Here is a 144179-nt window from a genome sequence, read left to right as displayed (position 1 = left end):
GTCAGACCGCTCATAGGCGGTGGATATATGTTGCTGGCAGTACCTCCACCCCCTCCCCCCCTAGTGTGGGTCATACTGGATGCAGATTCAGGTTCTTAGAACAGTAGGATTCATTCGATTCTGTACCTCCGGCCAGAGCTCATGAGGAACATGACACCTCAAGGAATATTAAGAATTACTTGTCAGGATTAACATGATAGTAACTAAATTAACCAGAGCTGAACACCCTGGTAGCTGTAGCGCACAACAGTCAAGCTTAACTTAGGGCAATCTGTAAGGTATTTATGCAGTGACTAAACTGTACTAAAGGAAAAATACCAAACAATAAAAATTACAAGCATATTTAGAAACATTTAAAAATTTTACAAAACAAGATGACACCAAAACAAAAAAAACTGAATAAGGAAAAGGAGTGGTATTAAAATAGAAAGTTCTAGGTAAAAAATAGTGCCAAATGCACACAAGATTGTTTGCGAACGTGGTAGACACTGACCTGGGCACAATTTTAGATCGATATGGAGGGTGGGTCGGATTTGCAAAGAGGGTTCATACCGGTCAAAGATTTCACCTTCTGGATTTTTTATTGAAGTATACAAAAAAAAATGATGGGTGAAATGCTTAGATTAATCTCAGCAACTGATAATTCCTCAAGGCCTCATTCCAGTCCATTGTTATTCTACTCACCATGTGTTAGACCTGTCATCCTTAGGGTGGTCTTACCCCAAACATTTTCCCGACTTCCCTTCACTTTGTGATGTATCTTTTTGTTGGACCTAGGACTATGAGCACTTTACCACTGCTATCTAGTGCTAATGTGCATGTGCTCTCCCCCTAAACATGGTGACACTGATTGGCTTGATTGGCATATTTAGTTTACTTATAAGCCACTTGTAAAGTGGTATACCATATACCCAGGGCCTGTAATCTAAGTGCTACTTGTGGGCCTGCAACATGGGTTGTGCCACACACACAAGTAGCCTTTCAAACCTGTCTCAGGCCTGCCATTTCAAGGCCGGTGTGAGCAGTTTACTGCAACTTCGACTTGGCATTTAAAACCAATGCTAAGCCTTCTACTCCACTTTTCTTACACATAAGTCACCTCTAGGTAGCCCTAAAGGCAGGGTGCTATGTAACTAAAAGATAGGACATGTACTGTTGAGTTCTATATCTCCTGGTAGTGACAAATAGCTACATTCGGTTTTCACTACTGTGAGGTCTATTCCTCTCATAGGTTAGCATTGGGAAATCTTTAAAACACTTTTAACCTGTAATTTCTGATTAGTAAGGAGTACCTGCATCATGGCTGCTTTCAAACTGGAAGCCAAAAGAGTCCTAATGAATACATTTTTTCCATAATTGGGCTAGGTTTCTCCTGCTCGAAGCTAGTGATCCTACATTCACTGTACAATCATTTGATGCTGTTCTTCCTTACTGCATAGAGTGCCTTCCTACATAGCCTGCTATATACCAGTTTATTGTATTACTCATCCTGTCTTATTTGCCTTGTGATTATTCCTTTTTTTTCTTCGTATAGTTACTCAATGTCATCATTGCTCTTATGTCCTTCCTACCATAATTTTTGTAAAGCGCTCTGATATCCTTCGGGATCTTGTTTGTGCTATATAAAACGTTATAAATAAATAAAATAAATGTTATATATCTTTGGAATGGTAATGACAAATCCTCTTGGATATAACATTACTATTCGAGAAATGCTACATTTCTCTGCAATTACTGCTCTGTGTGTCTTGCAGCCTATCTCAAGTAAACGTCTGGGGTGGGTGTCAGCTACACTTTGTGCATTCCCTCTAGAGAGCCACAAATGCATGAAGGGTGGGTGTGACAAATAATTCATCTGCATTTCTCTTCATTCTGTTCCTAGGTAAGAAGAGGGAGGAGGAGCGGACATTTACACCTGAATAGGGAGTGTCCTATGTCACACACAAAGGCAGAATATCCCCACACACACAGATATCCTGGCAGACATGACTGGGATGTAAGGGGACCTGTGCACTTCTAGGGCCTGCTTTGAAGTCACCCCAACTTCAAAGGCACATTTGGGTGTAAGTACTGATGCTCTGACACCACACCCAAATTGAGGTTCAGTGTGGATTATAGAGGGCTAGCTCTGTAGCAAAGACATCCCGGGCTGATGAGCTGACTTACTGGTGGATGAGCCGGGTCTGGTGGCTTTATTGACTAATGCGTCCACTGTAGGGGCCTGTGTTTGACATCTTGGTCACAAGTTAAAATCCCAGCAGGTCCACTCAGCCTTTCATCCTTCTGAGGTCAATAAAATGAGAACCATTGAATTGGGTAACAATAGGCATCTGTTATTCAGCATCAAGATACCCTTCCGAGTGAATGTGCACTTTACAAATACACATGTTATGTTGAGTTATGTTATGTTATTGTCTGCCCTTTACTAAAATAACCTTGATCTTACATCAAGATACTGGCAGATCATCCTAACAGAAGGTGCCAATGCCAGGTCAGCCTTCTGCAACCCCTCCCCCCCCCAGAGAGCCACAGCCAATTTTGTTTGATGCCCTTGGACTCAGAAATGTCCCTGCCATCTTCCAGAGGTTGGTGAGCCAGGTCCTTGTTGGTATAGAGGCCTTCCCAGCTGTGTATCTGGATGACATAACTGTCTTCAGTAGCAGTTGGAAAGACCAACATTTTCACCTCCAGAAGTGTTTCAGGCTCTGCAACAAGCAGGCCTGACTGCCATGGTTATTGAATGCCAGACAGGACAGGGTTCTGTGGTGTACTTGGGACACGTGGTTGGCCCGGGTAAGGTACAGTCCCTCCAAGCCAAGATACAGACTATCATGGCCTGGGAGCCCCGCAAAATCCAGCCTGAGGTCTAAGCATTCTTGGGCCTCAATGGGTACTACAGGAGGTTTGTCAAGGGATATTGCACCATTGTTGCACCCCGTGATGACAGAGCTAATGTCTAAGAAACAGCCCAGAAATGTGATTTGGACAGAGGCATGCCAAACTTCATTTCCCTCACTGAAGCAGGCCATGTACACCTCCCCTGTGCTCAGTGGCCCTGACGTCTCCAAGGAGTTTATCGTTCAGCAGATGCCTCAGAACATAGCATAGGTGCAGTGTTGTTACAGCTCAATGAAGAGAGCCTAGACCAACCTGTCAACTTCATCTCCAGTAGGTTACTCACCTGGGAACAGAGGTGGAGTGATATAGAGATAGAAGCTTTTGCTGTGGTCTGGGCACTGAAGAAGTTGAGACCATACCTGTTTGATACTCACTTCCTGATTCAGACAGACCACAAACCTTCAGGTGGCTCATGCAAATAAGGGGTGATAATCCCAAATTGTTGAGGAAGTCCATTTCCCTACAGGGTATGGACTTCCTGGTGGAGCACAGACCAGAGGTAGACTACGCCAATGATGACGGTCTATTGAGATGTTTCTGCCTTAGTGATGAGAACTCCCTAGAGGTTGGGTAGATCTTGCCTTTTTCAGTTCGGGTTATGGGAGGACACGTGTTAGACCTGTCATTCTTAGGGTGGTCTTCCCCCAATCTATTTCCCCGCTTACCTCCACTGTTTCCTGCATCTTTTTGTTGGCCTTAGGACTCTGAGCATTTTACAACTACTAACCAGTATTAAAGTGCAGAAAGTGCATGTGCTTCCCCCCAAAACGGATTAGCATATTTAGTTTACTTATAAGTCCCTTGTAAAATGGTATACCATATACCCCAGGCCTGTAATCTAAATACAACTAGTGAGCCTGCAGCAATGGCTGTTGCGCCCACACAAGTAGTCTTTCACACCTCCCTTTAGACAGCCACAAACACAGGAAGGGTAAGTGTGACAGGAGAGCTCATCTGCGTATATCTACATTCTGATACCTCTTCATGGGCAAGAAGATCGAGGGGGGTGTACAGTTAAACTTGAATAGGCAGTGTCCTGTGTCACATACAAAGGGCAGATTACCCACCAGATATCCTAGCAGACAGGGCTGAGATGAAAGGGGACTTGTGCACTTCAAGGGCCTGCTTTGAAGTCAGTCCCACTTCAAATGCACATTTGGGTATAAGTACATCTTGTCAATCCCTTTGCTTAATATTGCAGCAATATCCAAGAAAATACTGCTGCACCTTTGTTTTATTGACTTCAATGCTGCCTTCGATAATGTTGATAGGGCAAGACTGTGGGGGAAGCTAGCCCACTGGGACATTCCACAAGTGCTCTTAAAAATGTTAACACTCTTCCATACAGACACATGGGTACAGGTGAAACTGGGAACAGGGACCCACCAAGAAGGGTAACAACAACCAAAGGCCTGAAACAGGGCTGTGTGCTGGGGCCTACCTTATTCAAATTATTTATAGCAGATCTTCCACAAACACTCAACTCAAACAATTCCCACGTGCCCAGTCTGGGGGGCACAACTTTTTCCAATCTCCTGTACGCAGAAGACGTAATTCTGCTAATCCATGCTGTGGTTGGCATGCAACACCTTCTTAACGAAATGAAGGTGCCAGAAGAAACAACTTGACAATTAATCTAAAAAAAACAAGGACAATGACCATTAATAACAAGAGGAAACGACCAAGGTCCCGGCACATGGTTGGCACACAAGTAGAACCAGCGGCTGTTTACAAGTACCTAGGCGTTTACATAGATAAAGAAGTATCCTTTGCTTCTCACCCCCACCATAAAACTATTTGCCAGACACGACGCCCAGTGGACGCGTGCAGCGGACGCACCGAAGGCAAGCCAAAGGCACACCCATCTGCGTCCGTCCGCGCCCAGCCGTCGCCAGGAGCCAGAACCCCTGCATGTTCTGGATCCGAGCTGGGAATCAGTCAGAAAAGAACACATTCCAGTCTGGATCTTCTCGATATCAGACGAGGCAAGCCGCCTATCTGCTCCCCCCACCCATATGATCCATCCAGGGTAGTCCTGGTTATGGAGGGGCCCTTTACATGTAAATCTTGCTGGTTCCAATGCCTCGTACCGGTACATAAGTACAGTGATCCTAGAGTTTCTGACCGAAGCAAAGAGAAGGGAACTGCCCCCAAAAGTAGCCACCTACTCCCAAACTGCTTTAGAGAATACCACTGACAATCCTATTCACAGTTGGAAGGGTTTCCTAAGTAATGTTAGTTCCCTGCCAAAGCATGCAGTAGAGGTTTGGGATCTACTCACCTCCAAGAAACCGGACATAGGTTTCCTATCAGAAACCTGGCTCAAACTCAGCTCCATCCCCGCTATTGCAGTGACACTCCCGGTGGGCTACCGCACTCAAAGATTGGAAAGACTGTCCAAAATGGGTGGAGGGATAGCCATTATTCATAAAGATGTCATTAAAGTTTCTATACTCGAGCAACGGTGCAACAGAAAGATTGAAATCTTAGTTTTTAGAATGGACCTGCTATCACAATATAGTTGGAAAGGTGCCCTTGTTTACCAGCCTCCAAGACCCCTCTCACTCCAACTTAAGGAATTAATAGCCCCTCATGTCATATCTACCAAGAATTTTTTACTTATGGGAGATTTTAATGTACATAGTGAGTGCTCCACTAATCAAGATGTCTCTGCGCTCCTGGCAGACCTAGCTGCCTTAGAACTTGATAAGATCAATGACGGCCCCACACATATAGCAAGACATACATTAGATCTTATTCTCACCAATTCTCCCACCATCCTCTCTGAATCCCCCTACCTACCTACATGGATGGACCATCCAATAATTGATCTACATACTAAAGGACCTAGTGTGCAAGTTGCTCCCCTGCCTGCCCCTTACCACCTTCGTAGACAATGGCACAAAATCACCCCAAACCTTTTTCAGGATACTTTTCCAACTGTTTGGAACCTGGAGTCTGATAATGTAGAGGAATGCCTGGCTCATTACAATTCCACTATAAAAATGGCCATTGATCATCTTGCCCCTTTGAAACAATACCCTAGCCCGGCCAGGCATCTCCAGACAGCTTGCTTTTCGTCTGACCTACAGATAGAAAAATGGTGGTGTAAGACTCTGGAAAGGTGCTGGCATCACTCCCATGATGGCCAGGATGAAGAGAGATATAAGACTGCTCTTATCCAATACCACAAAAATATAAAAACAGCCGGTGGAGCTCGTATCGCGCTACAGCTCAATCAGGCAGGGAATGCTCCTAAAGTCTTATAGCAAATCCTCAAATCTTTCACCAGTCCAAAGATCTGCGAGAATGAGGAGGCTCCCTCTCAAACACTCTGTGACAGAATTGCAACACACTTTATACAGAAAATTGAGCTGCTTTATGATAAAATCTTCGCAGTCGCAAATCCGCAGCAGGTTTTGGCTCCCTGCCGCCCTTCCGCCTTAACTAAGGTACAGATATTGGAAAATGTTCCTCCTATCTTCGTTGATGAGGTGGAATCATTGTTATTCACAGTAAAATCAGGCTCCACGCTGGATATTATTCCAGCCAAAATTTCCACTATGCACTCCAAACAACTATCACTGCACATTTGCTCAAGTCTCAATCTCTCATTGAGAGAGGGACATCTTCCCGCTGAATAGAAGGCAGCACAAGTTATTCCTATCTGCAAGAATATCAAGATCCCGATAGATGATTTATCCATTTTTCGTCCAGGAGAGAGCTCCTGAACTGACTTGGAAGTGACGGGCTGCAGCAAATTAATTTCAGTTGTTGAGAGCTGACTGCGATAGACTCAACGTTGTAACTACAAACGCCAGAATAATACGATAGGAGATTTTCACAATTTTTTTTAGATATCTTATCTGCCCAATTCCTTTTCTATACAACTATGAAGTCAGGCGAATAAGGACTTCAAACAGGTTATTCTACTAAGAGAGATACAATCATTTTGATTTATGCTGTGTCGCACATTACCACTATATTCAGAATTTTCGTGATTGAGGGTCTCCCAAGATATGATTTTTTTATGTCCTGAGGATGGTCTCGGAAACGCAAGAATAGAGACCGAAACGTCGACGATTGCTTTTTCTACCGGATAATACATTAGATTGTAAATAGGTAGAAAAGCTTCTGCAATTGTTGTATAGAGCATTTTTACAGATCAATTTATTTGTATGTTCTCTTACAACGTTGTATATCTATCATGTACCCTTGTAACAAATATTAAATCCGAATACTCTTTCATATACACCCTTTCTCTTGCTCTCTTTTGTCTCAAAAAGATCACTGTTCAGTGACAAACAGAAAATAACTTAAAAATACATTTGTCACAGTTGTTGTGCATTAACGGCATCAAATATATCAGGTCGTACAATTGTAGATATTTAAAATAATATTTGAAACATTAAGACAATTAAAACCCTTGAAGGTTCAATTACCATAACACTATAACCTATGGCAGCGAAATATTGTGAGGCAGAGACGCCAAGTTACTGGACAAAACTCTAGTCAAAGCAAACCGAACCATGTTCAGCAACCCAAACTACACCTCCCCGGTGCAACTAAGGTTGGAGTTTGGCCTATTGAAGCAATCATGGGCCATGTACGGTACATACATCATCTGCTGGAATACGATCAGATTATCGTCCGCAAACACTCTAAACCAGCGCTTATGGCAAGACCTCCAACAGAGGGAGAATTCCCCTGCCAGAAGCTCCCTTCAGGAGCCTCTGGCAAGCATTGTGCTCTCCGCCCTCTTGAATACACAGATCCATCACCTATCCGTTAAAAAGCTGGTCTGGAAATCCCTAAAGCAACTGTCATTGGTGGAGGATAAAGCTGGCTTTTCGGCCAGATCTCATACGTGGATGACTTTGAATAACTATAAGATCTTAGCCCCTCATAAATACTTTAACTTGGGATATCAAAAATCACTGAAAATAAAATTCTTAAAGCTTCACCTTGGCATGCGACCATGCACTCAAACCCTTTCGCCGTGGCTGCGGGCATCATCCTCAACTTTTTGCAGCCAGTGCAAAAATGGCCAGGGAGATATCATCCATCTTCTACGCTCCTCTATGGAGATGTGGCAGGAAAGGAGACAGCAGCTAAAAATCCCCTTTAATCATAGAGGAATTTGCTCAAGGAGGCGAGCAGTTCTGGCATTCTTCGATCCAGGAACACCACAACTAATTTGCAGACTAGTAAGATTTATTGCATTAGTACAGCAAAAAATGCCATCATAAGATCATGCCTTACCTGGGATTCAGAGCAAACCTTTTAGAAACCAATCTATGTAGGTCTAATCTTTAAGAATAGCAGACAGACTTATACACTGGCGATCCTAGCATAATCCACCCAACTAAAGAACAGAGGCCGTACCAACTAAGGGAGAACAGGAAAGCCCCCATTATGGTTAGCAGCTCAGAAATACCGTAAAGCACCTTTCTGTACTGATTGCAGTGGCTGATTCGGCAACAAACTTTGCACTGACTGCATTCCTTACACCAGCAACAATCTGTACTAGCATCAAAGTACCTTCTAACTATTAATAATTTAACTAATTTAAAGTTTTGTTTAATGATTATGGAAACTATAGTTGCGCACCTTATATTTTATCATGTTCTTGCAGTTTTAATTGAAGCTTCCGTATTGCAATGGTTTTAGTAATTATGAAATTAAATTAATACATTCTCTCTTCTCTATTTCTAGTTGGGGTGATTACATTTAATATTCTTACTCTACTCTCACCCTCCTTATGAAAACTGTTTAATTTTGAGAAGTTTCGTTTTTCTAGTACAGCCCGGAACCCATGTCCATTGGTAAAACTGTTTAGTTTTGGAGTTTTCAGATTTAGTATTCTAACTTCAAAACCACAACAATTGGGGGGAGGGTAATTTTGGGGTTTCTGGATTCAGTATTCTAACTCTGTACCTACTCTCACTGGGGAAAGTGTTTAATTATTGGGAGTTCAGATTTACTATTCTAACGTCCACCGCAGACCCATGGAAGAAAGTGTTTAATTTTGAGGTAGTTAGATTTACTATTCTATCTACAACCCTACACTTATTTCTGAAAGTGTTTAACTTTGGCGAGTTCAAGTGTGTTTTAAACCCCCTTTGTAATTGTTCAAAATGTATATATATTTGTAATTCTCTGTCCCTGTCCAACGTTTTAATATTTTATTTTAAATGATTGCTTTAGTTAAAAAAAAATAATCTATTAATGTTATTTTCATGTTTTAATTGTAGACTTCTGGCACCCAATTTTAGTTTCACATATTAATGATTAAAATGCCATTTGTAATTGGAAGAGCTGTTCCCAAATCTGCCCAAACCTTTGTCTTCCACGGCCTGATTTCAAGTACTATTTGAGTCCGCCAGAGTATTTTGGTTGAATCTGCTGTGGACAGCTGCTTACCTGGTGGGAAAATAGTCTCTGGAAAGCATGAACACCATGAGGCTCTCGAAAGTTCAGGATCCGAGGACGCTGCTGATTAGCTGACAGGAACCAGATTGACTGGAATGATGCAGGGAGGGCTCTGTAGCTCTTCAACAGCTGTACAGTACCCATATAAATGACTTCAAGAGGGCTCCAGTTTCTGGGGCCAGTACTGAGGCTCAAGAAGAAGAAACCTTTTTAGTGCAACCTGCATGAAGTCCTAGGGTCTACTGCTACTACTGCAGAAACTTAAACAACTCAAAGGCATCATTATAAGCGTAGACCAGCAGACTGAAGCTCCCAGGTAACCAGTTTTTACATGAAACCATCACTGTCTTGGTCCATCGAGCTGTATTTCCCTTATATATTTGAGCCGGGCATGTAGACAAGTGTACCGTGCAGAGATGGCGTGCGGTATCGAACCACAGATAAAATACACAATTGTGATTTCATCACATTTCAAAATAGCCAACATGTCATTAACTCTAAATGATAGCTTTTTAGTAGACTTTATAACAGTCATTGACTAAACCCAGTAGAACGTTATGGGGCTTTTCATATGTAGAAGTGTCTGATGTCATGCCTGTCCTGAGTTACAAATGTAGGAAACATGGGCTCTCTGAGGTTGTCAGGGTCATTTCATCGAGTTGTTCAGGCAGTTGTATCACCTTCCTGCGACTCCTACCTGACCTGACATGAACCTGCATGGATCCTGGGCACAAGTCCCCACTCTCCATGCATGCAGCTGGCTCTTTTACCTTGCAGATTTCTTTGGCACACACTTATGCACAACCAAACATCAGTAAGATGGGGAGCTAGAGAGCAGCATAACTCCGAATGGTAGGGTTCTCTGACACCACTGCCTTACACGATGGTCCTGGGGTTTCAGGTTTCTTTGCATTAGATACACCGCGATCAGGGGAGGACTACCAGTGCTAGTTTTTTCACATAATAAATACTTTTTCATGTCTTGAACTTTACTGCATGCGTGCGGTCTTGATCTGTTTGCCTCTGATGGCGGGCGAAAACCTACTGTGTTTTTTTCCTGCAGGACAGACCAGCTCCCGTTGCATCCAGCTGCCAGGGCTTGTGTTACGCCCCTGCATCTGTCTATTCAGAGCATTATAAACAGTCATTGCTGCACATATTCAAAACACGTCATTTGCATATGGTGGCCTTCAGCGGACATTCGAAAGCATTCTGTACTTACTAAGAACACCACATACTATTGTTCCAAGTGCACTACAAATGGTCATACTCCTACAACAAACGCTAGACTGAGCTTTTGCACCATTCTTAAAATAATTCATAATTGTCAAGTGCGAACATATTCCCCCTCCCCCCAAGGGTCTTTGGACAACATAGGACCAAAAACAATTCGTTTGCAAAGAGCTGACAAATGGGAGGTAAGGTTACGCACCCCTCCAAAATACACTTTGGAAAACACATATAAAACATTGCATTGTAAGACCACGACCAATAATTTAAAACTATCCTGCACACAATAGTGCATCATTAGAAACTGACCAGGGTTGTGATGCATATATAGAAATCACTGGGCTCTAGACACTCCAGAAACAACGACTGCTAATCATGTACGAAATGTGACACCCAAACATACATGTAAAGCACCACAATGCTCTTCCTTGATCAACTTCATTTTACTGGCATCCTTACTTATATAGGCTATTGCAAATCTAATCACTCAACAAACTCTCTGCTGACCAGAGACAAACAAACATCAACAAAGCAGCATACTCTGTCGAACGCAGAATCCCTCAGTTCGATTGGCCTTTCCAGAACTACATAAATACTTGGGATAGAGAGTGTGCTTTGATGCCTCAACATTGGCGATTTACCCTATATAAATGGGAATAACATAATTAAACATAGTGAGTAGTCTTAGCGCTTTCCTGGTCTCTTGTAGTCATCTTTGATTCAAGACCCATTTGGACAACTGGATTTTAAACAAGAAGTACTTTTCTTTATTTTTGACCATTTCTCACGCGTTATCTATTTTTCCATGTTTTTGTTTTACTTTCCTTATTAAATGTGTTTCCTTTTACTTAAACTAGAAGTGATCCAGTAAGTGATTTAGTGTTCGTTATACATTAACATATGGCATGTTCTCTGGAGAAGACCTTTCTGCTCCTAAAAGGGAAGAGATTCCTTAATGAAACAATTTTTTACCTCTGTTAAATTCTCTGTTTGAACAGTGTGGGAGCACACCCATCTCACATCACGACTGGACTGTATCCACTTCTATAGCTTGTCAGCGCACATTCCTTCAATGTTATAGAAACATATTTAAAGTTTAATAGGGGCTAAAATGGGGTCTATGCATATAGAAATATAAAATATAGGGGCATATTACCAAGCAATAGCGATAATTATCGCTATTGCTTGGTTAGAGACAAAAATTTACCGCTGAGCTGCGGCGATTTTTATGGCAGATAAACCTTGGTATTACCAAGGTTTATCGCAAATGCGATAAAAATCGGCCGCAATGCATGAATATCGCTGAAAAGTCCGCGATATTCATGCATTACCGAGCTAATGCTCTTAGCCATGTTATCCACCTCCCATTGGATAACATGGCTAAGAACTGATCATGGCAGGTGTTAGCTTTTGGAGATATTCGCGCTTACCGCGAATATCTCCAAAAGTTGGTAATAGGAGATAGCGATGTTAGCGACTGTTTCCAGTCGCTAACATCTTGGCACGCCCACTTTGCATGTCATTAGTGATAAATATCACTGACATGCAAAGTGGGGCCCAAGAGGGTGGCTATCTCCTACTAGCTGTCGCTAACTGGTGTTAGCGACAGCTAGGTAATAGGGAGATAATTTTATCTCCGCTTTCTTGGCTTTTAAAGCCAAAAAAGCGGAGATAAACCCCCTTGATAATAGGCCCCATCATTTCTTCCTACACCTGCAACATGAGAAGGAAGTGACCTCTTTGAACGTCTCTTTCCTAGACTAACGCCTCTCCCGATCCCATTCCAAACGTTTGCGGGGAATGAGATTTTGATACCTTTTCTGATCACTTAGATACCTATCTCATTCATCTATTTGGATCGATTATTTTCTGTCATTGAGTAAAAGACAAACCCCGCATAGGTTAAATTAACCCCATAAACTGACGCAACTCTGAAGAACCACTTACGACTGATGAAGTTTTAAAAGTTTAATATAAAATCAGAATAAGTTGCATATACAATCCTCTCAGGATAAGATTCAACAAGTATACAGGAACTAAAAGGAACATAAATTCCCTAAAGAACCTCAGTCTACAAAAGAATACAATTAAAGTCAATTCCAATATCAGCAGATTAAAAAGCATAGACACAAAGTGGTTCCGTTGCGTCATCTACAAAAAGAATAAACAAGTTAATTCTGTCCCTACTCTGTACTAGGTGACATCCCTACTTCGCAAGTTCCTTACCTAAAAAAGGTGTCAGCAGTTTGACTTCCAAAGAAGTTCAAACTCTCTTAGCCTCTAATGGTAACTTATATCGAGAAGCAGTACCCTCTCTGCCTACCCATCCGCTCTCTAAGGGTCCTCGGCCTACTTCTCTCTTGCGCTCTGATCTCTCTCTCTGGCCATCTGCTCATGCCATCTGCGCTATCTTCTCCCCGGGGTGCTGTCCCTAAATACACAATCTCAGTATGGATGGAACGCCCCTTGACGCCCACCACGTACACATTCACATGATGTCATTTCTAGTTCTTTCCATAGCTTCATCTCTTCGCGTCGTCCGTTAAGTTGACCTTGCTTCGTAGGCACCACCTTCGTCTTCTTGCTGGTGACTTCATTGACATTCCATTTGACACTTTCGGAGCAAAGTCTATCACCTCAACAGACCTTTATTCTTTACGACTGTATTCGTAACCTCATTTGGTCCTGTGAACGGTCATTTCAAAACAAGACCCAAATTCCAAGCGTCTCTTATCTCACTTAGGCCATAAACTTCGTCCAGCATTGTCACCTTAAATCTAGCAAGACCTTTGACTCTTGTCTCGCACATTCAGATCAAGGCTATCCCCTGTTCCTGTGAGCCCACTAAATTACATACAGCGGACTACACTCCTGCGAACTCTTGGTCAGTTAGATTAAAATCACACATGACCAAACCTTTCTAACATTCCTACAAACCCTTCTACACAGTATAACCTTTAACACACATTTATATATAATCGAATTTAGCAAATCAGTGATTATAAGTGAATGCATTTTACATAGAATACAACATTTATATTCTCGTGCTTACACCGTGTTATACATGCTCTGCACATTTCTTCGCTTTACGTTTCGCCGTTTTCTCCGTTTAATGATTACACACGTATATTCAGTTTGCACGTTCTACTGTTCTTAAGCATTACTATACATTTCTATATTAGCCCACTATGTATACGGGACTTTCTAATTCTAATACACTTTATAGAGTAGATACAGATACATTTCCTATTACATTGGTTACATCGGCTAATTTTACGCTACAAGTGTTAACTTCACGTTATAGATTCTACGTTTATGCGATGTGCTTGTGAATATGGTACAGATATACTTTTTATTCAAATTGCGCTCTCTCAGTTCCCCCCTTTGATGACCTCTAGGAGTCATCACTAAATGCAATTTGAATAACACCTTACACAGAACTAGTTACAAGATTCCCTCTTTTTATCGTTTCGAGAGCTCTTAAACTTTTGTACTGTTGATCTTGCAAAGCTGCTAATCTCCTTTCTTGCTCTCTCATGGACCTTTGTAACCGGTTCGACCTATACCATTTGTACAGTCTCACTAACCCTAACAATGTAATTATGCAAATCAATATTATTAAAACAGGTTTTAATATGTACCACACAATGCTTTTACCAAGGTTGGCAAACCAACTTCCAACCTTTCCTACTCCATGACCTACTTTCTCCCAAACATTTGTTTTTGTTAAATCTTCGATTTCTTTATGTATCTCTGTAATGTTTTGTATGACTTTCTCAAGTGGTTTTGAATTATCTGGAATGTAAGTACAACATTCTTGGACCTTCAAAGCCTTGCAGACTCCGCCCTCTTTTGCTAGCAATACATCTAAAGCAAGACGGTTCTGAAGAACCATTGCTCTAATCGACTGCATCTCTGCTTCTACTAGCATCAATGACCTTGCAGTACTTGCAGATAATCTATCTACAACTGTAGCTAGTCTCCTGATCTTAACATCGTTAAGTATTAAACCTAACATAGGAAACATCGCTCCAAATATGTCTCCAACTACTTCAGCATCTCCTATTTCCCTTTTCGTTCTTGTCGAAGCCTTTCCTTCTATGATCGCTAAATCCTTTGCATGATATATTTTGGGGAAGACAATTGCCAAGTAACACGAACCATACCAATTGTCAGGCAGTTTTACATAGGCATTTCTTCCACATACAAAATATACGTTAGGAATCGCTTGCATCCCTTTCATAAAATCTTTCGTATAGTACTCTAACCTAAAAGCATGTTCGCAATTTACTTCACCTACAAATACACTCTCATAATATGTCTTGCTTCGAGTTAAACATAACTTTCCTTTCTGCGTTCTATCCAAAGCTATTGGACCATTGCTACCCTTCTTCTTGTGTGCTTTTTCTTCTTCAGTCCAATCTGTTTTCCACTGTCCTGACATTTTTAGAATCTTCTGCCTTCTGTACCGGTCATCTACTTGTCCTATGAACTTTTTCTCTACCTCTGACACTTTGCAAGTCAGATTATTTCTGCGTGCATATGAAGTATCTAATGTATCCCAAGGAAGAAAGAACTTTGTTAATCTGTCTTCCTTTTTGTAATAGTCCCACTTATTCATTTGTTTATAATTCGGGACTTCAGGCAGTACCGAATCATAATTTGAAAAGTAGTACTCGAACCCTTCTCTACCATAAAATATACTAAGCAATAAACTACATGTTATCCCATATGTCAGTGGGAGATGATGATATCTGATGCCTTCATCTACGGAAGCCGGCAATTGCATGCATACATAGCATTCTTTGGCCTCCATGGCATCAATATACTCATACAGTAGCTTGGCATATGCATTTGATCTAAAATTTCCCTGTGACTCATCTACGTGTAACCTACGAGCTTCATTTGCCAGTAACGTCTTTTCACGGATGACATTGCTCTCCTCCTTCTTTCCAACAAGAGCAGGTTTCAAAGTCGTTACAGGCTTTACATCTGTTGTCTCTTTTTCACTTGCATGTCCTACCATGTATGATGTGGTAACTACTGTAATAATAAGAAAAATTACTACCGCTACCGTGTACCTATTATGCATTTTGCTTTTCGGTTTGGGTTGCCATTCTCCATGTCATCAAAACAGCGTAGCTCTTTCCTTTTCGAAGAAAAGTTTTTCTTTTCAAGTCTTTGGTTTGCTTTATTTGCTTTCTCAGTCTGTAAAGTGCTCTTTAGAACAATGTCTTTTTATCTTCAGAAATAGACAACCCTAACCCTTCTCCGTCCTCTAAATGTAATCCCTAATTTTATTCTTCTTTCCACTCGGCGCTAGGTTATCTTCTTCTTTATAGCTTAAACACAAAAAGTCTTTATGCATCTACAATTATTCTCGTACCTGCAGCTTTAATAACATGTTCCAATAATTCTAAACGAATGACTTTTTCTTCTTGTTCTGGTATTTGATGACCAAAAGTCGGAAACTCTAATCGATTTAGCACTAGATCTTTGATCCGACTCAGGTAAGGGGGTATGGGAAGTGTGAAAGTCAGTAACCCCTCGGTCTCGATTCCAGGCATCAACATCCATATCTCCACTGCCACAAATGGATCGAGATTGATCACTTTCACTTCTTTCACTCTCCCAGATTTCTGTCCCCAAGACATCTGCTAGATAAGTCCACTCTGGGGTGGCGTACCTTCTGCAGGGCACACGTACCCTTCTTGATCTTCTCGGACTCTCAGATCCTGAATCTGTAGTTTCTTCTTCTTGATCCGACTCTTCAGAGATCGGGACAAGGGTTCTTTCTTGATTTGCCTTTAAGCTTGGCCTTCTCCTTCTCTCCGGCCAACTAGCTTCGTCACTCCTTGTCCTCCTGCTCCTTGTCCTTGGACTTGTTTCTTGATCACTCACAGCTTGTTCGGTATCTGATTCGAACTCCCAGGTACTCTCTTCTTCTGAGACGACTTCGGTCTCACTGGTGTCCTGACCGTCGTCAGTAGCCTGCTCCGACACAGGCTCAGCCTCTTCGATCACCTCTACAGCTTGGATTTCCCCCTCTGTGGCTTCTCCGCTTTCCGCTGGATTCTCATCCAAGAGAGGAGTTGTTTCTTCCAGAGGTGTTGGCACTCTTCGGGTGTGTGAGGCGTGTACCCAGTTGGGCAAGCCTCCACACTTTACTGCAGTGTTCGTAACTAGTATGACTTGGAACGGTCCTCTCCAGCGCACGTCTAGACAGTTCTTCCTGACATGCTTCTTCACCAGGACCCAGTCCCCCGGACACAGGTCATGGCACAAGTCTTGTGCTGATGGAACCTCTGCAGCCTGGACCTGGAGGGACACAGAATGAATGGCATCAGATAGTCCCTTGCAGTAGTCCAAGATCAAATCGTCTGTGATGTTCAACAACGCTGCAGTCGGAACCGATGGCAATCTCATAGCTCTTCCCACTAGCACCTCGTGTGGAGAGAGACCTGTTCTTCTATCTGGTGTGCTACGTATGCTCATAAGAACCAATGGAAGTGCATCAGGCCAACTCAGGGATGTCGATGAACAAACTTTGGCAAGTCTGGATTTTATGGTGCTGTTGATTTGCTCTACAATCCCTGAAGCTTCTGGTCGATAACTACAGTGGAGCTTCTGATCGATACTCAAGGCTGAACATAGCATCTTCACTATTTCGCTGTTGAAATGAGTTCCTCTGTCCGATTCCAAAGAGGATGGCACCCCGAACCTCGGTATCAACTCTCTAAGCAACAATTTTGCTACTGTAAGTGTATCGCACCTACGTGTCGGGTAAGCTTCAACCCATCTAGAAAATATACAGACAATCACTAAGACATATCTGAGTCGATTGCACTTGGGCATTTCAATAAAATCCAGCTGCATTCTATTGAAAGGCCCCCCAGACCTCCCTATGTGACTCAACGTGACTGGTGTTCTCTTTCCTACGTTTAGTTGCTGACAGATCGCACAACGCTGACATACTGCTTCTGCCGCTACTCTAAATTTCGGATTAAACCACGTTTGTCTGAATACTCTCACCATAGCATCTCTACCTATGTGTGCTGATCCATGCAATTTCCTTGCCATTGGACTAACAAGTTCGTTTGGTAAAACTGCTCTCCCATCTGCAGAAATCCAAAAATTCATTTCACTTTTCGTACATCCAGCTGTTTCCCAGCTCTTTTTCTCATCCTCTGGTGCATTTTCCTGAACACACTTTAATTCGTCCCACGTATCTACAGTGTCTAACAACATAGTCAACTCAGTTCTTTCCTGTATTCCCCCCACTTCTACATTGGTGTGAGAATAACCTTGTTCTGCACAATAACGTGCAACTTCGTCGGCATAACGGTTGCCTTGCGACACAAAATCTACATTCTTCGTGTGCGCGGCGCATTTGACAACCGCTATGGCTGTCGGACCTTGTAATGCCTCTAACAATAATCTCACGAATTCTCCATTCCTAATAGGAGAACCCGAGGAGGTCATGTAACCTCTTTGAGACCATAACTGCCCGTAATCGTGAACTACCCCGAAACCATACTGGCTATCGGTGTATATGGTGACTCGAATTTTGTTACCTGCTAAACAGGCACGGGTCAAAGCAATAATTTCAGCTACCTGAGCGGAATGTACTCCTTCCAGGCAGGCGGCTTCCACAACTCTGGTAATTGTACAAACTGCATATGCTGCTCTCAGCTGACCGATATCGTCTCTTACGCATGAACCATCAACAAAGAATATTTCATCGGGGTCAGTCAATGGCTCATCCACGATATCTGGTCTCGGTTTGGTGCATAGTTCAGTCACATCAAGGCAGTCATGATCTGTACAGATTTCATCATCAATATCATTTGGAAGTGGCATCAAAGTAGCAGGATTCAAGACGGAGCATCTTTTTAGGGTCACATTCTCGGCAGCCAATATGACTTGCTCGTAGCGTGTGAGCCTGCTATTCGTCAGATGCTGAGTCTTAGTCCTGGTCATTAACAATTCCACAGAATGCGGTACGTACACCACTAACTGATGTCCCATTACCACACTTTCACATCTTTCAATGCTGACACCCGTTGCAGCTACGGATTTGAGACATCCGGGCAACGCTGCGGCTACTGGGTCTAATGTAGCCGAAAAGTAAGCAACTGGCCTACGCGCATTGCCGTGTATCTGGGCCAAAACTGCTAAAGCACAACCTTCTCTTTCGCAGCAGTAAAGCAAAAATGGTTTTTCGTAATCAGGCATTCCCAAAGCCGGGGCACGACACAAGTCCTCCCTCAGCTGCAAAAATGCCATCAAACAATCTTTGTCCCATGGTACCGGATCACTTACTCCTTTGTGCGTCAGTTGTAGTAAAGGTTTTGCCTTCAGTGAAAAGTTGGCTATCCACTGCCGACAATAACCGACCATGCCTAGAAACATCCTAACTTCTCTTTGTGTTTTAGGCGCGCTCATTTTCATGATCGCCTCTATTCTGTCTGGAGACACCTTCCGTTTTCCCTTTTCAATCCTGTGGCCCAAGTATTGCACTTCAGTGAGACAGTACGGCAATTTACTTGGAGACACCTTGTGTCCGTTCTCGGCCAAATGATTTAGTAAGGTAATGGTGTCTACCTTGCAAGCTTCCTCAGTTTCTGACGCCACTAGGAGGTCGTCTATGTACTGGACTAGAACCGAGTTCTTGGGCAGTACTAGACTTTCAAGATTTTTCTTCAGCAGCTGGTTAAAAATCGATGGGCTTTCTGTATACCCCTGGGGAATACGACACCATGTTAAAACGCGATTTTCCAGCTTAAAAGCGAAAAGATACTGGCTCTCCTCATCTAACGGAATCGAAAAGAAAGCCTGGCATAAGTCTATCACTGTGAACCATTCAGCTTGGAACGGTATCTGAAACAATATTACTGATGGATTCGGTACCACTGGACAACATGAAACAACGATATTATTAATCTTTCGAAGATCCTGCACTATTCTGTATTTCCCACTAGGCTTCTGCAAACCCATAATCAGGGAGTTACATGGACTTCCCACGATCTCCTTCAGTATTCCCTGTTTAATCATGGATTCGATCACAGGCTTTATTCCTGCAATTGTCTCCGGTGTCAACTTATATTGTGGTGTTCTTGGATACTCAGCATTGGGTTTTACCATGATCTTTACCGGTTCTACCCCTTTGATCAGTCCTATTTCTTCTCCAGTAAAATCCCACACCTCAGCTGACACTGTCTCCTTCAAGTCCTGTGGAAGCTCCTCCACCGTTAAGGTAGGATATAGTTCCACACATTCCTGCGAGTTTACAACCTTAAAATCGGCATCATCATCGTTAGTCTGCACTTCTACTCCTTCAGGCGTGCAATATATTGTGCAATTTAGTTTACACAACAGATCTCTTCCTAACAGACACACAGGGCTAGAATCACAGATCACAAACTGATGTTCATCACTGTAATTCCCTATCTTCACTGACACTGGTTCAGTTAGAGGATTCGTCATTCTCCTGTTTGCGACTCCTACCACCTGAATCGTCTCTCCCGACATTGGCAAACCTGGGACTACCGCCGATCTCAAAGTGGATCGAGTGGCCCCCGTGTCTACCAAAAAGGTCGTAGGACATCCAGCCACCTCAGCCTCTACGTATGGTCCTCTCTGGTCTACCTCCAGGGCTGCACCTAGAGTACAGTCCTCTTCTCTATTCACTCGTTGCCCTGTAAGAGGATCAACGTAGTAGCATTCTTCTCCTCCTACGAACAGTGGCAGTTGTCTATAGGTTTTCCCTCCATTTGTAATGCGAGGCGGTTGAGGGAACGGGGCTCGAGGAGTCTGAGTCCCCCCTTTGATGAACTTTCCCTTCGGGACTGCTGCTCCCTTAACCATGCTGGTTTGAACCTCATCCTCCTCCTGTTCTAATTCCCCCGTCTCGACATTATAGGGACACTCGCGTCTCCAGTGTCCCACCTCGTTACACTGATGGCACCTCGTTGTCTTTTTCAGTGTTGCGATATCTACCCTCGGTCTCGGTTTTTCCTCCTCATCTCTGCTCTGATTATTCTGTTTCTTTCCTGGGGTTCCTGTTCCCTGTTGCCGCTGTCCACCCTTTCCAGCTGATTGCATCTGCACCAACATCAGCTTTTCCTTAAGTTTCTTTGCTTTTGAGTCTATTTTATCGCTACAGTACCTTGCATACCTCAGAATCTCATCTAAAGGTTTGTTCTGCCAACAAATCAAATGCTGTTGAATCATCAAGCTTATGTCTGGCCTCAATCCTAGGACGAACTTTGACACAAACTGTCCTATGTCTTTGGGGTCCATTACATCCAACCCACTATACTGTTTGAATGCTTTCAGCAATCTCTCATAGAACTCGTGAACGGTCTCTTTAGGTTCCTGAGTTGTTCGATCTATCTTAACCCAGTCTATGTCTTGCACTGGCACTTTCTCTTTTAACCATGCAATTACTCTCTCGTACTTTTCCATTACTCTCTCTGATGGACCGTTTGTCTGAGCATCCCTCGGGGGTTCACAAGCGGGCCATTCAATACTAAGTTTGCATGCCGTCCACAAATCTCCGGGTACTACGATATCAAACAGAGTGTTCAAATCGATCCACAGTACCTTAGAGATCTTCACGAACCTCTCTACCTGCTTGTACCACTCAACGGGGTTCTCCCTGAGCTTTGGAAAGGAATTGGTAAATGCCGCTAAATCCCCCCTACTCCAGGGTACATGCACGTAGCTTCCGTTCGCGATTTCTCGCAAAGGGAAAGCTTCCATTCGCATTAGCTCTCCATCTTGGGACCTCGCAAGTGTACTCTTCCTGACGGATCCCCTCTTAGACCATCCTTCCTCCCATTTATCCAAATCCCTCCATACTCTGATACTCAGGATCAGTTCCTTTATGTGTACTTTCAGCCCAATCGTCCTGCGATCATCCAGATCTTGATCCGTGCAATTTAGCCTATGGTTACCCTGTAACGCTTTAGTTCGTGACATGTCTATCATATACCTGTCCGCCAACTCAGATAATTTTTCATGAACTGACCTCGCTTTCCGGGTAACATCCTTAGACATAAACAGTATTTCGTCATAATCATACAGCTCTATCCTTTCCATTGGCAATGTGCCGTCTATTATTTCATCCAAGTCTGATTTTAAACTCATTACATCGAGCCGTTTTGCCTTTATCTCAGCTTTCAGTACCTCAGTCCTAGGTGGTTCGCTTACATCCCTCTCACCCCCACTACGAGCCCTACGTCTCGGTGCAGGTGAGTTATGAGGCGTCCTTCTTGTTTCTCTTTGTTCCCACCTCTCTAAATCCCAAGCTCTCCCATCCTCCCTTGGGGTATGGTGGAACATTGATCTATTCCCCATTACTACATTCTGTCTTTTCGGCTCGGTCTCTCTAGATGCGAGATAGGATCTTCCGTTCTGTTCCATATCACTGCAACTTTCTTGCTGTCTGGTGTCACTTAATAAATGGAAAGGTCCTTCACGGTCCTCCATGTTCCCGCGATCCCGTCCGTGATCACTGGATGTATGGCGAGACCTTTCGCGACTCTCTATATTCTCGTGACTCCAATGTCGCGCGTTTTGTCCCGGGGCATGGTGAGTGCACCTGAAACTATCTCGGTACTCCTGCGTCTTTCGTTCTCCCTCACTAAGAATGAGGCGAGGCACTCCCCCACACCCTGCACTCCTGTCGTCGCACATTTGTCTACTGCCGCTAGTGGTATGGCAAGTATCTCCCTTGCTTCCTTGACTCCCTCTCTCCCACTCAGGGCTGCTTTCGTCAGCTCCGCAGTGAGAGAGGATCCTGTTATCCTGATCTCTCCATTCTGCTTCTGTTTCTAACTTTTTATTCTGAGTCTCTTCGGCAGCATCCCATTCTCTCAAGTACTCCCTTAATTCCTTAAAGGATTTCGGTTTCGGTCCCCTCAAATCCATCTGGCTTCTCTCCCTCTGTTCTATCCAGGGACCCGTTGCCGAATCCAATGGGGTACTCCGACTCTTTGGTCCTAGCAACTGCCTTTGGGAATTGATCGTATTATTCCTACTCTCCATCTCTGCCCTTTCCCTGTCCCATTGTGCCTGTTCCTCCTGCTGGGTTCCCTCTGGGTTGTAGATTGACACTATAGGACCTATGGTAACAGGTACTTGTAGAGCATCTGGCAATTGATACGACCTTGCATGCTGCGTTTCTGGAACCTTCTGGACCACGAATCTTCCTACTACTCTCTGTACGGGACTAGATTGAGGTACTTCCTCACCTTTCTTGGGATCCCACTCTGTTACTGGGAGCGGTTTATATTCCCCCCATCTAGCTCCGTCCCCTTGCTGTAGTTCGGGACTTTCGGCTTCTCTGTTGTACGGAGGTGGTCTATCTAACAGTAGCCTCTCTATCAGATCCTCATCTGGCTCGCTATCCTCATCTTCCTCTAGAGGTTTCTTTTCTCCCGTAGTCTCTAGCATTGTGAACAGTTTGTCTGCTTCTATCTTTTGCACCCTCCACTTTTTAGCTTCATCATCCCATTTAGCATCCTGCACTGCTTTTACCGATCGTCTCACTCTTTCTTGGCGTCTATTCAAGCTCTTTTCGTGTGCCATTCTAAACCATGCACTAAGGGCCTCGAATTGTGTTGGCCTCGGTAGAGGTCTCGTTGCAAGCATTACTGCTTTCAGTTGGTTCAATACTTCTAGCTTGAACGTCCCGTATCTCGGGAACGTCAGTTCCTTATTCCCTTCCGTTAGCTTATTCCACTCAGAGATCCATAATATTGAGTGTAAGCCTACATTCACTGCCATATGGTAAGCTGGTGTGCCCTCTGGTGGAGCTTCTTCCCCTGCATACAAGTTCCCTCTATCTCTCTTAAAGATTGCCCTTAAACGTTTAAAACACTTCATTTTCGATAATCTACGATTTTCCTTTTTCTCTTCCTTGTTTACGTCCCGATGACAAACCACCAATCCCTGTGCGGCTCTCGCTGACCAGCCTATCCCAGCGCGGTTCTACACTAACCGACCAATCTCAGCGCGGCTCTACACTGACGTCACTCGCCCCTCTGCAGCAGTTCCCCTCCTTTCTCAGCTCGTCTCACGGTCTTGCATGCGTTTTCATTCATACGCCGAAAAATGACTACTTCCGTCCAAGCGATCACTTTTCTCTGACTGTACGTCCACAGTCTAACTGTAATTGTCACCTCAACTGACGAGACGTCTTTCCTCTCACGGTCAGACGCTCACCTTAACTGATAGGTTACTTACACACAGTAAACGTCCGACCAGCGTCCGTTACTCATACACTCACTCTTACGCTCCCCCTAACATCGGTCCTTCGGGCGATCAATGGTACCTCATGACCCACTTTACAATGGTAGACAATTACTCTGGGTGTTCGATACACCCGAACCACTTAAGCCCTTCTCTGGATCTTAAGATTTTATCTGGTTGCGCGCGCTCACAACCTTCCCTCAATCACACTACAGGCATTCAACTCCGCTTGACATTACAACACAGGTACAACACAAAACACCGCAATCTGGCAACGCATGACCCTTATACTCACTCTCGACCGACTCTGCTGCTTTTCTCTCGACGCACCGTCAGCACCGTCTTCGGCAGGGATTCTTCTTCTGGTCGTCGATGACTAGGGACCTTGGGGTAATCTAGACCTGACCTAGGTTGTCTTCCTCAAGAAGAAAACCATCTTTCTCTGCTACCAACTGCGGGGAATGAGATTTTTATACCTTTTCTGATCACTTAGATACCTATCTCATTCATCTATTTGGATCGATTATTTTCTGTCATTGAGTAAAAGACAAACCCCGCATAGGTTAAATTAACCCCATAAACTGACGCAACTCTGAAGAACCACTTACGACTGATGAAGTTTTAAAAGTTTAATATAAAATCAGAATAAGTTGCATATACAATCCTCTCAGGATAAGATTCAACAAGTATACAGGAACTAAAAGGAACATAAATTCCCTAAAGAACCTCAGTCTACAAAAGAATACAATTAAAGTCAATTCCAATATCAGCAGATTAAAAAGCATAGACACAAAGTGGTTCCGTTGCGTCATCTACAAAAAGAATAAACAAGTTAATTCTGTCCCTACTCTGTACTAGGTGACATCCCTACTTCGCAAGTTCCTTACCTAAAAAAGGTGTCAGCAGTTTGACTTCCAAAGAAGTTCAAACTCTCTTAGCCTCTAATGGTAACTTATATCGAGAAGCAGTACCCTCTCTGCCTACCCATCCGCTCTCTAAGGGTCCTCGGCCTACTGCTCTCTTGCGCTCTGATCTCTCTCTCTGGCCATCTGCTCATGCCATCTGCGCTATCTTCTCCCCGGGGTGCTGTCCCTAAATACACAATCTCAGTATGGATGGAACGCCCCTTGACGCCCACCACGTACACATTCACATGATGTCATTTCTAGTTCTTTCCATAGCTTCATCTCTTCGCGTCGTCCGTTAAGTTGACCTTGCTTCGTAGGCACCACCTTCGTCTTCTTGCTGGTGACTTCATTGACATTCCATTTGACACTTTCGGAGCAAAGTCTATCACCTCAACAGACCTTTATTCTTTACGACTGTATTCGTAACCTCATTTGGTCCTGTGAACGTTCATTTCAAAACAAGACCCAAATTCCAAGCGACTCTTATCTCACTTTGGCCATAAACTTCGTCCAGCATTGTCACCTTAAATCTAGCAAGACCTTTGACTCTTGTCTCGCACATTCAGATCAAGGCTATCCCCTGTTCCTGTGAGCCCACTAAATTACATACAGCGGACTACACTCCTGCGAACTCTTGGTCAGTTAGGTTAAAATCACACATGACCAAACCTTTCTAACATTCCTACAAACCCTTCTACACAGTATAACCTTTAACACACATTTATATATAATCGAATTTAGCAAATCAGTGATTATAAGTGAATGCATTTTACATAGAATACAACATTTATATTCTCGTGCTTACACCGTGTTATACATGCTCTGCACATTTCTTCGCTTTACGTTTAGCCGTTTTCTCCGTTTAATGATTACACACGTATATTCAGTTTGCACGTTCTACTGTTCTTAAGCATTACTATACATTTCTATATTAGCCCACTATGTATACGGGACTTTCTAATTCTAATACACTTTATAGAGTAGATACAGATACATTTCCTATTACATTGGTTACATCGGCTAATTTTACGCTACAAGTGTTAACTTCACGTTATAGATTCTACGTTTATGCGATGTGCTTGTGAATATGGTACAGATATACTTTTTATTCAAATTGCGCTCTCTCACTTTGACGTCTGACCAATGCCAAAGGATGCCGTAACCATACACACTAGAACAAAAAACGTAAAATAATTTATTTGCCGGTAGATTTACTTTTTTTTAAATGGGGAATAAAGGCACCTTGAGACATAAAAGGCTGATATTATTTGTTTTATATTTTGGGATGTTAGGATCTTAAAGGAACAGAATAAGCATAGACAAATAAAATCACGACCTACTTGAATTGAGACGTGTTTTTCTACAATAATTAGAAGTATTAAAGAAGAGCCATAGACAGCACCACTCTTCACGTCAGATGTGATCGGTGAGTCAGCAGTTGCGGTCATGTTGTCTTCATTAAAAAGGCATCAGCAACCCACTTAGTACTATATGCGGGTGTTATTGTTATCTTCAGTTGAGATTTGATTAGCCTACGTCTGAGCTCTGGGTTCTTGAAAACACGGCGTTGACTAAAGTTCACCTGCATTGGTTGGAGAGCTTGGTTTCACAAATCTACAGTCTCTGACTCGGGTAGTGAGGACAAGTGCTTTTGCAAGTGTGGCTTCTTCTCTTGCAGATGAGCAGTTCATCTAGAGCAGGTTTTGCACTGCAATATTGTTTTAAATTTAGTACGGAATCAGAGAACTTCCCTTTAATATGTGGCAGTATAATGTGACAGACACAAATAAATCCTCTTTTGACAGCAAGCCGTAATAGTTTCCAGCGATATGTCTACGAAGTTATGATTTACCTGCCATTACAGTGTTCATTTTCATACTTGCCATCTTATTTATAAACCAATGGGGCTACATCCTCTGGTATGTGTTCAGAGAAAACAAAAAAGGCATTTCATTCGGAATCGAGAAATTACCATATCTTTTAAATGGCTGCATTATGCTGTGGTAGCGCGGCCTTTGAAGAAAGGGCGCGAGCGTCGCTGCCCTCGTTTCTGTGACATACTAAATACCCCACACTGGAAACTAAGATGACTGGTTTCCGCTGTTGCCAATTCGTTTACACTGTGAGAGGCACACATTCATTATGCTCCTATTTATTAACTGTTTGTCAGACCTGTTTACTCCTCTGTTTTGTTCATTCTCAGCGGCATCATTTTTGTGTGTATTTTCTGTCGCATTCCTCTTCAAGTCTAGTCTAGCCAGCCTTTATATTCCGTGCGTTTTCTAATCGCCTTGATTACCTAGACACATTTTTAACAAGTACAACACACATAAAATGTAAATGTAGGGGAATTCAGTGCTAGCTAAATGTAACACTAAGCCGTCAATTAGGCATGGCCCCTTCACCCCTCCTTTTTTTTGTGTTCAAATATTTTTATTGTTATTTAAAAGAGATAACAAATAGATGATATGTTGCAACTCAACATAGTATGAGATAATAAATAACGAATTAAAAACAAAGGGATTACAGGTCAAAAACAGATAGCAGCAATTAATGAGCTGGGATAGAAAAAAGGTAAACACATCCTATTATAACAAGGGAAACCCAAGATATAAATAGAGATGGCAAATATGATATGTTATTAGATTGAATAGGTAGTAATATAAAACCCAGACGTGCACAAAAAAAGGAGCTAGGTTAGGAATGTGCCTACTTATCCTTAGGCAAGGTGTGGATTACCAGCACGGTCATGGCATCTGCGACCTTCCTGCCCCCAAGACTGGCTGGGATTGTCTGTGTATGCCTCTGCCTTCCCCACTCTTCTGCAGGGCTCCCGATATTGGGTTCAGTGCTGTGAACTCTCAGAGCTTGTTTAACCCCCAGTGAACTGGCTGTGGTGTATCTGTGAGCTAGTTTTCATTGTATGCTTAGGCATTCAGGCTCCCCAAATATTTAGAGCAAAAGAAAAACATCAGAGACTACATGCAGAAAAAACACTTGTCTTGAAAAATGCATAGGTTTTAGAAGGTACTTACCTTTACTTACCATTAGTTGGCTCCCACATCGCTCTCGTTTACTTGCTTCCTATTGGTCAGCATGGCCTCCTCACTTCTGGCTCCCTCCTGGGCTTCAGTCTTCATTCCTGCTGTTGAGCTTCATGTCGCCAGTGTCCTTCCACTGGCCAGAGGCTCCTGCAGGTACTCTTTTTTTACTTTTCGGTATGCACTCTTTCAGAGTTAATACCTCTGCAGTCCCTCTCCTTCACCCCCACTCTCCTATTCTACATGGTCTTAAAGATCCCCTTGCCCTCCGTGGTGCCACTCCTCCCCCTGCCATCTGATCTTTTTAACCTGCCGTCCATTCTTTATAAAACATCCTCCCCCTCTACGGTCGTTCTCTTTAATCCACTCTGCTGCCTCCCACTACACATCCTTTGTTTCCCACCCTCCTCCCTCTTGTTGTTTGCCATCTACAGCTCCTGAGCTGTTTTAAAACATATTGCACTACAGCTGTGCAACATGGCTTAAAGTAAATAAAAACAATGTGCTATGAAGGTGCAGCCTCACATCAGCCCTGTCACAGATGTGAATGCCTCAACTACCCACTGCCTTAACAGTCTCACTTTTGCTTGATGAGGTAGTCCCACTCCAACGCAAAAAGGAAAAGACTGATACCAACTGCTTTATGGTTTAAAAAGGCCCTATGCAATGAAAGAAAAACCTTGAAATCTCTTTACAAATAATGGAAACAGACACCTTCACCTCTAATATGGCATGCCTCCAAGATCACTATACTGATGGCATATATTTTGTGAGAAATCAAATCACATATATAACTCCTTGACTCAGCCAAGAATAATCCTAAACAACTTTTTGATCTGATCAAAACAACCATGAGCCCTTCCGTGTACTCTTCTGTCACATTGGACGACCCCCTCCAAGAAATGAGAAGATTTTGTACATTCTTTGACTCCAAAGTGAAACCGCTCTTTGCTAAAATGTTTATCCCACCATGACTTACAAAAAGCCAAGATACCCTGGAAAACTTTTGACATAAGCAGGGAAGAAGTCCTACTTAAATCCATCATGAAAACCAAACCCTCTAATCACTTTGTGCAACCTATTTCGATTAACATTTTCAAAGACCTTTATACACACATGTGCCCTTGTTGGACAAGCTGGTGAATCTCTCTCTCAGCCATGGATCATTACATGACTTCCTCAAATCTGGTCTCGTCACCTCACTTTTCAAAAAACCCACTGCACATGCAAATGATCTCAACAACTTTCGCCCTATTTTCAACCTACCTTTTCTTGCAAAAATCGTCGAAAGATGTGAAGGAGCCGGGTTCCACTCCCTAGATTTACTCTGGAACCTCTGGACGAAGTCTCTTTTTGTCTGCTTGAAAGTGTGGAGGGGAGGAAAAGTCATTAGCTAATTTACGCACTACAGTTCCACTGAACCATGACCCCGAAAGATCACAAACTCCCAATCCAAGGTTAGTAGGTTTATTACAAAGCCAAGAACAGTTGGACATACCGAAGGAGAGGATGTGGCCTTACAACTAAGCGGTCGACCTCGAAGCTGGGGAACCAGGTTCGAGTCTCGGGAACAACGCTCAACCTCCTGTGATTCTGGGCAAATCACTTAATCTCCCAGTGCCCTAACAAAAATGAATGTGTCTATCTGTAATGAAACTGGTGCTCATGTGAAGCGCTCTGATACCCAATATCTTGGGACTAGTTTGCACTATATAAAAACTCTAAAAAAAAAAAAAATGAGCACCACAAGACGAGGGTGTAAAAATACATTAGAACTAATACAAAGCCAAACCTACGGGTGAAAGTAAGATGGTGCAGCATACACAATATAACTAATTCCAGTATCAGGACTTAGAAAATAACATCTCCGATGTCAAGAGTCCCCTTCATTGGAGGTTGGTAGGTAAATAGGATTTAATCTGTCCCTACACTTCTACTAACGTTACATCCCTACTTAGCATTCCACAAGGCAAGGTCTGAAAAGGTGTGAGATCGTAAAGGCTTCCTAAAAAGACCATTCATGTTGAAGCTGAAGTTCCCGGACTCTGTCCCTAACTGTAATAGAAGAACTAAGGATCTCATCCCAGAATGCCCTGCAGCATCACCCCATCCAAGCACGCCACCTCCTTGTAGTTAATCTTCTATGCGGCAGCGATGCTTCCAGGCCTTGGCTCGATGACCTTGATTCCCAGGCTCTCTCCCTGGTGAGAAAGAACACTGTCCCACATTATCAACATCACTATTCACATTAATCTATTCCCCTGTAAACCTAACTCCTAAAAAAACATTATTCTAACTAATAAGGATGACTTTCTCCACCTGCAACAGACATGCGAGAAAGACAAATTCTGCATACAAATGAAGTTTACTAGCAAATCTTAATGTGAGAGTTCTCAGGGAGAAATATATGTTAGGCCTAAAGAATTAGGCCAACATGAGAAAAAGCAAATTTATTTCACAAGGTGTACGCATAGGTGGACATTATTACAATGCACTATTAAATTAATACATTACATTACCACTCCAATCATATACATTTTCGTCAAACACCTATATAGTTCTACAAATTAACGTTTCTATCTAGTCACATATAATTTCAACATTGATTTCATCACATTTACAATGAAATACCTCTAGCACTTCACTTTTCACATTATTACAGTACATGATCTAATGACACAATGTTAACCCAATAAAAGATTATGTGCGGGCGCTAACTACCCATGATTATAGTGCACCCCTACAAATGACAGAGCAAATTGCTCTCTATCAGTTTCCCTCCTCTGATGACTAGTGTCATCACATCCACCTTACAGTCCCTGTAGAAAATACTGACTTAACCAGAAGCCGTAGACAGTCTTTCCTGTCGAAACTTCTCTTGTTTCTTGAGATTCGCATAGTGACTGTCCTACCATCTCTCCAGTCTCTTCTCTTTCTGTCTATGAGAATGCTCAACTTGTCTGGACCTATGCCACTTGAAAGCTTTTACTGTTCCTCTCAAAACGATGACACAAATCACAACTATTACTATTTGCTTCAAGATATAAGCAAGAATTCTCTTTCCATGGTTTGCAAACCAACTTCCAATCTTTCCAAATCCTTTACCAAACTTGCTCCAAACTCCCTCTGTTGCCTAACATGTATCTCATGATGACTGAGCTGTAATGACTGACAACTTATCCACAATAGCTGGTAACTTCCTAATCTTAAAATTAATTTAAAACCACTCCCAAACTTGGTATCAGTGCTCAAAACACATCTCCTACGATCTCTCCTGCACTTGTACCAGGTCTGTCCCTATGCGGTTGCTACCCTTCCAAACTCTTCAAATCCTCCACATGGTATTTCTTAGGAAACACAACAGCCACATAAAATGTGCCATACCAATTCAATGGCAAGCAGATGTACGCATTCTTCCCGCACACAAAATACACATTTGGCACCACTTGTACCGCCTCTTGTAAGAACCACTTTGCAGTGGCTTCAATTGTGAAAATATGATCACGCACACTCTGTCCCACAAAGATCTTTTCATAGTATGTCTGTACCCGTCTAATGCCAAGCTTTCCTTGCTGCTCCCAGTCTAGAGCTATTGGAATGTAACTTCCCTTAGCCTTGTGAGCTAACTCTTTCGTGGTCCATTCGAAATTTCCCCTTCTATTGTTAAGCTTAACTGCTAATAACCTATGTCTATCTTCTACTTGGTATATGAACTTCTTCTCTATGTCAGTCAGCATGCATGTCAAATTCTGTCAATGTGCATAAGCCGTGTTCAATGTAACAGTAGGTATGAAATACTTTCCCATTCTCTCTTCTTGCTTGTAATAATCATACTTATTCAGATGCTTGTAAGCTTTAACCTCTGAAAGCACCACATCATAATTCGATAAATAGTACTCGTAGGGTTCCTTGCCATAAAACATGCTAAGCAACAGACTACAAGTGATACCATATGTCCGAGGCAAATGATGGTACCTACTACCCTCCTTGACAGACTCGTGTAGCTGCAAACACATATAGCAATCTCTCACATCCATTGTTTTACATACTCATACAACAGCTTTGCATAAGCATTCAATGTATAATCACCCTTAGGCAAACCTATGTGCAAAAAACAACACGTTTTATCAATCAAAGCACTGAAAGGCCTAACGCTACTTTAGGAAAAAACATAAAGTTTTCAATAAAACCCTCACCCACCAGGATTACCCCTTGATGACATGCTTTATCATTGGGTCCATCTCGTTCCACTGCGGAATGGGGCGTGCTGCAACCTACGGATTACGCAGGAGCCCTTTGAGTGACTTTATAATTACAGAAGAGGAGATGATTTGGAGGGAGGAGGGGGGAGTTTGAATGGTGGAATCTTCTTAAAAATACCTGGCTAGTAGGCTTGGTTCTTTATTTTGACCCCTAGTCGGTATGGTTAAAAGCAGATGAGATTCTTTAGGACAGAAGGGGTAATGTTCCTACCTCCTATAAGGTCGACATGTTTCTAGCCGTGCCCTTATTGGCTATTCTTCAGGACCTAGGGAAATAGCTACTATAGTGATTGCCCGGTTCCACTCCTAATGTTGTATACTAAACTCTTATTTTAATGCATGCTTAGTAGAAGGTGTGTACACTTATACCACTTGCCTTTTGATCATTTATCAAGTTCTGTGGAAATAGATGTGGAAGAGTTAAACAATTCTATATCAGGACTATTTCAAGCTTCAATGTCTCATTTCACCTGCTTTCGATAGTGAGCACCTTCTGAGTGAAAGAAAAGGTGACTTACAATAAAATTATGTGACTACTAGTGGCACATCTAGTGTCATCCCATTGGAAAAATCTCCAAAAATGATTGGAACATATCTATATAAATAGACACACACAAAACACATTACATACGGTACAAGGAACACCACATACATTAATTAGTTTTTGCTATTGCCTTATGGTTCCTCCTGTGGAGAGTGAAGCCTGTAGTCACACTCTGTGGGAGAAAAATGTACTGTGAGGCTGTCGCCAGGCTTGCACTGTCCTTTCAAATTTCTATGTACATTTTTATATATAGTTCCAAGGTTCTCTAGGCAGAGCGTCTGTAGGTTCTATCCTATAGTATAGTTCATGGGAAAAAGAGAGCGACATAGCAGCGCTTACCTCGTCAAGACATCCACTCTACCCGGTTACCTGTTATGGAGCCGCCGGAGACCTCATATTGCCGACATCTCGTCAGTCGACATGTTGAATTAAAACGAGGACACTCATCTGTTGAGTCCTCACGCTGCTCAAAAAACGAGACCGCATGGGAAACAAAATGGCGGTCATCAAATGGAACAGTCAAAGGGTTCCATTGGGGAACTAAAACTTTCGATTTAGATGGGGCCTTTTTCTTGAGGAAAACGTCTAAGAAATATTCTAAAAAGGACGATTTGCCAATTAAAGGTGTAGGGTTTACCATTAGCAAGTAATGATACATGGTTACGTTGAGGGAAGTCAAAAAAAGTCAAGTATCAATATCCCAAATCATACAGGGGTTGTATTTTATTGCACAGTGGGTGGTGTCTGGATGTGATTTCAAGATTATTAGCCATAAAGTGATACAATTGGATGACTGGGCGGGTTTTCCAAGGTTTTTTTGATCTTGGGAATTGACAGGGTTTTTTTCATCATAAATACCCCTTCCTGGCGCGTTATTCAGTCATGTGCCAGTGCCACCTCAGTCATGCTGGTAAGCCGCATCCTGAGAAACTCCGCTGGGTCCGTGGTGAGTGGATTGTTATTCCTCCTGACTCCTAACAGTCTTTGGCATTCCTTCCTGTAGGCTTCAGTGGTTTGTATGACCGTTGCTCCCCCTTTGTCGGCTGGTTTGATAACTATACTGGTGTCCCTGGATAGTTCCTGCATGGCAGTGTTTTCCTCTCAGGTAGTGTTATGGAAGACCCATATTGTCCTTGGGACTATATCTTCAATGTCCTTTAAAACTGCCTTTTCAAATGCTAGGATTTCAACTGGAATGGTGGTCGGTTTGGGGTAAAAGTGGATTTCACTCTAAGTCTGTCTGGTCCTAATGTGCTGATTTATCTTCAAAGAAGGCCCTCAGTTTGATTTTTCTGATAAATGTATTAACTTCACAGCTGAGTTGAAATTTATCCAGACTTGCAGTTGGGACGAAACACAAAACTTTCTCTAATACACACATCTGTGTGGTCGAGAGTATTTTTTGAGTGAGATTAACCACTAAACTGGGCTGTTACTTGTTCCTGCCTGGTTGTTCCCCTCTGTGCTCATGCTCCTGGTGGTCATCCTTGCTTATTCAGCTGCTGATGCCCTTTGGACTTGGGTTCCTCTCTTCATTCTGCCCTTTGGGATTCCCTAGCGCTACCCTTAAAAAGGCTTAGGTTGATTGTGTGTATAGTTGTGGTATTGGCCCTGTGGTGGTCCCCAGTATTCGGACGGTTGCTGGTGCATTTGTGGGGATAGTGGTGCGGGCCATACTAATATGGCATAGGGTACACTAGTGGCCCGTGATATGGTATTCAACCCCTCCCTTGCCCATAACCCTGCATTGGGTTTCTCCTATAATTTCTTCTGCCCCTATGATGCTCGGTTGTTCCTAAAGCTGATTCTGAGCTGTTAGATCCTGTCTATGAGTCCTCAGTTTCAGCGTTATTTCCTCGGTTCCGACCTGACATGACATAATCATCCCTAATGTATGGGTATATCCCTTCATTTGAAAAATTGCTGGCATCTTTTTTTGGATTTCTGGAACTTAGTTTGTTTCAGTGTTGCTTCAAAATCATTCATTGTCTGGTTTAGTTCATCAAGCCGTTTCTTCAGACTTGATGCAGATTGGTATGTCTTCAAACGGATCTCTATCATATGGATTTCGGTTTTGATTTCCTGTGACAGGAGAGCAGCTGTTTTCATAATCAGGACTCTTGTGCAGTGCCACAAACTCAAAGGCCAATCTTTCTTGAAAGCTTTGTTGTTTTGAAATATCGAAGGTTCATTGAGGGCTATGAGTCCTCAGGGGGCAGAGTTCACTCTTAGGTATTCCGTCAACATCAAACCATGTATCATTGTTTTATTCTGGGTTCTCTTTAGTTCCGTAAGTTCATCCCAGTTAGTATTGTCTGTACCTGCCTCTGGACATTGTGTCTAGGATTCTCCCAACTTCCTTGTCTGAGAACATCAGGCCAGTAATCTTTGCCATGTTTGTCTAAGAGAGAGCAAAAACTAGGGAAACTGGAGAGGATGGGGGTTTCTTGGGTTATTGGTGTGATATGTGTGGTGTTTATAACCTTCTGCATGTGTATAAGTATTAATTTATCATTCAATTAATCTTATATGTGACTCCCACAGCTGTGCGCTGCCTGAATATGTAACAAAAAAATAGGGGGAGTAACAGGAATAGGCAAGTGCGCGTCCAAAACAAATTTATAACAAAAAACAAGCTCCCAGTAATTCTGAAAAGTCTAACTCTGCTTTAGGAAAGAACTTAAAGTTTTCCATAAAACCCTCACTTACCAGGGTTACCACTTGGTGACATGCTTCATCATTGGGTCCATCCTGTCCGCTGCGGAACAGGGCATGCTGGGACTTACGGATTACGCGGGAGCACTTTGAGTGACTATACAATGACAGAAGAGTAGATGGATTTGGAGGTAGGATGTGAGCTAAAAATATCACTGTACAGAGGCACATGTACAGCACTCAGACTAGATATGGAAAAATGACAATACCATAATGGTGGGTACTGATTACCCAACAGTGTTATGGTATCCACACAAGACTATATAAGGGAGTAAGTTAGAACCCTATTACAGTAAAACACAGAAAAGCACAATGGTATCTGTACATGACTATACCAATACCAGTGGATGGCTAACAATCATGAAATCACAACCAGTCACCACCCACTGCGGAATAAAATACAACCCCATATGATGTGTGATACTGATACCCACAACTTCTTTCAATTTCCCTCAACTTAACCATGTATCATTACTTGTTAATAATAAACCCAACACCTTTAATTCGGAAATCGCCATTTTTAGAATATTTCTTGGACGTTTTCCTCAAGAAAAAGCCCCCATCTATATAGATGCTTTAAGTTCCCCAATGGAACCCTTTGACCTTTCCATTTGCTGGCTGCCATTTTGTTTCCCATGTGGTCTAGTTTTTTCAGCAGCGTGAGGATGCAATGGATGAGCGTCCTTCTTTCAATTTAACATGCCGACTGACGAGGCGCTGGCAATATGTGGTCTCCGGCAGCTTTATAATAGGTAACCCAATGTGGTAGATGTCTTGACGTTGTAAGCGTGGCTTTGCCGCCCTCTTTTGCACACAAAATATACTATGGGATAGAATTTACAGAGGATCTGCCTGGAGAATCCTGGAAATATATAAAAATTCATATAAACATTTTGAAAGCATAGTGCAAGTGTGGCGACAGCCTCACAGTACATATTTCTCCCACAGAGTGCGACTACAGACTTCACTCTCCACGGGAGGAACCATGAGGCAATAGCAGAAACTCATTAATGTATGTAGTGTTCCTTGTAATGTGTTTTGTGTATTTCTATTGATACAGATATGTTCCAATCTTTTTTGGAGATTTTTCCAATGGGATTACACTAGATGTGCCACTTGTAGTCACAGGATTGTATTATAAATCACTCAGAAGGTGCAAAAAACAAGACTACAAAGGACTGAAGTGTAAGAGTGGGCGTAGTGGGGCTACGCGAAGCTTCGTGAAGTGGGCATGAATCTACACCTACCCACGCGCTTCGCGTAGCCCCTCTATGCGCCGCCCGCCCTCTTCTACACCCCGAATTTGGATTTTAAATAGGTTAAAAAGAAAAGAAAATCACCTACCTTTTATGCGGCGTCCCGGGGCTCCATCTTCTTCCTTGCGCCGACTTCTTCCAAACCAAATGCGCATGCGCGGGCGCTCGCGCATATAAATGTAAATGTAAATTGATACTTGTATAGCGCACTACTCACCCGCAAGGGTCTCAAGGCGCTTCTACGAATACCGCTGTGGAACCCATCCTGGCTTTCCCTGTCAGGCGTCCACTCCTGAGCACCCCCAAGGTGGAGGCCAGGCATCCTTAGAGCTGTGGGGGCCGTTGTGGAGATTAAGCAAGCTATTGCCCAGAGTTGCAGAGTGGGACTCCATGATTGGAATAGGCACCGAGGCGAGAATGATCAGGTCCATGGAATTTTGAGCCCAAGACCTCCCGAGGCGGGGAATTGAACCCGGGTCCCGCGCTAGACCGCTGCATCAGCGTCTGCCGCTCTAATAATTGAGCCACAGTTCTCCACGCATGCGCATTTTGCTGGAAGAAGTCGGCGCGAAGAAGAAGATGGAGCCCCGGGACGCAGCATAAAAGGTAAGTGCTTTTCTTTTTAACCTATTTAAAATCCAAATTAGGGGTGTAGAAGAGGGCGGGAGGGAGGCGGGCGGCGGGCAACTTCGCTCCGTCCACGGGTGTGCGTAGTGTTGCCTACTACGCCTATTTTGCGAATCGCGAAGTAGGCAACACTACGTGCACTCCGTGGGCGGAGCGAAGCACTCTGCCCAGGGTTACTCAAGTGTACAAATAGTGACTTATCGTGATGATTGACAGTTGTGCTATACAAAAAGTGACATGGATGACAGGTGTAACCGTCACTACTAGTCCACGCATTCCCCTGACCTGAACAGGAAATTATAGTCCCTGTTGAAGGGTTATGCTTTTACTTTGGACCTGACCATAAAGTTTCCTCACCCCTATTTGTATACACATGTCATCCATGTCACATTTTGTATAGCACAACTGTCACTCATCACCATAAGTCACTATTTGTACACTTGAGTCCTTTGTAGTCTTGTTTTTTGTGTATTAAGCCACAGACAACCATCCTATTATACTTTGAAAAGTAAAGAGTACCATTTGCTGCTTATCTAAGTTGTGTTCTCTTGGTGTGTTTCTTGGAAATGTAGATGGAACCGCAGGCAAGCGCATCGCCCTCCCCATTAAATATTTTATGTGGCGATAGTCCCAGTTCTCCTATCTGGAATACACTTTTACCATTCTCATTTTTAAAGTCCCATTGACTTGCTCCACAATGTCTGACACCTCGGGCCTGTAGCTACAGTGTAATCTCTGATCAACCTGCAAGGCAATACACAACAGCTTCATGATCTCGCCGTGAGTTCCTCTATCTGACTCCAATGAAGTTGGAAATCCAAACCGCAGAATCAACTCCTGAAGTAACAACTTGGCTACTGTAAGACTATCACACTTCAACCTACCGTGAAAAGACGCACACCACAACTAGGATGTACCTCAGCCCATTGCAACTAGGCATCTCAATGAAGTCAAGTTGAATTCTGTTGAAAAGTTCCCCTGACATCCCAGTGTGACTCAAAGCAACCACAGTTTTATTTCCAGTATTTATCTGTTGAAACTTAACACATCTGTGACACAGTGCTTCAGAAAACCTTCGGTTAAACCACATTTGTCTGAGCACTCGCACCATTGCATCTCTCTCAATGTGAACTGCCCCATGAATCTGTCTCGCCATAGGGCTCAGTAAACAATATGGCAACATTGCTCTACCATCTTTTGAGACCCAAATGCCATCATCTCTCTTCTCACAACCTGCTTTGATCCAACCAGCTCCCTCTTGGTCTGACACTTCTCCCTGCAGACGCCTGACCTCATCCCGGGTATTTGCTATGGCTAACATCATGCTGAGCTCGGTTCTCTCTTTGCTGTGACCCGAATAATTCCCATTAAAAATGCAAGCATGAATAGCACAAAAGTGGGTGACTTCATTGGCGTACCTATTTCCCACAGTCACAAACTCCTCCCCCTTCCCATGGGCAGCGCACTTCAATGTCTATTTCCTTTGGTCGCTGTAAGGCTGCCAACATCGTCTCACATACTCCACATTTCTGATAGCCGTACTGGCTATCGGTATAGATGCTGATTTGGATTTGATCAGAAACAAGGTATGTACGGGTCAAGGCAATGATTTCAGCTACTTGTGTGGAGTGCCGAGACTACCAGAAATGGTACAAATAGCAAAGGCTGCTCTCAAGTAACCCTCAGTGTCTCTTAAGCAAGAACCATCAACAAAAAGGACTTTTTTTTGTTTTATATCGCGCGAACGAGCCCCATAGATGTCAGTTATCAGAGCACTTTACATTAGCACCAGTTTCGTTACATATGGACACATTCATTTTTGTTGGGCACAGGGAGATTAAGTAATTTGCTCTGAATCACAGGATGTTTAGTGTCGTTGCCGAGACTTGAACCGGGTTCCCCAGCTTCGAGGTAGACCGCTCTAGCCATAAGGCTACATCCTCTCCCCAATCTCCCCATCACTTGATCTGATTCAGTTAGAGGTTCATCAATAATGTTGGCTCTCAGTTTGGTACAGAGTTCAGTCACATCCAGACAGTCATGGTACTGACCATCTTCCCCTTCAACATTCGGAACAGACATCAAAGTAGCAGGATTTAACACAGAACAGCTTTTCAACGTTACATTCTGAGAGGCCAGTAAGATTTGTTCATTTTGGGTGAGCCTGTTGTTAGTCAGGTGCTGTGTTTTGGTTCTCGTCAACAGGAGCTCAACTGAGTATGGAACATAAACAATAAGAGGATGACCCATCACAATACTTTCACATCTTTCAATGCTGACACCAGTTGCCACAACAGATCTTAGACATCCGGGCAACGCTGAAGCTACAAGATCTAATGTAGCTGAGAAGGAGGCCACTGGTCTACGGACACCCCCATGTAGCACAGTGAGTACAGCTAGAGCACAATCCTCCCTCTCACAACAGACCAACAGGAATGCTTTGTTGTAATCAGGCATTCCCTGAGCCGGAGTGTGACATAGGCTTTCTCTCAGCTCCAAGAAGGTGACCAATTTGTCGTTATCCCATGGTACCGGATTGCTCACATCCTTGTGCTGCAATCTCTGTAAGGTCTTCGCATTCAGTGAGAAGCTTGGGATCTATTGTCAGCAATAGCCAACCATTCCCAAAAACATTCCTTTTGTGTGGTAGGCGGATTCATTTTCATGATTGCCTCAATGCAGTCTAATGACACCTTTTTCTTGTCTTTTTCAATGCGATGACCCAAATACTGGACTTCAGGAAAACAGTACTGAAGTTTGCTCAGGGACACATTTTCTGCCAAGTGAGCAATAGAGCAATAGGGTCAACCCTACAATCCTCCTCAGAGTCTGAAGCAATCAGGAGGTCGTCAATGTATTGCACTAGGACTGAGCTCTGCGGCAACACTAAACCTTGACGGTTCTTTTTCAAGGTCTGATTAAATATAGATGGACTCTCTGCATACCCTTGTGAGATACAATACAAGGGTAACACACAGTTCTCTAGCTTGAAAGTGAATAACAATTGGCTAACCTCATGCAAGGGTATCATAAAGAATGCTTGACACAGGTCAATCACGGTAAACCATTCTGCTTCACTAGGAATTTGGAATAGGATCACAGATGGATTTGGTACCACAGGACAATATGGAATCACAACAGCGTTGACCTTTCTTAGATCCTGGACAATGCAGTACTTACTGATACCCCCCACATGGTACCTCTAGCAATTGGTAGACCTTAACCCCTTCCATGCTCATGACGAGCTCAGCTCGTCATGAGGCACACTGCTCGTGTGCTCATGACGAGCTGAGCTCGTCATGACCACACCCGTTTCTATTGACCTTCAGCACAGCAGGGGGATATCGCAAGCAGCCAAGGTGTTAACTGCTGGTATTCCGCCTCGTGGTGGAGGCGTATCTCCCACCATCTTCGTAACATTCTTTTTCTCTGACCATCTTTCCTCTCATTTAACGAGCATGCTCCATGCACATATCCCTACGACCAGTTCCCAAATGTGATTTTTCAAACCTATGGCTCTTTCCTCTTCGAATTCCTGATCAGTGTAATTCAACCTGTGCTTTCCCTGTAACATTTTTGTTTTTGACCAAGCTACATCATATTTCTGAGCCAATTCTGTCAGTTTCTAATGTTCTGGCCTTGCCTTTCGAGTAACATCCTTTGCCACAAACAACAACTTGTCTTATTCGTAAAGTTCTATCCTCTCCAAAGGCAAGCTTCCACTGTTTATATCATTCACTTCTGCTTTCAGTCTCTCTCTGTCTAGCTATTTTGCCTTTACAGCAGCTTTGATCGTTCCCTGACTTGACACACTACTCTGCCCTTCTCTTTCACTGCTCTGATTCCTCAGTCTGTTTTCTGACACTGGAGTCTGCAAGATCTGTTGATCTCCATAGACTGCCTAATCTGTACCTATCTCTGATATCCTTCCCAAGGGTCCTCTAACTGGGGTTTCACACAACCTCAAATTTGAAATTGAATTTCGCCAATGACACTGATCGTATTGTACTAGACCCAACATGCACCCTTGAAGGATCTGCTGTTGCTGGCAATAGGGTACTAGCTTCGGCAGGCACCAAAATGTAACAGTTTTCGTTCACCGTCACATCCTCCTTTAGGTTGACCCTTTCTACCAATTCTGACTGTTGTTGACTTGTGTTTTCCCTTGAACCCGGGTCCTACATGGAGACTACAGGTCCGACGGTGATCGGTACTGTAATGGCTTCTGGCAACCTTGTAGCAGGGTTGACTCCACTTGACTCAGCACCTCCAAATACTGGTACCCATGTCTTTTCTACTCCTGTCGAAATCTTTGCCACTACTCCTGCACTATGACCTGTTTGTGGTGTTACCATTCTTTCCATACCGGTTGCCAGTTCTTGCCTTCCTTCTTCTGAATGTGGATTGCATGGTGGAGGATGCTCTGCTAATAATCTGTCATCTGTGTCACTCCCCTCATGTCCATCTCCATTGCTACTCCCTCCTTCACTAATAGTGGATGCAGTCTCTCTCCCTCAAGAGTGTCTACTCTCAACCTCTTCAACTGTGCATCCCATCACGCATCCTGATATGCTTTTATCCAAGCCTCCACTGCTTCAAACTGTGTTGGCCTGAGTGGAGGCTGTAATAAAGGCATCACTCCCCTCAACTGAGACAATACCTCCAACCAAAATTAACCATAATGTGGAAAAGCTGAATCACCCTCTTTTCCAGTGATCTTGTGCCAATTTTGAAGCCACATGTAATGTGCTGGAGTAGCCTTGGGCGGTGCTTCCTCACCCACTCGAGTCACCACTTAGCTATCTCCCCTACAGAGATCACGTAATTCCTTAAAACATTGCATGGGTAAATCAAATTTTCCTTTCAACCAGTAATATTTCCTCGCTTCAACTTACTGCAAGGCACACTCTGAAGTCACCCTTTCCTCTTTGCAGTTGTTCACCCTCCTTCACAATTTCTCTGTACAAATTCACTCTCGCAATCATCTATACAAGTAACTGCCTGCTTTCTAAAGGATTGATAGAATTCAATCACTCAAGAAAATCCACAAACAGCGAACCTCGACCTGCACTGGTCACTTGAATCAATATAGTTCACCCCTGTACTCAAGGTTTCCCACGCAATCCTAATAAGTCCACTCACATAAAGTTCCCTGTCTCTGGTGGGTTGAGATAGCCCTTCATGATGACCCTTTGAAATAAAATGAAAAAGAAATGTATAAAGCGCAAACATTCACCCGAGGGTGTTAATGCACTAGCTCAACAGACAAAAAGTTACCAGACAGATTTTACCACATCAGAGATTAAAAAAACACATTTTTAGCGCTTTTCTGAAGGCCAACAGATGGGTTTCTTCCTTTAGCTTTAGTGGAAGCGAGTTCCAAAGTCGGGTAGTAACGACCAGGAAGCTTCTTCCTCCCCAAGAAAAATTTTTGAACCTGGGAAATGCCAGGCTATGAGCCTAAGCTGAGCGGTGACGACAGGCCAAAATGTAGGGCTGCAAATTCTGTTTAAAGAAGTGAGGTCCTATGTCATGAATAGCTTTAATCTATCTCTTCACTGGCATCCAGTGTAGCTCTTTAAGTGTCATAGAGACAGATTTGTGTTTTGGGGTGTTAAACAGTAGACGTGCTGCTGCGTTTTGCACAATCTGTAACTTTGTCAGACATTTTTTCTGAAGGTTTATAAAAAAGCCAATACAGTAGTCGGCCTTGGATAAAACTAGAGCTGAAACCACGAATTTCCGCAGTTTGGCCATAATAAAAGGAAGAATCCTTCTGAGTAATTTTAAAGTGTAGAGGGATGTCGAGGTAACCTGGTTCAGATGACCCTAAAAAGAGAGCATAGAATCACACATGATTCCCAAGTTCTTTACTTGATTCACTGGATTAGGTAGGGAGCCCAGCTCCGCGGGCTACAATGCAGGAGACCAAAAATGTGTATGGCCACCAAAAGTAGAACTTCGGCCTTCCCGGAGTTCAATTTCAGACTGCCATACAGTCCCCTACTTGACGGAGACAGTTGTGGAACTGTGCTGCCGTGCCTGATGGTGTATCTGTCACAGACACCACGATCTGGGTGTCACGGCATAGGAGATAGCAGAGAGGCCCAAAGATCGAATAAGCCTTGCCAACGGAGCAACATAAATATTAAAAAAAGGGGGGCTCAACAAAGAGACCTGGCGTACTCCACAGGGCAATGTGAAATTAGGTGACTTAAAATCCGAAAGAGACACAAACTGTTCCCGCTCCACCAGGAAATATTTGAGCAAAGCCAAAGCTTTCCATTTAATACCGATCATATCTAAGACTTCCAACAACTTTTGTTGATTCACAGTATCAAAAGCGGCCGAGAGGTCAAGCAGCACTAGTGCTGCACTGCCTACTGCATCAGCTGTCTGCCTGATCAACTTGGGCGCTGAAATCAATGCCAACTCAGTACTATGATGCTTTCTAAAGCCAAACTGAGTGGTATCCAAGAATAAATGCTTTTCAATATAGTCCGATAAAACACCATTCATGGATTTTCCAACCATTTTTGCAGGCAGAGGGAGTCTTGAGATAAGGCGGTAGTTACTAGGATCTGTCCCATCAATGTTTGCTTTCTTTAGGAAGGGAAGGATAGATGGCAGTTTCCAACTAGTCAGGAATATCCAGAGAGAAAAATTTAACACCTTGGTTGATGAAGATATTCCCCTGCTGTGCTGGGCCATAATGTTAATGGGTGTGGTCATGAGCACATGAGCACTGTGCCTCATGACGAGCTGAGCTCGTCATGAGCACCGAAGGGATTAATTAAAAATAAAGGCCAGATGAGACATAGAGGCTTCTGGTAGTAGATGGAAGAATTTTAGGTGGGCATGGATCCAGTGGAGAGCCAGATTTGGTGGATGTTTGACATCACAACGCATGCTTTCGCATCGCAAGTTTTACAATGCATGCCTTTACAACGCATAGTGTTGAGGGGTGCTGGATAGTGAATAGTTTAATTTACTATTCCAACTCGAGTCCCCGTGCATAGTAGGGAAGGTGTTGGATAGTAAATTAAATCTATTCCCTATCCTGGAGCGCCCCCCAGCACAATGCGTTGTAATGGTTTGCGTTGTAAAAGTTGCGATGTAAAAGCACTGCGTGGTAAAAGTTGCGTTGTAAAGGATGTTTCCCGATTTGGTAGACAGCAGAAGATTGGTGACCTCATCAACAGACAATGGGGGAAAAGCAGATAATTGAGGAGGGTCACCAATATCTGAGGTAACTGGTGACAATTCCCTTTCCTCCCTAGCTTTTGTTCCGGTCTCTGAAGGAGATGCTGTCCCTTCGGACAACAGTTGGGAGAAGCCACTGTACACTGCACTAACTTTGTCTTATAAAAACGTGGCCAGTGAAATACAGAAAGTCTGATTCATTAGTGAATCTATCACATCCGGGCATTTGGCAAATTTTTTTACTGTGGAAAGCAGTTCCTTGGTAGAGTTTTTTGCAATTGTTATAGCTATGGTAAAATAACAGGTTTACTCCTTGTGCACAGATTTTTTATAGTCTAACATGGCTTGTTTATAAGCAGTTCTGTCATTGATTTCATAACTAACTCGCCACTTCCTTTCGAGGCGACAACATTTTTGTTTCAAAATTCTAAGACGTTCGGAGTACCAGGGTTCCGTGTGTCTTGCCCTATGATTAACCATGGATTTGATCGGTAACACCTAAGTCATTTCTCAAATGAGGCAGCAGCCCAATTTAGATCCTCTACGAGGTTAAGAGGGTTCTGGTACAAGGAATTTTCGAAAGTATCAATTGCAGTCTTATTCCAAGGCCAAACCCATCTCGGGCTGATTATTTTTTGATTTTGCTGTCTGCACATTTTGGAGGAAGAGAACATAACAGCTCTATGATCAGAACAGATCGGAGGCAGTGACGGAAGACAATCTAGCGATTTGTTGTTTGAGAACAGCCCATCCAACAAATGTCCCCCTGAATGTGTACTGCCAGTCACCTGCCGAATGAGGCCTAGGGTGTTAGTGATGCCAAAAAATACACTGCATCTTTGTCAGCTGGGTCTTCAAAGTGAAGATTAATATCACCTAGAAGTGTAAAATCTGAAGATTGGGAAATTACATCCAAAGATCTAGCCATAGAATTTAAAAATCAGCCCGGGGACCGGGAGGCCGATAAAGAAGAATACCATTAAAAGTATAATGGTGGTTAGGGAGGAGCCAAGCGGGTGACCATGATGCCCGCCTAGAGAGTCGGCTCCGCCGATCCCTCTCTCTTGCCGCAACATCCTGCATTGATCCTGGTCCCCCTGTCCTATCCCCGCGTGCGCGACCGGCAGCGGTGCCCGCCTGCGAAAGAACGGGTCTCCTCTAAGGCTCGGTTACGGAGAGGCGACGCCTGGAAGATCGAGGCCTGGACTGGCGGTCTGACCGGGGCCTCGTGTAGTTGGGGACCTGACCTGTAGTGTGTCAACAGCGGGACCGGAGGACGCTGTGGGTCCGGCCCCCCCCTTCATGGTGGCTAATTCAACACTGCGTGGCCCGAGTCTCCTGTCTATGCTGCAGTAGAGGGAACCGAGTGGTGGCGACGGTGAGGGACTGAACGTCGGTAAGGCAAATTGTCCTGAGGAACATGGGGCACCTGAACCCAGGACAAGGGAGGCCCGTTGTGGTGGTGGATTTCGTCGCCTAGGTGTGGACACAGCTTTCCAGAAGGGGAAGTGGGCGACTTGCTTCATATGCTTTTCCCAGGCCAGAGGCACCACAAACTGGGATATGGCATGTGTGATGCTCCTTGTAACCCTGCAGAAGCTGCGGAGCCTTGCTGTGTGGCGCTCGACTGTGCTGTAGCCCTGGAGGGCACCCCCCTCATTGAAGTGGCACATGACCACAGGGATTGTGACTGTTGGGGAGACTGGGTTGCAGAGAGTGATATCCTGGCCATATCGAGGGGCGCCAACATACCCCTAGTATATACAGATCCCACAGCAGGATGCCCGAGACCGGGCGAGACATGGAGGACGTGGCGTGCCTGTAGAAGTCGTGCATGAAGTGGCCGCATAGTGCTTGTTTGCAGCACCCAACAATCTGCAATTCTTGCCTGTGCTGTGGAGTGGTTCCCTGAGGATCGGATCTGGCTCCAGTCAATGGGGCAGTAACCAAAGCCAGAGGTGGCACGCTGACAGTAGGTTGCCCAGAGGAATATTGGCAGGTCTGCCCCTAGGTGACTCTGAGCGAAGGGCGTGGGAACATTCGCAAGTGGAGCGTTGGTGGTGGTAAAGGAGCAGAATGGCGACTAAGACGGACCAAGATAAAACTTTGTCCCGGAACACTAAAGGGTCCAGGAATATCCAGTCCAACAGACTGGACCGATGCACCTTACTGAGGGGCTCCCCGGTGGAGGCCAAAAAGCTGCAAGGAGGGAGGGGAGAAGACGCACCGGGTGTGGTGGAGCCCACACTCACGGATCTTATGGCAGCGATAACAGGAGCTCAGACGTCAGTTGGCCAGAAAATAGAAGCCCTGGATACCAAGCTAGATACTGTTACCCTAGAGGTGGGCTAATTAGATCGGATCTCACAAAGACTAGTGAGAAAGTGAAGAGGCTTGAGGTTAAAACGACCAGCCTAGTTGACGATGTCAATCAACTGCAGCAGGAGGTATGCGATCTTAGGGCTTCGAGGACTCTCGCAGATTGTAAACTGGATGAGTTTGAAGGTAGGGCACGGCGTAATAATGTCCGCATTCTGTGAGTGCCTGAAAAATCGGAGGGACAGGCGCCGGACCTGTTTATTGAGAATCTGATACTTAATCATCTAAAACCAAAGGGCCTCACTAACTTCTTCACGATCGAGAGCCCATAGGGTCCCCGGGGGGCAGGCCCAGACCTGGAGCGCCCCCCGCCCTATGATTACTACGGTCCTAAACTTTCGCGACAGAGATGCCATACTTCAGACGGCCCGAGTCGTGCCTCCGATGCGATTTGAGAACGTGACCCTTTCCTTTTTTCCAGACTTTACACAAGCGGTGCAAAAACAGAGACAGAGCTTCTTATCGATAAAGGGGAGACTACGCGACAAGGGACTGAGATACGGCATGATGTTTCCGGATCGCCTCCGAGTGGAGCATAGTGGGAAATCCTGTTTTTTTGATAACCCCGAAGTGGCGGCGGATTGGTCGGACAGTGCTTATGCCGCAGAAACTGATAGTCAACCCCGAGAAGAGGCGGATGAACAATAGTAATGGTACACATGTCCGAAATGGGATTGGTGTATCATGAGCGGGACGCGGGGGGGGGGCGGGAGGGCAATGCTTTCCTGATGCTGCTAATTTGAAGTGGAACCAACAAAGCCTTGGGTCCGGTTACTACCTGGCCTAGACCACACTAATTCAGTAAACAAAAAGATGGCCAGATAGATACATTTCACGTTTTTACACCTCACCTAGCCAACAAATCCTAAGCGGGGGACCTCTTCATTTCAGTAATTTTTTACTTATTTTGCATTTTTTTAAAAACATTTACATATGACCAAGAACAAAACACAATTGTCAAGACTTGTTATACCATTAATACAAAAACAAATTACACACAATCATAAATGAAAAACATTCATGTAGACACCATATACAAAGTGGGGGAGGGGTAAGGATGCCTCAATTAATTTCATTTATGGGGCACCAGTCCTAATGTAAAATACATAAACAAGCGGCCAGTTACTAGTTCATATAGACTAGCTTGTTAATTGTGCTGGAAAACAGTTTTTTGAGGGGTATGCTTGCAGGGGAGATTTTTTTGACATTCCTGTAGCGCCCGATGCAGTTTAAGTTCCAGCAAGTGGAGAAGTGTGGCTCACTGGTTAGAGCAGGCAGACCCTGAAGCAGAGATCAGACCCGGGACTAGGGTTCAATTCCCGACGCGGCAGGGTCTTGAGTTCAAATGTCCACGGACTCGATAATTCTCGCTTCGGTGCCTGACCCAATCATGGGTTCACACTCTGCAACTCTGGGCATTAAGCTTGCTTAATCTCCACAACGGCCCCCCGCGGCGAGATGCCTGGCTTTCACCTTGGGGATGCCCTGTAGGGGCTATCTCACAGGGAAAAGCCAGGACGGGTTCCCAATGCAAGCGCTTAGAGACCCCTGGGTGATAAGCGCTATATAAATCCAACATACAATACAATACACCACAAGGTCAACTCGTTTCGAACCCTGATTCTGTTTTGGGGTTCTCCTCAGGACATGGACTGGAGGTGGCCTTCACTGTATATCTTTTGTTCCACAACTGCTGTCTACAGTTCAAGGAAAAGCAGGGACTCTTGGGCCATTCTTTTATGTGAGCACTTCCTTTTTCAGCCAAAGGTATACTGTAGTACGTAGGGGATCACACTGCGCTCTGAAGATTTCGCAACTCCGACTCCGGCGTGTTCTTGACCGCGGTGCCGCTACCTCGGCACCCAGGCGGTCGGTGCTATTTTCTTTTTCTTTTTTCAATTTTCAATTGAGTGTTGTATTCTCTGGCTTTGGTCTCCGTCCGTACTTCCTGGGTGCAATGCTAACGCGCAGGGGTGCAGGGTGGGGGGTGGTAAGAAGGGACTGTTTGTGGGTGGGTTTTCTTTAGTTTTTTTGCATTATTTGGTGTGTTTTTTGTTATCATTTCTCAAGGCATCGAGTTAAAATGTAGCATGTTTATAGTGCAGGGAGCAGAGGATTGTCACTTCCTTTTAATCTTTGATGATGTGGTAGGGAGCTGAAGGTGTTGAGTTGGAATGTGAATGAGTTGGGGGATAAAATCAAACGTGGTGTGGTTCTTCAGTATCTTAAACGTCATGCTCCCCATGTGGTTCTACTTCAGGAAACACACTTAGTAGGGAATTCATGTAAGGCGATTCTTAGAATGGGATACAGGCTAGTGGCGCATGCAGGATTCACTTCGGGATCCAGGGGGGTGGGAATCTTGATCCGGAGGGCTCTCCCGTTGGTGATTGACTCTATTTCTGAGGACGATAGAGGCAGATAGGTTGGGGTGACAGGTCGCTGGGAGGGGCACACCCTCTCCTTGTTGTCGGTTTATGTCCCCCCGGGTATGCAAGCTATCACTTTTGCTGACTTGGGAAAGATTCTTCTAGATCTCCCGAGGGGATTGTTGATTTTGGGGGGCGACTTTAATGCAGTGATCTCTGGAGTTATGGATAGACACACTCCGCGAGATATGGGGCGGGCTCAGAGATGGCTACCTGATTTCCTCGATGCTATGGGTTTGGTGGATGGTTGGAGACTGCTCCATCTGGACCAAAAGCAAGACACCTTTCACTCTGGTGCTCATGGAAGCCTTTCCCGTTTAGACTACTGCCTAGTGCCCGCGGCCCAAGCATCTTACATTGCAGAGGCAACACACCTTGCTAGGGGCATATCTGATCATTCGTCGCTGTGGTTCCGCTTCTTTGTCGCTTTGGGGTCGGGGGCAGGGTAGCCCCCATTAATCCCTGGCATTTGAGTCAACCTAAAATCCGGAATGACCTGATTAAGGCTCTAGATCACTATTTCCTGGAGAATGAGGGGTCTGCGTCCTCTTCGTTTTCGCTTTGGGAGGCCTTTAAGATGGCTATTAGGGACCAGGCTCTGTCATTGATAGCGGGAGCAAAGAAGGAAAGAGACAAAGAAATTGTTGCAGTAGAATCGGAGATAGGCCGCTTGGAGGTGGGACTGGAGCAGGAGGTGACTTGTGCTAAACTGCACGTTCTGAAGCTTCAGCAGCTTGAGTATAGATCGCTGGTCATGGATAGCGCCAGAGCCCTAAGTAGGGAGCAGCAGGGGCGGTTGTACGACGTCAGAGATAAATCAGGGAAACTTATTGCCTGGTTGGACAAGAAGGATAGGGCAGATCGTGTTGTCCCAGAACTTGTGACAGCGGAGGGAGCACGACTTACAGACCCCCAGAATATAGTGGATAGTTTTGCGGATTATTTTCAAACGGTGTACACCTCGGTCTCGGATCTGCCGGAGGAAGACTCCCACTCACTGATGCTAGATTTACAGCTTCCGTGCTTGTCTAGGTAAGACCGTGATTTCATGGATAGTGCCCTTACCACAGACGAAATAGCCCTATCGGTGCACTCTTTGAATCCGGGTAAGGCAATGGGACATAACGGACTCCCAATTGAGCTGTATAAGCTTCGGCCTGATAAGATTGCCCCATACCTTAGAGGCATGTTTGTTGAGGCCCGGGAGAAAGGGATACTGCCCTATGATCAAAGAGTGGCTTCTGTTGTGGTTATTCATAAGGAGGGTAAGCCAAGATCTAATTGTGCTTCGTATAGGCCTATCTCGTTATTGAATGCAGAACCTAAAATACTTGCCAAGCTTTTATCTAATAGAATGACTAAGGTGATAAGCGGACTGATACATCCCGATCAATCAGGCTTTATTCCTCATAGAAATACGGCCCTAAACTTGCGCAGGTTACATGGTGTGATAGCCAGAGCTCATACTCTAAATGAGCCTGCCATTATAGCTTTGCTTGATGCAACAATGGCCTTTGACACCGTAGAATGGCCGTATTTGTGGGCAGTTCTGGCTAAATTGGGCTTTGGGCCAGACTTCATCCGTTGGGTGCGTTTGTTGTATACTGAACCACTAGCTCAGGTAGTGGTAAAAAAACGGGTCTCAGCGCTATTTTGCCTTGAGCGGGGCACCCGACAGGGATGTCCCATCTCACCTCTTCTGTTTTTGCTGGCCCTTGAACCGTTGGCGGCCTGGATCCGCTGGGAGCCCTCTATACGGGGTATTCGATGGTCCCCGTGGTGGAAGGACCGGATTTCTCTGTATGCGGACGACATTTTACTTTACCTGACCTCGCCTAGAAAGTCCCTAATTGTTGTTTGTGATGTGTTGAACTCCTTTGGTAGGAATTCTGGGCTGTCTATAAACTGGGGGAAGTCTCTTTTGTTCGTTCTCAGTGGGGAGACTCCGGTCCCCCCGCGAAATTGCCCGATTCAGATCGCTACAGACGGCTTTAAGTAACTGGGGATTTTCATTTCCCTTGACCCTACAATCCGTTATGTTATGAATCTCCTTCCCCTTTTGGTTAGATTGAGGAGTGACACATCCAGCTGGAAGAAGTTTCCTCTCTTCCTACTGGGGCGCGCAACCCTTTTTAAAATGATGTCTCTGCCTCGTTTTCTTTACGCCCTTCAGAATACATTATATATAGTGCCGGCTAGTTATTTTCGAGAGGTGGAAGGGTTGCAGCGTAGTCTGCTATGGGAGGGTAGACCCCGTATTGCATTAGCTAAATTGACGCTTCCATGGTATGACGGCGGTGTTGCCCTCCCTGATATTAAGCGTTACTACTGGGTCTCTCAGCTGGCGGCAATTCATCAGGGTACTTATGGGCTAGTTTCAGATCCTGGTTATGCGATGGATAGGTGGCTTCTCCCTGGAGGCAATTATGATAGGGCGTTGTATGCTAGGTCAGCGAAGGGGTGCTTGACGGGACTGACTAAACATGCAGTGCGGATTTGGCACGACACCACTAGCTCCTTGGGATGGAGGGACCAATAGACACTGGCCACCCCACTGTTTGACTCAGAAAAGTTGGGCAAGCTTTGGAACACGAAAGGCTTTGATAAGTGGGACCTGATCGGGATCTCAACCATTGGCGATATTTGAGTTAAGGGGAGGATTAAAACGTTTGAAGAATTGCAGGCTGAATTTGAGTTGAGGAGGACTGAGTATTTTCGCTATGTGCAGGTCAGACATGCATTGAAGGTGGCTCTGCCTGCGGAAGCGAATCTACCCGAGGCCTCACCCCTAGAAGACAGAATATTAGATGGTCATATGCCAGAGAAGACTATTTCCCTGATTTATAAAAATTTGATTAATCACAGAGCAGATCTCCTTGTTGAACTGAGGAATAAATGGACGCGAGATGGAATTGAATTAGATGATGAGGACTGGCAATCGGCTCTGTCCTCTCCGAAGGAAGTCGCGATCCCAGTACGATTGAGGCTTGTTCAGTTGAAAATACTGCACAGGGTTTCTGTCACAGGGCCTGTCTAGTTCGGATGGGACTATCTGGCACTGGCTTGTGCAGACAGGGGTGTGGTCTTGAAGGTACATATCCTCTGGGAATATCGATGTATATTCTAGTATTGGAGTGCAATACATGATACTATGCAAGAGGTCTTGGGGTGGCGGTGTTGCTAGAGGTGAGAAGATGCCTCCTTAATGTTTGGGAGCCTACTGATCCTAACTCAGCGCGCACTAAATGGGCAACACTGGGTGATATGATAGCGAAAAGGAACATGGCACAGCAGTGGGGATCCGAGCGGCCACCCACCCTTGAGGGATGGAAAAGAGACTATGGATTGTTGTATGTTCCGGGAGAAGACTGTTTATGTGGCGAGGGGCCGACCTCGTAAGTGGGCATCAGTGTGGTGGTTGTGGAACCGTTACAGGGGGGAGATTTGTGTGCCACCTGTAGGCTCTATCTTTGATACTCCCTCATCCCCGTGATTTCTTAATGCATCTGTTACCTGTTCCCCCCCCCCCCTCTTTCTTTGGTAAGATGTAACGTTATGTGGGAGAGTGTCTCCTCTGTACTATGCCTTTATTCTTTTATGCCTTGTTTCAATAAAAAGAAATGGGAAAAAAAGTGTAATGGTTATCTATTGTAATTTTAAATAGTAAGGATTCCAAAATTGATTCATTATTTTGGGGACTAAACGTCCCTTTCCACTTGCTTCTAAAAATTACAGCCAATCCCCCACTCCTTTTTCCCACCCGATCTTGCCTGAACATAGTAAACCCAGCAGGAACAGCCATTGCTAGGTCTGGATCTGAGGCGGAGGCTTCCCCCCCATGTTTCCACAATAAAGGCAAGGTCCACAGCGTGTGTCTCCACAAACATAGCAAACTCTAGTGCATGCTTGCAGCGAGAGCATGCATGAATCAATGTACACATTACTGTCTTCCTCCAACACAGCCTGTTTGGGCCAAAATTAGAGCTAGATGACACCAATTGCACTTTAGAGGGGTGAATATAAAAACAGCAATCAGGGCACTGAAACAGTGCCGCAGCTGAAAAACTAGTAGGACTGAACTTCCTACAACACTTACCACCAGTGTTGTAGCCTCGTAATTGATCCAGAGTATAACTCGGCCCTGTAACAAGATGAGAGCTAAAACTGGCAGCATCCCTGCCACTAGGCACGGGCCGGGAGCGGACGAGTGCAGACAGTCTTGGTTTTGGCGCGGGCGCTTAGCGGCCATGCTTTTATCTACGTCACTGCTAAACATGTAGAGCGGCAACCCGCCCTGATTTACTTCCTTGAAAGCAGGCAGAAGTGCAACTGTGCAAAACCTTCCCTGTCACCCCCCTGGGATGTGCAGAATCTTCTGGTAAGGTAAGTGCAAATAAATCAAGTTTTAAAAAAACTATCCAAATTCATACAGTCAAATTCAACACAGTAACAGTTTAAGATGGCAGTGAGTTAAAAAAAAACACGATCCTTCGGTCAGTTTAAAAAGAGCTACACGGACAGAATGTCCTGCTGGCTTAATTCTCTGAGAGCAATCACTATGCGAGCTTAGGGGCCATGCTTTTATGTTTGTCACCATTAAACATCTAGAGCGGCAACCTGCCCTGATGTACTTCCTGAAAGCAGGCGGAAGTGCAACTGCGCAAAACCTTACCCGTCACCCTCCCAGAGATGTGCAGATTCTTCTGTTAAGGTAAGTGCAATTAAATCAATTTTTTTAAAAAACAATCCAAATTCATACAGTCAAATTCAACACAATAACAGTTTTAAATGGCAGTGAGTTTAAAAACACGGGGGCATATTACCAAGCAATAGCGATAATTATCGCTATTGCTTGGTTAGAGACAAAAATTTACCGCAGAGCTGCGGCAATTTTTACCGCAAATAAACCTTGGTATTACCAAGGTTTATCGCAAATGCGATAAAAATCGCCGCAAATGAATGAATATCGCTGAAAAGTCAGCGATATTCATGCATTACCGAGCTAATGCTCTTAGCCATGCTATCCACCTCCCATTGGATAACATGGCTAAGAACTGCTCAGGGCCGGTGTTAGCTTTTGGAGATATTCGCGCTTAGCGCGAATATCTCCAAAAGTTGGTAATAGGAGATAGCGATGTTAGTGACTGTTTCCAGTTGCTAACATCTTGGCACGCCCACTTTGCATGTCATTAGTGATAAATATCACTGACATGCAAAGTGGGGCCCAAGATGGTCGCTATCTCCTATAAGCTGTTGCTAACTGGTGTTAGCGACAGCTAGGTAATAGGGAGATCATTTTATCTCCGCTTTCTTGGCTTTTAAAGCCAAAAAAGCGGAGATAAACCCCCTTGATAATTTGCCCCACGATCCTTCGGTAAGTTTAAAAAGAGCTACACGGACAGAGTGTCCTGCTGGCTTACTTATCTGAGAACAAACTAACGGTCTGACATTTACAACAAATCAGTGCTTTCTACACCACAAACATATCCAGGGATCTTAGGCTACTCTTGAGCCCCATAACCAAGCAAAATAAACCTCTTGCACCGTATCTGGTCCGAAAACCACATTCACTTAAATATCATTCCAACTCCGCAAGACATCGCTCAATCAACACTCTCCACAATATACCGCAAAACCCATCCCTATTCATACTCACTTCTACACTCGTTGCTGTTCTGCTGCACAATCAATCTCCGTTGTTCTCCGTTCTTGATCATTGGGCTCTATTTTGGGGCTTTATGTGTCTAAATATTTTCTAGAGTTTTCTAGATTATCCCCTCACTTCAAGAGACAACCATCCTACACTGCTACCAACTGAAAGGAGCCAGGTTCCACGTTCTAGATTTACTCTGGAATCCCTGGCCAATGTCTCTTTTTATCTGCTTGAAAGTGAGGAGGGTAAGAAAAGTCATTAGCAAACTAACACATTCCAGTTCCAATGAACAATGACTCTGAAAGATCACAGACTCCCGATCCAAGGTTAGTAGGTATATTACAAAGTCAAGAACAGTTGAACAGATAAACACATCAAGACGAAGGTGTAAAAGTACATTGTAACTAATACAAAGCCAAACCTACGAGTGAAATGAAGACGGTGCAGCATACACAAGAAAACGAATTCCAGTATCACGACACAGAATATAACAGCTGCGATGGCAAGAGTCCCCTTCATCGGAGGCTTGTAGGTAAAAAGCATTTAATCTGTCCCTACACTACTACTAACCTGACATCCCTACTTAGCATTCGCCAAGGCAAGGTCTGAAAAGTTGTCAGCTTGCGAAGGCTTCCTAAGAAGACCATTCACATTAAATAGGTAAAGTAGCATAAAGCTACAGATTTATTTATTTATTTATTTAATGGTTTTATAAAGCGCGTAGTAACTCAAAGAGCATCCCAGCGCTGACCTGCTTCTCCAAGGGTTTCAGCCGTCTGATAAAATTATATCTGCGGGAAAAGGAGGGTCTTTAAGGTTTTTCTGAACTGGAGGTAGTTCGGTTCTGTCCTGAGTCTTCGTGGTAGATGGTTCCAACATTTGGCCGTGTGAACCGAGAAGCGACGGCCACCGGTCTTGGCTTTTCTGACTCTAGGGACTACGATAAGATTTTCTACGTTAGACCGGAGGTCTCTCTCCGCTTTGTATGGGATTAGGAGTTCTTTAAGAAGGGGGGGGCCGTTATTGTTGAGGGTTTTATGGGCCAGACAAAGGGCCTTGAAGACGACCCTTTCTCTGACTGGGAGCCAGTGGAGGGATTTAAGAGCCGGCCTGGCGGAGGATCTTCCTGGTGTGCCCGTGAGAAGGCGGGCGGCGGCGTTTTGGACTTTCTGCAGCGAGTTCAAGGTGGCTTCAGGGGCTCCCAAGTAGATGGCATTACAGTAGTCTAATCTTGCCAGGATTAGACCCTGAATGAGGAGCCTCCTTGCAGTATCGGGGAGCAGGGGAAAGATCTTCCTGCAGGCTCTGAGTAGCCCAAAACATGTCCCTGCCGTTCTTTTAGCCTGAGTTTTAAAGCTCAAGTCCTTCTCGATCCACACACCAAGGCTCTTGACCTCTTCCTTGGGTGCGGGAGGGTCACCTAGGCAACTAGGCCAAAGGTGAGGTGGCAGAGAGGGCCCCTTGTGGCCCATCAAGAGGATCTCAGTCTTGGACCCATTCAGTTTCAGTGAGGAGAGATTCATCCATCGGTGGACTTCGGAGAGGCAGCTGTGGAGATCGGATGGGGCGTGATGGGGGTGTGAAAGGGTTACGACCAGCTGAGTGTCGTCGGCGTAGTTAATAACTGACACGCCGAACGAGCTGACCCTCTTCTCCAGTGGGGCCATGTACACGTTGAATAACGTGGGGCTCAAGGATGAGCCCTGCGGTACTCCACACCGGAGGGGGATGGTGGATGAGCAGCTGTCGTTTTCCCGCACCTGGAAGGAGCGTCCTGATAAGAAGGATTCTAGCCATTTCAAGGCCATACCCTTTAGTCCGATCTCTCCCAGTCGGTGGATTAGGGTGGGATGGTCTACAGTGTCGAAGGCCGCACTGAGATCTAGGAGGATCACTGCCACTGATCCTCCTGTGTCCAGGATGCTTCTGGCCTTCTCCACCGCTGCCAGGAGGGCGATGTCCGTGCCCTGACCTGGACGGAACCCTGTCTGGGAGACCGCTAAGAGGTTGTTGCTTTCTAGGTAAAGCGATAATTGCTTGTTTACCAGCTTCTCTGCGATCTTGCTGTTTCCAGGGAGAAGGGATATGGGCCTATAGTTGGCGAAGTCCTGCGGGTCTAAGGAGGGTTTTTTCAATAGACCTTTGACTGCTGCCGCTTTCCAGCTGGGGGGGGACTATGCCCTCCGAGAGGGAGGAGTTGATCAGGGCCGTGAGGGGAGGGATGATGGTACTCGACACTTTTTTTAGGAAGCGGAGGGGTGCAGGGTCGAGGGGGGAGCCGCTTTTGATTGAGGCCAGCGTTGCTCCTACTTCTTCCGTTGTTACGGGGCCAAAAGCGTCCAGGGAGGGTTGGGGGAGGGCTGGCAGCATAGGAGGATCGGTGGTGATGGTGGTGAGATCCTGCTGTGTGTGGGCCTGTTCGGGGGGGGGTATGGTAAGAAGAATTTTTTGAATCTTCTCGTCAAAGAAGGTGGCTAATTTGTTACATTTAATTTCAGCTTCTTTGGGATCGAGGGGTTTGAGTGGGGGATCAGGGGCGTGGAGGAGTTCTTTAAGAACTGAATAGGTTTCATGGGCCGAGCAGGCAGCGTTTTTAATTCTGTTCTCGTAGAAGCTAGTTTTGATGTTGCGGAGCTCTTTTTTGTAGGATTTTATAGAGGTGCGGAATGATTCTTTTTGTTCCTCGGTTTTTTCCTTCCTCCAGATACGTTCATTCCTTTTGCAAGCCTTACGCAGCAGGTTGAGTTCCGGGGTATACCAGGGTGAGGGATTGACTCTCTTGGTGTGTCTCAGAGAGTGGGTTTTAGGCAGAATGGCGTCGAGCGATTGGGTAATCCAGGTACTGAATTCTTTGTCCCCTACTAAGGTGTCGTGGGGGGAGTGGGGAACGTTTTCTCTGAGTTTGGCTGCCCAGACGTCTGGTTCCAGTTTCTGCCATCGTCTGGTATACGTTCTGGTTTTTGGGGGTGGAGGGGGCGTAGTGATGATGTCCCATACTAGGGGGACCAAAAAGTGGTCCGTCCAGGGAAGGGGGATATGGTCAAGGGTTCTCAGGTTGGGGATGTTGGAGAGAATAGGATCAAGTAGTTGCCCTCTTTCATGAGTGGCCTGTGGATTTTTAAGGTCAAGGCCCATTGAGGTGAAATCCTGGAGTAGTTCACTGGCCTGCTTGTCATCCGGGTCCAAGAAATGTACATTTAGGTCTCCTAGTAGTAGGTAGTTAGTAGTGGACGTGCATTTGATGGAGGTCTGGTCAATAATTTTGTTCGGAAAGTCTCCTAGATTGCCTGGCGGACGATATTCCAGCGTTCCTGACAACGAAGTGACAGGGGAGATTTGTATTGTATAGTGGCAGCTTTCGTATCCCTTGATGTTGCCATCGGATGTTCTACAGGTGAGGGTGTCTTTAAGAATTATCGCTAGTCCACCTCCCCTTCCCTCTGGTCTGTTCAGTGAGCACATGACGTACCCGGGGGGGAGTGCTAGAACGATGTCTGGGCCACTGCTGGGGGTAAGCCAGGTTTCTGTTAAAAACAGAATGTCTAAGGCATTGTTTGTGATTAAGAGGTTCACTTCGTGTGAGTGTTTCACGAGCGACCTGCAGTTAAGTAGGCCTAGGTGCAAGCCCTTGGGTGCCGTGTTCTGATTGGCGGGATCGCAGCGGTCACAACCGGAGAATTGGGTGTCTCCAATCAAGAAGCGCGAGCAGGAGGGGTGTTTGTTGGGGTTTAAGGCTAATAAGTCCGCGCGAGTGTAGGTCTGGTCGTTACGGGCTGCAGAGGGCAGAGTGGCTGGGCCTAGGGCCGGCTGGGCCCGGACGGGCCCAGACGGGCTTGCCTTTGGCGCGCCTTCGGCGCGCTGACGGCGCGCCCGCTGCGCCCGTCCGCTGCGCGTCCAGTGATTGCACATCCTTATGAGATGGGAAAGGGGGCGGGTGGGCGTGGCCTAGGGTAGGCGTGGCCTCGAATCCTCGCCGTCAATGGCGGCAAAATTGTTTGTTTTGGATTAGTTCGTTGCAGCGAAGGGGTCGCTGTTTAGGCGTTTCTCAAGCCCGCTATGGTGGTGCCAGATGGGTGAGTGCGCTTTAAAAAGCAAAATATTTAGCAGTTAGTGACACAAGAGAAAAATACAGTTTTTTAAAAATTCAGTGGTCTCCCGGCTTCCGCCTCAGGAGTTGCAGGGTTCTGAATTGTTTACGCTGTCAGCAGCGTTTTATACTGTGAAGGGCGGGTGGGCGTGGCCTAGGGTAGGCGTGGCCTCGAATCCTCGCCGTCAATGGCGGCAAAATTGTTTGTTTTGGATTAGTTTGTTGCAGCGAAGGGGTCGCTGTTTAGGCGTTTCTCAAGCCCGCTATGGTGGTGCCAGATGGGTGAGTGCGCTTTAAAATGCAAAATATTTAGCAGTTAGTGACACAAGAGAAAAATACAGTTTTTAAAAATTCAGTGGTCTCCCGGCTTCCGCCTCAGGAGTTGCAGGGTTCTAAGATGCTCTCCTTCTTATAGCAAAGCAGAAGTCCCCAGACTCTGTCCCTAACTGTAATAGAAGAACAGTGGATCTCGTCTCAGAATGCCCCTTGGCACCAACCCATCCAAGCCAGCCATCTACTTGTAGGTAACTTTTCTTGCGGCAGCAATGCTCCAGGCCTTGGCTCAATGGCCTTGATTCCCGGGCTCTCTCCGGTGAGAAAGAACACTGTCCCACATTATCAACATCGCTGTTCAAATGTATCTTTTTCTCCCTAAGCCTAACTCCTAAAACAAAGACATTATTCTAACGAAGAAGGATGACTTCCTCCACCTGCAACAGAAACGTGAGAAAGAAAAATTCTGCATACACATGAATTTTACTAGCAAATCTTAACGTGAGCGGGACCAGAGAGAAATACATGTTAGGCCTACAGAATTCTGCCAACAAAAGAAACAGTACATTTATCTCACAAGGCACATGCATAAGTGGACATCATTACTGTGTACAATTAAATCAATGCATTACATAAACATTCTAATCATAGACATTTTTGTTAATCACCTATATATTACAACAAAGTAACGTTTTCGTCTAGTCACATATAATTTCAAAGTTGACTTCCTCATCTTTACACTGAATACCTCTAGCACTTCACTTTTCACGTTATTACAGTACATGATCTAATGACACAATGTTATCCCAATAAAAGATTATGTGCAGGCGCTGACTACCCATGAATATAATGCACCTCTACAAATGACAGAGCAAATTGCGCTCTATCATATATGTAGCAGTGCAAGTCACCCAATACCTCAAATACATTAACCTTCTGTACGAATTCCAATCCAGCTTCAATCAAAGGTGCAGCACCTAAATAGCTCAGCTCCAGGTAGCTGATGATGCTCTCTGTGTCCTGGACTCTAGCTGCTCCTGGGTCCTGCCTCCTGATCCTTCTTGATCTATCTTTATAGTCAAAGGGGTAACCCTGTGTTCCTCAGAACCTGATATATTCTACAATGTGTTCTGTTGGGGGAAGACAATTGCTTCGACAGACTCACAATTAACTGACAAACATCACTTCTCATTCAGTCTAGATCTGGACACACCACAAAAATAATTCAAATCATCATATGTATATTTAATTTGGTAAGTGAGGCTGTCGTACATAACATGAACAATCTACATCAATTATCAGTGACTAATGTAACATATAGTGTAATACAATATTGTGGCAATAATAAACTGACAAACATTACATCAATCCATAAATAACACAATTATAAAAGATCTTCATCCAAGTTTATTTAAAAGAGTTCAACAATAACCCACTATGTCAATTAATCAATCAATCAAACAAATTTGTAGAGCGATCTACTCACCCGCTAGGGTCTCAAGGGCTGTCTCAAGGTGCTGGGAGGGGGTAGTCTCTACTGCTCGAACAGCCAGGTCTTGAGTTGTTTCCTGAAGGAGGGGTGGTCCTGGGCCAGCCGTAGGTGGGTGGGGAGGGAGTTCCATGTCTTGGCCGCCAGGTAGGAGAAGGATTTTCCTCCGGCGGTGGTTTCGCGAATCGTGGGACGGAGACGAGGGCGAGGCTCGCCGATCGGAGCTTGCGGGTGGGTGTGTAGAATGTAAGGCGGTTCTTGAGGTATTTGGGGCCCATGTCGTGGAGAGCCTTGTGTGCGTGGGTGAGGAGTCTGAACGTGATCCTCTTGCTGACGGGGAGCCAGTGCAGGTCTCTCAGATGGGCAGAGATGTGGCTGTGATGGGGGATGTCCAGGATGAGTCGTGCCGAGGCGTTCTGTATGCGCTGGAGTCTTTTCTGTAGTTTGGCTGTGGTTCCAGCATAGAGGATGTTCCCGTAGTCCAGACGGCTGGTGACGAGGGCCTGGGTGACCATCTTACTGGTTTCGGTGGGGATCCACCGGAAGATCTTTCGGAGCATGCGCAGGGTGTTGAAGCAGGATGACGAGACGGCGTTGACTTGCTTGGTCATTGTGAGGGAGGAGTCCAGGATGAAGCCCAGGTTGCGTGCGTGGTCCGTTGGCTTGGGGGCGGTGCCCAGGGCCGGGGGCCACCAGGAGTCGTCCCAGGCGGAGGGGGATGGTCCCAGCATGAGGACTTCCGTCTTGTCTGAGTTCAGTTTCAGACGGCTGAGTTTCATCCATTCCGCGACGTCTTTCATTCCTTCCTGGAGGCTGGTTCTGGCGGTGGTGGGGTCGTTGATGAGGGAGAGGATCAGCTGGGTGTTGTCTGCGTAGGAGATGATGTTGAGGTTGTGTTGGCGTGCGATGGCTGCGAGGGGGCTCATGTAGACGTTGAAGAGGGTGGGGCTGAGCGAGGATCCTTGCGGAACGCCGCAGATGACTTCGGTGGCCGCGGATCGGAACGGGGGGAGGGGGACTCTCTGGGTTCTTCCGGCAAGGAACGAGATGATCCACTCCAAGGCCGATCCTTGGATTCCGGTGTTGCTGAGGCGATGTATCAGGGTGCGGTGGCAAACGGTGTCGAAGGCTGCTGAGAGGTCCAGGAGGATGAGGGCAGCTGTTTCCCCGTTGTCGAGCAGGGACCTGATGCCGTCGGTAGCTGCGGTCTCGGTGCTGTGGTTGGCTTGGAAGCCGGACTGCGAGGGGCCAAGGGATCCGTTTGTCTCGAGGAAGGCGGAGAGTTGTTTGTTGACGGTCTTCTCGATGACTTTGGCAGTAAAAAGGAGGAGCGAGATGGGTCGGAAATTCATGAGGTCCGTGCGGTCTGCAGTGGGTTTCTTTAGGAGGGCGCTCAGCTCGGCATGTTTCCAGCTCTCTGGGAAGGTGGCGGATGTGAAGGAGCTGTTAATGGTGTCCCGGAGTTGGGGTGCGATGATGGAGTCAGCTTTATTAAAGATGTGGTGTGGACAGGGGTTGGTTGGGGAGCCGGAGTGGATGGTGTTCATCATGCGAGTGGTGTCTTCGGTGCTGACCAGGGTCCAGGTGCAGAGGGTGGTGGTGGGGGGCGTTGGTTCGGTGGTTGGGTGCGTGGTCTGTGCGCTGAAGCAGTTGTGTATGTCGGCGATCTTGCGGTGGAAGAATGAGGCGAGTGAGTCGCAGAGGTCTTGCGAGGGTGTGATGTCGTTGTTGCAGGCGCTGGGGTTGGAGAGCTCTTTAACGATGCTGAATAGTTTTTTGCTGTTGTGGGTGTTGTTGTCCAGTCGTTCTCTGAATGTTGTCCTTTTGGTGGTGCGGATCAGCTGGTGGTGTTTGCGGGTGGCTATGTCATTGGATTAAGGTTACAGTGACTCAGGACATGAGCAAATAATGCGTCAGTTTTGAACCTGGTGACTGTGGTAATGAAAAGCCATCATGTAGGGTCTTCCTCAGGACAAGTAAAAACATGCAGAGACAGCGAAGTCGTAGATGGAGTCCAGAACAAGATACATATCAAAATATAAGTCGTGCCAATTTCATCTCAGACATCCAATCTCTATCATATCATTACAACTCAATATATGAGCATATGGCTCACAACTCCTTCAACAATTACAGCCAGAGACAAAGACAAAAGATTTTCTGCCACATGCATCAAGCTAAGCAATTGCAATTCCTTAATAGCGACTATAAAGGAATCGCTTCTGAGGAATCGCAATAGCCTGTGCATGTAGGCTTTGCTAAAAAAAATAGCAATACACAATTACTTGCTAGTGAGTACTGGCCCTTCACACAAATACCTTCTTTTCAAAAAAATCTAAAAAACAGAGGCTGGTGGCACATGTAAAAATCCAGGAAAATATATAATTTTCCTTTTTGACATGTCATCCAGAAATGTTCTGGAGGGTTTCTAGAGCTCGTTACATCGCCTCCTCCCACACACATACTTACGTGCCATAGGCCTTGGGGAAATGCCCCCATATCGATGTATGATTGAGGTGCAAGGTGCGGGCATGTCACGCCGTGGGGTGGGACCCTCAGATCCTGAAGCGTGCTGTGCGAGGATTACGCCGTGGATGTTCTACACAGGTTGCTTGACACTTCTCTCAAAAGAATGATCAAGTAACACCTTAAAGCATGGTATGAGTCCAATTTAGAATTATCCTAAGAGTTACGCAAATGTTTAATGTATTGTCATATGTCCCCCTTTGTCCTTGTTCATACAGGCTTTAATTCAGGCAGGCAATGGTTGTCCTGATGATGATCCATTATCTTTGACTGGATCGAAACGCCGTCGACATGATATGTGGGCCTAACACTAGTTCACTATTATGTGCCTAAAACATTCTGTTTCCCACATATGTGAAGCAAACATATTGTAAATACTGCCTTTTGCTCCGTTTTTCCTCACATGCCTGAAATACCCTTTGTGTATGTATTGTCTTAATGTACGTGTAGCACTGTGGATGCAGGACTGTGTCCCACTGTTTCATTGTTTTCTCCCAAATTAATTTATTTAACTATTGAATACATTTGTCCGGCTGGACTTATTTGGTTATTATAGTGCATATTGTGGCCTATAATTACTATGGTTGCTAACTTCCTTGTCAAGGACCTTTGTTTCTTTAGTAACTGATACCCCAGGTCCTGGCTTACCTAGTGGGTTCCCTTGTCCTTTAAAATAGTGCGAGGATTACAGCTCCAGTCCGGATTTTCTCACCTGCCCCTCGACTACAGCCTGCAGACACAGGTTCAAATGATCATCTCATTTTAGAGTGACCTGGAAGCTTAAAAGGGGGAACTTCCAGACAAAAAACCACGGCATCAGACAGCTGGTCGATGGGCCAAGTTGGGTGACAAGTGGGTTCCTGACCTTGTTGAAGTAAGTCTTGCATGGAGTGTTTTTGAGGATTTTTAGAATGTAGGTCCTTCAAGAGGCAGTGAAACAGGATATTTTGGTATCCTTGTAAATCGTTCCTATTACAAAAGAGGATGGGGCGTGGTTTTATCTTTTAAGTGTATCTGAAGTGTTGTTGTGCTTGTAGGAGAGTAGGGTCTGCTATCCTATGGTCACCCCAAATTTCTGCTTTTTGCTTCACTGGTTTCTGACTTAATGTGGCTGTGGGCCTGCTAATCAGACCCACAGCCTGCTGTTCTCTCTCTAAATTACTGCCAATGCACTCTAGGTGCATTACGAATTGGATACTGGTTCACCTTATTGGCCCCTGTAACAGTGTACCCTAGGTACCCAGGGCATAGGTGTTTCCAAGGCCTACCAGGGGCTGCAGCATGTATTGTGCCACCCCTGGCCTGGCCTCCATATTTGACACAACTGGCTGATCACTCAGCTGGAGCAAGTCGGTGTAACCACCTCTTGCTAAGGTACAGTATGCCTGTGCCTAACCCTAAACTGGACACATATGTTCCTATCAGCCACTCCCATGGAAGGCCTCATCAATCCTGGAGGCAGAGTGCTTGGAAATATGTGAGATGGTGCTCTAGCATGAGCTGAGCCTGTCTGCAGCTGTCGGGAACCACTCCCTAAGCTGTTCCGGGATATTGCCATACCATATACTCTTAAGTGCATTATAATCCTCGCGGTTATATGCTATCTTTGGTTTGGCCTTATCAAAACATGTCGAGTAAGGTGTCATACGAATTGGAATACTATCCCCTCGACAGTTCTGTCGACGGGGATAGCATTCCACCCTTCTAGAGGGACACGACATGTGTGTAGCCTTAACCCCGGTTAAAGTTAACCAGAGCCTCAGCATCACAAAATGGATGCTGCCACCACAGACACGAGTCTGACCTCCTGCTGCTGGGAGTCCTTCCAGCGAGGGAGGCTTGGACAAAGGGTTTCCTGCCTTGGGAGGTGCGAGCACCACCCCAGACAGGGTTTTGTGTATTGGGTAGGAAAGGGCTGAATAGAATCAGACATGCCCGGGGCACACAAGGTGTCCCCGTGCATAAGCCAGTCCAAACCGGTCCTGGGACTTTCCAGACCCAGGCCTGGCGAGGAGCTGGACAAAGGAAAGGGGGTGTAACCACCCCCCTTCCTGGTTCCTCCCAGAGGAGGGACCTAGTAGGTGATCCACCCCTCAGATTGGGAATAAGAGTGGGAGCAGTGCCATTGCACAGCAGATCATCCTGAATCAACTTTAAACAAAGAAGAAGACTGGACTTCGACATTCTGCTGCTCAGAAGACTGAAGAGAATCTCCCTTGTGGCCTAGGAGTGGCCACCCTGTGAATACAGGTACCAACCAGCGAATCGACGTCTGCTTTGCCGCCGCCTCCCGCCGGAGCCCGAGCCCAGAGCCTGACAAGACCCAGACTCCCAGACTTCTCAGAGCCCGATCCACAGTCCCTGCAAAGAAGGGACCCCTGGAGGCACCGAGAGACGTGGGGCCGGACATCTTGAAAGACACCCGAAGAGCTGACTGCGCAGCACCCGAGGCATCCTCGATGTTGTGCTTTGGGCCCTGAGAACCCCCACCACCGAGCAGCCCTTGCACCGAAGAAGAGCCCTCCAGCATCTCCACGATCTGCGTGGGGCCCTTTTGCATTGTGCCACTTGACGCACCATCCCGGCCACTAGCCACGTGGTCAGCGGCCATCTTGGCGACGAAACTGACAAACTACACTACGGGTCTGGTTGCTCCAGACTTGCCCAAGCTCCTGTGAAAAGGAGCACTCGCTCTGACCTTGCTGGTCCGAGTGTTAAGCATCTTTTGATTCCTACGTGGCTTGCATTAGCCAAGGCCTGTTTGCTCCGATCAAGTTGCCGACACCGCCAACAGCAAGAAGCCTGCGTGGGACAGCTCGTGACCCACTCCTGGATGTCCTCGACCCCCGGTGTCTACGTGGCTGCAGAGAGAAGCTACACCTCAACGCCTGTTTGCACCCGACATCGCCTGGTTCCAATCTGGTTCCACGTTAGTCACTGGCTAGTGACTTTGAACATTGTCCCCTCTGCTTTCAGGTCTTCACATCTTCAGATCCACCCTTGGATCCACCGGAACTCTTCACATCGAGCCGCCTGCAGCATCTTCAGCTCCAAGCACCATCGACCAGCGTGACGAAATCCAACACTACTTCGACCCTGTGCACCCGCTTCCTGTGGGTGAGGTAACTCAGCTCCGCCGGTGTTCCTACACTGGTACACATCTCAAGGGCCTGTGTCTTAAGTTTCAGCGTTCTAGGTCACTCGGAAGGTTCCGAACTATCTAACTTTGTACTTTTACGCACCATAGACTTTACATTGGAAAGTGCGTGCACTTTAGACACTGCACCCGAGTCCCGCGGGCCTTTCCCGACTTAATCACTGCTAGTCTCGAATAGCTCCAGCGATTCCCAAGGCCCTAGGCCTGTTTCCGTTCTGATTGGTATCTCTTATACCACTTTCTTAGTATATGGTTTAGGTGGCCCCTAGGGCTCATCCATATTGTGCAACTTTTGTGTATTTTAAACTGTCTTGTGATTTAACGCTTGTGCTTCTGTGCTCATAAAGAGTCCAGGGGATTTTATAGTTAATAAATCAATATATATTTTCAATATATATCTGTGTGGTGTCCTTTCATTTGGTATTCAAGGGGGTTGTGTATGGTAATACAGCTGGCTTCACATGCCTTTCAGAGTTTAGCCTAAGACTGCTTTGTCCACGTTACCACTAGGATAACTGGTCTACAAGGTTGAATTACAACCAATCATCATAAGGGTTGCTTGGCATGGTACAAAGTGATCACTAAGAATTGGTGAGCATTATATACCAGGCCAACTTCTCACATTGGTGAGCAGCGGATTGGGATCTGAGCTTGCTGTTGTTTTACCATTACAATCTTTGAGATTATCATTTGAAAGATCATACAGGTACCTGCTAGGTACATATAAAACAAGACTAGTATACTTAAGTTCTACTGAACTTAGTTGTTGTAGAGCAAAGGGAGTAGCACACCCTGACTACAACTACTAGATAGGTTTAGTAGGTAAACACCAGTGTAGGTAGATTGCAACACATCCACCCACACTAGAGCAATGTCTGGAGCAGAGGGTTCCACTGGGAACATCCCTGTTAAGAGTGACCCTCCAAGGGCACCATCCAAATTTGCTATTTTCTCCTTTAAGGAACTAAGACAGCTTTGTGTCTTAAGGGGTCTGAAGACAGGGCCTTCCCCTACTACAGACCACCTAAGAGAGCTCTTAGACCAGTCTGAGACTCTAAAGCCCTCTAAGGCAGACCCCACTGGGAATGCTGATGGAGGCCATCCTTCAGAGGATGACACTGTAGACACCCCTGTCCCTATCATCCTGGTAGATGAGGAAGCCCCCATCACTGGAGCTCCTCAGGTAGATCCAGAGGAGGAAGAGGAAGAAGAGACAGAGGATGGGAGCAGTGAGTCAGATGATGACAGAAATAGTCAGGTGCTGGTCAGTAGACTGAACCAGGCTAACTTAAGCCTATTTGGGACTGAATCTGGTAACAACCCATTCAGACCCCCAGGTGGACTTGCCTAGGAGGAGAAGGACTCACTCAGGTGACTCTAACAACTCCCATGCTTCTAGAGGTTCTCATGGTCACTCCAGAAGGGAGATGACTAGCCCTCAGAGAAGGGAACATGAGGCCAAAATGAGAGAGGCTGAATTGAGGATCCAGAGACAAGAGTTAGAGGTTGCCCTGGCCCAAGAGAAACTTGCTAGAGCAAGACAGCCTAGAGAGAGTGGGGTAATAGAACCCACTGGTGGCAGCAATATCCACAAGGGTAAAGACAGGTCTTTTGATAACAGAAACCTGAGTAAGATTGTGCCCCCCTACAAAGCTGGGGATGATATCCATAAATGGATCACTGCAATGGAGAGAGCCTGCAGAGTACAACAGATCTCTCAGGAGCAGTGGGCAGCAATCTTGTGGCTCTCCTTTGAAGGTAGAGGCCGAGACAGACTCCTCACAGTTAGTGATGGGGATTCTAGAAACTACCTGGTCCTGAAGAGTGCTCTGATTGATGGGTTAGGCTTAACCACTGAACAGTACAGGTTAATGTTCAGAGATACCCAGAAGACACAGACTCAGGACTGGTCTGAATTTGTTGAGTGTGCCACTAAGGCTATGGAGGGATGGTTGCTGGGAAGCAAGGTTACAGACTATGAAGGATTGTATAATTTGCTGATGAGAGAACAAATTTTAAATAATTGTCAGAACCAGCAGTTGCATCAACATTTGGTTGACTCAGATTTGACCTCTCCCCAAGAATTGGGAAAGAGGGCAGATAAATGGGTAAGAACCAGAGTTAAGCAAAAGAACCAGAACCAGAACCAGGGTGGTGACCAGAAGAAAACAGACCAGAAGGGTGGGGAGCAGAAAGCTAAAGACCAGAAGTCTTCAACAGGGCCCCAAAATGATACAGAGGGTGGGTCCCAAACTTCCAAGAAGAAGAAGAAAGACGGTCAGAAGAAAACCTGGTGTAAAACTTGTAAAAACACCTCTCACTGGACAAGTGAGTGTAAAAAGGGTGGAGCCCCCAGCACTGCAGCCCCTAAGGCAACTGCACCCACTTGTACAGCTAGCAGTGCTGGTCCACAAACCAAGGGGGTAGTGGGTATCACCTTGGGAACTGAAGGAGATTCTGACCTAGTCAGAACCCTTACACAGGCTGTTCTGATTTGTGAAGGGGACATAGATTTGACCCCTGACATCAGTCCCAGTAACCTGGGCAAATACAGACAGACGCCTTTGATTAATAACAAAGTGGCTCAAGCTTACAGGGACACATGTGCCAGTGTCACAATGGTGACACCTAACTTTGTGGACCCTGGACAATACATGCCAGGTGATAATTACCTGGTGACCAATGCCAGCAATGTCACTACTACACATAGTGTGGCACTTGTTAACTTTTCCTGGGGAGGGGTAACTGGCCTAAAAAGAGTTGTGGTTAGTGCTGATCTCCCAGTTGAATGTTTGTTGGGCAATGACCTGGAGAACTCTCTATGGTCAGAAGTTGAGTACAGGACTCATGAAGAGATGTTAGGGATATCATCACATGTCCTTGCTGTGACCAGGTCACAGGCCAAAAAGTGCCTCTCTGAACCTCAGGTCTTGGATCCTGGAACAATGGACCAAGCACCTTCCAAGAAGAAGAACAGGAGGGTTAAGGCTGTGCCTTCCCAACTGCCTGCAAGTGAGGATCAAGCTTCACAGGAAGCTGGTCTTGAGACCCCTGAAGGAACTGTCTCTGAAGAACCTGAACCTGATCAGGTTGAGTTTCTGGGGACAGGGGGACCTTCTAGGGCAGACTTGGGGCAGGCTCAGTTAACCTGTCCTTCTCTTGAACCCCTCAGACAGCAGGCTGCTGCTGAGGCTGCTGGGAATGCTCAAGGTGCCCATAAAGTTTATTGGGATGAAGGACTCCTTTACACAGAGGGTAGAGACCCCAAGCCTGGTGCAACCAGGAGGTTGGTTATACCTCTGCAATTTAGGGGTTTCCTTCTCACCTTAGCCCATGATATTCCTTTAGCAGGACACTTCGGCCAGAATAAGACCTGGGACAGGCTTGTCCCTCACTTTCACTGGCCTCACATGTCTGAAGACACCAAGGAGTTTTGTCGCTCCTGTGAAACCTGCCAAGCCAGTGGTAAAGCAGGTGGAACCACAAAGGCCCCCCTAATACCACTACCTGTGGTGGGGGTTCCCTTTGAAAGAGTGGGGATTGATATTGTAGGTCCAATGGATCCCCCTACAGCATCTGGGCACAAATTCATACTGGTGGTGGTGGACCATGCCACCAGGTACCCAGAGGCAATTCCACTTAGGACCACAACAGCTCCTGTTGTGGCCAGGGCCTTACTTGGAGTTTTCTCCAGAGTGGGGTTTCCTAAGGAGGTAATATCTGATAGAGGTGCCAACTTCATGTCAGGATATTTGACAGCTATGTGGAAGGAGTGTGGTGTTAACTACAAGTTCACCACTCCTTATTATCCACAACGTAATGGGCTTGTTGAGAGATTTAACAAGACCCTAAAGGGCATGATCAAAGGATTACCTGAAAAGCTCAGGGGAAGATGGGACATCCTACTGCCCTGCCTTTTGTTTGCTTACAGAGAGGTCCCTCAAAAGGGGGTTGGCTTCAGCCCCTTTGAATTGTTGTTTGGGCACCCTGTAAGAGGACCCCTGTGTCTGGTGAAGGAAGGATGGGAGTTACCTCTCAAAAAGCCTAAACAAGACATAGTGGACTATGTACTTGGTCTCCGCTCCAGGATGGCAGAGTACATGGAAAAGGCATCCAAAAACCTTGAGGCTAGTCAAGAATTACAGAAAGCTTGGCATGACCAAAAGGCTGTCCTGGTTGAGTTTCAGCCTGGACAGAAGGTATGGGTGTTGGAGCCAGTGGCCCAAGCAGCACTCCAAGACAAATGGTCTGGACCCCATACAATTATGGAGAAGAAGGGAGAGGTCACCTACTTGGTGGACCTAGGAACTCCCAGGAGCCCCCACAGGGTGCTCCATGTCAACAGACTAAAGGCATATGTCAGCAGGGAAGACATGGGCTTGCTCATGGCTACAGATGAGGGACAGGAGGAAGAGAGTGACCCTCTCCCAGACCTGCTCACTCAGAACCCTGAGGATGGCTCAGTTGATGGTGTGGCCTTAGATGGCAGCCTCACTGAACATCAGCAAAATGACTGTAGACAAGTTCTACAGGCATACAGGCATATGTTCTCATTGATACCCAGTCAGACTAACTGGTGTACCCATGTGGTGGACACTGGTGACAGTCTTCCTGTAAAGAGCAAGATTTACAGGCAACCTGATCATGTCAGGGACTGTATAAAGACTGAGGTGCAAAAGATGCTGGAATTAGGTGTCATTGAGCCTTCAGAGAGCCCCTGGGCTAGCCCAGTGGTTCTGGTCCCCAAACCTCACACCAGAGATGGCAAGAGAGAGATGAGGTTCTGTGTGGATTACAGAGGACTCAATGCTGTCACCAGGACAGATGCACACCCTATTCCAAGGGCAGATGAGCTCATTGACAAGTTGGCTTCTGCCAAATATTTGAGCACATTTGACTTGACAGCTGGCTACTGGCAAATCAGGATAGCTGAGGAGTCTAAAGCCAAGACAGCATTTTCTACCCCTAGTGGGCATTATCAATTTGTGGTGATGCCCTTTGGTTTGAAAAATGCACCTGCCACCTTCCAAAGGTTGGTGAATCAAGTCCTTACTGGGTTGGATGACTTTTGCGCAGCTTATCTGGATGATATTGCTGTCTTTAGCTCCACCTGGGAGGATCACCTGGTCCACCTGAAGGAAGTGCTTGAGGCTCTGCAGAAGGCAGGCCTCACTATCAAGGCAACAAAGTGCCAGATAGGGCAGAGCAAGGCTGTATACCTGGGCAACCTTGTAGGTGGAGGCCAAGTTCAACCACTGGAGAGTAAGATCCAGACCATCAAGGACTGGTCCCCTCCAACTACCCAGACTCAGGTCAGAGCTTTCTTGGGCCTGACTGGGTACTACAGGAAGTTTGTTAAGAACTATGGGTCCATTGTGACTCCTCTTAATGATCTGACATCTAAGAAGATGCCCAAAAAGGTTCAGTGGACAGAAAACTGTCAAAAGGCATTTGATGACCTGAAGAAGGCCATGTGCTCTGCACCTATCCTGAAGAGTCCTGACTACTCAAGAGAGTTCATTGTCCAAACAGATGCCTCTGAGTTGGGAGTGGGAGCAGTGCTTTCACAGCTTAATGTAGATGGCCAGGACCAGCCCATTGCTTTTATTAGCAGAAGGCTGACCCCCAAAGAGAAACGTTGGTCAGCTATTGAGAGGGAGGCCTTTGCTGTGGTGTGGGCCCTGAAGAAGTTGAGACCATACTTATTTGGCACTCACTTCAAGATTCAGACCGACCATAAGCCCCTCTTATGGCTTAATCAGATGAAGGGTGAAAACCCCAAACTACTCAGGTGGTCCATTTCCCTACAGGGGATGGACTTTACAGTGGAGCACCGCCCAGGGACTGACCATGGCAACGCAGATGGTCTCTCCAGGTACTTCCACTTAGAACATGAAGACACAACTAGTCAAGGTTAGTCTAATGTCCCTGCGTTTGGGGGGGGGGGGTTGTGTAGGAGAGTAGGGTCTGCTATCCTATGGGCACCCCAAATTTTTGCTTTTTGCTTCACTGGTTTCTGACTTAATGTGGCTGTGGGACTGCTAATCAGACCCACTGCCTGCTGTTCTCTCTCTAAATTACTGCCAATGCACTCTAGGTGCATTACGAATTGGATACTGGTTCACCTTATTGGCCCCTGTAACAGTGTACCCTAGGTACCCAGGGCATAGGTGTTTCCAAGGCCTACCAGGGGCTGCAGCATGTATTGTGCCACCCCATGCCCGGCCTCCATATTTGACACAACTGGCTGATCACTCAGCTGGGGCAAGTCGGTGTAACCACCTCTTGCTAAGGTACAGTATGCCTGTGCCTAACCCTAAACTGGACACATATGTTCCTATCAGCCACTCCTATGGAAGGCCTCATCAATCCTGGAGGCAGAGTGCTTGGAAATATGTGAGATGGTGCTCTAGCATGAGCTGAGCCTGTCTGCAGCTGTCGGGAACCACTCCCTAAGCTGTTCCGGGATATTGCCATACCATATACTCTTAAGTGCATTATAATCCTCGCGGTTATATGCTATCTTTGGTTTGGCTTTATCAAAACATGTCGAGTAAGGTGTCATACGAATTGGAATACTATCCCCTCAACACTTCTGTCGATGGGGATAGCATTCCACCCTTCTAGAGGGACACGACATGTGTGTAGCCTTAACCCCGGTTAAAGTTAACCAGAGCCTCAGCATCACAAAATGGATGCTGCCACCACAGACACGAGTCTGACCTCCTGCTGCTGGGAGTCCTTCCAGCGAGGGAGGCTTGGACAAAGGGTTTCCTGCCTTGGGAGGTGCGAGCACCACCCCAGACAGGGTTTTGTGTATTGGGTAGGACAGGGCTGAATAGAATCAGACATGCCCGGGGCACACAAGGTGTCCCCGTGCATAAGCCAGTCCAAACCGGTCCTGGGACTTTCCAGACCCATGCCTGGCGAGGAGCTGGACAAAGGAAAGGGGGTGTAACCGCCCCCCTTCCTGGTTCCTCCCAGAGGAGGGACCTAGTAGGTGATCCACCCCTCAGATTGGGAATAAGAGTGGGAGCAGTGCCATTGCACAGCAGAGCATCCTGAATCAACTTTAAACAAAGAAGAAGACTGGACTTCGACATTCTGCTTCTCAGAAGACTGAAGAGAATCTCCCTTGTGGCCTAGGAGTGGCCACCCTGTGAATACAGGTACCAACCAGCGAATCGACGTCTGCTTTTCCGCCGCCTCCCGCCAGAGCCCGAGCCCAGAGCCTGACAAGACCCAGACTCCCAGACTTCGCAGAGCCCGATCCACAGTCCCTGCAAAGAAGGGACCCGTGGAGGCACCGAGAGACGTGGGACCGGACATCTTAAAAGACACCCGAAGAGCTGACTGCGCAGCACCCGAGGCCTCCTCGACGTTGTGCTTTGGGGCCTGAGAACCCCCACCACCGAGCAGCCCTTGCACTGAAGAAGACCTCTCCAGCATCTCCACGATCTGCGTGGGGCCCTTTTGCATTGTGCCACTCGACGCGCCATCCCGGCCACTAGCCAAGTGGTCAGCGGCCATCTTGGCAACGAAACCGACAAACTACACTGCGGGTCTGGTTGCTCCAGACTTGCCCAAGCTCCTGTGAAAAGGAGCACTCGCTCTGACCTTGCTGGTCCGAGTGTTAAGCATCTTTTGATTCCTGCGTGGCTTGCATTAGCCAAGGCCTGTTTGCTCTGATCAAGTTGCCGCCACAGCCAACAGCGAGAAGCCTGCGTGGGACAGCTTGTGACCGAATCCTGGACGTCCTCGACCCCCGGTGTCCACGTGGCTGCAGAGAGAAGCTACACCTCAACGCCTGTTTGCACCCGACATCGCCTGGTTCCAATCTGGTTCCACGTTAGTCACTGGCTAGTGACTTTGAACATTGTCCCCTCTGCTTTCAGGTCTTCACATCTTCAGATCCACCCTTGGATCCACCGGAACTCCTCACATCGAGCCGCCTGCAGCATCTTCAGCTCCAAGCACCATCGACCAGCGTGACGAAATCTGACACTACTTCGACCGTGTGCACCCGCTTCCTGTGGGTCAGGTAACTCAGCTCTGCCGGTGTTCCTACACTGGTACACATCTCAAGGGCCTGTGTCTTAAGTTTCAGCATTCTAGGTCACTCGGAAGGTTCCGAACTATCTAACTTTGTACTTTTTACGCACCATAGACTTTACATTGGAAAGTGCGTGCACTTTAGACACTGCACCCGAGTCCCGCGGGCCTTTCCCGACTTAATCACTGCTAGTCTCGAATAGCTCCAGCGATTCCCAAGGCCCTAGGCCTGTTTCCGTTCTGATTGGTATCTCTTATACCACTTTCTTAGTATATGGTTTAGGTGGCCCCTAGGGCTCATCCATATTGTGCAACTTTTGTGTATTTTAAACTGTCTTGTGATTTAACGCTTGTGCTTCTGTGCTCATAAAGAGTCCAGGGGATTTTATAGTTAATAAATCAATATATATTTTCAATATATATCTGTGTGGTGTCCTTTCATTTGGTATTCAAGGGGGTTGTGTATGGTAATACAGCTGTCTTCACATGCCTTTCAGAGTTTAGCCTAAGACTGCTTTGTCCACGTTACCACTAGGATAACTGGTCTACAAGGTTGAATTACAACCAATCATCATAAGGGTTGCTTGGCATGGTACAAAGTGATCACTAAGAATTGGTGAGCATTATATACCAGGCCAACTTCTCACAGTGCTTCCATATATAACTTATACTACATGTGGGGCCTGAATATTTTGACTGCCATTTCTGTTCTAACCACAATAGGGAAATATATATATATATATATATATATATATATATATATATATATATATATATATATATTATATATATATATATATATATATATATATATATATATATATATATATATATATATATATTTTTTTTTTTAAAACATTCTTCGGTGTTTTCCATAGAGATGATATCTGTTTACAAGCTATCTTATATATCTATTTGTGACTCAAGAGTGTGACTACAGGAAAGACCCACCCGAAGAGAACATGAAGCATCTAGCTAAATAGTTGTAGGTATTTCATTTTGTCTGTTTTCTTCATTTTGATCACTGCATTGTTATATGATATGCACGAGACTAACCTTATATATGTCACCAAAGGCTAGAGTTAATGTACTCACACTCATCACTCGTCTGTTGCTAATTAATTTGTGTCATATAATGCTACATATTTTCAACTTTTTGCTAAAAGCGATCATCTCGAATATTGTGCTAAGTTAAGTCAACTGTAACTGCTTTTTGTATTTATCTTGTAGGTTATCGCTAATTATGATACCAGTTGAGAGGTAGGTCTTATGTTTGTATCTAAGCCCACCCAGCACTTACTAATTGCTTTGTAGGGGGCATAGACACAGCCCTGATGAATGCCTTAGACCCACGGTTGATTAGAGGCAGAAACATGTTGGCATAATTATTTGTACAGTGACGTATACAGGTCATTAGACCTAAGTATGCCTTCTATATTTACCCCTTGGTAATCTTTTCATCAACCAGGGATACCTCCTAAATAAAAGATACTTTAGTTGATTATCCCATAGTTTTTTAAAGTAAAAAACTGGACCTAAATCATTGTCCTGAGAGAAGGAATAGCTAAGAATGCCCTCAGAAATGCCCCATTCTGAGGTCAAGTCCACCCTGGTAGTAACACCTTACCAGGGTGGGACGCGGTGATAAATGATGAAGCATGTCACATTACGTGAGTGAGCCATCCTCATCCAATTCTTAGAATTGCTTTTAATTTAGGTATCAAACAACTAGCAGCACACAGAGAACTCATTGGGTCTCCGTTACTAACCTGCTGACTTGCTGATTACGCAAACAGCATTTCTCTGAGGGTATTACACAAATGTTTGTGTTTGTCCTGGTGCACGCTGTCAGTTGCTTACTACTTTCGTGAAGGCTAGATGATGGCCACTGAGACTGAGTGCTTCAGACTATCTATTAAGTATGTGTTGTAAGTGTTAGTGAAGACTCTGAAAACAGAAGGTAGGATTGTGGATTTATTCCCAAAGTACTCGCCACCGACAGTCAGCATCGACCGGCTCTGATCCTCGGGTGAACTGACTCAGTCCACTGGAATCCTTGCCGCCCCTTCGTTTGCCAGCACGCGCATAATTTGAATAACAACAATAAGGTATTTAAAGAACAACAATGGTTGCACGCAGAAGAGGTGCAGCTCGAGCGTGAAACATATTGCACAATCTGCACAAACATTACAAACCACACATTGCAATACACTACAGTATGAAGCATAGAAGTGACATGTCTATTCATCAGATGCCTTTCACTAATGCCGGGACCCAGGTAGCAGTGTTTTGAAGATTTTGATACCTTTTCCTACAATTCCATCTTCTAAGTGTTTTCACGCAGGGGTTTGGCAAACTATTAATTGTTAAATGGCACTCTTAAAATAGCACTATTAAATATATGTTCTTATATTACCTATGGTAGCTTTTAGTTCACTGATAAATCACCTAGGGCCAGATGTAGGTGGCCATTTACCGACCGGTAAATGGTCATTTGTGACGTAGGGGCCCTATTTTACAGAGTCAGGTAAATTTACCGAATCGGTAAAAAAACGAATCGGTATTTTTACTGATTCGGTAAGTTCCTGATGTAGATGGGACTCTTCTGAGTCCCACAGGCCTTACAGAATCGGTATTTTACCACCCAATCCAATTGGGTGGTAAAATACCGAATCCAGGTGTGCATGCACATCTGTGCATGCACACCTGTGCCATGTGACACACAGACATGCCCTTAGGGCATATATGTGTGCCACATGGCACACAAGCCTGTACTTGGGGTGCTAGAGGGTGTCAAAGCAACACCCCCTGCACCCTTGCAAGAATAGGTAATTACCGAATCGGTAAATACCGATTCGGTACTCCACATTGATTCCTATGGGCTTCAAGGCCTATAGGAATCAATGGGGGATACCGATTTGGTATTTATAGAATTGGTAAATACCGAATCTTACAGATTCGGTATGTACCAATTCAGAATTACCTACATTCCCCCCCTCTAATTTACCACTTCTTAAATACCGAATCGGTATGATTCGGTATTTTAGAAGTGGTAAATTAGAATTACCTACATCGGGCCCCTAATGTACTATGCAATAAAAGGAAATATCCGAGATTAGAAAAAGTCGGATTTCATTGTTGTTTGCTATTGCTGCCAAGTTGCTCCATTGATATGTTCGCTATTGGTGCTAAGTTGTCCCATTGATTTTTAATTAGGAAAGAAGTGAATCTTGATGCAATGGCAGCTCTGTAAAACTCCTCAAATAGGGAAGCTCGTTAGCCCCACGCATAAACTGCTCACTATGGTATATTTAATGTCTGCGACAAGATACGCTCGATTCACAGTGAGATAGTGTTTTATCATTACAGACGTTGAGTATTTCTTAGTTATAACTGAAATTGTGTCTGTCTTCTTGATCGTTTTTCTTTCTGTCCTTTGTCTTTTCTCTTTACTTTTCTCTTTACCTTTCTACTATTGGACTCCTAACACTTACTTTTTCCTTTCTCTTTCCCCTCTTTTCTACTTCCTCTGCTCTTCCTTCTTTTCTTCTATCTCTTCTTCCCCATTACCACGTTTATCTTTTCTTCAGTTTTCTCAGCTTATCTATATGCATTTAATGAGCATGTTGCTATTAGTTGTTTTTCTTTGCCGTTCCATTCCGTGTTACGTCTTGGAACGTTAAGGGATTAAATAATCCTATTAAAAGGCAAAGGGTTTTATCACATTTGGCACGACTCAAGACTGACATTGCCCTCCTTCCGGAGACTCATCTCTCTGAAGCAGAGGCTCTGAAGGTTAAACGTTGTTGGGTGGGTCACATTGTATGCTCCCCCACGGTAACTACGAAGAATGGGGTTGTGATTTTGTTACACAAAAAATTAAATGTTTCTTCAATTTCTCATGAATGTGATGTTGACGGTCGCTGGGTTATTGTTACATTACTTATAGACAATATTCCTCTCACCCTTTTTAATGTGTATGCCCCTACCGGGGTTGACAGATCCTTTTGGCCCTCTATTTCTGTTAAATTATTCTCCCTCTCTGGATATTACATACTTTTAGGGGGAGACTGCAATCAAATTATGGACCCCTTCCTTGACCGACATTCGAAAGTCAGTTTTGTCCCCTCTAGGATGCATACTCAATTTGTCAACACTTTTCAAAACAATGCTCTGGTAGATATCTGGAGATTATGTAACCCAGACCTTAGAGAGTATAGCTTTTTCTCCACTCCACATCAGTCCCAATCCAGCATTGATCATATCTTTCTTAGTAAATCCCTGTCCCAACACGCCATTCGCTCTGAAATTGGTTCCATATTGCTTTCGGACCACGCTCCGGTTTTTATGGACCTTGACCTTCTCCCATTTTCCCCGCATTCAGGCAGATGGCGTTTCAACAATGCCTTACTTCTGGAACCGACTTTTTGTTCTGAATTTAAAGCCTTTGCCACTGAATTTTTTCTTTTTAACCATACCTCTGACTCCTCTTTTGTTATGGTTTGGGATTCTTTTAAAGCAGCCTCTAGAGGTTTTATCATCAATTTTGTGGCCAGACCAAAAAAACTCAGAGAGGCCAAGTCAGATCAAATTTTAGCTGATATCAAAAAATTAGAACTTGACTATCACGCTTCTAAATCCGAAACGTCCCTTAAAAAACTTATTGATGCAAAAATCTCCTTCAATAAGTTCACAACCGATGCTGCTTCTAACCTTTTATTAAAGTGTTACTCCCGATATTATGGAGGTAAGAATAAAATGGGGAAACTTCTTACCAATTACTTAAAAATGAGAAAAGAACGCACAAAGATTGAATCCTTTAAATCTTCCTCTGGTGAGTCTAGATTTAAAGATAAGGACATCCTCACTGAATTTGTCAAATTTTATGACACACCCTACACTCCCGAACAGATCCCAGAACCTACAGATCTTCTCTCGTACTTTCATTCTCTTCCCTCTCCTCAGGCTTCTCATCTTGATTTCCATTCCTTGGAACGAGACATTTTGCTTTCTGAGATCTCCCACGCTGTCTCTAAATTACGACACGGTAAGACCCCTGGTCCTGACGGCTTCACTATTGAATTTTATAATTTATAATCATTTCGCATCTCTACTCCTTCCTAAACTTTTACTCTTATTTCAATCCTTTCTTGCAGCGGGCTCTTCGAGTGGTTCCTTCCAAAAAGCTTTAATCTGTTTGATTCCCAAGGAGGATAAGGATCACTCTCTATGCAAGAATTATCGACCGATTTTCCTAGTCAATACCGGCTACAAGATACTAGCTAAGATTCTAGCATTACGCATGGATCCCCTCCTCCCCGGTTTACTCGGTCCTGAGCAATCGGGTTTCGTCAAAGGTCGTCGTTCCTCCGACAACTCACAGGTCTTCCTTAATATACTCAGTAAAGCTTCATCTCTGGACCTTCCTTTTGCTGCTATCTCCTTAGACGCGGAGAAAGCCTTTGACAGGATTGGTTGGGATTTTATGTTTCAGGCTCTTCGTTGGATCGGTATCCCCCCCAAATTAATTTCTATTATTTCTTTACTTTATTCCAATCCCCAGGCCTCCATCTTTGTTAATGGTATGACCTCAGATTATTTCTCTTTACACAGAGGTGTTCGGCAGGGTTGCCCTTTATCCCCCCCTACTTTTTGTCATAGCCTTAGAGCCCTTCCTTACTAAAATTCGACTGGATGACAGTATTTCCGGTTTTCATTTTGGTTCCCATCAGGTTAAACTCTCAGTCTATGCTGACGATATCCTTTTTTATTGTTCCGATCCTATTTCTTCTATCCCTTCCTTCCTTCAGCAAGTTTCATCCTTTTCAGCGGTGTCTGGTTACCGCCTAAACGCCGATAAATGTGAGATCCTCTCTTTAAACTCTCTCTGCCAGAAACATCTTTTTTCTCAGACTGGTTTTTCTTGGCAACCTTCTAAAATCAAATATTTGGGGGTTTGATTTGCTCCTTTCCGATACTCTCAAACTGAACTTTGACTACATCTCTAAGAAAATGGATACTGCTATCGCGCGTTGGCATCCACTCTTTTTGTCCTGGTGGGGACGACTTAACTCTATAAAGATGATGTTATCCCCCCTCCTCCTGTACACTCTTTCTATGCTCCCTATGCGCATTCCGATTTCTTTCTTCAAGAAGATTGACTCTTTACTGTTGAAATTTTTGTGTAATGGTAAACGATCTTGGATTGCTCTCGCCTCTTTACGAAAAGACAAGGCTCATTCCGGTGTACGTTCTCCTGATTTTAAAGAATACCATCGGGCCTTTTCTCTGAAACAAACAACCCGCTGGTTTTCCTCTGATCCTCCTTTTTATCCCCCTGTCTGGTTAAGCATGGAATCCTCTTTTATTTCCCCTTTTAATTTCCGTGAATTATTGTCTTTCACATCTCCTCCAGTCCGCCTTCTTACGCCTGTTATTTCTCATTCTCGTAATCTTCTTCTTCCCTATTTAACTTCATCTTATTCCTCCTTTCTTTCTATTCACGAACAACCAATTTGGAATAATTAATCTCTCAAAATCCGTAATCGCACTATTTTCTGGAAGACCTTGCATTCTCATGGACTGTGTTGGATCTCTCAACTACTTTCCCATGGTGCTCCTCTTTCCTTTCTGGAGCTTAAATCCTCTTTCTCACTGCCTTCTTCTGCTCGTTCACAATATAATGCTCTTTACCCAGTCTTACTCCTTTATCTCCAATCCTTACCACCTATAAACGATATTCCTCCAGAGCGCAAATCCACTTCCTTATTGTTAGAATCCTCCCCATCCGCCTCTGCTATCTATAATTCTTTTTGTTGTACAGTTGATAGAGTTAAATCTAGGGTTGAACTCGCTTGGGAATCTGATCTCTCTCAAGACTGGTCAGTGCTTCTTTGGGATAAAATCTGGACCAAACTTCATAAAATCTCTAGAGCTGCTAACTACACCCAAACTTTATATTTTATTTATCACAGAACTTTATTTACCCCACACGCACTTTCACGTTTTTCACCAGACATCCCCTCCACTTGTTGGTCGTGTCCATGCCCCTCTGCAGATTTAAAACACATGCTGTTTGACTGTCCTCCTATTTCCAAGTTTTGGCACCTAATCTGGATTCAAATACAAAAGATTTTCAAGTTTCAGGTTCCCTTCTCCCCATCTCAAGTTTTTCTAGGTTCTCTCTCACCGGAACTTCCCCAATCCCCTCGTCACTACCTCCTACTTGACCTTCTGATTTCTGTAGCTTTTCACACCATTACCTCTAACTGGAAACAAGCCGCAAGCATCTCATATCAAACCTGGTGGAACTCAGTCTGTTTCCATCACCGACTGGATACCAATTATGTGTCCCCCATCTCCCTAGCAATTAAATGTGATCTGGTTTGGCTTCCTTTGGTAACGTACCTTTCTTCATCTGCCCCGGTGCCTACCTCTCCAGTTCCTGAAATAGTCGAGGTTCGCAAACCACCGTGACTCTATTATTGCCTTTCTGTTTGAATTTGTACGTTTCACTGTACTTTATGATGATTCTAATTCAGACTCCCATATTTTGTTCAAGAAATCCTCATGCTTGTTATTTATGAATTTCATGAGAGTTTTACTGTAATACTTATTTCATTTTAGTTATTTACACTAGTATTAATTTCAATCAACATGTATTATATTGTCGTATCCATTTTCTGTTTTTCCTTCCCTTCCTTTTTTTATTTCTTCAATAAAATCAAACTTAAAAAAAATAACTGAAATTGTAAGAGGGTGAGTTAAAAGCTCCCTGTAATGTGTGAAATAAATATTATTGCCTTTTAAGAGCCTATTCAGTGCAGGCCTTTCCTTATCAGTAGCCACACGATGGCGCCATAGTCCTCTTTTCATCATCACACAACATAGTAAATCCTTCCAGTGCATTTATTGTGGCTGCACAGCTTTCCACATCCTATAGGATGAGATGAAAGGAATATTTGACTTGAATTTAAAAATGAGTGAGGAAAATGTTAAATAGTTCGGTCTCCTGTTGACTATTTATGTTATGCCAACAAAACAAACGACAGTTAAGATCAGGGAAAGTACAATTTTTAACTAGCCTTTGCCTTGGTAGCACCTCCTGTTAATGTTTTAAATTAATCCTTAAAATGTACTCGACAGAAGCTAATTAAAACACCTAATTAAGCGATAAAAAAAACGCCACTGTGGTTTTCATTTGTCAGCATTTGCCTTTGTGAAACGTGCAATGTTGACTTTCAACCCTTTCACCATCTATTGGTCGTCTGTGGCTAATCACCCTAGAGAATCCAGGCACTGAGATTGCTGCTGAGCCAGGGGAGGGCTCAGTGGAACACCCAGGTCTTGAGTTTTTTTTTAAATTCCAGGTCTGTAGGCATGTGCAATTAAATAATTGCGCCTTGCTGTCTGACGTTTGGAGTTCTTTACAGCCTGAATCCTCCATACAAGTACGCACAGTTGTTAGTGTGCGACATTTTAGGACAAGCAGTCAATTCAGTACCGGTCCTAGGCCTTCTGAGGCCCCGGGCGAAAGGGAAGATGTGAGGCCCCTCTAATTGCATATTGTGTCGCAAGAAGTGACATCACAGAAAGTGACTTCGCAGGACTTTTGATCTTAGTTATTTGTGGAAATATAGCAATTTCAGCTTCATTTTTCCACAAAACCAGAAATAAAGATGGATAAATACAGATAAAATTGGCAACAAATAAATGTGGATAAATACAGACAGAAATGGCAAAAAGATAAATACCATAAAACCGGGAGCCCTATTCATAATGTACCACATCATACTGGAGAAAAACACATCTCACACCAAAACCCCCAAACTAAAGCTCTAGGCTCACTAGGTTACTATGTTATTGGGTTTCTGCAGTGATTTGCCATGGAAATATATATGTTCACAACAAATTAATTGGTGAGAATGTATGGCAAATCACCAACATACTCAAGCACCATGTGGCACACGCTCATCTTTTTCCTAACACACCAAAAGCTACAAGCAAAGAGGTGTATTTATGACATTAGTGGCATTGGGACACCTGCTTAGCACTCATCATGTTCCACGGTCAACTCTTTTCTACTTCATCTGCAAAGGATACATCATTAGATCCGCAGTTCAATGCACCTGACGCTGGCGCCTGGCGGCCGAAGGGCAAGGCACAGTATTTCTCTATCGAGAGTTATTGAGCGTGGAAGAGGACAGTAGCAGTGCTGTATCACGCACCCATTGTTGTATATAGCGCTGCAAGGCCAATATGGGCTGTGGGCACGATAAAACGCACTGCTCTGCAAAACATGATGCACACGATAAAATGCTGCATGGTTATCAATGCATTGTTAAACTAGGCAGGGCTTGAGAAACAAACAAAGCAATGACCTCTCCTGGTCCACATGCAAACCCTCCCCGCAAAGAATTTGGAGCATTCCTTGCCATGGAATCCGAGGCCACTCAACATAAAAGGGGGTTTGGGGACTATTGAGTAGAATGAGCAACGCTGACCCTCTTAAAGTACAAAGCAATTGTATTATGTTTTTATTGCACTGGTTAGACGAAAGTACCTTGGAATGCTTTCGACAAAGATGTACAAATCTGCAACACAACTGTTTCCAAGCCAGGGAAGGACAGTACAGAAGAATGGAGCATCTCCTCAGGCTCCCACAGCAAAACGCTACAAAATCTGTTTATAGCTGGGAACGGTGTGCTTGGCCTGTCATACTCCTGAGGTCGATAAAACGTGTACCATTTCTTCTGTGAAAATAAACATTTGTTACATGGCGCCAAGAAACTCCCGAGTGTGCTTAAGCTTTACAGATGCAATTTATTTGCACAAGAAGGGATATTGTGGCGAAGGACAGAACAAAATACAGAAAATAAAACAAGACAATAAAAAGACAGTGAGATCAAAAAGAGAAAAAGCGAAATAAAGACGTGCAACCAATGAGAGAAAAAGAGAACGGCAAGAAAGGCATAAAATGAGAGACAATCGGGTAAAGAAAGATGCAAATAAAGAAAACTAATTAAAATAGGGAAAACCAAGCGATCGCTATTCCCGCTGTTTATTTTTGCATCGTGCTTTCACTTTAAAGTGAAACTGAAGTGAGATACAAAAAAAATAAACACGCAAATGGGGTGAACGCTGCTGGTGGGGCAGGGCCCCTGTCCCTCTAGCAGAGACGGAGGGGGGAGTAGGCATTAAAACTGCAGGGAGGGAGAGAGGGTTATCGGAATTGGGCAATTTTCTCGGTCTCCGAGCTGTAACACGAGCCCAGCATAAACGCATTTGAGCCATAAAATTACACAAGGTGCTGAGAGGAGAAGCTAACGCGAAAGCTCACAAACACGCCATGATGAGAATGCCGTGAGATTGTGTGACTCTTCTGAAGACAGTGCTGGAATATGGTGACCATGTGAAGTGCTCCGAAAGCTTCGGGTCGATTTTGCGCTATATAAATGTTAAGAAAAACAAAGAACAGGCCGCTACGCAAGCCATGCATACCTTGGAAAGACGCGGGGCCCCAAGGAGCGCGAGGCCCTGGGCAGCTGCCCATACCGCCCATGCCTAGGACCGGCCCTGAGTCAATTCATATCACTATCGAATAAATGTTAGAATGCATACTTAGAGATTAATCTATGTGTGAATGTATTGTGCCATTCTGATGTCCGATACACTGACTGAGGAGGGTACATTACGGTATGGGCTTCTTAACGTTCATGTCCTTGGTTCTTTAGCGATGAATATTCCATCGAGTGCAAAAACAACAGTTGATGGACACAATGCAGAACAATGTCATACATTCACCCCAGTACAGAGATCTGGGCCTAAATCCATCGTTTTTTTGCACTCCACACCACCCCAGTTCGGACATGGCCATATGCAAATCAGCCTTGACTCTGTGCCACATGGGAACAGTCCAGCCCGAACTGCAAAGCCACGTCTTCCCTGGACCGGATTCAAGCATCCTAGGACCGGTTTCTGGCTATCAGCTGTCATCAGCCAGGATAGCTTAACTTGAGTGGTGTGGAGAGCACGGGACTCACGTCTGAGCATACCCGTCCCACTCGGGGTGACAAATGCAAAAACAACAGTTGATGCACATAATGCAGAACAATGTCATACATTCACCCCAGTACAGAGATCTGGGCCTAAATCCATCGTTTTTTGCACTCCACACCACCCCAGTTCAAACATGGCCATATGCAAATCAGCCTTGACCCTGTGCCTCATGGGAACAGTCCAGCATGAACTGCCAAGACATGTCTTCGCTGGACCGGAATCAAGCATCCTAGGACTGGTTTGTGGCTATCAGCCGTCATCAGCCAGGATAGCTTAACTCCAGTGGTGTGGAGAGCACAGGCTCACGTCTGAGCATACCCATCCCACTCGGGGTGACAAATGCAAAAACAGCAGTTGATGGTCATAATGCAGAACAATGTCATACATTCACCCCAGTACAGAGATCTGGGCCTAAATCCATCGTTTATTTGCACTCCACACCACCCCAGTTCAGACATGGCCATATGCAAATTAGCCTTGACCCTGTGCCTCATGGGAACAGTCCAGCCCGAACTGCCAAGCCATGTCTTGCCTATTCCATCGAGTGTTCACAGGGCCCCAGAGCTGATGGCGCCCGGTGCGACAATGTTTGTTGGCGCCTCCCAATGACCACCTCCATCACGGATTTCCTTAGCACAACCCTTTAACAGTTCCCAAATCTCCATAACCATTCTCTCTCAGATGCATATATAGCACACTCTCTCACATTCTGCACTTACAGCACTTTGTATAACACACACATCTGAGTTTGTGCTTCTCCAGACCAAGCACTATTAAACAATATTCTGCCCACCAGTATGGATGACATTTGGCTCCTACACACGTATGATTGATTGTCTTTGTGTAATGTGTGTGTGATGCAAAGTGCTCTGACACTCTACACTGGTATGAGTGGCGCTATACATGTATCTGAGAGAGTGTGCTATATATGCATCTGAGAGAGAGAATTTACCAGGCGCCAGCAGCTCTGAAGCCGGCCCTGCTTGAAACAAATAAATGAAAAGTAAAATACAGTGTGTGGTAGCACCTATGCAACAGAGCCTTTTATAAGATCCATGTAAAGACCCTTTGGCACTAGTGCTTGCAATTGCAAGTTCTAGGGTTCACTCCCTCTGATTCAGGCACCATCATGCTTTGCCCTTGTACGTCTGGTGTTGTTTCTACCAAGTGAACAAGATGGGACAATACTGGACATTCAGAGCTGTGTGACAAGTGACTGAGTTGATAAAGAGGAAAGTATGGATGTAGCTGTGGATGTGTTGGTGCATTTGCCTGATATTTGCTGGGTCTTGTCACTCAGGGGACTAATGCATCCACCACAGGGATTTTTGCTTACCATGTTGCTCACAGGTTCAAATTCTTGCGGGCCCAATCAGCCTTTCCTCCTTTAGAGGTTGATAAAATGAGTACTGCTGTGTTGAGTAACTATACACATTTTTTATTCAGTACCATGATGCCCCAAGGGAAATAAATGCTCTTTACAAAATACACATTTTGTTTGAGTGTTCAACATGTGTGCACGAAGTTGTAGACGTTTCTGTGTGCAGCCACATAGTCGCCTACCCGTCTTCCTGTCTTTGTTTCTTAGCGTGCATGTGTCAGAGAATATCAGTTATACATCTGTCAATTCAGTTAAAACCATTATTTCATTTGAAATGCCAGAGAATTACCTTTGACATTATTCTTTTGCCACCTGTATTCTTCCTTGTTGTGTCATATATGTAGAATACAATACAATACAATACAGTACAACATATGTACATATTCACTCACAGCAAGCATGCACTGCTTGGTCAGCTCTGTCTATTGTTATGATAGAGTTAAAGTTCAGAAAATTGGAAAATGTGAATTTTTTAATACATCAACTAAAGCAGAAGCACACACTACTATTTTGTCGATTTACTTATTAGATGTATGAATCAGTTTAGTCACATGGCAAAATTACATAGTTGTGTTCACGATTGTCCTTCCAAATGCAATGGGCATGCTCACATGATAACAAAATGATTTAGCAGAAATGTTCCTTACATACATCGCTGTAAACCATTGTTGTTTCTTTCTCTCTAATGTAGCCAGGTTCTCGTGGAAAAAGGATCCGTCCTGGTAGTTTTTAATGGAGAGAACAGAAATGCACTTACTAAAAATGTAAGATGTTTTTTTATATGAAAATGGTAAATTCTAAGAGTATGTAGAGCTGATGTTTGGGCAAAAATGACAGTTTTTTCTAAAAGTGAAAGCTGATATATTTTCTGTAAATGACAAGCTGTTGGTGGTCTTTCCCCAGACTTTTTGCCCACTTACTTCCTCTTTTTGCTGATTCTTCTTGTTAGATTTAAGACTCTAAGCACTTAACCACTGCTGACTAGGGCTGAAGTGCATGTGCTTCCCCCTAAACATGGTAACATAGGTTTATCCACGATTGGCATAATTAATTTACTTGGAGTTATATTGTAGAGTGGTATACTATTTACTAGGGACGGTAAATTAAATGCTACTAGTGAGCCTGCAGCACTGATTGTGGCACCCACACAAGTAGCCCTTCAAACATGTCTCAGGGCTGTAGGGCCTGTGTGCAGTGTTACTGTCAATTTGACTTGGCATCTAAAACCTGTTGCCAAGTCTTAAACTCCCCTTTTATTACACATAAGTCACCACTAAGGTAGGCCCTAGGTAGCCCATAGGGCAGGGTGCTGCATGTTTTGCATGTTTTGGCAGTGGAAAACACCTACATTCATTGATCACTACCGCGAGGTCTACTCCTCTCAGAGTTTAACACTGGAAATTCCTTATTACACCTTTAAGCTGTAATTTCTGATTGAGATGGAGTAGCTATATTATGCTTTGTATCCTTGGAATAATAAATCCTCTTTACTGGTAAAGTTGGATTTAACACTAGTTTTTTTAGAAATGCCATTTTACCAAGTTGGCAATTCTCTGCTCTTAAAGCTCTGGGTGCCCGCAGCCGGTGGGTAACAGGATGACATTGGCATTCCTCTAGACAGCCATACACAAAGGAAAATTAGGTGTGTTTGAGTGCCTATCTGCATCCTGATGGCTCATCCTCGGCAGGATAGGAGGGAAGAGAAAACACACCTGAAGAGGTTGCGTCTGCCCACACACATAGGGTTGAATACCCGCTACAGATAGACTGGAGCCAGGGATGGGAAGAAAGTATTTCTGTGCACTTCAAAAACCCTTCTTTGAAGTGCCCCCACTTCAAGGGCACAACTTGGTGTAAGTACTGGGTTTCTGATCCCATCAAATCAGATACTTCTGGACCTGTAAAGAACCTCTAGCAAAAGGATTGCTGTGTCGCTACAAGGGTTGTCACTCTGAGGGACTGATGTCCAGGAAGCATTGCTTTTCTGTTGGGCTGGCCTGCTGACTGCTGCTCTCTGAACCTGCTGAGGGAGAGCTGGACTCTGCTTTGAACCCAAAGTGTTCTCCAAGGGTTTGTTGGCTTGCCTCCTGTTTTCTGAGATTCAGGGATATCAAAGTCTCATCATCTGCTACTGGGCCTGGTCCATTTGAAATGGACCCAGGTGCTTGCTCCAGTGGAACCGACGCATCCTTTGCTTGCACAAAGCAGAATTGACTCATCGTCCCTATTGTAGGAATGGACCTGGTGCATTGCCCTAAAACCAGTACATCACCTCCAGAAACCGACGCATCAGAGCCACGCATTGCCGCCACAGCAGTGTGGAAAGATCGACGTATCTCCTTGACTGTGTGGAATAACCAGTAGCATCGCACTCGGAGCAATGCATCTCAGCTTCGGCGCTTGATCTTCAGAACCGATGCATTGCCACCACTGCGTGCAGAAATTCGATGCATCACCTCAACTGAAGGATCGAAACTGACGCATTGCTGGTCTGCACCCCCGCACCATGCTGTTGCGACCAGGATCAAGGTATTTTGTTCAGTGGGCCAGTGTAGCTCCAGTATCTGGCCTGCACTCCATTGTTGCCGGCCTGAACTTCTGACTTTGCCCTGGTCCAGAGCTGCCAGATAACCCCTATAGGTGCTTATTGCTTCTAAGTGCTTAGATCACTTTTGCTCTTTAACAAAATAAATGTATATCTCACCTTCTACTTATTGGATTGCTGTCTGTTTGATCTTGAAATATTTATACAACTATTGTCTATTTTTCTAACCTGGTGTGGAGTCTTTTTGTGGCATTTTCAATATGTTACTGTGTGCTGTGTTGCACAAATACTTTACACATTTCCTAGACAGTTTAGCCTGACTACCTTGTGCCAGGTGGGTGAGCACAGGATACATTTCAGTATATAGCTTACTTACCCTGACTAGGATTGTGGTTCCTGCTTGGACAGGGTGCATACATCTGCCGACCAGAAAGCCAATTTCTAACATGGGTAATGAGCAGTGAGGATAGGACTTGTGTTTGTGCAATACCAGATGGTACGTTAGAGTACACTATTACTCTATACTAAGACCAATTCAAACCCTTTTCATTTCTCCTTAATTGCCATTTTTGATTTTTTGCAATAACCATGTCTCTGTCTGGAGAAGCAGCATCTGCACCTACAGCTGTGAATTTTGAGCTGGCAAAGCTGGAGACCTACATTGTTGTCCAGCTCACAGATGTTAGTAAGAGGTTGACCTGTCCATTAAAGGCTTCACCAGGAAGGAGATGCAAAAGGCACTGAGAGCCTGGGCAGAGACCCATAATGCAGGGGCTCGGATACCAGAAGAGAAGAAGCAAGAAATTGAGGAGGAAGTAGAGCTGATTCTGAGGTAGATATGGGTTAGTGGGTGACTATGTGAATTTGGTGTTACTGGACTGCGCAGTAAACTTGAGGTTCGGATCGGCTAGATTAATCCCGCTAGTAAATTAATCCAGGGTTTCCTTGTCGCTTTCCAAATAAAGAAAATGTCATCGATAAATCGTGACTAGGAGCGGACATTTTCAAAGAAAGTGCCCATCTTGTTATATATATTCTGTGCCTCAAAATGTCCAGTGTATAGACATGCTACACTTGGGGCACAGGCTGCCCCTGTATTCACTCCCTGGACTGGCTGGTAGTAGGTGTCATTAAACTCAAAGAAATTTTCTCCTAATACAGTGTCCAGGCATTAAACGATAAATGACGAGTTAGTTATGCTGGGATCTAAGTGCAATATCTCTTGGAGTACCTTCATGGCTCTTTCTTGGGGAATGTTCGTGTATAAGGACTCCAGGTCCATGATGAACAGGATTTCCCTGTCACAGAAATAAGGGGTTTTCTCAATCTTGGAGATTAAGTGCCCTGTATCCTTGATGTAAGATGTGAGGTTGCACATCTACTCTAAAAGTTATCCTTTCGCATTTGAACTACAATTCTAATGAAGTTGGATAACCGTCTTGTTTGTTTACCCGTCAGCTGAATCTGTTCAAGTTTCTTGGTAAGCTTGATACCATTGTATTGGATCTCGGGTTTGGTCTATCTACCCCTGAAACATTTGGTCTTCAACGTTCTCACCTCATATCATTTTTTCCTCCAGAACCTGTTTGTCAAGTCTTTTTTAACTAACCCTTTAACTGCTGTTGACTTAGGTAGATGCCCTCAAGCCAGGTACATTTTGTATTTGTATTGTGTAATTTTCTTAAATCTACTATTTTCACCATATTCAGTTCTTCTTCTTTTTTGGCACTATGGTGAATAATGGGTGAATTCTTTGTCAACCTGCAAGCCTTTCATCTGTGGGATTCTTTGGACTTTCGCTGAATGCTTCTTTTTATCTCTGCCTATTTTTCGTGTGCACATCCCTCCCTTTGATTTAAAGGAGTCTATCCTATCTAAAATGACCTTCATCATCTCGCTGCAAATGTTTAAATTCTCCCTCCCACATGTTTTATATCCAGGAATTGTACCCTCCCTGATTTATGTTGTTATTATTTATGTTGTACGATATTTTATTGTTCTCTTCATCTCAATATCCTTTTTAGATGCATCTATTTTTGTGTCCCACATTTGATTTGATCGCCCTGATGAAGGTGTGACCCATATCGGGTTAGACTCCGAAATGCGCTTTGGCGCTGGAGAACCTTGTGCCTCCGTTTGTTTCCTCCTTCTATAACTAGAAGACACATTAACAACTACTGACTACTTGATGTCTATCGTGTATCTTGTTCCATGAATGTGAAACAATTTGAGTTTTGACTATATCACAAATTGTGAATTCTCTTGAGTGTGGAGAGTGTTTGAGTATGTCTGTATCTGTGGTTGTTAGTATGTATTGAGTGTGTGAATGTGGGACCATATATATATTTATTTACGTTGAAATGGTATTATGTCACATGTCATGTTGATGAATTTTGATAAAATACTATAAATAATAAAAATATATTTTTTTCTTTATTCCCTTTTGCTTATTCGTTTGGGGGAATTTTTCTGTTTGCACAGAGATGTCTTAAAGTATTAGTGACTTTGTTAGCACTCCTTTATCAGTTTTCAGGCTTGGGTCTTTGTAGACTGTTTTATGGTTCTCTCCCCTGTCCGACCTGCCTGTCATCAGCCTTCAGGGGCCCCCTTTTGTAGTAATGGTTATAATGTCCCTGAAACCTATCGTTTTTCAGTGAATTTTTAAGGTTTTCTAAATACTAATTTCTAACTATAACATCCCTGAAACATATTTTTTTTTCAGTAAATTTAAAACTTTTTTTAAATGCTAATTTCTAACTATAACGTCATTAAAACCTATGGTTTTTTCAGTGAATATATATATATATATATATATATATGCTCCCAGTTTGGCTCCGGTTTGGCAGACCCCTGGCGCTACTTCACTTCGGTGCGTGGTCCTCGGCTGAGCCCAGCCTTAATTAATTATGTCCAACTCTCCTTCGAGGAAGGAAAAATGAAAACGCACTCACGGGGTCAGTGTAGTTTCCTTCCGATTTATTTACCAAATGGCATTCAGTCTTTCAGTAAAAAAGCACCAACGCGTTTCGCTGTGTACACACAGCTTTCTCACGGTCAATACAAACAAACACTAGTGAGCCCCTCCTATATCAATAGGGTGTCGCCAGAAAACATTTACAAAACGTCACTTCCTTTGTTAATGATGGAGGTGATGTGGGAATTGTAGTTCATGTTGTGATTTTAGACTATTATGTTTTGATTGCTGTACATTAAGCACATAGATGTTACATATGGGTTATGTTGTCACATTTTTCTACATCAAGTAGCCAGTTATTTCAAAAGCGCATGGTCATCTATTTCTAACCACCCTTAAGCTTTTCACATAGTGCTTAAAACGTAAGCCTAGATAAGCCAATAATCATTCCTGCCCTCTAGTGGGCAATTCAAATATATTGTTTTTTACTTTTTTACTTTTTATGCCCTCCAGTGGGCATACCTGCATACTCTGCAATTGTTCCCAGTGCCATCTACTTCTGTGACACACATGGTAACTATCACATCATCACATTTACTCTTAGTCTCGTGAATCACAATCCCACTTATGTTTCACAACCTGCTGAATACTACTGTCCGTTCTGTCTATATTTGAAACAAAAGATCATAGTTCATAGTAAAGACACCAATTTCATAGATGCACATAAAGTTCTTCACTTTGGTTAAGACCTGTCGGAGCCATTGTCCTGAAATTTAAAATTTGTCGTGACTCACGGCATCTTAAAGTTTTTTCTCGATCCCCCCCTCTGTCATGTGGGAGGACTGTTTCCAAGGCATAGAACTTGAGAAGTGTCCAATCGTCTCTTCCAAAGGATCACTTATGGAACCGATAGCTAGTTACATTGATTTTTTTCTAATGCCCCTGGTAACCAATTTAAGTTCCTATCTACGCGATACCACAGACTTGCTAAAACAATTGGAAGAACTACCATGGCAATCTAATTACATGCTTGTTACAATGGACGTAGTATCATTGTATACGAACATTGAAAATGACATTGGACTAAATGCATGTGCTCACTTCCTAAAAGACCGGGATATACAATTCAAAAGACATAACCAAATGTTAATGGAAATGATCGAACTGTGCTTGACTCAAAATACATTTTTGTTTGGTGAAGAGTTATTTCAGCAAGTTAAGTGATGTGCTATGGGCTTTGCCTTCAGTCCGGCATATGCATGCCTCACAATGGGGTGGTTTGAACAACAAATTGCCTGGCACCCTGACAATGATTTCTATGTTAACAAAATTGCAAAATGGGTCAGATATATTGATGACCTTCTCATTGTTTGGGAAGGCACAAAGCAGGAATTCGAAGCATATTTCCAAATTCTAAATTCCACAAGTACCAATCTAAGATTCACTTATAACATCGACAAAAGAAAAGCCATATTCCTGGACACGGAAATCTACATTCACAATGAACGAGTAGAAACTACTCTACACAGAAAGGAGACTGCAACGAACTCCACACTGCATGCAAGCAGTTTCCATACACCGTCGGTAGTACAAAATATTCCATATGGGGAATTTCTAAGACTGCGAAGGATCTGTTCAGAAGACAAAGAATGGAAAAGGACAAGCTTCGAAATGGCACACAGGTTCAAAAACAGAGGATATAACAAGAAAATCATTGAAAGATGCTGGAGAAGAGCGAACAACAAAGTAAGAAGGGAAACACTTACATCCAAAAAGAAAAACACTGAACAGAACGATCAAACTGATGACAGAAAAATACGATTGATTCTGGACTATACGAGGGAATCGAAACAAATTGTGACAATCATCAGGAAGAATTGGAAATTGTTACAATTAGATCCTGTTACAAGTAAAATAGTGGGCAAGCACCCGGAAATAACATATAGAAGAGCAAGAAACCTCAAAGACAGACTGATACAAAGCCATTACAGAGATAACACCAAAAAAAAGAAAGGCATTCAGTGGATGAAAACAAAAGGTTTCATTAAATGCCAACACTGCAAGGTGTGTCAAATAGCGGTGAACAAAAAGGAAGTGACAATGCCGAATAACAAAATATGGAGAATAAAAGAACTAATAAACTGTGTAAGCACTCATGTGGTATACGTGATAGAATGCCCGTGTGCACTCAAATATATCGGGAGCACTAAAAAGGAATTAAAAAAAGAATTCTGGAACATGTGAGAGCGACAGTAAATAAAGACCGCAATAACGCTGTTGCCAAACACATGGAACAATTACATAATGCAGATTGGACACTTCTCAAGTTCTATGCCTTGGAAACAGTCCTCCCACATGACAGAGGGGGGGATCGAGAAAAAACTTTAAGATGCCGTGAGTCACGACAAATTTTAAATTTCAGGACAATGGCTCCGACAGGTCTTAACCAAAGTGAAGAACTTTATGTGCATCTATGAAATTGGTGTCTTTACTATGAACTATGATCTTTTGTTTCAAATATAGACAGAACGGACAGTAGTATTCAGCAGGTTGTGAAACATAAGTGGGATTGTGATTCACGAGACTAAGAGTAAATGTGATGATGTGATAGTTACCATGTGTGTCACAGAAGTAGATGGCACTGGGAACAATTGCACAGTATGCAGGTATGCCCACTGGAGGGCATAAAAAGTAAAAAAGTAAAAAACAATATATTTGAATTGCCCACTAGAGGGCAGGAATGATTATTGGCTTATCTAGGCTTACGTTTTAAGCACTATGTGAAAAGCTTAAGGGTGGTTAGAAATAGATGACCATGCGCTTTTGAAATAACTGGCTACTTGATATAGAAAAATGTGACAACATAACCCATATGTAACATCTATGTGCTTAATGTACAGCAATCAAAACATAATAGTCTAAAATCACAACATGAACTACAATTCCCACATCACCTCCATCATTAACAAAGGAAGTGACGTTTTGTAAATGTTTTCTGGCGACACCCTATTGATATAGGAGGGGCTCACTAGTGTTTGTTTGTTATGACCGTGAGAAAGCTGTGTGTACACAGCGAAACGCGTCGGTGCTTTTTTACTGAAAGACTGACTGCCATTTGGTAAATAAATCGGAAGGAAACTACACTGACCCCGTGAGTGCGTTTTCATTTTTCCTTCCTCGAAGGAGAGTTGGACATAATATATATATATATATATATATATATATATATATATATATATATATATATATATATATATATATATATATATATATATATATATATATATATATATATTATATATATATATATATATATATTTATATATGCAGTATCACTAGTAGGTAGATATAGTTAGCACCTAGTTTCCATAGGGAAAGCGTATATTGACTTATTTATAACTTTGCCGCTATTTGACGTGGCACAGTATGTCTAGTTCTGTATGGAAAGTTTTAGAATAATCCAATCATGGGGCGTCCCAGAAAAGGGGGTGGGGGGAGTGTCAAAAAATTTGCATTTCCCATTCCATTCCCCCGTAGAGATTTTGGACACAACTACAGCTCAAACTGTTGGACGGAATTACCCCAATTTTGGCAGAGAGGTAACTCTTGGTCCAGAAAGAGTTCTTTTTGTGAATTGGTGTAAATCTGTCCAGTAGTGGAGAAGTTATTAAAGGAAAATCTAGGGATGCAGACCCTCCACAGACCCTCCGCAGACCAGTGAAGTCACGCTCAGCTAATCAAAACCTGACTGGGAGGCTGCGGCCACCATTTTAAGTTTCGGGGAACGGTCCTGCAGACTTAAAATGTTTCTGGAAAATGATTGAAAAGATACCCTGATCTCACAGGTGTGTTGAAAAGTGTGAGAGGGACCTATGTTGGGTACAAAATTGAGTTATATAGGTGGGTTTTCCATTTCAGGAATCCACGGACCTCCCACAAGGCATATCGCATCCCCCGTGTAAATCTACAAGAGGTCCGCAAATCTTGATTCACTTAAAAAAATAGATAACACTTTCTGACAAACTCAGAGACACACACAGGTACTCCTAAATCCAAGTACAGACCTGCTCAGGTAGTCATGCACCCATTCACAGACCTATGTAGGCATTCACATACCCACACACAAAGCCATGCAGACACTCTCAGTCCTATTCACAGACCCGCCTAGGCACTCACACAACCACTCACTGACCTACACATGCACTGACACATCCACTCACAGACCTATACAGACACTGGCCCACCCACTGACAGACCTACAGGAACTCATACACCCACTCACAGACCCATACAGAGAATTACACACCTACTCACAGACTCACACACCCACTCACAGACTGATTTAGGTACATGTACATTGACTCATAGACCCAAACAGACACTCCCACACCTACTCACAGACCTATGCAGGCACTGGCAAAACAATTAACAGAATAAGGCAGGAACTCAAAGAACCAATCACAGATCCATGCAAGTACACTCACACACCCATTCACAGACCGATACAGGCAATCAGAGACCTAATAACACATCCACATAAGCATTCACACACCCACTTACAGACCCACACAACCACTCACACTCTCACTCACAGATCCACACATGCACTCTCATATCTATTGACAGAACAACACAGGCACTCACAGACCCACTGACAGAGCGGTGCAGGTACTCATACACCCACTCAGCTGTGCCGGCACTGACAGACCTACTCACACCCACACAGGTACTAACAGGCCTATGCAGATACTCACACACCCACTCACAGGCCCATGCATCTATGTATAAACCCACTGAGGCACACTCATACCCACTCACAGACCCACATAGGCACTCCTACTCACAGTTCTACACTGGCACTTTCACAACCCACTCAGATCCCACACAGGCAGTCACATACCCAGTCAGAGACTCACACAGGCACTCACAGACCCGTTCACAAACTCATAGAGACACTCATATACCCATGCAGGTACTCTCATACCTACTCACAGACCCATGCATCTACTTACATACCCACTTACAGGACCACACATGTACTCACACACCCACTCCGGCACCAACAGACCCACTCACACACCCAGTCACACACAGACACATATACACCCACTCACAGACCCACTTATACACTCTCACACAATCACACAGGCGGTAACAGGCCCATTGAGAGAGCCACACATCCACTCACATATCCATGCAGGTACTAACACATCCGCTCACAGACCCAAACAGGCACTCCGAGACCCACTCACAGATCCATGCAGGTACTCATACACCCACTCACAAACCTATGCAGTCACTCACATACCCACTCACAGACCCATAGATCCACTTACACACCCTCTTAGAGACGTTCACGGGCACTTGCACACCCACTCACATACCTATGCAGGCACTGACAGATCCACTCACAGTCCCATATATGGAGTCACACACCCGCCTACAGACCCACACCCCCAATCACAGATACAGTAACAAACCTGTACAATTGAATCCTAAATGTACTGCTATATATTGAATATGTGCTTTTGGTTAGTAGAACTGCGACAGATCGGCAGAGGTGAGAAAACATTTTAAAAAAAAGACTTTAAAAGAAGACCTGTGTTTGGGGAAATGGGTCGCTCTATAAAGAGCCTTTGTGTTTACGGTGTGCAGATAACTACACATAAAACAGGATGCAGTCTTTCAAGTTGTTGAGGAACACCCTGCTGCCTTTCTCTGTGAAATAAACTCCATAATTTAAATATATGCCATCCATATCAAAGCGTAAATTGTTGTTGTATATTGAGCCCATGTTGTGGTCTCTGTGGAATGCAGAAACTGTTTTATTGGCATGTTTCCCGGCTTTGTCTATCTGTGGACAGAATTCATTTGACTACTTCTACTTCTGCCTTTGGCAAATGTTGGAGAACACCAAGGCAGTGTGTGGAAAAAGTGCATTAATGTACCAAAGGTACCCTTCATTAGGAATTACAGTCAAACCCCAGTGAGTGTGTATAGGTCATTGCCACCACAATGCACAATCATAAGGTCTGGATGGTGGCAATCCACAATGCTTTTTACCAAAGGCAGCAATTGATGCCACTTTAATCCTTTGTGCCAATCAAAGTAATGTTCACATTAAATAAACCCAAGTCTCTGTCAATGCCACCCTTTCTAGAACTCTCTCAGACCCACAACATAAAACTATGGCCCACAATCCACACTCTAGCCATTTTGAAGGCAAACTGGAGTTGCGCACAGGAGAAGGCTGTAGCTGAATGAGACGGTTTTCAAAATGAAAGGCAGTTACAATGAAGGACAGCATCTAAATAAAAAAAAGCATATTTGATTGGATGCTGGTAATATGCAGGTAGCTAAAAATAGGTAGTGATTTTGAGTCATTACAATTACTTCTGTGATTGGCTCTGGAAGAATTAAAAAAAGTTATGCTGGTCGGGATACACGTAATATTCCAACAGTCAGCCATGCCTGTTACAGTTCACTTTGAACGTAGCATGGTGCTCACAGAAAGGGTTGTGAACTTTTGATCTAGTGCTAGCAGTCAGTATTTCAAATATGGTTACTGTGGAAACAGAGCCAAAAAGTCATGGGGGGAAAGGAACAAAAAGAGTAGATTCTAAATCTGAGAGCGCTAAGTGGTACAGAAATATTGCTCTTTAGGAAGTGTTTGGTTTGTAATTTAGGGGCATATTATCAAGAAACAGCGTTAACATTATCGCTGCTTTAGCAGCAGAAAACTGCAGCTAAAGTGGCGATAATGGGCTTGATAATATGCCCTTGTGAATTCCCACAAAAGCCCATGTTCTGGTGTGAACATGGGCTTCTATGGGCATTCTCTACGGCGTATTATCAAGCCCATTATCGCCGCTTTAGCTGCAGTTTTCTGCCACTAAACCGGCGAAAATGTTAACGCCCTGCTTGATAATATGCCCCTTAGTTCTTTTTACAAAGTAAAGTGTAAATGCCATGCTTTAACAGCAGATAGTTAAGTGGGTTTGGGGGCTCCCATTTAGATTTGTGGATCCGTCATGAAGTTACACGGTTGTGTCGTGCTGAGTCAACCCCTTCCAGGACACTATCTAATTGGACTTCTTAACAGGAGTCTTACAGAGGAATGGAATGGAATGGAATGGAATGAGGATTTGTAAAGCGCGTTGGCTACCCAGGGGCGTCCCAGCGCTGTGAAGAGATTGAGTTGAGCCGGAAAGGCTGGAATAAGTGAAGCTGAATGAAGAATTAAGCCGAAGTATTGCTGAAAAGCCAAGTTTTAAGAAGTTTACGGAAGGTGAGAAGGTTGGGTTCTGATCTGATAGGGAGGGGAAGGGAGTTCCAAATCCTGGCTAGGTTGTAAGAGAGCGAGCGGCCTCCACACCTGGCCTTCCTAATGCGTGGTACTGAGGCGAGGTGGGAGGTCGCGGATCTGAGTGAACGGGAAGGCTGGTAGGCTTTCACCAGGGGGGAATTGATAGAGGGGCCTGTTCCCCAGTAGGAGCGGTGTGCAATGCACATGCTCTTAAATTCGATTCTGGATCTCACCGGGAGCCAGTGAAGGTCCCTCAGTCTGGCTCTGACTGAGGTTTGGCGAGGAATATCCAGGAGAATTCTTGCCGCGCAATTTTGAATAACCTGGAGTTTAAGTGTAGATTGTGGGGCCCCAAGATATAGGGCGTTTCCACAGTCAAGATGGGAGAGGATTAATCCTTGAACCATAATCCGTCTTGAATGGAACGGAAGGAGAGGGAGAATTTTACGGAGTAGTCTCATCAGCCCGAAGCAGATGGCAGCAAGCTTGGTAGCTTGATAGTTGAAGGTTAGAGTATGGTCGAGCCAGATGCCTAGGCTCTTGATTTGCTCCTTGGGTTGCGGGGGACTTCCTAAACAGAGGGGCCAGATAGGATCAATGGATTTCGCGATGTTATTTCCAAGGAGCATTATCTCTGTTTTGACCCCGTTGAGTTTAAGACAAGAGCCAGACATCCAAGCAGCGACGGCTTCCAGGCATTTGTGTAAACTGTGATGAGAGTTCAGGGGGGGGTCCAGTGCTACCACTAGCTGCGTGTCGTCCACATAATTGACGATCTTCACACCAAATGGGCGGACGACATCAGCTAGGGGGCGTAGGTAGACATTAAAAAGGGTAAGGCTCAGGGAGGAGCCCTGAGGCACTCCACAATTGAGGGGTCTACTGGCAGAGGGTCGAAGAACAGTGTCCATTCAGAAATGGTATAACAAAATTAAAATATGAGAGGAAAGTTGTGATTTGATTACAACATCTGTATCACTAAAAGCAGAGCGGGAAGGGTTGGCATTAATGGTTCCTTGTACAAATAGTGGTATACTTTGTATTTTTACTGGCAAAATATTCTGATACTGAAAAAAAATTGAGAACAGCAATGACATTTAACAGGTATGTCAATTGGGGTTTACCTTTAAAAAGTTGATGTATATAAAAAGTTATGGGTTTATATAAAGTGTAATCAAATATATAGGTTATACACAACAGTCAAAGGGAAAAAAAAATGAAGGGTAGATGATGACATTAAGGAAAACTACAATGAACAGCAAAGGATGAATAAAAATGTCTGAAGAGAAAATATAGTTATTTTATTAAGCTCCAATGAATGAATGTTTGGAAGTAGATATGGGTAATTTAGTATGTAATTTGCACCCACACACAGTGAGGTAGGCACTCACACCCTTAGTTACAGTGCCAAGAGGGTACTTATGTATGCACCACCAATAAAGCTAGAAAGACTCAGGCTAACATAGAGGGACATCAATCAAATCATTGACATAGCCATGTATTGACCTACACATCTATTTACATACTCATTCTCAAAGGTATAAAGGCGCTGTCATATCCTCTCAGATACAGATAAAGCTTTTCATGCACCCAGTACTCACTCAGAGAAAGATGAACAAAGGCATACATCCAGTTATATTTGCAGTAGTCCTCCCATACAGCTACTCATATACCTATTTACAATAACATAGAGTTACTCACACACCCAGTCAGACAGCGACAGCAGCACTCACAAATTTACTCACACAGTTACATATCCCAGTACTAACTTACACACCCAGTAAGTAATCCATACAGCCACTTACATACACATTTACAAACCCAGAGAGTTACTAAGAGAGCCAGCCATGAGCTGACCTAGTTATTTATATATCCAATGACACACCCACAAAGGGACTGATACACTCATTCAGATATGTACTGAAGAACTGACACCACCAAGTAACCCATCCAGACAAGTAGTCTTTAAACATGTCTCAGGCCTGCTACAGCAGAGCCTGTGTGTGCAGTTGTACTGCCAGACCGACTTGGCATTTAAAACTCCCTATCAAGTCTTAAACTCCCCTTTTTCTACATATAAGTTACCCCTAAGATAGGCCGTAGTATTCCATCAAGCAAGGAGCACAGCTTATTAGGTAAGACATGCTTTGAAGTTTCAGTGAGTTACATTTTTTGATTGATTTGAGTTTTATATAGCGCTCGAATGCCCAGGGGCATCTAGGCGCTGCATCGGAGGAGTCTGCCAGCAATGAAAAAGGAGGTAGGATTTAATTTGAAAAAAGCCACGTTTTCTGTGCTTTTCCAAAAGAGAGTAGTGTTGGGCAGTTTTTGATGGGTAGAGGGAGCATGTTCCACAATTTTATGGTGTTCAGGATGAAGATGCTTCCTCCTCAGTGAACTTTCCTGAATTTGGGTGTCTGGAGAAGTTTGCTCTGAGCTGAGCGTAGCATTTTTCAAAGATGATACCATGAATAGTGCTGTTTCAGGTATGCAGGTCCTGGTCCATGTACAGCTTTATACGCTAGACATAGAGATTTGAAATCTGTCCTCTTTTTTAACAGGAGCCAGTGGAGTTTTGTTAAGCCTTGAGAAAGGGACTGGAACTTGGGAATATTCAGCAACATCCTGGCGGCAGCATTTTGCACCCGCTGAAGTTTAAGCATGTGCTGTTTCTGAAGTCCCAAGTAACGGGCATTTTCATAGTCCAGTCTAGCCATTGCAAAGCTTGTCACCAGTGTTTTTACTGCGCCTGGGGGGATAAATGGTCTCATTTTCCAGATTGACTTCAGTGTTAGACAAACCTGAGAGGCAACTTTATTGATTTGATGCTAAAAGGTAAGTCAGTTGGCAAAGATGATGCCCAGATTCTTGACCTTATGCACAGGAGTAGGAAGAGTTCTCATGTCCCTGAAGACCTATACACCGAGTTATACATCCAGTCTCCCATTCATGCTGCGACTCACAAACATATGTGCATAAGCATAGAGCCACTAACACACCCATTCAGACAGCAACAGAGGCACTTACACATTCACTCACATACCCACATAGCACCTATGTATCCAGAAATAACAGAGCCAGTTGCACACACAGTTACATACCCCAGTACTCACTAACACAGCCAGTAAGCAATCCATATAGCCACTTACATACACATTTGAAAACCCACAGAGTTAATACATAGAGCCAGTCATATGCTACATAGTTACTTAGAAATCCAATGACACACCCAGAGAGGGACTAGTACACTTATTCAGATATGTTCTGAAGAGCTTACACTGCCAAGTCACCCATCCAGACAAGTAGCCTTTTAAATATGCCTCGGGCCTGCCAGTGCAGGCTGACTTGGCATTTCAAACTCCTTGCATAGCCTTAAACGCCCCTTCTACTGCAAATAATTCACTCTTAAGGTAGGCCGTAGGTGGGACATAGGGCAGTGTGCTTTGGGCTTAAAAGGTAAGACGTGCTTTCAAGTTTCTGGGAATTACATGCGTACTTTAAGATGCATATGCTGAGTTATGCATCCAGTCTCCCACCCATACTGCGACTCACACACCTATGTAGAACAGCATAGAGCCACTCACACAGCTAGTCAGATGGCAACAGAAGCACTCACATTTTCACTCACAAATACACAGAGCACTTATGTATTCAGCAGTAACTGAGCCAGTTGCACACACAGTAACATACCCATCACCCACTAACACAGCCAACAAGTCAGTCATCCATACACCAACTCATAAATGCACTTATACATCCAAAGTGGCAGACTTACACTGCCTGTTACAACTACTTATGCGGCCTTTGAATTGCTTATAGTATTGAAATTTAAAGTATGTACAGTAAATGTATTGTGTATTTGCTTTTCAGACATCTATTTGTATTTACAAAGGAAGATTAACAATGCAGAAAAAGACAGCCACAAGAAAAAAAACAGAGAAAACTACTATCTGCTTACAACTGACAGTGAAAAGGGACATAATGCGAAAAATGCTGTTAAAGAGAAAAGAGCTGCTGGTTAGAGATCAAAGAAGTTTCAAAAAATAGTATGTGGAAAAAAGCAAAATGTACAAAAGCATGCTAATAAAAAGTGATTTTTAAAATCAACTCAGGAGAAGGAGTAAGTGAAAGTCAAAGTGAGACATCTTATAAGAAAGCAACTAATTCAGCAACAAAAACATTATAAATTTAAGGAATTAAGAGTGAGAATGTTTCGTAGTAGAGCAATAGAGAATTTGATTCAAAACATGAAGCAGAAACAACATATTGAGAGTGTAGTTAATAAAGAATTTGTTGTGAAGCTGAAACTGTTTATTTTGATACTGAAGAGAATGAGAACACTGGACAAAATATTGTTGTCTGTGAAGAGAAAAAAACCTGAAAAAAAGACTTATAAGTAATTTTTGCACAAATCTTCAGAGGAGAATGAAAGCGTACATCTTGTACTGAGCCTTTCTTTAATGAAGAAAGATACTTGCAAGAGAACACATTAGTGCATGCAGTTGAAACAACTAGTTGATGCTAGGTAGTAAAAGATAGTACTCCCATTGCAAAAGAAGAGATGTTCCTAGAAATGTAAAGGAAGAGATAGCTGAAGAGGTACAGGGAAGGCGTAGATATGTCCCTGTGTATAAATGGTAGTATAGCAGTATTTGTAGTGATCCCCAGGAATCAATAGATATATTAAGACATTTTTTTATGTCATTTTCCAGGTAAAAGTGTGAAACTGAAAATTGCTATGTTGCAAGGATTAGATATGTGCAAAGTAAGGAAATATACTAAATTTCAAGGACATTCACTGGTGTGTTTGTCCAAGAAATAGTGCATAAGCACCTTTCATCATTTCCAGATTTTGGCTGTTCATCATTCAAAAATGTTAAATTTAGTTAGAAGACCTTACTTTGTAAAAAAAAGTCCTATGTTGTGTTTAGGAGAAATGAACAAAGCACTTTTGTATGGTACAGTATCAGAGGTTGAAAATGTTTGTGACAATATACAATTCCATTTCTTAGTTCATGAAGTAGAGTCTGGGGAAATGAGGAGTTGGTATGTCCAGGTGTAGAGGAACAGAACGTCAATATCAAAAAAATCCCTGTACCCTGGACATTAGCATTCATCTAATAGGCATCCAATTACTATTTTCTGGAAAAAAACTATACTATTTAGATCCAGTCTTGCACCCTCTCTGTATGTAGTTGGGTATATTCTATCTTTGCCTAGCTGTCCAAATCAAACCATTGTTTGTAGCTAAAAAGGGAGATTCCGAAAGGAATTCAACTCGACACATCCCCAGATGTCTGCTCAACTGAGACAGTACATCCACCCACACTTGAAAATAAATAGAGTGAAAAATGTGTGGTGAAAAAGAATGACACCTCACGGGCGAACAACCCTCGGGGCACTTGGCAGATGTTACCAGTTTACAGCCCCTTTCTCATCATCGGTTGCCATTCTTTTTCAAAGTAATATGAAGGAAAAGAGTGTCCAAAACAAAACCATAAGTGTAGTGAAAAAGGACAGGTGCAAAACAAAGGTCTCAAGGAATCGCTCCCTGATGTGACATCAAAAGTGATTAAAATCAGCAGAGACACCAATAGTACACCTTTATTAATAGATCTGGTGTGTACTGATGAAATAAAAAGGCTGGTAGCTTAACGTCGCATACCAATAACTGTAGCCAACATGTTTCACTGCCTTATGCACTTTATGGCAGATTCATCAGGGCTCACCACTCGGTCACTGCACCCGTGTTGGACATCATCATTATCGGAACTGTCGAGTTGGAAACACAGCCTTAGTTAAAACCACCTACGGACCACACTCCTAGCATTAATCATATGTTTGCATACTATTCGTATAGAAAAAGACCAAGTACCCTTGTACAGCCACGTCCTCTCGTACCAGCTGGCAAGGGATAGCTCTCTACCCAACTGTCGATTGTCGCATCAATCTAGAAGTAATAAACACGTTGTCACATATGTTGAGCGTTGATATACTGCAAACGCATTCACAGGACAACCCCTGTTGCTGCGTTGCTGCTATTCATTGTAAAATCAACCATGTCTCTCTTACATGTTGGCTCATGTTGCGTTGTTCAGAAACCATGTTAATTGCCAGCCTAACAAACTCACATTCACTCCATAAACACGGACCCATAGTGAATGGACCAAACGCATGCCGCACATTGCTCCCAGCAGTTTATGGTCTCATGCTGTAGCCTGTCATGTACCCCTGTACCCAAAAGATGCACTCATCAGGGTTCTGACACGCAGCCGTTGTTGTTATTAATGCCGAGTTTAAAACGCATGTCAGCCTCAGCACGCCAAGCACAAATCACGACACAAACTATCATTCTTCATGTCCCCAACTCCTCACCGTACGGGTACTAAACCAGACCCTTGAATCATCCCAGGAACGCCGAGGCTCCTTTCTGTCCACTTTTTAAACAAACCAAGTTTCCCGGACCCAGGCTGCCTCCGGTCACGTGGTGGAGACATCATGTGACCCTGGAGATTACTGCGGGCGCCATCTTTGAACGGAGTCACAAACGTGCAAATCACTGCCATTCCTCATTATAATAAACAAGTCCTCAATTTTAACGCATAGCGAAAAGGAGTTCAAGCCATGCAAATAACAAACCTCATGTTTAATTGTATTATCAAGATATTTCACGCAATCACATATATAAACCGGACTCACATCCATGTCCGGTGTGACCGTAGTGCCATTCACTATATGCTTACATTGCCCGTTGAGAGGCAACCAGTATAATTCTTAGCAACGACTTTCTTAATGTTCATAGGCAACCGCAATTTCTTTTTTTATTAAAAAAACTTTATTGAGAATACCTCTATTCAACAAACTTGGACACAGACCTATAGATACACAATATAAACAAAAGTGTCTAGCAATCCTGTATGCTCTTACAAAATAGCGCCCTTTCCAAACGGACACCAGGGTGCCAACAAGTAGACACCCAAAAGTAAACACTAGTGTCTTGCGGCTGTATGGCGTTAGTAAGGGTGAAACTACTCTCCACTTGCCATACTCTGATGTTTGTTGTGTGGCCTAAACACTCAGGGGATCCAGAAATCGATCCTATTGTTGCAGTCAGCGGCTGAGTTGACCCGCATAGCCAGTCGCTCTGGGGGACACTAAGGGCTCCGATTACCGGATGTTGAGCATTGACCATAGTTCTACCCCACTAACCCACTAAGGGGGGCAAAGGCAAGCTCAAAATACTGGAAGTGGAACACAGTGGAATACTGCAGGTTACTTTACTTCACTCTGTTCCATTCAATATTTTATTCAGACCCTGTGTGACACTTCTTTCTCTGAAAATCCATCTAGCTTCCTTAGCTAGTAACACAGCCTCAATGTTGTTGGGGTTACCCTTGACTCTCTCAAGCACCGTCCATGTGAAGCTATGTTTCTCCTGAAAACAGTGCTGGACTTACACGTAGAGGAAGAGAACACAGATAACTTTGCATGAGAAATAGCAAAGTTTAATTCAGTTTCTACAGAGAAACCAACCTGTTTGTATATGTTGTCAGCGCGCTCACTACAAAGGCCGAGCACAAAATGTTGGTGTGTTCTCAAAAAGTGAGCAGAAAAACTGTGAAAAGTGGCTAAAATTTGCTGTGAATTTATTTATGGATGAACGATTCGATGTGTTAACATGGCAGATCATTTTTAAGTATTGCTATGACAAATTAGAGAACAACGAAATGCCTGCGAGAGTAATACGTAATAAGTTTGATTTGGTTGAACTTCCAGAGGAACTTCGACATCTTAATGTTTATGAAACAATATTGATACAATCTGTACACCCTTTCCAAGCAATAGTTCATTTGAAACCAAAGACAGGGAAACTACCACCGACTAAGCTGCAGAAAGTCCTTAAAGGTAGAGTTTTACCTTTAGATTTTAAATGTAATGTTGAAACTATGCGGGCAGAGAGAGATATAGATGAAATGCTTATTATTCTAGTGAATGGTGTGCCCACTAAAAAACCCCCAAGAAAATGACAAGAACTAGTGGATGTGAATAAGCTGAAGAATGCTACATTCTATCTGAAACAGAATAATGTGTATCACAAATATGTGGATGTTCTCACAGATGGAAGTTGCATGGAAGACGAAATGTAGCCTTCAAGTTTGAAAAAGTGGATAGAACTAATTCTGAAGAAATCAATGAGCACTACAGTATCCATTAACTGCTTTCAAAATAAGTTATGGGGGATGCCATTGAACTGTACCCGATGAAACAAGATAAAGGAGCTCCAATAAGTGTCTGGGGAAAAAAAGTTTTGAAGTTCGCTGTTGTCTACCACTATTTCCAACTAGTGTAGGTGGATGGTATGAGGATCACCCAGTGCAAATACCAGCAGCTGAGTATACATCAACCATATTATATTCACAGTTCCCTAGATTTTGTCAAAGTATTTCTTATATATCCATCGGCTATTTGAAAGTGATTTGTCTGGACAATCATACGCTGTTGACCATATTCTTAAAACGTGAGTTAATGTACAAAATATGTCCACAAGAGACTTTGTCAACAATATTCATGAAAAAGATGAAGAGTTGGAATACATATTTGATCAATTTGATTGCATGCCAACGTGGCACCAATGAATATTAGTATAGTTGTCTTGGTGAACTAAAATATATGTTACAAAATTTAGGTGACCCAACTTGGTTAGTGACCCTCAGTTTACAGATTATGCATGGGAGGACTTGCTTGACTTTTTGATTGAAGCAAGCTATATTATTAAGGACATCAATCTTAAGATACCAGGAAAACTTTGCTCTTTTTTGATCCTGCAAATGATAGTTAGTATTTTAATCACAGATTTTAAGCCATGTGCACCTTCATTTGCAGCAAAAAAAAATCCACCTCTTGGAGAAGTCACTGATTTCTTTTGGCATAAATAGCACCAAGCAAGAGATGTTCTTCATATTAATATGTTGCTGTGGATTTAAGATGCACGAAAATTTGGAACAGACACAGATGAGTCTGTACTTTCTTTCACAGAGCAGTACGTTATATGTACTATCTCAAAAGACAGTGATGAAATAGGCTAAAAGAGCAAGTTCTGCATTTTTAATCACATAGGTGTGGAAAGTACTGTTGGCAGAAGTAGAGAGTAAAATGAAATTATTACACCAAGGGGCCGATTCCGATCCGGAGAAAAATCCGCCGTACGATTCGTATTCGTAGCCGAATCCGTACGAATGGGAAAGTACCATACGACCTGCGTAGTATGATTCATTTTCGTCGATTACTGTACGAAAATCATCGCACCGTACGAATCAAAGTCGGTGACCCGTACGAATTAGATTCGGATATCCTTCCGTACGATTACTAAACATGCCGTACAACAACATTAGTACAATTCGGTGCGGAAAGCCTGTACGCGATTCGTACGGGCCAAAGTAGTCGCGCATGAAGACTGATTTGTACGGAAACATCTCCTAACAGCAAGCGGCAGCGAAACATACCAACCGTGTACCCCTCGATGAAGCGAACGAGAACCCCAACACCCCAGCGGCCCGTACAAGTCACCCGCATGCACACCACACGCACACCCCCCTCAAGCGAACGCGACCCCCAACACCCCCAACGGCCGTATAAGTCAACCGCACGCACACCCCCCTCAAGCGAACGCGAACCCCAACACCCCAACGGCCCGTACAAGTCACCCGCATGCACTCACACCACACACACACACCCCCCCTCAAGTGAATGCGACCCCCAACACCCCCAACGGCCCATACAAGTCACCCGCACGCACGCACACCACACGCACAGCCCCCCTCAAGCGAACGTGACCCCCAACGGCCCGTACAAGTCACCCGCACGCACGCACACCACACGCACACCCCCCCTCAAGCGAACACGAACCCCAACACCCCCGATGGCCCGTACAAGTCACCCACACAAAACCCCTAAACCAACACAAGGACTATTCAAATTAGTCGTACAACAACACTAAACATGTCTCCTGTGTACACACCATTGACAAACAAAGTTCTGGCCACAGCCAAACAGAGGGCACAAGTCACACCCCCCCATATAACACACACACCACCAATTCAAACTAAGCCACACCCACAAGTGAACCAATAAAAGTGGACACACATACAACCCAACATCCTTTGCAACATACCTATTTGCAAAAAGTAGAGCCTGCCAGCACATCACCAACTGCACCCATTAACCTTCACACATACAACCTATTACATATACACCCACACCACCCCTTCACAATCAGACACACACACCATCTTACATACACACCATCACCCTCTCAATCACACACACCTCACACCATGACCACACAAAAGAATCCAAAGTTCACCAACCCGGAAAATGAGATCCTTGTAGATGAAGTCATCCGAGTCGAGCCCCATCTGTTTGGCGCATTGGTCAGACAGACCAGCATAGCTGACAAAACTCGCTTGTGGGAGAGGATCGTTGACAAGGTCAATGCTGTTGCACCCATCAGGCGCACCAAGGTGGAATGCCAGTCCAGGTGGTATGATCTGCGGAGGATGGTCAAGAAGAAGATGGACCTGGACTACGCCGCTGCACACCACACTGGTGGTGGTGGTCCCTGCAAACCTCCAGTATACCATCCAGGGAGGAGAAAGTCATGACCCTGCTGCCACCCGTGGGAGTACACGGAGGAGAAGTGTGGCTCAGTGGTTAGAGGCGGCAGACCCGGAAGCTGGGATCGACCGTGGACCACGGTTCGATTCCCCGCCTCGGCGGGTCTCGGGCTCAAAATTCCACGGCCTCGACAATTCTCGCTCCGGTGCCTACTCAACTCACGGGATCTCACTCTGCAACTCTGGGCAATAGCTTGCTTAATCTCCACGACGGCCCCTCGCGGCGGGATGCCTGGCTTTCACCCTGTGGACACCCTGCCGGGGCTTCTCACAGGGGAATACCAGGACGGGTTCCCTAAGCAAGCGCCAGGATGCCCTTTGGGTGACAGGTTGCGCTATATAAATACACCTACATTTACATTTACATAGAAGGAGTCATTGAGCCTGGTGAGTACACAACAAACACATGTAATATGGTGGAACTTACCACAGTGCACAGCAGTATGGGGGTGGGTGGCCATGAGTCACAGATGTGCAAAACTGTATGGGGGTAGTTGCAAGGTGGAGGCAGAATGGGCGGAAGGCATAGGGTAGGAGGCTGCTCTCATCCCATATGTCCCAGGTACACACACAAGCACCATGCTGAATGCATAGGGAGTGTGAAAGTACAGACAAGACAGTACACCACACAAATCTATTTTTTCCATGTTCTTAAGACATGTTTTGTAGATGCATCATTTGGTGACACAGTAAGGCAGTGTAGCAAGCGAGTGAGGCCGAACCACCTGTCTCCATCCCTCTGTTGCCCTCTTCCATCTATCTGTCTCCCTCCCTCCGACAGTCTCCCTGTGTCTAGCAACCTCTGTCTCTGTCCCTCTGTCTCCGTCCCCCTCTAACTCCGTCCCCCTCACTCTCCCTCTTTCTGTCTCCCTACCTAGGTCTGGCTTACACACCCTGTCACCCTCCTCCCTCTGTATTACGCCTACAGTTATCCTCCCACGGTCAACCCACCCCAGTGACCTGGGCACACACAGTCACACCCCAGCACATCATAGGTCCATTAAAGACCATACACCAGAGTGTCGAGGGATGTTACTCAATTACCAGCAGTAATGTGTCAACTGCCTGCGGCAATCCCAGCATTTGCAGGTGACACAGTACTGTTTCAGGACACACAGTCTGTAAAGCTCTGTAGTAGACAATGGGCCCTGGTGTAGGCAGAACAAGGCACTCCCGTGAACATTGCAAACAAAAACTCCAGGACAAGGTCAGACATCCTGTGTAGGAAACCTCAACCACGATCAAGGTTGCATGTCTCATGAGGGCACAGCCAAACCACAAAAAAGATGGAAGATTGCAAATCACATACCAACTACTAGCATGGCCCGTCACACCCCGTACAGAAAGTAATCCCATGGGGACAGGCAATGGAGTGCCATACTGTCACAATGGTCATGTACCACAACTAAACACTCTCTCATATGAATACACATACAACAATAACATGCACAGTGCAGATGCTCAAGTCCATTGTGCCTCTCACACAATGCACTTGGCCCATCATATGAACGTTGTGCATGCACTTAAGTCCCAACATGGACATGTGTATTGTCAAGGTGATGCTTCTAGGACAAGTGCCACGTGCTAAAGCCATGATGCAGAAGTGGGTGTATAGGGTCCTGGGGGGTTGGCATTGCTTGGCCATCACGGAACAGCAACAACTATCCAAAGTACTGGAATGTATCAGTAAAAAATAAACTCTGTCTCTTACAAGAACCTGCTGCATCTAAACTCTGTGCATGCCTGACGCAGCCATAAGGATTGACACTGTATCCTGAATGTAGCGCGAAACAGTGCATTGCTGCATATGTGTTGTGCTGGCAAGACAAGACACAGCAATGGCTGTGTCACTCATTGTCAAGAGAATGGAAGAAGGAAAAAATACTTGACTACATGTCTATTTGATACCACTACATACACAACTGAACAATGACAACAATGTCAAGCTTGTGGAACTGTGATGCTGATAATGGATAAAAAATATATATGTTTTCTGATAGTGCATTAACTGTGTCTGTTTCTCACACACACAGGGCAATGTGTGGAAACCACCCCCAACCAGGGGGGAGAAGGATCCCAGTCCCAGGCTCAGCAGGACCCTGACCCCACCGACAGCAACGCCACTCAACGCACTGTGGATGACCCCAACCAACCTGGCTCCTCTGGATCCCAAACCCCTGCAGCAACTGTCCCAGCTACATCTGTGCCAACCATCGGACCCATTCCCACCACATCCCAGCAGACAGGTCAGAGCCCTGCCCATGATCCAATAGACAGCCAGTCTGAAAATGAGGGACATTCTTTGATGGGCACCCTTGAGGTGGCAGACAACCTCCACCCTGCCAGCACTCGGGGGTCCCGTCGATCGGATGTGCCCACAAGCGCAGGCCGTGCTCCTTTGGGTCAGGGTGGTGGGAGTGGCGCAAGGCGGAGGCTAGATTTTGGCCAGTCAGCTGCAGGGACCGGTCTGACTGAACTGACTACCATCCTGGAGGCATACCGGCGGGACACCAGGGAGGTTAGCCAGGCAGCGGAGGCCCTCACCGAACTCAAACAACAGCAGGCTGAGCAACATGCCAGGCAAGAACAACATTATGGACGGGTGGAGGCAACACTGGCTGAGCTCTTGACGGTGCATCGGGACATGAGTCAATCACTACGTCAGATTGCTGGAAACATGCAGCACCCTCCCTGTGCCACCAGGCCACAAACATCAAGGCAAAGTGCAACACCAGCCACAGGGAGGGAGGAGGAAGAGGAGCAACTGTCTGACATAGCGTCCCATGCATCACCCAGGCCTGCACCTGAGGGTCCCCCAAGGAAGAAGGGTCGTCCACGGCTAAGACGTTGAGAGGCAGTGGGTCATGCACAACTCCCAGGACACCTGACCTGGCATATTGCCCTTGGGTGCAACAACATCACCCATTAGACTCTCCCACATGGACTTGCTGGTCACAATCTGCCCAATGATGCCAAGCACTGTGTGCTGGACTCTGTTGACTTTAACTGCAAGGCATCTCATCTCCAGCAGTGAACTTTGGATTCCCCCCTTTCTGTACAGCACATACTCACGTTTCCTGCACAAGATCACCTAATAAATTCAAATTTCATCACACGCATTTGTGTAGTCATCCTGTAACCACAGTATGAAGGATATGTGTGTGCAAATGTATGAAATGCAAGAGTACGCAACAAACTGTAGCCATCCACACACTTGGATATGAGCCTGGATGAGGACACACATAGGTAACAATAGGCCATATTATCAAGACAGGCGATTAAATTTTCGCCGTTTTAGCGGCAGAAAACTGCTGCTAAAACGGCAATAATGAGCTTGATAATATGCTCTATGGAATTCCTATTGAAGCCCATGTTAGATGTCTTTCACATTTAACATGGGCTTCAATTGGAATTCCATAGAGCATATTATTAAGCCTATTATCGCTGTTTTAGCGGCAGTTTTGTGCTGCTAAAATGGCGATAATTGTATCGCCTGTCTTGATAATATGCCCCAAAATTCCAACAACTAGATACATGGATGGAAACACACACCTGTGATGGTTAGTAAATGGTGGAGGGTGGTTTGCCTCACAACACTGCTATTAATGACAGGCACAGGAGAGTCACTTGGAGGTGTATAAATCAGGGCTATAAAGCTAGGTGGCCACGTTGGGAGTACCTACAACTGTGTCCTCAGGTATGTCAACGATCATCAGCATGCTGCTGTACTGTGGATGTGATGAATGGTGCACAGGCAAAGGGTGGCAGCACAGACTGTGGCCTATGGGCTGTATCAGTCTACACAAGCTCACCTGATCACGTGACCTCCCCTTATGGAGTTACAAGTACACAACTGATGTGATGTTTGCAACGCCTACAGAACACCTAGCCACGTTGACAATTATCTTCACCAGAACGGCCACATCACACCACACCCAAGAGACGTGGTGTTACATCCTGCATATCTCTGTGTATAGTTTATCTATGCTGCTACTCCTTTAATAGCATGTGCCATGTTCATGTTTCCTTTTGATTCTACATTCCTAACAGAGCTTTGCTCACACAGCATTCTCCACTGTTAGTCAGTTGTCACCTGTATCCTGCTGTGTCAGGACTTGATGCTGTGCTGCTCAATAAACCTTCTGAATACCTCAAGCTTTCTTGGATTACTACAAATTTTGGCGACGAGGACAACCTTACTCCAGCCATCTACAGCACAGGAGCGGAGTTTGAACCCATTTTGGATCATTTTACATCTTTATATCATTTCTACTGGATTTCCTGTCTTTGAAGAAAACTTATTGCCTTTGTGAAACGTTGCTCATCGTTCTCTGCAAGTATCTCTATGGAACTACCTTTTATTTTCGTTTTTGTACTTCAAAGTACCAAATATTGCAGTTTTCTGACCTTTAAGTCTGCCTGCATCTTTTGACTTTTGCCACCTTCAGCGCGACTTCTCAGCGCGACGTCTCTGTGTACTTCCATCTCCGTGGCAACCTTTCAGTGTTCGTCATCGCGGAGCGAAGTGTCATCTCCTGGCAACCATCGACTTTGTTTATTTGCCGGAGGAACAAGAGCCAACACGTCATCGCTTGGCAACGGAGGAACAAGAGCCAACACGTCATCGCTTGGCAACCATCAGCATTGTTTACCAAGCGGATTCCATTGCCCAGCAACCACGTCTTCCGGATCTACGTCTGCTTCGTCTAGCGTGTCAACGTCATCACGCTACAACGCCTTCACGCACGTTACGTGCCGCCATTTTGTATTTCGTTGCTTAGCAACGCATCGACGACCGAACGAGTCCGTTTATAATGGTGTTTCCTGCTGTTTTTCCCCATTTTTATTAGCGCTTGCTTTTAAACTGAACCATTGTTTTAGCGCTTACCTTAACTCTCATTTTGTTGTTTATTTACACTCCGTTTCTTCAAATTTACCGGCAAGTGTACTTCCAACAACAGTTCTTCAAGCTGCAACTTCCACAGCACTACAAACTCGATCACCTCAAACTAAGTGATTCCATATTGACTTAAGTACATTTTATTCAATTATTACTCTTTTCTGTTTGAGTGTTTGAGTCTGCATTTATTTATTTATTTATTTTCGTTTTATTTATTTATTTCATTCTATTTTTTTTTTTACTATTTATTGTTGTTGCTACTTATCTGGTTCACCATGCAATTTGACCCCCCTGCTAAGTTTTTACAGGTTAAAGGTGACCCTCCCATGCCTTGGTCAAGGTGGAAGGAGGAGTTTTTCAATTATATGAAAGCCATTGATGGGGAGCGCATGGGATCAGAAAGAAAGAAAAGCATTTTGTTACATTGTTTGGGTTCTGAAGGCCAAGAAATCTTTAGAACTTTACCTCAATTTACTGTACCTAGTGGAAGTGGTGATTCTGTTAATGTTTATACCGAAGCTCTTGGTAGATTAGAAAAACGTTTCAAACCCACAGCTAATATTGCCTTAAATCGTTTCAAATTTTATACTAGAGCACAGAAACAAGAGGAATCGTTTGATGACTTTCTCACTGCTTTAAGAGCTCTGACCTTACATTGCAATTTTGGTGCTATGGCAGATGAGATGATCCGTGATCAGATTATTGTTCATGTTAAAAACAAGAAGGTACAAGATAAGCTTTGGTGTATAGGTGATCCTAACTTAGAAGAGACCATAGCCATCGCTAAGTCTACTGAAATGTCGGAAAAGTGGATGGACATAGTAGTTAAGCAAACCTCAAATTCTCATCCCAGTAAAACTACTGTAGAGGAAGAAGTCTGTATTGTTAAACCCAAAGTTGATGATAAAAATGCTATCCCTTTTCAGTCTAAATATAAAAATTCTGTGGGTATTAATAACAGAAGATCAGACTTTGGAAACTCATCGTTTTCATGCTACAGATGTGGTAGTAAATCACATATAGCTTCCTTTCAGGGCTGTCCTGCTTTAAACAGAACTTGCAATATTTGCAACAAACTTGGACATTTTAGTAATGTATGTAGGGAAAGAAGGTACAATTCCCAAGGTCGCTCTGGACGATCTATTATGCCCATTCCCACTAAAGTATCTTCTGTTGGCATTGTGGATGAAGTTAAACAGGAGGTTGAACGTGGATATGTTGTCTCTATCCTTGGATCAACCAGTAAGAAATCTCCTAAATGTACTTTCCACATTTCATCCATCGCTATCGAACTCATGGTAGATTCTGGATCTCCATGGACGATTATTACTAGGGAATACTTTAATGAAAAGTTAACAACAGTTTGTTACAGTTCTGATTTACAACCCTCAGATATTTTAGCTGAAAGTTTCAATGGTAATGCAATTGATATTGAAGGTTTCTTTAATGTTCTTTTATGTTTCAGAGGAAGGTCAGCTCAAATTAAACTTTACATTGCTGTCAAAGGAATCAATGTATTGGGTTGGCATGATCAATGGGAACTTGGCATTACTTTAAATCCACGTGCCAAAGATCCCATTTCATTGTGTAGTGAACAAGATATGATTAGTTCTATTTCTGATGTAAATGGGAAGGATAATGTTATTTCTTCATGGAGTGAAAAGTTCAATAAAGTTTTCTGTGACCGTTTAGGTAGACTGGAGAATTTTGCACACAAAATTGTTCTCAAAGAGGGTGCAGTTCCAGTCAAACAAAAGCTTAGAGGAGTTCCTTTAAATGTTAGGGACGAGCTTAAAGAAATGTTGGATGACCTACTTAAAGACAACATTATTGAGCCCATTGAATCGTCTGAATGGGTTTCTCCTATCGTTTTGGTACGCAAACCTGACCAAAAATTAAGGGTCTGCATCGATTTGAGGGCCTTAAATTCCAATATTGTTATAGACTGTCATCCCCTTCCGAATATTAATGAGCTGGTTTCCTTGTTTGATGGTGCGCAGATTTTTTCCACTTTAGACCTTAGATCTGCGTATCATCAAATTGAGCTTACTGAAGATTCTAAGAAATACACAGCTTTCATCACTCCCATGGGACTGTTTCAATACAGAAGGATGCCGTTTGGGTTGGCGTCCGCTGCCTCTGTTTTCCAACGCGTCATGTTTCAAATCTTCAGGGATCTTGACAAATTTGTAAAATGCTTTCAAGATGATATCTTGATTTTCTCAAAAAATGAAACTGAACATAGTTCACATTTAAGTGTTGTGTGCAAAAGATTGGAAAATTCTGGGCTTACTCTCAAGGCACACAAGTGCAAACTGTTTAGGAAGTCAGTTGAATATTTAGGCCACACTTTGTCGGGGGAAGGTCTTGTTCCAAAGAAGTCAAATGTTGATGCTATTCTCAGTGCTCCATCCCCAAAGAATAAGGAACAACTTCTTTCTTTCTCCGGAATGTGTGAGTACTACAGTAAATTTGTCGTAAACTTTGCTACCAAAATGGAACCTTTAAGGAAGCTTTTAAGACAGTGTAATGATTTTGTTTGGGATACTGAACAAGAAAGAGCTTTCACTGAAATCAAACATGATATTGTTAATTCCCCTACTTTGAAACCCTTTAGAATTGGGAAAAAATGCATAATTACTACTGATGCAAGTTTGTACGGTCTTGGGTGTGTTCTATCTCAGACTGATGGTATGCTAGAATGGAATGTAGCCTTTTCCTCCAGAACATTGAATGAAACTGAGCGCAGATATGCGGTTATTGAACGTGAATTGCTGTCTTGTGTATGGGCCATTGAACACTACAGAATTTACATTTGGGGCAGTGAGTTTATTTTAAGAACGGATCACAAACCTTTGGTGCATATCCTATCAGCTGGTGGTGGTTGGAACTCGACTGCTAGGATTGCACGCCTTTCATCCAAGTTACAGGAGTACCATTTTAAAGTTGAATATATTCCAGGGAAGAAAAATGTTACTGCCGACTGCTTATCACGCCTTCCGTGTGAAAGCAAAGCTGACAGTGTGAATAGTCTCACTGAGGTTGATTTTGTATTAGGCCTCACAGATTTAGTTTCTTCCCAGTATCAAGATATTTCTGAACAATTTTGGATTGAATGCCAGAATAAAGATGAAAAATTTATTAAGTTGAAAAAATACCTTTTAGAAGGTTGGCCTAGTAAGAATAACGTTGAATATGAGCTGCTACCGTTTTATAACATAGCGGAGGAGTTATGGTGTGAAGGTGATTTGTTCTTCAAATCTGAGAAATGCATCCCACCTAGTGGTGTGCAAGAGCTCATTCTCAAATTAGCACACAAGACTCATCCAGGAATCTCAGCCATGAAACGTATTATAAGACTTCATTTCTGGTGGCCTGGGATGGACAGGTTCATAGACCGCACTGTTAGAGAATGCGATGAGTGCTGTAATAGTGATAAGATGCTTAAATTACACGTTCCACCCCTTAAGACAGTTAAATGGCCAGAGTGTCCATGGAGCAAGATAGCCTTTGATATTTCGGGGCCTTTCCAAGTTTTACCTGAAAGTTCACGTTTTGCGTTGGTCATTGTAGACTACCATTCTAAATGGCCAGAAGTGAAATTTGTAGCTAAAATCACTTCTGAAGTTGTTATTTCCTTTTTCAAAGAAGTTTTCGCTAGAGAAGGCTGTCCTTCGGTCTTGGTGTCAGATAATGGTGTGCAGTTAGTCTCTGCTGAAATGAAACTGTTTTTACAATCCTGCAACATCAAACACATTTGTACATCACTTTACGAGCCACATGAGAACGGGCAAGTTGAGCGCTTCAACCGTGTCCTGAAGGGCTTTGTCTCTGATGCCATCAAAGAAAAGGGGGATTGGCTGAACCGCATTAGACAGAAACTGTGGACTTATCGTATAACCCCTCATACCACCACTGAGATCAGTCCGTTCAAATTACTTAAAGGTAGGAATCCTGCGACTGACATGTGCCCCTGGTGGCTCAAAGAAAAATGTGAAGGCCTGGTGGAAAATGGTTGTGATGTCAAGGAAGTTGCAAGGAGAGTATGTGAGAAACAAGATAAGTCTGCAGTTTGGTACAACAAGAAGTGGAAAACTAAAGAGCATGATTTGTGTGTTGGTGATTGGGTCAGAATTGCAAAACCTTTTTTTGTTAGCAAAGGTACGAGTAAGTTTGGCAGACCCATTCAAATTAAAAAGGTTTTCAGTAACTCTATTATTACTCAGGACGGCAAGGCCTGGAATTTAAGTAGGGTTGCTAAGTGTCCTACACAAGATGCCTCCAGGTTTCAATCTCATCTCAATGTAGGCAGAGACCACACCTCTGACGGTGGGTCTGAGTATGGTTCTGACTCAGTAGCCTCAAGAATTAAGGATGATGGGCGTATCAGAAGAAGACCTATTTCTTTGCAAGATTTTGTATAGCATGTTCTTCTATGTTTAGTTGCACTAAGTTTTATACCTTCCACTTTCTTTTAAAGAGGGAGGTGTGTTACATCCTGCATATCTCTGTGTATAGTTTATCTATGCTGCTACTCCTTTAATAGCATGTGCCATGTTCATGTTTCCTTTTGATTCTACATTCCTAACAGAGCTTTGCTCACACAGCATTCTCCACTGTTAGTCAGTTGTCACCTGTATCCTGCTGTGTCAGGACTTGATGCTGTGCTGCTCAATAAACCTTCTGAATACCTCAAGCTTTCTTGGATTACTACACGTGGTAATGGTGTGTGTACCCGGTGACTAATCCACTGGCTGTGAGGGAAATGTAGAATAGGTCTGCCAAGGTAGTGTACTGCCACGTTACTGTAAGGAAGGCGAGGTGTGCTGATGTGGTGCTGACAAGGTAACACTGTCCATATTTTGGTGGAAGGAAGGTGTGTGTGTGCCCTACGAGGCACATTACCTGGTTGTATGTCAACACACTGTCATGTGTCTCTGTGTAGTCTTGCCAGTATGTGTTGCACACACAGGCAGATGATCTGTCATGGGTGAGTTTGAGGTCTTCAGATACCAGGTGGATGATTGTCTGGTGTTCCCTGTGTGTAGGATGGCTGGAACATGCTCTACTAATGGCTTGAAGGAGGGGTAATCTGTAGGCGTGTGTGGTCCTGGATCTGGGTAGTGTGCTCAACATAGTGGCTGTGTATGCAGCAGCAGTAATGAGTGAAGACATTACGGCTGAAGGTGTGCGACAACTTGCAAAATAAGCACATACCACAAGGGCATTGTCAAGCCACTAACTTACATGTGTATGTGGAAGCAGGAGTGTCTGCGCCACTCAGAGTCACTGCAAATTAAATGACACAGTAATCAGCAAAAATGACAGTCACAGGACCTGGCCCCTTAGGCACAACTGGGGCACAGGACACACACCATCAGCAAGTGTAGTCTACATGTACTGTGCCCAAAGCAAAACAGCAGCTACACACCCATCTACCTCACACACAATACTGTACTTAAGCTTCAACCTACACCATCCATGTTGTCACAGTACACGTAAACACCTATCATCAATGATCCTACAATAGTTCATATATTATACATGCACATTAGAAGGACATGTGCATTGACATCAAGGATGCACAATATTCGTTTGGAATGACACGTCATGCACAACATGATGATTTACCTTGTGAGGCCATGGAGCAAAATCCAACATACATGGTCAGTGCCATTGACTAGTAGACAAAATAAGTCATTGAATGATCTCACTTGGAATGCAGCTGAAACATTCGCCACTAGACTGCCAGGGACTGGCCGTACCTTACTCCATCAGAGTGGTGTGATGCTCAAAGGGTTTCACCTCCAAATAGCCCCTTGGTCTGAGTACAAATGACAGACACAAAAGGGTGATCAGGCGAGGGAAGGAGAGGATGGGAACTGCAGGGAGGGAGACCTGAAACAGAGGCAAACAAGCATTAGGAGTACAATCTCATGTCACAGACACTACAAATACCACATGATATTCACTGTACCAGTCACACCTGTGAAGTGTACCAACTGTAGCCAATTAGAGATCAGTCATCATGCTATCACATAAGAGCAGATGCCATAACACGGACACATAAAACCTAGGACAGCCTGTCACCTATTTCAGTCTTGTGTACAAGTCTGCTACGATGCAATGAGATTTGTGTTCACAAATAATCATTCACAATGTATGATGATGTGTCCCCTGCAAACACATGTAAACATATGGAAGTGGTACTTACGCAAAGTGTAACATCTGTATATGTTTTTGTGTACCCGTAAGGGCCATGAGGGCAGACTGTACATCACCCACAACAGCTGTCATCATCACATATGATGAGGAAGATAATTACCTAATTGCAATACAGGCACTCTGTAGCAAGTATTTTGCTATAGTAACTGCGCCTCACCATGGTAAACATGACAAGCTGGTGGAATAATAGTCAACATCAATCAATGAGGAGCCTGCCACATAAAGAACCCGACCGTCGCACATAAATGCTGCACGGGCAAGAGAATCATGGGAATGACAGCACCCCACTGGTGGCACAGAATATTTAACATGTGCATCAGCACACCATTGTGATGTCTTCAGCCTAACATACATGGTATCAGGTCAATGTAAACAGAACTCATACTCACAGTGAAGGCTGATGTAGCGGTAGTCACAACCTGCAGTGAGGTAACGACACAACAGCGACATGACATACTGCAACAAGGGGTAAAGCATCCATGCGAACAGAATCACAGGACAGTTGTCTTAACATGTGGAACATTCACTGGGCCACACCTACACAACATGGTTGTTATGTACCAAACTGGACTGGTCCACAAGGTGGAGGTGATGATCTTGATACATTGTAATGCACACAGTGAGGCTGCAATCCCCCACAGAGTCTGTGGTTGTGACCTCCCAGACAATGTCAAACCATGGTATATGCAATGTCTCAGTGTCAATGTCAACCCACATTGATGCTGCCATCAGAGTCTACAACAACTACAGATGACTGTCAGGTGGGGTGACTATCCTGTCATGGGAGTGGGCCTACATGTAATAGGAAACATGATGTAGTTACATGTATGCATGGTCAAACAACATGCGCAAGAACATGTACCACACTATTGACAACATACCAACGCTAAACAGCCTTATATGAGTCCTTACCCAAATAGACTTTTCCACATGTCCATGCATGCTCCCTTGATTCGGCTGACGTTGCAATCATGATGAGCAATAGCAGGATGACCAAGATGGCACTAGCGGACAACAGGCAGGGCGAGCTGGGGATGAGAGGCACACAAGGGGTCAAGTCCTGTAGAATGTCATTCTGACATTCTCATGTTAAGCAGCCTAATGTTGTAGTACACTTGTACATTCCAAGTACACACATAGCACATATGTGTGTTGCTTAACATCTGCACCTGTGTGACACTGCACATCAAACATCAAAGTGAAATTGCATACAGTCAGCTGCATACACAGCATGCTACCAATGCAACTCTAAAGTTGAGGTTTGGACAAAATTCACCTATGACTCACCATCATGAAAAGAAGTTGCGGATGAGGTGACTCCGGATATCTTCTTTAACCTCCTCGTCACTCGCATCCTGGCCAAGGCCTTCGTCCTCAATGGGCGGATGTTCCAGCTCATCAGGATCTAGGATGAGTGGCACATTCTTCTCCACTGCCATGTTGTGCAGCATGCAGCACACACTGAAGATGTTACACACCTTGAGTGGGGTGTATTGGAGTGCTCCGCCTTTCTTGTCCAGGCACCTGAACCTGCTCTTCAGGAGTCCTAATGTACGCATGATCACCCGCCTGGTCTTCCCATGAGCATTGGTGTACCGCTGGTCTGCAGCTGTCCTGGGATTGCGTACGGGAGTCATTAGCCACGGCATGTTTGGATATCCTGCGTCTCCTGCAAATTGACATCATGGAAATGAGTGTGTAATATGATGCTGTTCATGAAGTAATGACATACTGACATACATGGCTAACAGAGTACACCCACCAACTAGACATGCCCGATGGTTGTGCAGCTGCAGCATCATCTGTGGTATCCTGCTACGCCTCTTGATAAAAGCATTGTGGCACGATCCTGGAAAGCGAGCACAAACATGTGAGATAAGCATGTTGGCAAGACACACCACCAGGGCATTTATCGAGTGGTAGTGTTTCCTGTTGTGGTACGCTTGCTCCTGAGCCTGTGGTGGCACCAGAGTAACATGTGTACCATCAATTGCACCAATTACATGTGGCATGCGTCCCAGGGCATAGAATTCCCCCTTGACATCTGTCAACTGTTCAGGAGTAGGGAATGTGATGAATTCATCAATGTGCAGCAACATTGCATCCAATACATCACTTAATACCCGGCTGAACATTGTCTGTGACATCCCTCCCACATCAGCTATGGTAAATTGGAACATACCTGTGGCAAAGAAATGTAGTGCCGCCATCACCTTTACCTTGGGTGTCAGCGCAGTCGGATACCTGTATCGTGGTTGCAGGTGTGCTTCCAGTCTGTCTGTCAGGTCCTGAATCAACTGTGCTGGGAAGCGGTAACGCCGTATGCAATCACGTTCCCTCATGGCATGCAAGTCTGGCAACAGCCTTTCTAGAGGGGGTGCCCTGCAAAACATTTTCCGGTGAAAAATTGTGTACAACTGTCAGACAAAGAAAATTACAATGTACATGGCACAAGCAACACTGCTCAACACATCAATACAATTCTGAGTGTGGCTTGGGCTGCACACACAGGAAACATGTGACAGCTGCCAGACACTCCTACATGTAAAGTACAAGACCTGTGGTTTGTGGAATGGATATGACATGCATACAAATGATCTGATGGGAAGGTCTGAGTGAGCAGGACAATGTATCTGGTCAGTCACACATGTCACATGATTTGCAGTAGGAGGTTGTCTGCATCTCCAGACAGCTGACAGCAATGCACACACCCACAACACATGTTCCATCATTTGCACTGATCAAACATATTCTCTTTGTGGTGTGACATTTCCAATAGTCAAACATAGGCATCATCAGACAGCATAAATTTATCTTATTGACTATTTGTGTATGATGCCATCACACATATGGACGGGTCATTGGCACAAGTGGCATGGTGTGCGTACATGGGAAACCCTCTCATCTCAGCAAGGACACATCATCTATGCTCCTACAGCAGATATACTTAACAGTATGAACAAGTTACTTACCTTTTGTAACGAATCATCTGTAAGTAACAGTAGTCTGCATCAGATTCCTACCTTGGAAAACATACCCCAGCAAGACCAATGCCTGTGGTGGGTCTTGAAAAAAATAATCACACAAGAAAATCCAGGAGGACGGAGCAGCCAAATAAGACATCCCTCCGGACTTGGTTGTCCAGGCAGTAGTGTTTTCCAAACGTGTGCATTGAGGCCCATGTAGCTGCCTGACAAATGTTCTGCAAGGGGACTCCCCGACCCAGGGCAGTAGTAGCCACCGTGTCCTGAGTGGAATGGGCCCTCAGCCCAACATGAGTCTACGTATTTGGGAAGGGGTACCAAGCCTTCATACACCAGACAACACACAGAGAGATGGTCTGCTCGTGTACCGGCCTTCACTTTTCAGCAAACATGTGACAGACTAAAAGGTGTTCATCCACCAGGAACTGTTGTGTGTGATCCAGATAGTATGTGAGCACACATTTTGGGTCCAGACGGTGCAGCTGCTCCATCTCCTTTGGGGGATGCGTAGGCGGGAATAAGGTGTACAAGGTGAAAGAGTGCCCGATGTGGAAGTCCGTGTCAAACTAGTGCTGGAAATAGGGTGTTTTCTGAAACGCAAACTTGTCCGGATGGACTGAAAGGTTAGGAGGTTATGTAGAAAGAGCCTGAAGCTCACTCACTCTCCTGGCAGAGTTGATGGCAAAGAGAAAAGCAGTCTTCGGAGTAAGAAGGTGGAGCACACATCAGAAATGTAAGAACCATGTTGAAGTTCCACTGAGTCATCACATACGGAACATGATGAAACGTGAGTCTGATGCCTTACAGAAAACAAGTCACAATAGGGGACTAGTACAAAGAAGGTTGATCAGTCAGCCTTAGTATGGGTGAAAGGCCAGGAACGTAGCCCTTGACATTGGCCGGAGCAGAGCCCTGCTGGGCATGAGGAAGAAGGAAGAGATGAAATTCATGAAGAGGTGCAGAAAGAGGGTCCACAGCCTTTGGTGTGCACCATGCCACAAATCTGGTCCACCTGCATGCGTATTCCAACTTTGTGGAGTGACGCCTGGCAGCATGGATGATATTACAGACTTGAGGATGAAAGTCAAATGGGCTCTACTGTCACCGCTCAATCTACAAGCATGAAGGTGGAGACTGTACAGGTAGGGGTGGTGGACCGTCCTCTGCTGCTGCAACATAGGGTCCTCCAGGGGAGGCAGGTGAACCGGCTGGTCAACTGACATACGGAGAACTCAGGATACCAGTACCGACATGTACATCCGTGTTGTGCAGCTAAGGCCAAAGTGCAGCTGGGAAACTGTAAGTGCTTGTGGCCTAACGTGAACCGCAGGTAGGGCTGGTGGGCCGGCAGGATGGGGATGCAGAAATATACATCCTGCAAGTCCACCACTACCATCCGGCCTCCTTGGTCCAGGGCAGGTAGGACCTGAGCCACTATCAGCCTTTTGAGCGTCTACTTCCGGAGGAAGCCATTGTCGTTACATGTGTCCAAGATAGTGGGTAGGCCACCATTGGAATTCTTGGGTAGCAGTAAGTAGTCGGAGTAGCAAACACAATCTATTTTAGGCCCAGGAACGGGGATGATGGCCCCCTTGGCCAAGAGGGCTGTAACTCCTGCATGCTACAGTTGCCAATGATCTCCACATACGCTTTTGTATTGCGGTGGCATGGCTTAAGTGGTTGCATCAAGGGTGAGGGAATAGCCGCTTGGGATGATTTTGTGCACCCACCTGTCAAAAGTGACAGTGCGCCAGTGGTGGAGGTGTTGCCAAACCATGCCCCCCACTGGTGTCACATGGCCCTAAAAGTACAGAGTAGGGGTGTGTGTAGGCAGATGTTGCAGGGGGGGGTGTGGACTGACCTCACCGTTGTCCCCAACAGCCGCCACAGCGGGTACCTCTGGCGCCACCGCGTTGGATGTTAGTCAGCGTTGCGTGGCTGCCAGCACATGTGTGTGTGCCACTTCCTTGGCCACAAAAAGAGCAAAAGGTACCAGTTTGCTGGTGCAGGGGCAACAGGCCCATGGACCTGCCCGTAGCCCTGGAGTCCTTAATGTGCTACAGCGCCTGGTCTGCCTTGTTGCCAAAAAGGCAACTAACATCAAACGGCAGGTCCATGAGTGTACTCTGGACATCGGGTACAAATTGGTTGGACTCCAACCAGGCTTTGCTACAAATTGGCTCCGTGGTTGCCATCGCCCTGCCCAGTGAGTTGATGTGATCCAGTCCACACCGCATCAAATGCCATGCCGCAGCTTGCCCTTCCACAAGGGTTTGTGCAAGTTTTGCCCGTACCGACAACGGGAAGCAGTTCGGCAACCGTGTCCCGTAAAGAGTGGGTGTAGCGGACAAAGAGGCATGTGACGTTGGGAGACCGCAGTCCCAGACTCAGGGAGGATGACACCATCTTGCCATACCACTCATACCTCTTGGATACCCTGTCCAGCGTAGCAGATGGGAATGCGGTCTGTGATTTGGAGGCCTGGATGCCCAGGCTCTCTGGGGTGGGGTGGGAGGACAGGACACATGGGTCGTCCGGTGGCGGGTGTTGCCATCTGCCCACGTGCATATCTACAGCCAAACCTGCATCGGGCCTGGACCTAGTGCACAAAATAGTGTCAGTCAATGCCTCATGACACGGCTGCAGAGGCTCAGCCGAGCGTGATTGCACTTTAGGGACCTCAGTGAGGAGGTCGGTCCTCACGGCTGCAACAGTGAGACGAAGGGGCAAGGCTTTGTCCACCCACGTCAACACCACACTGTAGGTTGGCCCCTCCTCAAAAGCCACGGTTGGAGTTGTGACAAAACGAGTGTCAGACGAGGTGTGCAGACCACTTGCATCCCCCAGTCCTCCTGTCCATTCGTCTTGGGACTGACACTCACGTGTCAGTGGGTCTTCAGACCAATCCCAATACTCCTTATCACCCATTCCATGCTTATCAGGGTTGTGAACAGATGTGGCCGGCTACTCTAATTTATACTCCCCATGCAACATCAAATGCGGCATTTGGCTGCACCGTTCCCACGCCAGAGCCGTTTACAGTGTGGTATTGGGGACGGCACCACCCAAGGACAGCGCCGAGGGTGAAACCTGGAGGACTGTAGACGGTGAGTGCGTGAGGTCAGGACCAGAAACAAGTTTTGGATCCAGTGTCGGCCAGCGGTGCAGGGCCAAATGCGGCGGCGCCGTCCGAGCCAAAGCACCTGTTGGCATCGGGCAAGAAGCACCAGACCCACTAGGGACCCCAGACGTGTCCGCTGGGCCCATAGCCGCCGCATTGCCCGTCGGAGGAGTGAGGGACATCATGGCCATGAGGAAGCGCTCAAACTCATCCTGCGTTCCATGCTGCCCAGGGACCAGATGTTGTGGGGCAGGCTACGACGCACGCCACTCTGACAGAGCCGTGTGGGCGGTGTCACACAAATCCCCTGCCACATTGCACGTGCATTGTGGAGATTTGGAAGAGCGATGACCTCTTTGCCTTCTTGTGTTTTGCTGACGACTTAGCCACAGAGGAGTGATGTTGACTCCCGGAGCTCTGATGGCTCAAACCCCATGCCCGGTTCCTCGACCTCCGTCCAGACCCTGACCTCTTGCAGTGCAGGCCAGCTGGAGTCGGAGCCGCTTGCGGGACCCCTCCCGCCTAGCCTCCAAAGTCAGGGCCCGGCAGTCGGGGCAGCTCTTGTTGTCGTGGTTGATGTGGGGACAGTGGAGACACTGACGGTGAGGGTCAGTCACCGACATCAGTCGGTCGCTATCCTCACAGGATTGACACCGGACATCCCCATTGGCATCGTCCAGAGTCGAAAATTCAAGTAAAGTCATCAAAAGTGATTGTACAAGGTTTTGATTTTGAATAACTTAGGTGACACTTATACCAGGACTGCGCTCCTGGTGTGAAAAAACAGGCTGACGTCAGCACACGTAGGCGGGGTCTGAGTACTCAGACAACGTCATAACGGCGCATACAACGCCAACGACACACGCTAAGCCACAGACGTCGCCTACCGACGCACAAGGGTACTGCTAAGCACAAATTTGCAGACCCAGTCTGGCGCTTGTGGATATTGTAAGGGGAGGAAAATTATACTGACCTGTTCATTTCATATGCTGTCAGCATGCACAATGTGGCATGTGGCACACACATGACGTGGTCACACAGGGTCATGCTGTGCTTCAATTTCACATCTGTGACAGTGGGCATGTCAATGTCATGATGTGACAGTTCCATGTAGTCAATGGTGTGCACTTCCAGTGTTGATGTGCATCTCAATATGTTGCTGACGTTACTCAGGTGATACGTGTTGTATGTATGTGAACCACATGTGCAACATGATAATTGACATGTCTCAAAAGCTCTTCACACATCAACTGAGCAACAAGATGACATTTCCTGTGCTTCATCACTGTCTGCCAAACCTAGGGCCTGCTGATGGAAGGATGCCATGCAGATGTATACATCCACATGGTCAGCATGAGTGTACACTACATCCCTGCCATGTGATTTTCTAGGTTCACTCTCCCAATGTTGACATGTATGAGGTCATGGACGCAGCCTACACAACCATTCAATTGAGCATGTCTGACGCACTGTACCCCAATGTTACGTGCGTGTGTAGACCTCGTTTCCCAATGCATTGTAGACATACGCGAGCAGTGCGTACCCCAATCGTACGTGCGTGTGTAGGCCTCGTTTCCCAATGCATTGTACACATACGCGAGCAGAGCGTACCCCAATCGTACGTGCGTGTGTAGGCCTCGTTTACACAATTCATTGTAGACATACGCGAGCAGTGCGTATCCCAATTGTACGTGCGTGTGTAGGCCTCGTTTCCCAATGCATTGTACACATACGCGAGCAGAGCGTACCCCAATCGTACATGCGTGTGTAGGTCTCATTTCCCAATGCATTGTAGACATACGCGAGTAGTACGTATCCCCAATCGTACGTGCGTGTGTACGCCTCGTTTCACCATTGAATAAGTTGCATTTGCGAGGGCAATCGCACCGTACTTGTGTGTATAGTCAAAAAAATACATAGAAAACATCTGGAGCAATAGTGGTAGGATTAGACTGCAGCCAGGTTGTCATGGTTACAGAGATTTGAGAGTGTCCTACAGGTGATCTGGAAAATTCAGTTGGGGAAAAGTATACAATGTTGCAAAAGTTGTTGTTCAGCTCTGGCTCACTTTTCAAACCATGCATATGTGTGTCATGGCCTTATGTGTCATCGGATTGGATGGAACATAGGATGCTAACTATTCTGGCCTATCACACACTACTCCTTGCACTCACAGACCCTCAGCAGCTCAGATATAAGGCAGCATGTGGCTGAGGGAGGGCACTTGCCTGCACAAATTTGGAGTGGTAAACACAGCTGCTGTCTCTGTATCCTCTGGACCTTGATTAGCTGAGCATGTAGAGGGCACCTGCATTCAGTGATGCTGAGAACAAGGCCCTGCTGGATGCCCTCCTGCCCAACTACAGCAAGCTGTATGGGAGACCAGTGGATCAGGTGAGCGATGTGTGCATGACCTTGGAGTGTGCACCTGTTGTGTGTGTGACACTACAGCCATTGTGTATGTATGTTTCAGAGATGCAATGTTGTTTTGGGGGAGTGCCGATGTGCACAGTATTGTCTGAAGAGGGTTATTTGTTGTAGTGGGGTGTGTGACTGGATGTCACGTGCTGCAGTGCAGCCTGATGTGGCAGATGTTGCTCAGTGAGTGCCATGCTGTATGAGTGGTTTGCAGCCCTTATGTCATCTGTAGCGTTGCAATGGCATGTAGTGCATTTCTTTTTTACACACAGGCCACATCCTCCTGGACAATGATGCAAGTGTGTTCATCATTCTATAGCCTGTTGTCCTCAAGTATTTTGTGCATATGTGTGTCTCTGGGACATGGACCAGATGTACTGATGTTCTTTATCTTTACATTCGAGACAGGTATCTGCCTATGAGAAGGGTGACATCTGGCTGAACATCGCCAAGGCTGTCAGGAGAGAGGGGGGGCCTCGCAGGAGGCTCAGAAACATCAAGAAGAGGTGGCAGGACATCTGGTGCTGGACCCGCCGCATCGCCAGAGTACAGCTGAAGCTGGAAGCTCCACGCCGGCATGGCGGCACCCACTACCTCACCCCCAACATGCTTCGGGTCCTGGAAGTGGTGTTCCCAGACCTCCATAGGCAGTTGCAGGGGAGACAGCAGCAATAAGGGGGTAGGTACATGTCTGTTTGTTGTCATGTGTGTCACATGCTACCTGCAGTGCTCCAAGGCATGCTAACACTCCCACAGTTGGAGTGGTGTTGTCAGACAGCCACTTTATGCATTGGCATGAGAGTGGCCAAGTTTCAGGAGATGCTTTTTACATGCCTTGCCCTACTCCACATTTGCCCAGCTCTGTGCCAACACTTTTTCTTTCACAGGTACTCCTAAGGTGCTATGTGTTAATATGCAAATTCCTTAGCACATCATCATGTTGGAGTAAGGTCTGTGACACCTGTTGTTACCTTACATGTAGCACCACATGTGCACTGGGTCTGCCCTTCTACATATTTTCGCACTGATCTTGAGTATCAACATGTATTTTCTGCAAGAGTCAGCCTCAGGGGCCTTGGTGCATGGTGTACTTTCTATTTGTGATGTCTTGGCTACAGGACCACAATGTACATGTATAATAATGTTGGCTTGTGCATACTCACACTGTGCAGTGTGTGTTCATATACTCAAAATGTGTTGCATGTTGTTATGAAATCCTATAGATGGTCAACCAGACAATGTGACTTTGTGTGTAGACATCTGTCATGCCAGTGTGAGGTGAAGGTACACTTGGCTCCAGTTCCCAGGATGGCTCCACATGGCAGTTCATGAAGGACTTTTAGCATGCGGCACAGGGGCGTAGCAATTCGACCATCACCAGGTCTGGTTTTGTGTGTCAGGGTGGGAAAATGAACAGTGACTGATCATCATCTATCTGGTTGTCAGGCAGTCGGTCATCAATGTGTCTCTCTCATACAAGTTGTTGCCTTGCCTGTTACTTCTACCCTAGTATACATTGAACTTAGTTTCTCTTCATATTGCCCACGACTATGCTTGGCATTGTGCATAGTTCAGTGGATTTGGACTCATGATGCAGGCCATGTTTAGAAATGTGTGCTATTTTTTTAAAGCTGATTTGTCAGATGTGTACAGGTGACTGATATGTATTTCTTATTCTCCTTGCCAACAGCATCATCACCACAATCTGGAGGAGACATAGACACGGACCACACAGAAGGACCCAGCGACAGTGCCACCTGCTATGAGGAGTCGGAGGGAGCCAGTGGCACGGAGGGTGAGGAGAGTCTGCGGGCCGCGCCCCATGTGACCGACACATCCTACCACGTGGACGGCTCGGAATCAGACTCTCAAGAGGAGGGGGAATATGCAGAAATGGCCTCTTCTTCACCTTTGGCTGGCCTCTCCTCCTCCATTACCATCTCCACCCTCCCAGTTGTTACGGTCCCTAGGGTCCGTGCTAGCCCCCGTGTCTCCTTTGGTCCCGGCACCGCAGCACCTGCCCCTGTGTCCCCTGCTGCCCTCAGTGCTGAGTCTGTGGACCTACTCCGGCAGCTTGTAGTAGGTCAGACATCCATGTTGACCGTCCTCCATTGACAGACACAACTCATTACACAGTTGTTGTCGTTCATAGAGGGCATGTCATCTGGCATGTCTGATCTACGTCGGAGTGTGGCTGCCATAGAGTCAACACTGACCGCAGCTATGTCCACCCTGCAGCATCTGCCCCCCCCACTCCTTCTGACCCATCCACCTCAGCCTCTCCCATACCTTCCAAAAGTACACGCAGACGCCACAGGTCAGACACAACAACAGACACACCCAGCACACCCACACGGCAGAGGAAACTCAAATCACCACGCACCCAATCTCAAGGGGATGTAGGCACACCCACAGGGAGAGAGGACAGACATACCACACGCATCCACAGAACCACAACCACAGACTCACAACCCTCTACCTTCACCCCCAATGTGTCCCCGGATTCAGGTGGAAGTTTTACAGAACTGGCTGAAGTGTGCAGCCAAGTTTATATTGCTACTTTCTGCAATGAACCGGCCAGTATGGATGAATCCACACCAAACATTCAATTGGAGAAGTGTAGAGGAGATGATAGAATCACCCTCCTGAACTAGACTTGTAAACAATGGGATTCTATCAATGTGAGTGGTGACTAATTTTATATGATTTTGTATATTCTCTAAACTCGTGGATACACTGCAATTTGAAAATCAGGCCTCTCTGCGAGTGGCAGAATGAGGGCACTGTGTGTTTTTAAAATACCCCTCACACACTATGAATCCCATAGTGTCATTCTCCCATCATTGGGGTCTTCCCGTCCCTCTACGGGGCGGGGCGTGCTTCGACCTACGAGTGACGCGGGAGCACTTATATTTTTGACAATAGGCTATGTGATGTGATGCGGATAGGGATATGTGTTAGGGAGTGTAGGGACCTATTTACGTGAATGGTAGTGTAAAAAAAAGGGTAAAAATTCCCTGGCTAGTCGAAAAAAATTAACTTTAATAGCTTCGCAAGCTGGGAACATTAAAAAGGGGTTTAGTAAGTAGAATTACAAGTGTGGTCTACTTTGTCGATATGACATGTTTCATAGGCAGACCCCTCCTGCCTACTCATCAGGACCTCTGTTGATCCCTACAAAAAAACTCAATTCTAAACTAAAGGTTAAATGCCTATGGTCCTAATACTTAACAGCAAAAATCGGCTGCTAGGTTTAGCCTCGGGCTTGAGCTGGCCCTTAGTGAGGCATTATCATGAAAAATTACCTAATATGGTCTCTGTGGAAAGAAAAAGAGAAAAAGGGTACATGGTTGTAGAATTACAATATGTAAAGCACAATTCATACGTGGCTCATTGTTGCGTGAGTCACAATGTGGCTTAGTATCCCAAAGTATTCTAAACATTAATTATGTATATGACCCGATGAACTGCCATTCGCCATCGTGGCCAAAGGGTATGGACCCTTGGAAAACTTCAACAAAGCGTGATACACACTTTGAAGTGTGTATCACGCTTTGTTGAAGTTGAAGTTGAAGTTTTCCAAAAACTATCCTGACCACAACACAGACACCATTGCCCTACAGCACAAGTGTGTCTGCATTGTAACAAGTATCCTCAAAGTGTGGCAATGCATTGAGAAAGCACAACTGTGCCTTTTCTTTGTAGATGTACAAGACTGTGAGTTGGGACATGCCGATACTATTGGAACAACAGGCATGTAATCTGATTTTTGCCGTGTATGAGGAAGGGAACCAACCACAATGTTCATTCTGATCCTCAGGATTCAGCCGTAGAGCCCCCTTTTTGCCGATTGTGAAGTCTCATGACATTAACACTACGGCTGACATATTTTACTACTCGGAGATGTCTTTCAAGATAAGACACGAGGGTCGCGGCATCAACTCTTTTTCACAGATTTCCAACTATTGCAGGTGTTGTACCATCTGTATTTGCACTGGGCTATTTGTAAGCCCACACCTATCATAACGTGAAGCAGTAACCTCATACTGTATTTCTGGTTACACATCTATACATATTTTGCTGTTGATCTTTCGCCCTAGCGAACTTTGTAAATATGGGTATCTACAACCTTCTTGTTTGATGGTGACTTTCCTGATGAAGACGCTGATCCACTGAAATGCACATAGAGATAGAAGACACAGGATGATGGATAACATAAGCCACATCGGTTAGACCCACAGAGAGCATTAGATGACATAAACACACTTAAAAAAGAAGACATTTGAAAGAAGACGTTATGCTGTCTAAGGAATCATATTGATGTTATCAAGATGGAAAACAATTGTAAATATTTTCCTAGTTAGGTATCATGCACCATTAGTGTACAGACGGTTGACTTATTTCTGAATCTCTATGGGTGAGAGTAATGAATAATGGTGTGAATGTTGTGATAAATGTAGGAAGGATATGCATATCTATGCTTGATTGTGTATTGCATGATTGAAACAATGTGCCACAATGTTGATCTACGATCAAGCTGTAGGTTTATAAAGAATTATTTTAGAAATGTAAATTGCTAATAAAAAAAAGATTCACCCTAAACCCTTATTTTCTTGAGCCCTAAATTTAGAATTTAGAGAGGGAACTAGTTCCTAATTCTAGAGCTGCCAGGGTTGTTGTACATTATAGTTATTTTCACTGACCTTGGAACATCTATATACAGCAGGTGGTTCCCCTTATTACACTACAAGACTGTTAGTAGTAGCAGCTTGAACATCTCATGAGGTGTTGGGTGTGTGAAGGGAGTGGGTTCTATATGAGAAACTGTGTACATTGGGGACACTTTTCCTAGTAAGGTATTGGACACATAAAGGAGCTTGGATGTCTGAAGAGACTGGCCTCTTTCTGAAGAGTTATCAATAGGGTGAAGCCTGTGTATACTAGGGACTTGGCTACCTAATGGGGTTTGAGTGTCTGGATGCAGTGGGCTCTCTGTGACAAGTTGTAAACACAGGGAAGACAGTATGTTGATGGAGCTTGGCTGCCTGACATCTTGATGAAGGTGGGTGCGTGCACAGGTCAAAGGCTGTCCTTAGTAGGTGCTTGGCCACCGATTGGGACTTGAATGTCTGGAAAGACTTGGATTTCTCAGAAGAGCTGTATACAGAATGAAAGCGGTATGTACTAGGGGCTTGACTACCTAATGTGGCTAGGGTGTCTGGAGGGAGGGAGTGGGCTCTTTGTGAAGACTTCAGTACAAGGCATAGGCTGTGTATTGTAAGGACTTGGCCACCTACTGAGACGTGGGTGTCTGGAGGGAGGGAGTGGGCTCTCTGTGAAGACTTCTCTACAAGGCAAAGGCTGTGCATTGTAAGGACTGGTCTAATGAGGCTTAAGTGTCTGGAGAGATTGAGCACTCTATCAAGACTTCTGTACAAGGCGAAGGGTGAGCGTAGTAGGGGCTTGCCCACTAAATGAGGCATGGATGTGTTCATGGGGTGCACTCTCCATGAGCCCTTTTGTACAATGCATATGGAGTACTCAATATGGGCTTAGCCACCTAATGGGGCATGGTTGTATGGGAGCAGTGGGCTCTCCGTGAACATATCTGTACAAGGCATAGGCTGGTTATCGTAAGGGTCTAGGTACTCGCATCTTATTGAATGCACCCAAGAGATTGCACGAAGGATGTGGTACAGAGCCATGGGTGTGTATCGATGCCAAAGGTCAGTCGTTTTGTTTGAGAGTGAGATCATTGTAGCCTGCTATGTGTTGCACAGTATCACTATGCGATTGAACAAACATGTAGACCTTAGCCATTAACTGCTACACCATCAAGGTTACAGGGTTGGGAAATGGAACAAAGGTCAGGGTCTCCAGTTCTGTGACCAAAGAGTGGACTCACTATTCTCCTGCTAGTGTGATTGCTTCATCAGAGGTGTTTGACAGTTCCCAGTCAATGATTAATGGTGGGCTATGACACTATCCAAATATACCAGACACCACTGTGCCGTTATCAATATGTCGCAGGCACACATTCTATTCTAAATGTTATGTGCAACCACTTGCACATCACTCACTCTTTCATTCATTCATTCATAGATTACATGCAATGACTATACAACAGTCACCTACAATAAAATGTTCTTGTCACATCCTAACACCCAACTAGTATTGTATATATAGTTAAATGTAAGTAAAGTTGGATTACATACACGCATTTTCTTTAACATGTACATATACTTCTATCTGTATTGATATTTTATTGTATTCATTTTTCATGTCACAAGTGTTCGTTTTATTTGTACAGACATGCGAACCCCTTTTCAGTTTTACTCAGAACCCTGTATTCTGCCTATGTGCTAGATTTCTCTTCCTTCACAATGTAGACAGAAAACTCTGTAGCAAGCAAGCATGACAAACAGGAAATGACATACAGGAAGTCAGCCATTCCTGAAGGATCCATTGACCACAACATAATTCTCCTCCATCCTGATGCTCCTTTGTCATATATTCCACAAAATGGCTGAGAATCATGAAGACAGTATTCAAAAGAAGAATTAATTTGAAATCATTGAGGAAGGTGTCCAACGAAAGCATCCTCAGTTGTACGGGGGCCAGACAACCGGCTCAGTAATGCAGCACAAAGCCAAATAGGGCATGACATCACCACACGCTGAAGTGCAATTAATGTTCACACTGGTCAAGCCAAAGAGGGCCACAATCACTGAGAGCACTTCCATCAGGCTTTTCTGAAGGAACAGGATGTGCTGTGGCTATCCTCCCAGGCACATTTGTGGTACCCCACGCTCAAACCAGTGTTCCGGAGGTTTGTTAAAGTCATCTGGCTGACCCTTCATGCTCAGCAGGAGCAACTGAGCAGCAGAAAGGTAATACGTCTGATCATCATCAAAGTATAATATTATATATATGGCTTAAAAGTGTTATATGTATGGTTGTATATATATAGTTTGAAACTGTCTCGACTCACAATTATGTTGCCTTTAAAACAGTGTTGCATTTATTATATAATAGTACTGCTGTCTGGATCCCTAATTCAGATTTTTTGTCTTAGGCAATCATAGATCATGCGTGTGAGCCATGACAAAAGGCTGTTTCACGGATTGTTGTACCAGAAGGGGCCCCGAAAGTTCTACCCCTATAGTGGTGGAAGGCTAATGCCTTCAACAGGAGTTAAGCAGCAGAAGCATGGTGGTCGCTGCATACTGGCAGCATTCCGTTTAGTGATCAGTAGTAGTAAACAGGACCTTTGGACCACTGGAAGGATGCCGACAGGTTCACTTTTTTTCTTCAAAAGTTCAGCTTCTGTGAGTTTAACTCCCCCTTGGGCGACATCAGGTAGATTTGGTGTGCTGCGTAGAGCAGGAATAGTGACTCTGCATTGGTCGAATGTGTGCCTGGGGAGGGTACAGTTACAGGGACAGAGTAGTACTTTCTAGTAGTTGTGTGATTTGTGCATGAACTGAGTGTATGTATACCTATGAGGAAAATATGGCATGGAAGATGTAGGGGCATATTATCAAGGGGGTTTATCTCTGCTTTTTTGGCTTTAAAAGCCTAGAAAGCGGAGATAACATTATCTCCCTACTACCTAGCTGTCGCTAACACCAGTTAGCAACAGCTAGTAGGAGGTAGCGACCATCTTGGGCCCCGCTTTGCATGTCAGTGATATTTATCACTAATGACATGCAAAGTGGGCGTGCCAAGATGTAAGCGACTGGAAACAGTCGCTAACATCGCTTTCTCTTATTACCAACTTTTGGAGATATTCGCGCTAAGTTTCTCTTATTACCAACTTTTGGAGATATTCGCGCTAAGCGCGATTATCTCCAAAAGCTAACACCTGCCCCATAGCAGTTCTTAGCCATGTTATCCAATGGTAGGTGGATAACATGGCTAAGAGCATTAGCTCGGTAATGCATGAATATCGCTGACTTTTCAGCGATATTCATGCATTTCGGCCGATTTTTATCGCTTAGGAGATCAACCTTGATAATAGCAAGGTTCCTAAGCGATAAAAATCACTGCAGCTCGGCAAAACAAATATTACCGCTAAGCCAACATAGCGATAATTATCGCTAGTTGTTGGTAATATGCCCCGTAGTTCCTTGCAGTGCATGTGCAGTGAAAACATGTGCTGGGTGTATGTGTGATTGCCGGCGCAGGGGTAGATTTCCAGCGCTGACCCCAATGAGGATAGGACAACCACTTTGAGGTGTCATTTGCCGGGGAGACCGCTGAAGCAGACGTTTCTTTATAGCCGGGTTCCACTAGCCTTGGCGGGACTCTGTGCTCGCACACTGAGTGAGTGGTGGGTAGGCACCCTCCACCCTTACCACTTAGTGTAGATAGTTATTTTGTCCTGATGAAATGCACTGTATCGCTTAGAACACATTGTGTGAAACATGTTGACCACTGATATAGAGTAGAGCCTAGTTCCCCTGGACCCTTAAGCCAGAGAGCAGCCACTCTGTTTGCTCTTAGTAAGGTGGGTTAACACTCTATTAAAAATTCCGTTGTGGACAACCCAACCTTTTTTAACTACCTGCACAAATCTACACATTCCCTTTTCTTTCCCTAGGGCCCTCACACCCATGGAACCATACGGCAGGAACAAAAGAACTCAGCTAAAGAGCACCTTTATGGGTGCCCGTCGGGTATTGCACCGCCGACCCGACGAGGAGCGAGCCCATACAATGAAGCATGACACCTAGGTTGCTGGGTGTGTGAGGACTCTAGTTCTAACAAGGAGGATTCCCCTCCTCTGTGCCTTCACTCACTTGGTTTCATTTGTCAATGTTTGATACTGGGGAACTGCGAACTTTCTTTTTGGTTCACTGGTTGCCTGAAGTACCATACATGAAGGGTGAATGTTTTGTGCAGCGTGGACATGGTGAGTGTATGTGCAGGCAGTGTATGTGTTTTTAAATAACAGTCCCTGGTTAAATATAGAAAAGCTTCAGTGCTGAACACAGCACACAGACTGAGTGTGTGTATTGCATACATTAGCGCATGTAATTCTACAATGAATGAAGGTAATAGTGCTGGACAATAGTGCGCTCTGACTGTACACTGCGTATGTGTGCCTGCAATGGTACATTGTATGAAGGATCCTGGTTTCCACTTTGGGAAGCCCATGTCTACCTGCTGAAGACATGAGGAGTAGAGACATCATTTGTGTGGATCACTGAAATAATATCGACCTCACAAATATCGAGTTGACAAAATATCGTTGACAAAATATCGATGGACAAAATATCGACTGGCTATCTTTAAACAGGTAAGTACAAAAATATCGACTCTGAGAAAATATAGAGTTACTAAAATATAGACTGTAAAAAATATCGTTTTTTTTATATGTCTTTAAATTAAGTTAATACTAATGTAGTAATAAATATGTTTAGTCTAAACTTACTCTAAATTATTAAAATAATGTTATATTAATAATTATTTATTATAAAATAAAAATAAATCTAAAAAAATAATACATATATATTTATATAATTTTTTTATATTAAATAAACATATATAATTATTTTACCGTAGCATAGCAAAATAGTTAACAATTATTGTAACAACTGTAGTGAATTCTACAATAGCTAAAGCGTTGGATAGCGTAGGGGTAAAATTTACTATTCCCACTCCAGTGGGTGCAACAGTAGGGAAAGCGTTGGATATTGTAGGGGTAAAATTTACTATTCCCACTCCAGTGGGTGCAACAGTAGGGAAAGCGCTGGATAGCGTAGGGGTAAAAATTACTATTCCCACTCCAGTGGGTGCAACAGTAGGGAAAGGGTTGGATAGCGTAGGGGTTAAAATTACTATTCCCACTCCAGTGGGTGCTACAGTAGGGAAAGCGTTGGATAGCGTAGGGGTTAAAATTACTATTCCCACTCCAGTGGGTGCAAAAGTAGGGAAAGCGTTGGATAGCGTAGGGGTTAAAATTACTATTCCCACTCCAGTGGGTGCAACAGTAGGGAAAGCGCTGGATAGCGTAGGGGTTAAAATTACTATTCCCACTCCAGTGGGTGCAACAGTAGGGAAAGCGTTGGATAGCGTAGGGGTTAAAATTACTATTCCCACTCCAGTGGGTGCAACAGTAGGGAAAGCGTTGGACAGCGTAGGGGTTAAAATTACTATTCCCACTCCAGTGGGTGCAACAGTAGGGAAAGCGTTGGATAGCGTAGGGGTTAAAATTACTATTCCAACTCCAGTGGATGCAACAGAAAGCGTTGGATAGCGTAGGGGTTAAAATTACTATTCCAACTCCAGTGGGTGCAACAGTAAGGAAAGCGTTGGAAAGCGTAGTTGTAAAAATTACAATTTACACTCCAGAGAATACAACATTAGGGAAAGTAAATCTTTCATATATAAATCAAAAATCTAACAAGAAATATCTAATAATAATTATTAAAAATCAATTAAAAATTTTATGTAATAGAATAAATAATAATTGACATTTACTAATTAACAATAATTCTTTTAATTATTCACCTATTAATACAAATTAATTAAACATAAACAATTAATTCTTTATTAATTAAAAATTATTTCACTATTATTTCCAAATAAATAACGTATATTTTATTTTATTATTTAATTAATTATTAATATATTACTTTCCACCCTATGCCCCTATAAACTCACAACCCGCTACAGAAATTAAATTAGTAAAAATCACATAATAACCAATTAATCAATTAATATAAAATAATTAACAATTATTATTAAATTAATTAACACATATAAATTAATTAACAATTAATTACTAATTACTATCAATAAATATATTTACATATTTAATTATTTTTAATTAAATTACTTCCCACCCTATTCCCCTATAATCCCACAACCCGCTACTTAGTAAAATTTACATATTTACCAATTAATCAATTATTAATAATTATTTTGCAATTACTATTAAATTAATTGACACATATAAATTAATTAACAATTATTTACAAATTAATATCAATTAATAAATTTACATATTTAATTAATTATAATTAAATTACTTCCCACCCTATTCCCCTATAAACCCACAACCCGCTACAGAATTACATTACACAATAATTATAAAAACAAAAATCATTTAATAAAATTATTTATAACATAAATACACACTTTTCACACATATTATTACATAAAAATACACTATAAAATATTATATATTAATAAAAAATCGATATTTTTGCTATCTATATTTTATACAGTCAATATTACTTCACTTACCTTAAAAACGATATTTTTGTAGTCGATATTCTGTCCAGTCGATATTTTGTCCAGTCTATATTATTTACTCGATATTATGTCCAAACGATATTTTGGACTCGATATTATGTCTGTGCACCCATTTGTGTATGTCTGCATTCCTGTGAGCTGTGTTGGACACACACTAGAGGGAAAAGGAAGATACATACACTTCAAAAGATTGATCTTTGATTCAGTGAGATCACAAGGAAGGGAAGAGATTAGGCTGATAATGTAATCATAAAGAGTAGGGCTGGGGTCTGGAATTAACCCCAAAGGGGCCACCATAGTGAGAACGATCCAAAATAAGAAGTCTGTGCCCAGAGATCCTCAGTACAGTGGCAACCTCTTATGCCAGGAGAGGCTTCTGGTATTACTTTGGCCAATTTGGTGACAGTGCTGAGGGCCGCAAAACACCTTAGCAGGACACTTGGAGATTAGAAAAACCCAGGATAGGTTTGACCCTCTGTTCTACTGGCCATGGATGTGCAGAAAAACAGGGAGGTTCTGTAGAACCTATCCTGCTTGCCAGATGAGTGGTCATCCAGGAAGGAAGACAGAGGCACTGTTAGTGCCTCTTCCAGTTGTACATGTTCCGTTTGAGTGGGTGGGAATAGACATTCTTAGTCCATTTGACCCCACCCCATAGTCAGTCAGCAAGTATATCTTGGTTGTGGTCGATCACTCAACCAGGTACACTGAAGTTCTACCTCTGAGGAGCATGACTTAGAAGGTGGTAGCGAGAGCTCTAATGGGGATTTTTTCCAGGATTGAATTTCTAAGGAAGGTAAATTCCAACCAAGGAACCAAGTTCATCTCTTCTTACATGAGAGAGATGTGGGAGCAAGTTAGAATGACAAACCACTTCTCCACAGCATACCACCCAGTAGTGCTTAGTCCCTTTGAACTTCTGTATGGACACCCGGTGCAGGGTCATCTCACCTTGGTAACAGAAGGTTGGGGGGAGTCTCAGAGTCTCCACAGAAGGATGTGGTGGACAATGTGATTGGCCTCAGGAAGTTGATGGTACAATGCATAAGTCAGGCAAAGGAAAATCTTCAGGCCTGCCAAGTGCTGATGAAGTGGAGAAGTGTGGCTCAGGGGTTAGAGGCGGCAGACCCGGAAGCTGAGATCGGCCCTGGACCAGGGTTCAATTCCCCGCCTCGACGGGGCTTGGGCTCAATAATTCCACGGACTCGATAATTCTCGCTCCGGTGCCTACTCGACTCACGGGTTCACACTCTGCGACTCTGGGCAATAGCTTGCCTAATCTCCACAACGGCCCCTCGCGGCGGGATGCCTGGCTTTCACCTTGTGGATACCCTGCCTGGGTTATCTCACATGGGAATACCAGGACGGGTTCCCTAAGCAAGCGCTTAGATGCCTGCGATGTGGGTGATATGCGCTATATAAATACATGTACATTTACATTTACATTTACATTTACATTTATGAAGGAATGGTATGACCAGAAAGCTACCCTGACTGGGTATCCAGAAGGTTAGGAGTAATTAGTGCTAACTCATATTGGTTCCCTGGTTTTGGAGGACAAATGGTGTGGGCCATACAATATAGTTCAGAAAGTGTCTGAGGTAAACTACTTGGTTGATGCTGGTGCCACAAGGGAACACAAGAGGGTGTTCCATGTGAACAGACTAAAGTCCTAACTCTGGAGAGATTACACTGTGAATGTCATGCCTATGGCAGAGGAAGTTAAGGAAGATAGTGAGCCTCTTCCTGACTTAATGCTTGGTGACATCAAGGATGGCACTGTGGAAGGGGTTCAGTGGCATCTGAGTTAATGCCTGAACAGCAGAGACACTGTAGATAGGTGTTGGGATGGTTTGCCAACCTCCTCTTGCAGGCTCTAGGTTGACACCTTTCTGTGTGCATGACATAGACACGGGTGACTGTCTCCCAGTGAAGGGCAGAATGTACAGAATGTCTGACTGGGTTCAGGTATGAGGTAAGGGAGAAGTTCCTAAAATATTGGACCTGGAACTTATTGAGAGAACTCATAGTCCTTAGTCTAGTTGTGTGGTTCTACTCCCAAAGCAAAGGTCTACTGACTTGTGGTTCTGTATGGACTACCGAACCCTCAATTAGGTAACCAAAACCAATGCCCATCCAATTCCAAGAATGGATGAGTTTGTGGATCAGTTAGGTGCTGCAAAGTACTCGAGCACCTTGGATTTTTCCAGTGGATATTGGCAGATTGCTTTGGCACCAAATGCTAAGGAGAAGACTATATTTTCTAAGCAAGAGGGGCTTTATTAGTTTAAGATGATGCCCTTTGGAGTGAAGAATGCCCCTGCCACTTTTTAACACCTAGTGAACCTTGTTCTTGCAGGGTTGGAAGAGCTCTGTGTGATACTACTTGAATGATATTGCGGTGTTCACCAATTCCTGAGAGGACCATCTGAGGCACCTTGGGCAGGTGCTGGCAAGGATACAGGAGGCGAAACTGACCATCAAGGCAACTAAGTGTCAGGTGGGGCAGCCCTCTGCAGTCTACCTTTGACACAAGGTGGGGAACGATACGATTCACCTATTTGATGCCAAGATTCAGTCTGATGGAGTGGGAGATACCTATCACCCAGACTAATGTGATGGCCTTTTTAGGACTTTATGGATATTACAGAAACGTTGTGGCCAACTATGGAAGTATAGTTGCCCCATTGACTGCTTTGACCTGTAGAAAGCCCCCCAGGAAGGTTATATGGACTGCAAAAGGGATTTGATGAACTGAAAAAGGCACTGTACTGGTATTCAAAGCACCTGACTACAGTCAGCCTTTCATTGTACTGACAATTTCCCTTGACAAAGGAGTTGGAGCGGTGTTAGCTCAACTGGATGACAAAGGTAGAGAGTGTCCGGTAGCCTTTATTAGTAGGAGATTACTACCTAGACCACAACTGGGTGGCTATTGAGGAGTTCTTTGCCTTAATGTGGGCTTTATGTACAT

At 44.5% G+C, this 144179-nt stretch overlaps 1 protein-coding gene across 1 annotated transcript; it reads left to right on the top strand.

Moving 5' to 3' along the window:
• Nucleotides 1–50295: 50295 nt before the first annotated feature.
• Nucleotides 50296–113146, top strand: LOC147707477 (uncharacterized). The gene is made up of 3 exons (XM_086925651.1): nucleotides 50296–50446; nucleotides 103493–103639; nucleotides 112329–113146. Exons 1-3 carry the CDS (start codon nucleotides 50296–50298, stop codon nucleotides 113144–113146), a joined length of 1116 nt encoding a protein of 371 aa, XP_086781777.1.
• The last annotated feature ends 31033 nt before the right edge of the window (nucleotides 113147–144179 follow it).

This window comes from Lissotriton vulgaris, chromosome 6 (genome assembly GCF_964263255.1).
Source record: "Lissotriton vulgaris chromosome 6, aLisVul1.2, whole genome shotgun sequence".
In the NCBI taxonomy this organism is placed as follows: domain Eukaryota; kingdom Metazoa; phylum Chordata; class Amphibia; order Caudata; family Salamandridae; genus Lissotriton; species Lissotriton vulgaris.
The sequence above is the reverse complement of the archived record's forward strand: the minus strand, read 5'-3'. Positions and strand labels throughout refer to the sequence as shown.

Coding starts and splice junctions, on each gene's coding strand:
- LOC147707477 (XM_086925651.1), top strand. CDS start 50,296: ATGGGACATAACGGACTCCCAATTGAGCTGTATAAGCTTCGGCCTGAT. Junction 50,447..103,492: donor TGTGGTTATTCATAAGGAGG/GTAAGCCAAGAT, acceptor TTTGCTTTTCAG/ACATCTATTTGTATTTACAA. Junction 103,640..112,328: donor TAAAGAGAAAAGAGCTGCTG/GTTAGAGATCAA, acceptor TCACACACACAG/GGCAATGTGTGGAAACCACC.